Genomic DNA, 144,179 nt, shown 5'->3' on the forward strand with positions numbered 1-144,179 from the left:
AGAAAGATTTTCAAAATACTTTCTGAAAATCTTTAAGTCTATTTCAAGAAATGACAAAAACATCAGCTTTTATTAAATGACTGATACACATTTCAGTCTTTTACTTGCAGACTCTGTGCCAAAAATATTCATCTTGCATAAAAATGTAGAACATTCCTGATTTGTCAGGGACAGGAGACACCCACAGGTGGCAGCTCACTAGCTTGAGAAAGTGCCAATTTCTTGGTGTTGCTTAGAGGGTCGTCACTGTTAGGCGGGCACAGCTGCTCTCTTTATTCCAGCAGCATACCATGCTCAGTGCAGGTGATGTGTGCAATTCACCATATGTGCGGAAACATGCTACAGTTTTGGATTCTGGGTATGGATTTGTGTGTCACAACACAGATGGCCGTTGATGGTTGCTGATGTACGTCGAATTAGTTTCTGAGAGACGTAATGAAGACTGCCTCAGCAGATTGCTTTTCATAGTTGGTTCATGCAAGGAAGCTTGGGGTTTGTTAGCGGCGTGTCGATACACCTCCTGCGACAAACCTGAAAATATAAATATAGTTTTTGATGTGCTGGTAAAAGCACTGGCTTTACTCTACTTTTTTTTAAAAAAAAAAAAAAAAAGAAAAGTGTCATTAACAAAAACATTGTTTCTGCTGCCTGGAGTCTGTCTGCAGCACTTGGCATTTTGACATTATGCAATTTGAACTTTGAAATTGTTTATGACTCAGATATTTTTTAATTCTTTCTGTGAACAGACATTGATGACCTTTTTCTTTGTGTTTTTATGCCTACATCTAGGAATATATATTTACATACTTCATGACACAACTGCAAAAATCACTAAAAGATAAAAGGCTAAAAATAAAATTTGAAAAGTGTGGCAAGCATTTAAGTCTTTACCTTTGTGGACCACCTTTCATTACAATTGTGGTTGCAAGTTTTTTGGGATAATTCTCTACCAGATGATATTTTTTCCTTATTCTTTGCAAAATAGTTTGAGCTCTGTCAAATTGTGCATCTACAGATTCTACGCATGCCTTAAGTCTGGGCTTTAACTAGGCCGTTCTATCAAATGAAAATGATTTCAGTAGTTATGGCTGTATGATTCATCACAAGATTATCGTCCTGCTGAAAGGTGAACCGTTGGCTCAAAGCAATACTATGTTAACCCAGCTTAGGGTTAAAAATAAACTGCCAACATCTGAAAGAAAGTGGTAGAACAGAATGGAAACGATAAAATGCACAATTACTACTTTAAAAAATTGACACCATCTTTTTTCATTTAGATTTACATACAAACCCAAACATACACTCATAAAGAAGTCAATTGATAATATTACTCACTAGAGTTCATACAGTGCTCTGATTCAGCTTGTTCACAATTTGCAATTTAGCATGTATTTTATGGAGTTTTGTGTGATAAACCAATAGTATTGAAAGGAAAATGATTTATGGTTTTCGAGATTGTTTTACAGTTAAAAAACATGCTTCACTGAAATGCACAACTTCTTGTTAGCTTATCACATAAAATCCCAATAAATTAGGTCGTTTGTGTTTGCAATGTGGCAAAACGCTGAAACGGTACGAATACTCCTGCAAGGCATTGTGCTATTCATCCCATCAAATAGGTGATTATTAGCAGAGCTACAGGTCTGTGGCAAACGACTTAATTATCTGTTTTAGTGAGTCAGCCAGCGACAAAGTCACAGAGGATAAGAAGTCTTTAAGCCCAACATATTTTATTGTGATGTCAAGTGGGCATGAGAGGCAGCCAGAGTCTCGTCTTCCTCCTCTTTGCTTTCCTTCACAGCCTTGACAACATGTAGTACAGTGACAAGTATCCCATAGCTTCCTCTTGTGCAGACAGGCAGAGAATGTGTCTGACCGTCAGACTGAGCCGTGATACCACCAAGCGAAGCAAAAATGTAACTCAAGCCGTCCCTGCGGTCCTTGATATGCAAGTGGCTGGTAGAGGTAAACCAGGCTGCAGCATAGAACATTGACAAAGCGTCGTGGGCGTCATGCACATGCCGGCAGCATGAGTAATACATGGAAATTGGCCTAAAAGGATCATTTGTGTTTCAGGTTCTTCGCTGATCACATTAATAAAGAAGATCTGTCAAACACAAACAGAATAGCTACCAGACAAAAAAAACAACAACAAAACAAAAAAACTAAATACCAAGATTAACAGATCAATACACAAGAAGCACCATAAAAAGACTCATGTTTCAACAGCTATCTCACAGGCTTGTTAACTAGCATTTGGCACACAGATGTAGCAAAACCAGTCGCACATTGGAAAAGGTACTATGCTGACTAACACTCGCCTTGCTTGTTAGCTTGCAGTAACCTTTCCCTGCTGATAATGCCCACCAACCCACAAGCTTGCTAATTAATAGGCAGCTGGGGACTTCTTAGGGTGCTAATGCATTCACTTGTCCACTGCAGCATGTAATGATATAGCTCACATTCGCCCTCGTGGCATATCAGCATGAGTAAGTAGCTGGAGGTGGGAGTAAAGCCCTAATGTTAATCTGAAAAATACACCAGAGTAAGAGAATGTTTCTGGGATTATGTAACCTTGTGCGTACAATGTATATGCTGTATGTGCTGATGTTAGTGTGGGATGGACACAGCAAATGATTATACACACAACGTCGAGGTTGATGTCACTAATAGCAGAGCTACAACATTTTCAGAAAATGATTTTACGCAGTGATAGCACAGGTGTCCCATTGATTTTGATGTATTTTAGCCTAAAACCAGAAGCTTTGATCCATAAAATAGTACACTGAGAATATTCTCTGTCCTATACAGCAGCTGTGAAAAGTAAAATTACCTTTTAAAGAAGTCGTTCACTGAGATATGAAGGAACACAAAAGACTGTCTGGGCTGTTAATGCAAGGAGTTGAACACCATCTGCTGGTCAATTTCTGAGTTGCTACTGAAGATTTGATCTGAGTCGGACATACTGTATGATTGTTGTTGGTGTTGATTCATAATGCTTTGAACACCCGCAGCTTGCTTGTACAATCTTTGATTGTTTTCCTTTTTTTAGACTCTTTGGTTGCTCAGCACTCAGAAAGGAAATGGGTAGATGAAGAAGGGGAAAAGGCTCAATAATCAGGAATTAAATTCCAGCCTGCTAAAACTAAAATGGGGATCAAAACACCCATCGTAATTGGTGCACCCACTCTGGCATTATGCCACATAGCACCCCAACTCTCACTTATTTTTCATTAAACTTATTTCAACTCAGCTGAAATCATTTTTTTCCCTTTTTGTTTTGTTTTGTCCAAGGCCAAGGTTTCTTTTCTAACACCAGGTACACTGAGTCATATTTTTTTGCTGCAGAAGAGACTAGAAAAGATCTGATCAACCTTTTCAAAGGATAAAATAAGTAATTAAGACATGGTAAACCCTGCGTTAATAATAATAATAATAATTAATAATAATATTATTATTATTATAAAGTCCATAGGTTGTATTAATGATTTTAGTTCACTGGTTGACGCCCTTCTCAGTCCACAGACCCTTTTCCAATTGGATAAAATTCCTCTAGAGGCACAAATCCTAACTGACCTTGAGGATAAAAAGTTTTATGAGCAACTATTAAATACTAATAAATTCTTTAAAGGAACATTGAAGAAGCTCTGTTCTCTGTTTCGTCTGACTTCTAATAACAGTCTGCAGACATCAAGCCTTGTTAAATTTAAAATAAAAACACGTCTCAGCTCTGCATCATTTCAAAAATCATTAAGAGTCACAGTCAGTGACTGAAAGCAGCCCTGACATCAAACTGGGTTTTTACTTTACTGCTCAATATTCACTCTTGGACCAAAGAATCTGTCATAAGATAAATATAGAGGCAGTATTTAATATAGTGCTACATAGTTGGTCTAAAATCTGTTATCCACGTTAAATATTTAAACTTTTTGTCTTAGCATCAGATATGAGTCACATCAACCATTTTTTGCAGCGAAAACCTCACCCAACCGAGTCAAACTCCCAAACTCGGCAAGATAAGCTGAACTGGGTTGTTTTTAACCAATCGGTTTATAGTAATAATAATTTAAACAATATCCTTAAATTCAGTAGAATTGTATAATAAGCTTTCTAATGCTCTTAAAGAGCTCTCACCCTTATTGATACTAGTTTGTACCAGCTTCTCACTTCTCTACAGAACTACTCTTTTGGCACAGTAAATCTGACTTTTATGTGAACACAAGAACTGTGAGTTCAGTCTCTGAAGTTGCTCCTGGTCAAAGTTCATCATCAAAAACTTCTGAGCTAAGTTTGCAAAATCACACCAAAGTAATTTACTGTCTTTTGTGTATTTTTATTAGACATTAAAAGTCAAAAGCGGGTTAAAGAGGCAATGTGCAGCTCAGAAATGTAATTGTAATAACACAGCACTCACAGCCCACTCTCTGCCAGAATATCTATTACTTTCATTTGTTTTCTTTACGTTCACATAAGTTGTAATGTAGAGTTTCTAATGAAGCTATGTCATGGGCTTTTCTAGTTTTCATATCAAAACAAACAAAAATATACGTTCAAAACGAGTTAATATTTAGTTCTTGATTTAGTGCTTTAAGTTTTTCTGGGTTGATCATGAATAAATTCTAACCTTGCAATCTTCTGGTCATAATTAACTTTATAAATCTAACATGATGTTTTGGTGGGAAGAATGAAAAAATCACCCTTGTTTCTTTCTTTTTACACAGAGACTGACAAGTTGTCATCACTCTACAGCTCATTCTGTGGAATACAAAAAGGGTAAAGATTAAGTAAGATAATCTTGATTGTCCACTGAGGTGGACATTTATCTTCAGCTCTCCAAACGTAGAGTAAAATACATTTATTCAATCACAGCGTTAACAGTTCCCCATTGTTCTCTCTCAATTTTACTTACGCAACTTGCACACACACCTTCATTGTGGAAAATAGTTTCAGGTTGGCTGCTAGGCTCCTGCTCAAAGAACAATGTGGAGTTTCTCTACCTCAGGGCTTACAGATAGATGCAAAGGGTGGTGGAGAAGTAAAGTACACACAACTACAGTGGCCTATGCAGAGTGAGGGATAAAGTTTTGCATCTTCAATAGACTTCCCAGACTGGGAAGAGTACATCTGATGCGTGTTTGTGGAGTGTAAGGCAAATCATTTGAACTCGTTCTCAGGTGTTGCCTTTTGTTGCAGAAATCTGGCTGCTGATAGATTCTGTAGGTTTACTCAAGTTTATGCTTCTTTTAAGAAAGAGCAGCAGTCTTAAATAATGACAATGACATGATAATGTGTCATTGTACACTTCTTCTACTATTTATCCATTGATGTCCCACACATTGCAAGGTCTCCATCAAGTCTTTTATGTGGATATTTCTCACATTTGCAATGGCTGCATTGAAGTTAAATAAAGAATGAAACTCTGGATATCATTGGTTTTGATGACTTTACTGAGCCAGACTTTCAAAACATCACTTAAATACACTTGCAGATAAGTACAAGAGAGTCTGCTAGCTAAGTATTTTCACACAAAGCTTTACACAAACCACTGTGTTAGTGCAGTTTGTTGTCAGTTTGGAAATGCAGTACCTAACCATCTGTTTACACCAAATGCGTAAACTATTTGTAAAAGCTGTTGTATGTTTTATTCTGTCAGGATTATGTTTGGCTCCTTAATTTTCTCCAAATTTATGTTTCTTTGGTTACCCTCCCTAGAACAGATTTATTTTAGCTTGTTTGCTTCTGTCTAAAGAAGCCTTGTATACCTTCATAATTTCTTAGTTCTTGTTCATTGCTCATTAGTGTATAAGCCAGAATGGATAACACTACTTAAAGTACAATGTTGTGCTTCCAAAGCAAACAAAGGGCATGCATCAGAGACTTAAGGACAAAACAAAGAAATTACAAACCAGTGAACGAACCCGAGCAAAGACTCTGCAACAGGAGGATCTGACAATTGCTGGAGTGTTTATGTCCAGCGAGGAGTGATTACTGGGTTTGAAAAAGGTGAGGGCGTTGGCATAAAGTCATGGACATAGGAGGGAATATAGACAACTGACAAAAAATAAACACTGTAGAGAATGTGAAATGCCCTAGAGACAAGGAGATTAGGACACATTTTGGCAACTGCTTATTGAGAAATCAACAAATTGCTCGACTGAGAAGCCTATTTCATTAACTGTCTCATTTCAGACTAGTAATCTCGTTGAATATGTCATTTATATCTTGATGGGAGTTCTAACAGCGGCGTAAATAGATTCTCTCGTACATTGACAGAAGAGAGTTTAAGAAGTTTCCTCACAAACAAGTGGAGTTTGCTTGGCTGTTTTTTTACTTCTTGTTTCACTCACATTTGATGTGTTTCTGTGGCAAAGGGGTTTAGCTGGGGCTACACTACATATATCACAATAAACAAAAATCCACTTTCAGTAATGCAATCATAAAGGACTGCTTGGGTGCAATATTTGACAAAATAGATCTCAATATATTTCAAATGCACATTTTGAGTGCCAAACTGTAGTAGGCCTCTATAGAAACAATGAAAGTGGTGTTTGTGGGATTTAGGGCTTTTGTTGAAAATTATTCAAATAACACTTTGTAATATACAAGTCTTTTTCCAAGCTCAGATCTTATTATTACATACTTTTACAGACTTTTCAAGGCCACATAGGAACCCTGTAATATAGGCACATGTTTGGTTACTGATGGTGCCACCAACATGCTTGCCTGTGACAAAGAACTGAGGCTTTATTACAGTATCTGTGCAGCATACAAACTCTATCTGATTGTAAAGACGAGTCTTGGTTTGTGTCTGGATTCTTCAGAAAGGACGCTCATACTAAGGTTTGTTTTGCTTTGATTAGGCCAGCCCTTTATTTTGGAGATCCTCTACAGTTGCAGAGGATCAAAAGGATACTTTTGCAGCAGTCAAAACTGAGGGTAATCCAAGTACTGGAACAACACGCATCCAGTGCTTTAGTGTCTGGTGGAGCTCAGACTGACAGGGACTCTAGAAAACCTTTACCTCCTCTCTCACACCAGGTGTAGTCGTCGTTGTTGGTGAGCGTCCGTCTTGGCTGCTTCCGTTTATTGAAGCCACTGTGGATCTGTTGGAAGCGGATAATGTTTCTGGCTCTAGGCTGTCCCATTTATAAATTATGTTTTTAAAGGATGCTGAGGTCTCCTTCCTAAACCACAGACATTTTCCAGAGGTAAACACAAATAAAAATAACTAATAAAAACCTCAATATCCCAATGACAAGTACTTGATTTACAAAGATATCGCATATCTATAAAACAGTCACAGTTTATTATGCTAGTATTTGATACAGCATCATCGTAATTTACTCATTACTAAACACGTTGTTTGATTATGTAGGCATTCTCAACAGCCATTAGTCATGCACAACACTGTGCATCAAACGTGACATGATTGAGATTCCAGCTGCCTGTTTTATTCACTTTAGCAATTCTTTCCATCTAAGGCCTGAAATAAGGACAAAAAACTACAATAAAACAAAGTCAAACGAACAGAGCTGAGAAAAATGTCAGATTTGAAAGTTACAACCAATCTGTGTTACTTCAAATGATTATACATAAATTACCTAGAAATAGTCTGATTAGCATCCCCTTGCTGATTGTTGGCAAATTTTTATTTTTAAAGGTCATTACTGATGATTTTCCTTCCCTGGGATTGCGTTGACATACACCTAAGTCTTTCAGACCAGTAAGCTACTTGAAAATCTGCCTTTCTAGTTAATCAGGTGAGGATGTGGTAAATACCACATGTGTTAGGTCCAGATTAGCCTGGTAAACATCAGCCCATTCTTACAGACGTGCTGGACCCTTAGCTATTGAGAAATTATAATTAGCTGTTTAAAACTGTTTGAGTTTTAAATGTTGCCCCTACTGTGAAGACAGAATGAAGAGCCGAACAATGAGAGTTGTGAGACAAATTTAAGAATCAGTGAAGTATTAGGAAACAGCAAATGAATGTCCTACAACAACCATAGGCAGCCGACTAGAAATTTGACATTCTCATTCACAACTCCCCCTTCTGTTTGCTGATTGGCCAGGCAATGCATCCCGAGAAATCCAGCTCAATGAGACAGACCCCCAACGGAGCACTGAAGGAAGACAAGAAGATGACATACTTACGTCACCCTAAGATGAACATGTGAATAATAAATCAGAACTCAGTTATCAGGTATCTTTTTTTTATTAAATACTCTTACATTACATTCTAACATTTAATGGCCTTACAGCAATCAAACGCTTTTTATAACAGCTGGTCAAATGTTTCGTGTTTACTGGGGTTTTGACGATCTTTTGTGAAACGTTAGAAACATTAAAATGACTTCCATCCAGAAAAAAAACTTGTTTGGGAAAATTAAAGCATGTTGACACGTTTTCCACTTGCTGATAGGAGTTGTATATTTTCCTTTTTCTTATATGAAACGGTTGTAGTCAGACTTTGTGGCTGCATGGCCCACATAAATAAAGACAGCGCACTCTGCCTCTCACAGCCCGAGCAGTTGACAGCAGAACAAATGAAACCGTGTCACAGTCTAGTCTTTGAATTACTCTGACATACCTTCTTGTGCCCACTACCGGCTGCCATGGCTCTGACAACGAGTCAGCTACCTGGATGGTTAAAGGCTTGGCCCGGCTTCTGACAGAGCAGTCACTGAGTGGGGCGCGCTCATGCCTCCTCAGGAAAATAAAAATATGCCCAGATCGTTGTTTTCACCGTGCACAAGCACATCCGTCTGGGGAATGTTCTCAGAAACAGATCGGAAAGCTTTCTATGGAAGCTTTTTTAGGCCAAATCATCTGTGTACATTTACTTCTAGCGTTCACACTTTAATGGGAACAGTGAGTCTAATCAAAACGGATGTCCCATCAACAAACATATACTTGTGTGTGTGTGTGTGTGCGCGTGCGTGCGTGCGTGTGTGTGTGTATAGCTCTAAAACAACCGCAAAACAAAAATAACTTCTTTCAGTGCCCCAAACATAAAAATCATCTCAGCTGAGCAAAAATAAAAAGCAATGTACTTTTTTTTTGCTTTCAGGCAAATTTACAGTAAAATATGCTGCATGAATTCTAATCAGGGCAGAGGAGAGCCTGCAAACATCACAGAGGGGCTGAAAGTCAGAAGCATCCGTGCCACTCCCGATGCGCTCCTTTCATGTGCTTGTGGCAAACAGAGGTGAGATGACGCGTGAAGCACAAAGCAGACAGATGAGGAAGGATCTGTGGAGACTTGCATTGCACTGTTCTTATATCTCAGCTACAAGGCAGACTCTGACAACAGGCCCCTGGGAGCTGAAAGACTAGAGGAAGAGCTTATTAATCATTTATAGCACTTGGGCTGTGTTCTCAGAAAGACAGTTTTGTGATAACTCATTTATGTTACCTCCACTGTCTGGCTAAAGGAGACCGAGGCACTTCTTTTAACCGAACTCTCTTTACCACCATTGTCCGTGTGCAACATCAACACAGGTTCTGTCCCAAACATATTCCTAAAATCCAGCAGGAGAGCTAAAATAATCCACTTTCACACAAACAGAAAAGTGTCACAGCTTTAAATACCTAACTGTAGTAGGTTTTAGTCCTCCAATGCAGATTTTTAAGAGTTAAAGCAAAACAAATATTAAACGGATTGTAAACACTCTTTGTCTTATTTGTTTACTTTAGTATTTCTTCTCAACTTAAAATATTGTGTGACTTGTTGAACTGCTAGTACTTTTGCAAAGAGAAAAAGCTCCATTATTTGTAACCCAAATCACAGCAGCTGTGCACTTTCTACAATATCTTACAGCACTCTGCAGGAGACAGAGATGATTGTCACTAGAAAAAACAAAAAAAAACAAAAGCAAGAAAAGAAAAGAATAGAAATCTGGCATTGTTGTGGTTTTGTGTCACATCTGGAACGTTTGTGATCAATTTTGTGAGTTTCAATAAAAGATGTTACAGTGATATCATCAGTGACATTCTTCACCGACCCAAATGAGTCTATTTTAGGCTCAATTATTGGCAAATCAAAAACAAGGACCAAATAACTTAAAAAACGAGGAGAAACTAAGCAAACAAAGACAAAAATTTTGCCCATGAGCCTCTCTGAATAGCTCTCTTTATTGCAAACTTATTGTGCAACGTGAAACATTGTGCACTTTTAGGTATTTTAGATTTTGATTACCGAGAATTTTTGTGAAAGTATTTCCATCCTTTGTATGTTTTTGCATGTTTTTAAAATGATCACAAGTTTTAATTCATTTTTGTTGTTTATTTTAAATTTTGAAATATTTTACGAATTAAAATTTGAAAAATGGGGATCTGTGTTCAGAGCCTCTAAGGACACATTTTTAAAGAAATGGATTAAAAAGAATTAGCATAAATAGTGACACTGAATGCTTTTAAGGTTTTGCTTTGTTAGAAAATATTCGGCCTAGCTTGGTTTCTCAGGAATATCTGCCTCTTTGGGTTGAACTTTTGTTAGGTAAATTGTATTATTATCAACTATTTGGTATATCTTTATTATGTTCTTAGTTTATGTATTCTTACTTATTTAGTTTAGTCATAGGTTTTAAGGAATGTTTCTGTATTGTTAATCACTCTGCTTCCTTCCTCAGAGGAGGCCTCTCTGAAGAAGAGCAGTGACAGCAGCTCTTCTCAGAACGGCCTGCTTTGACCTCTTAGATAGTTATAAAACCATCGCTGTGAAGATGTACAACTTGTCCTGCTTGATCCTGGGTCAGGAACTGGATAAGCTAGTGCGAGATAGATTGTGTTGTTAGTTAGCTATAATCTTGGCGCTGTGACTGTGTGATGAAGTGTCTTTTCTCCTCCCCTTAGAGTTACAGCGCTCTCTGTGATTAGGGATCCTAAAGACAATAAAAAGAGAGGGGCAGGCAAATGTGCTTCAGAGCAGTAGGAGATTGTAACTGAAAGCACATCTCTGTCTGTTCTCCTCGCGAGTATTAAGAATCTAACTTTCTCTTGTCTTTCCTGTGTTATGTGCTGTGTTTAATAGGTGTCAACTCTGACAACTTTCTACCAGCTGCCACAAATAAAAGCAGCATTTGCATTCAAGCCCCCTGAATCAATATTTTGTGGTATCTTTTTGCTGGAGTTACAGTCTTTTGGGGATGTCTCCACCAGCTTTACTTATCTGGAGAATACTTTTTTGGAAGTTATTCCACATTGTATGAAGAGAATGAAATGTTTGAAATGTTTTTACATGTTTCTAAATGCATTTATCTCTGGATTTAACGTAGCACTGGTTGTACACAAAGGATCATTTGGCAGCTGGGATGCAAACCTCAAGCCGAGTACATGCAGTAATATTTTGCAAGTTTCATTTTAAGATTGCCTCCATATTCCCATCAAATCTGACAGCTCCTTTGCCTGCTCAACAACAGAAACCCCACAGGCATAATGCTGTCAGTAGCAGCTGTGCTTTATTGTGGAGCTGTTGTGTTCGGACTGATGCGGACAATTATTCTAGAAGGAAAAAAATAAATAAACCCGTGAACAATTTTCAAAATCTGAAAGACGTTAGTTCAACTAGATATCTTTAGAGGTGTCACAGAAAGGAAGACTGAATATAATTGCAAACCGCATATTTTAGATTTGAGTGTTTTTAATTTTGAAAACCATGTCATAGTTTCCTTCCATTTTGCAATTACGCACTACTTTGTGTTGGCCGGTCGCATAAAATCTCAATGCAACACACCAGATGGCTGCAGTGTAACAAGATGTGAAAAAGTTCAAGGCTGTGAATACTTCCACAAGTCTCTACACATACAAAAAAAATATAGATTTAAAAAATGCACACAATTAAAACTTGCTAGTGCTTCATAAAGCAAAATGTGTACTCGAATCAAGAAATTATGCTTTGATAAAAAAAATAAAAAAAAATTGTGTGAAATTGAAAAAGAGACATTCATAAATGCTGCATGCTTGTCCTTGTGAGTCATCTTGAATCACCATTTGCTGGTGAAGCTGCCAGTATTGAGGTGTGTCTGGCTTATTCATTTGCGGATTGATTTGTCTGGATTTCCGAGTACCCTTGAGCAAAACAGTAAAGGCGAATTTAATCTGACGTGCTCTTGAGATGACGCAGGAACATTCATGGAGTGCGCTGTGATGGAGAAGAGGTTGGGAGAAAATGCTAAAACCTGATATGAACTTGTTAAGCCACAAGAAGAACATGAGGGCCCGAAATTTATTGCACGTTTATTGCTTCACATATTTGGCATCGTTATTATAAACCATCCTTTGTGTTTGTCTTGCTCTTTTTCCACTCCCATGTGGCAGCTCTGAATTGTGAGCCAATAAAACGTATAGCTCCACCATATGGCTTCACTTTCCTTCGTAGATAAAGCTGATCTTTGCTCCGAGAAGCCCCTCTTTCTACGGACACTCCATGTTTCTCATAGAAATGGGCTCATCATGAAGTGAAGCATGCTAAGACGTCATTTATGTCAACTGGACCTTCAAAAATACATTGCTACGACCAAGAAATACAATAAGGCCCGACGTGTGATTAGACGCCACAAACAAAATAAAACTGGGTCCAGATTTGTTTGAAAAGAGGGAGAAATGGAGGACCCGAAAACATTCTTCATGATAAAAGAAATCCCTGAAATGAACGATGCTCCTTTCACCCTTCTGTATCTGTAGAAGGGTGAGAGAAATAATATTTTAATTGCAAATCCTCAGATCGGCTTGCACATTATCAGTCACCTTATTGCTCATTATGCCCTGTCTAGAGGCCTTCTGCAAAATGAATAACCTGTGGGCCATTCATTTTGAGCAACGCGATAAAAAAAAACAACATGAAGCACAAGGACGAGGCCTTTGTGAGCACTTTCACTGCACATATTTTATCTAATTTACAGAAGCAGTGGGAGTATGGATGCCCTCCATGTCGAATAGTGAGAGTTTTCAGTTCCAAATCGTCCATAAATCCAAATGGTCAGACATAAAGAACAAGGAGTCAATTTAACATTGAAACCTGTGCGTAACTTTATGTTCTTGTGTATCAAGACACCATGAGCCTCATTTGGGAGAGAAGAAATCAATTCAAGGCTTCTATTTGAATAGGGAAGAGCTTTGAATAGGCAAAAGGAAAGAAGAAGGAGGCAGAAAAAAATCATGCCTGTGAAAACTGGGTCTCAATGCTGCCCTCTGTTGGTCACATAGGGTGTAAAAACGTGGAGAACACATGATATTGCCGAGGGAAGATCATATTAACTAGACAGAGAGTAATCCTAAAATACATGCAAAAAGTTGTTTTTCAACAATTAGTGTAACAGTGCCAAGTGGGAAAAGGCGAAACTGAAGTGGAAAATATTTTATCTTCTATTTTATTTATCAGTGATTTGCTTACTCTTTAAATGTACAGCTGCTACTTATTTAAGACACACAAAAAAATGATTAAAAGGATTGACCGCAGATTGATTTTCTTTTGTTTATAGTTTTGATAAGAGTCGTATACTGCCAACTTACTTTTTATTTTTAATATTTTTACTAGTTGCTTCATCCCAAAAGGACAAAGTCCTGTCCAGTCTTTCAGAAAATAAATAAATAAATAAAAATCTGTTGCTTTAATGTCACCCCAACATGCAGCAGTTCCCATAACATTCAGCCTTCTTAAAGTGAAAAATAAAGCTTTTGTTGACACTGAACTTGCAAGGGTTAAAACATGCAAAAAGATCCTTTTGATTTGCATTGGGATGATAGAAGTTTATACTGTGAGGACACTGGTGTTTTCTGTATCTCTGCTCTTTCATGAGAGGAACAGGCACATAGGAAAGTATATATATTTCTTATTACTTTGTGGATTTTTACATGTTTCATTTCAAGAGTGAGAAGTGACCACTGTTCTGGCTGTTTGTCAGGTAAGATAACATTACAAAATAACATTTGAATACATTTTAACTAAAATATTAATGAAATAAACAAGACAAGTCTGATAAAATATTACAATTCATGTCATTTAACATTTTTATCTGCTTTAGTCTACAGTCTTCTCTTTTCTTTTTCTTTCTTGCTTTGTTTGACAAATACTATAAAAAATATTTGTTTTTTCTGCTGTAAAAGCTGAAAATGGGGCCTGTGACTAATTTTTAGCTTTTGCTGAATTTCCTTATATTTACGTTTGTTAATTTAAGCAGTTTATTTAATCCGGTTTGTTTTATATTTTACTGACTGTTATTGTTATGAAGGACTTTGCTAGCCATTGTGGTTTTAAATCTGCAATACAAATGAAATTAGATTTTATTCGACAGCTTCTAAAATACAACAAAAAAAATTCAAGCCATTCTAAACCCTTACTTCAATAACACAAAAGTGAAAGTTAACCACACACAGCTCTGAAAAGTCAAGAAACTACTTTACAGTTATATTTTTCAGATTTTACATGTATATATTTGGGTATAATTAATTTGTGTTACTCTTGACATTTCTACCTAAACCCAAAAAATATTTGTTATTTTAATATTAAGATTTCAGATATTTATTTACACTGCTTTCCTTACTTATAACTCCAGTTGTGATGCAAAGTGTTCTCAGACTCTCAAGTAAGTCATGTTTTTATGTACCATAAAAAAAATATTTTGGCCCTTAACAATTGCTATCCACAAAAGCTTTCTGACACAGTTATGAGACAAAATAAAACAGAACTTCAACTCGTGTATCAAAAAGAAGCAGAGGGTGAATCCTACACCCCAGATGTGTCATTTTTATACAAAACTTCAATATTTTTTTAAATAAAAGTCTGCACTTTCTTCAACAGCATAATGAATTGAGAAAATATGATGCAAGAAACATTTTAGACATTTTCAAAAACACTGACAAAGGTTTTGATTTTTTTAGCCAAAAATGTTAAAAGTAAGCAACCGTGTGAAAGTGTGCCAAGTGTCTTTCATAACGCATACAAAGTGTGTCCTTTTGCTTATAACTAAGGTGGAACAAAATGTGAAAACTAACCAATATTTCAACAAAAATAGTCTTGTTTCATTAAACAAATCAACAGTAAATTTTTAGAGAATATATGTGCAGCAATCTGTAGCTCCCACTCAATAAGCACATCTTACACAGACTCTACGAAATTACAAAATATGTGGTGAATAAACAAAGTTTTAAATGCATACGTTATGATAAACAGCATAAGCAGAAAAGCCTCATGTCTCAGTGACAATATAAAACATCTTGGGAATACCAAGCAATTTTCCAGAAAATGGCCCCTTGTTTTTTTTTGTTTGTTTGTTTTAACACCAGAATTTTCTCACAAATATTTCTTGTATAACGATTCCAGTTGTTTAATTATTTTCAGACCTTTGTATTCATTTAGTCATTCATTAAAAAGTTCACCCAACTTGAACTTTTTAATGATGTAAAACAAATTAGCAACGTAAACAGGCATACTGTGTTACGATAGTATTTCATTAAGTGGTTCTAACATGTTTCAATTACTTCGACAAATGTCGCTCCTTATCCCCCCGCCCCCAAAAACAAAAAAAAAAAAACACGTTCACACTCTTGGCTCGTTAAAAAAATAAAATAAAATTTTTAAAAAAGCATGCAAAGCAAGTAAGGCAGACACAAACTTTCCATTGCCTGGTGAATCCTTCCCTGCACAGGCTGCGGTTGATCCGGTCTGGCATGCGGATGTTCTCCTCTCAGCATGTCCCAGTTCTGATCCCAGAAATGAATCCCGGCGCTTAATTGACGTTAAAAGGCATTCTGTGTAGGCCCAGGTGATTTATTTGGGGATTTTAAACTATCGCATTAAGGCCGGGCGACGGTGTTCCTGGTTAATGTAGGTCAAAGCAGTGACGGAGGGAGGTGTCCTCCGTTGAACCCGCGGTATTATTGTCTTCCAAGCAGACCTGCAGATGGCGCGCACAGTCAAGACAGGGCCCCGGGTGCTCACTACAGCGTGTGCAATCACGTAAGAATATCCCGTACGGTAGTGAGAGATGGCGGTGGTCTTAAGAGACACCCCTGTCTCCTCATGTTCAGCTGGAGGGCTGTGCAAAGCAAAGTTCAAGAGGGCAGCTTTTCTTGGAGGGAGTTCAGGTCCCGAATGCTGAAACTCGGTGAAGCGTTAACCTTAATTGACCTCTTTGTCAATTAAAACAAAACAAAAACATGAGGCAGATCCACCAGTGGTTACTACAAAAATAGTATGGTTTTACTCAAAGTAATTTCCCCCTTCTACGTGGTTCATTATTCGGAGCTGGGCAACACACACACCTGTCACTGTCTAGACGGGGAGGGGGGCATTAAGGCGGAGGGTATCCCACATGAGCCAACACTGCTTTTCTTTTTTTTTTTTTCTTTTTTCTTACACCACCAAGAATATATCTCCAAGCTTCCTGAAAATGACAGCACAAAACAAAAAGAGAGGGGAAAAAACACACGACTCTACCAAATCTGATTGGCCACTTGTGAACCGACACCATTTTTTCTCCCCCCTGCTCGTAAACCCGAGGTCAGCTCGGGACGTTAAAAAATAAATAAATGAGAAAATAGAAATGCGTAGAAAGTAGAAGACACGGGCAGTCAATCTAGCTTGTTGTGCGCCGGGGAAGGATTGACGGGCGCCGTCGTCCAATCAGCGGCCGCGGAGCGGGTAACTTGCTAGACAGACACCGGACGTGTCCAATCAGAAGTTCAGACCAATGACGGACGTGGAGCTGACAATACCCCTCTTGTTCCCTTTTGATCCAGATTTTGGAGTTCATTCATATTTGTCAAGCAGGCACTGAAACCGCCTCAATAAATATAAAAACTGCGTAAGAATGGGATATGTTTGTAGGTTATTAAACATCCTTTACATATTGTTTTCAATTTATACAAACATTAAAATAAATACAGTCGCTGCGTGTAGGTGAAAGGAACTTGAATCAGTGAAGTACTATCACTACAACTCCCCACAACCTCCCACAGAGAGCCATAATGATCCCACCGTGATTCCCCTTCGCCCTGCGATTGGGGCGCTATAATGTTGACGGATTTCTGCTCCAACCCAAGACAGTGCGCTGCGCTTCCAATGGCAGCTTCAAGTGAAAAGGCGTGCCTGGTCATAGACATAGGACTCTAGACGCCGCATCAGCGTCCGTGTCGTACGTCTGCATCTCCGCCATCTTGTGAGTGGAAAAGAACCGAGCAAGACAGCTCTGCTTCAAAGGTCTTACTGTAGGTCAAACATTGCTGCTTGATGTCTTGATTATTAAACTTAAAAAGAATCGATTAATTAACATTGAAATTCAAAACAATTTAGTTTTCTATAAACATTTTCTGGACATTTAGTCACTTTCAACTTAAAATATATAGCACAATCCTCATCTTTTTATAATAACAGCATATAATTACTAAGCATAATTAATACCCACCTCATAGCAATTTCTTACCAGTAGTAACATAGTATCTCTACTGTTGCTTAAAACTTCAGATTTACTCTCACCATTAATGATAGAACCATGCTAAAAAAACACAACTGAAACTGAAAAATGTGTATTATTTTTGTTTTGTTCATATAATCATTCATAACCTATGCTATATCTGTCACATGAAGTACACAAATTTGTTATTTTTTATTTGTAATTTACAAAATTATAATTACCACCCCAAAATGGCCAACAGAGACAAACAGACAAATGGTTATGATATGAAAGAAGCCTTTCACATGGAAATAGTTTGTTTGGGGTATTAAATTGGTGTAGAAAGGGTCAAAATGGCAGTGAATGGGTATAAAATGTGGTACAAAATATTAAATAAGATGGCTCAGGTACACTAACTTTAAGGATACTGTATTATACCTCATACTGAATAAAATTAAGAGCTTGTATGTATTTTCAGGGGCCAATAAAAGGTAAGCTAATTTTATTCACAATGTCATTTGGAAATATTCATTTCAGTGTATCAAATTAGTAGCAATGCAACTGAAAAGTTTGTCTTTAATATTTAATCTATAAAACCAAGATGAAAGGAAGCTTTAGTGTTTCATACAGTTGGAAAACACAGTTTGTCTTCTTGCCACTCGCAATATGGTGGACGCGCTGACGTATGTTGTCCACTGGACAACGAAGCCAACGGGGCGTCTACTCCTCTACGTCTATGTGCCTCCCCAAACACCGTCCCCCACCACCACCACCACCCCTCAAAGTACTCGATGTATAGTTAAAAAATGGGAGGGCACACTTGAACCGAGCTCTTCTATGAAGGTAGGCTGCAGCGTGTGTTTATTGATGAGATGAAAAGAAGATGGAAGTGAGAAATGAAACAAAGTAAAGGAACATACTGAGAAAGAAGAAAAGCAAAGTAAACACGCTTCGTCGGGGGGAAAAACAGGGAAACACTGTCGCCACTTTTTTTGAACGAGCTTCGAAGTGCAGGTAAGAAATTTGAGAAAAAAGTAGGAAAGGGGGGTTGGTCTTTCGGCTCCAGTGGCTTGTAGGTTGTTATATTTAGTGGAAAGGCATGTTACAGAATAAAATCCTGATCGGTGAGTTTAAGGGAGTACACGCATGAAATGCAAGACACTTCCATGTAGTTAGAGCTGGCTTTACTAACCCAGTAAATTAGGCTGTACACAATATAAACTTAATTTATTTTTTTTATTGTGGACCTTTAATAAAAACCACTGTAAATAAAACGCCATTAATAGGAGTCGCCTGTAAATCGAGTTTTCTGTCCGTACTACCAAAACGCGTTCTCTTGGCGTGACGCAAGTTTCCCATCTGTCATTTTCGCTCGAGCCCCCTTCCTTTTACTTTTAAACTGTCATGTGGGGACACTTGCAAAGAGTCCTGGTCCGGTCAAAGTGTGTCCACAGGTCGGCTTTTCTCTCCATCAGCGATGCTGGCTCACATTTTACACACTGAGCCCCGGAACAACTGGAGGCAGGCAGCCCGACGTGCGCATTTTGGCTTTTAGGTCAGTTATTTGAGGCAGCTTGCTTTTTATTACTCCACTTTGCTCCAAATATATATTGCAACATTTGGTTGAGCTCGTTTGTACGGTTCGGCTTTATTTAGCGTGAAGTCTGTCACTTAGATGTGTGCGGGGTGCATTTTTTATTAATTATTACCCTCAAAGTGATGCATTCAGGCGACTGGATAGAATTTGGATAGGAGAAGGAGGGCTATTATTGGGTCTCATGGTGCAGCAATAGTGAATTTGGGTGCCATGTTTATATAAAAAAAAGAATGAACACTTATGCCTGCCAGTGCTGCCCTTTTTCTTAGAAAAATAAATTTTTTAACTCGTCGCTTTCAGTTCAGATGTGCAGCGATGCTCCTGTGTAATTAAAGTTGCAGGAGTACCTTTTGATACATTTTATGAGCGAAATATTCATGCGTCCAACTCGTGATTCCTTTGCCCTACATCTGCAGCTCATCATGGCGCTCCTAAATAAAGTTAAAAAAATATATATATTTCAACGTTTGCACGCAAAGAAAAATAAATGAATAAATATAAAAAAAAAAAATAAATAAATAAAAAAAAAACTGGGCTACGCGTTAAAAATGCACCGAGAGGGTCACGGGGAGTTTATCCCGAGCAACATGTCAGTCTTGCTCATCTTTATCGTTGCTCGAGTGTGCGTGCACGTGTGAGGCGAGCAGATGTTGTCCCAAAGCGCTCGGCTTTGTCAGATAAAGAGGGAATACAGCATGTTCTCACTACAATAGGCTGCATGCACATCATTTCAATGTGTTCTGAAGTGCAGCTGAGGAGAAGTTGAACGCAAGTTTAAAAATCGTAATTTTTTTAAAAAAGCCATTCCTTGCATGCATCGGTCAGGTATCCGTGTTATTTTATTTTTTTTATTTTTCTTTTGCTTTAAATGCGCGCAGATGTGCACCTGTGTATAGATGTGTGTAGGTTTCCACAACGCGATTGTGCGTTTTCTTTTTTTTTTTTTTTTTTTTTTTACTCGCAATTTTGTTGTGATCACTCCCTCTCTCCGCCTTCATTCACAATGTGGCTTCACAACGTAAACGGGTTGCAGTCCTATAGGATTTGCTCGTTGCAATCGCAGACTTCTCTCTGGATCATTTATTTTCTGAATGGACGCGCTGAGCGTGCTGCACACAGAGCTGAAATGAAGACAGTAGTAAATCTGTCCCGTTACTTAAACCCTATAGATTTGACTGTATGAGTGAACGCATGAAATGTGGGTTAGTTGAGAGAGATACCTCCTATCTACAATGAAATTCCACCTGTGCCATTGTTTAGTGTATCATTTGATGACTTGGAGGGTGATTGTCTGCTCTGTAAGTAAGCTCTCGCCATCATGACTTGATGTCAGACTCTCAACAAAGAGGTGTACAGTAGCTGCTGGAATAGAGTCAGCCATTACGTGCTTTGGGAGTGTTTGTATTGTGAGTATCAGGTGCCCCGTTTTATCCTAATTTGTTTCATGTGTACTTACATTAGAAATGCACCAATCAGGCTATTTCTTGCCAGTTGAATTTTTTTTAGGTCTAACTCAATTGATTTAATTTTTTTTAAAGACTGTAATATATTGAAGACAAAAGCAACGTCTATCTTTCATAGATGTTGTTTGTGCCCAGCAAAAAATAATTACACGATTTTATAAATTCTCGTCAAAAGCAAATAGTTTTTAGTAGAATCAAAAACTAGCATAAAATTATGTACTGTTGGTTTATAGCTGCTCTGCCAAAAATAGAGGTTCTTATGTTTGTAGGTTAGCCCCATTTCTGCATCAAAGCATACAGTGGTGTATCTTGCACTAATTGCATGCATCTCTCTTTATTTGGTTTATTTAACTAGTTTTTTAGGAACTATATTTTATAAAGATCTAAAATTTGCATGAAATGGCAAAAGATACCTATTTTTGGACCTTTGATAGTCACAGATAAAATCTGTATGTTAATCAAGTTGGAATAAGTGAAACCAGTGTGGACCAGGATCAGGTATATGTATATTTATATGTTTGTTATTTTGCTTGACTTCCTATTTTTCTTTTCCTTTTACAAAAAGAATGCAGGTTTTGATCAACTTCAATGTTCTGAAGATTGTCTATTCACTGTAGAATAACTCAGAACTGAGTTATTCTATAGTGAATAGACAAGCTATTTTAGTTTTAACTAGAAATGACCAAAAATTTTATTTTTAGGTCTTTAAGTAGTCCTTTAGTTTTTGATCAACTTTATCAACCACCTGTGATGCACATCTAGAAATTCTGAGTGTTTTCCCCATGTGCACCATAAGGCTCACCAGTCCTATTTAATTAGACATCTAATTGGAAGTTTCCCATTAAAAAAAAATATATATATATATATATATATATTTACTTGGGTTGCCCCAATCTGGGATTACACCCTGTGTGGGGAGCCGTATCACCTCGTCTTTAGCTAATTTATTTTATTTTAGTCAAAACCCGCATCAGTTTTAGGTTTGGAGCCTAAAATGGTCAGAAAATGTCGTCATATTGCGATCTCTGGCTGATTGCCTGGCGCTCCATTAGTTTGTATCCTTATATTCCAGCTTGCTATTTAAATTCACCTTGTTTGAGCTGTTGCCTTTTGGCCTCTTTCAAGTGTCACAGTGTAAAAGGCCCACCTCTGACTAATGAATATTTAAGTGTGTGTCTTCAGATGAAGGAAAGCCATTATTATATGAAGCAGACCCATGCAGAGGAAACCGTACACCTAAAATCGGGAGGAGGGAGGGGATGTGGTGATCAGTTAATCCACACCCAGCAATCAATCCCACTTTTCTGTTTTGGCTTCAGACATTTTTTTTTTTTCACTCGTCGCCCTCGTTTCTCATTTTACAATTCATTGTTGACCAAGAAACTGTCACAAAGTGTTAACAGGCCTTTTTAGTTTGGAAATGCTTTTTGACTGATATTTGTCACGCTTTCACACGTTTCTCCCACCTGATCATTTGGATTTTACTCAATTGACAAAAAAAAGAGGAAAAAAAACGTGTGAGTATACATATAATAAAGTGCTTTTTGAAAGAGAGGACAGAAAACAATCATCTTGTACTGTACTTGCTCGCAGATGGCAGATCGGCGTTCCAAACAATTTTTTAAGTGCTGTTGAAGAGGCTCTGTTGCCCAAACAGACGAGATAGAGACGTCACTCGGAAGCCTCGGCAATTCTGTGTCTCTGGCTCTGCGTTTACTCACAATATTCAGCCACTCTGCTCAGACTTTTACCTGGTGATACTGGTGGCCTAGATCTTGCATAACTAAATTTATATGAGTTTATATTTTCTTTCCAAAGCCCACTTTGGTCTTCGGTTATTACAGCACATGGTGAAAATACTTGGAGATGACATTCACACACACACACACAAAAAGAAGAAATAAAAGAAACTTTTGGAAGTCTACATTTTGATTCAAATTGAACTGTGCTCCGATAATACTCTAATAAAAATGTTAAGTACCTGTCCTGTTTAACCTTTTCAGATGAATCCAAGCTAATTCTGGGATTCCAAAATTTTCTACCAAGGTAATTTTAACCACTATGTGAAAAAAAAAAAGACTTGCACTTGAATCCATTGTTGCACTTTGTCTCACACAGTTGAACATATTTGGCAGCCATTTTGGGAATGCAGTCGAGATCCATCGATATAACGAGCCACTTTGTGGATGGCATCCAGAATGTCACAGTGCTTGTAATCAACTGGTCCTTTTGTTTTCTGGCAGACTTTATCCTTCTCTATTTTTTTTTTTTTAATGGCTGGACTGAACAATGTTCTTCTCCGGAGCTATGTCTTTTGTTGAGATTGCCCACTCAGGCTGTTTTCAGGTGCAATACCATAAAGTTAAGAAGTCTTAAATTCACATACTTAAATTAACCGCAGAGTAGCCTTAAGCCTTTAATAGACTTTACAGATTTGTTTTTGTGGAAGAAAATCACAGGAAGTTTCTCATCTGTTTTTTCTTGTAAAGACTCAGGAGACAGAAGTTACAAGTAGCGTTCTAAAAGGACACATCGATTAAATGCTTTCAGTCTCAGCTTTGAAAAATGCACAAACGTGAAATAATCTAATGCCTTCTAATTAGACATTCACTGTTCTAGCTTTTACTTGGTAACACTGATTTCTGGTTTTCTTTAAGGATCTGATTCATTGATTTCAGTTTGATCAAATTCTCTCTTTTTTTTCCCATGATAACAATATAACTCATCAGAGTTAGGCTGATGTGCATTTATATTAGAGATGCACCAATCAGGCTTTTCCCGTGGCATTACCAATTTCAGGGTTTCTTTTACTGACTTTTTTTTCCTGTATAGGACTATTACACATAAAAGAAGAAAAATGAGCTGCTGGTTCTTTGATAGAGCAAGTATTTTTGGATATGACAGAAAATGAAGGAATTACAACATTATCCCCATTCATTTATCAAAGCATATGTCCTGAACTGTCGTCTGATTTTTATTTATTTATTTTTTTTAGCTAAAAAAAGTGCATGAAAGGGCGATTTACTGTTTGTTGGTTTATTTGTTAATGAATGAAAAAGGATGGGATTAAAAGAAAAAAATGATTAATTTATTCTGTTGGAAAAAAAAGCTTTTTTTTTCTTCTGAATTTGCCCAATCAAAGCTGATTTGGGGGGAAAAGCGTCTGATTCCGATTGCATGTTGATTGACCGGTGCATTTCTAATTATAAACTGTAGATGATTAATCTTACAAAAAATGTGTGCTGATTCTCACGGCTCACTGCAAGGACAAAGGGTTAAAGCACGGACATGTAACCGAATATTAGCTCATAGTTTCATAGCACTGTTCTCTGTCGAAATGTATTATATTTGACATATTTATTTACTTTGTACTATTGGATCATAGTAAAGTTTACTTAAGTATCTCTGAATCAATTCTCTTGTGCATTTTCTATAAATGTATTGACATTTGGTCTGGCGGGTACATGTAATTTCCTTTTTTTTTTTTTTAATTCTACAGCTTTACAATTATTTGAGCTTACAAATGACAAAGTTAGGATACCTACAGTGAGCTCCTATGGACTGCCTTTATAAATTTTGTTATATTATGCAACACAACAATGTTAATTCAATGAGTCATGGTGAGTGAGTCCCCCTCTAGCCATAAGCCAAATATAGAAGGAAATGTGCTTTCCTTGAAGCGTGGAAAATCTACTTTGTTTACCGGTTTTGGCCAAACCAGGATATATGTATATATTTGTTTTTAAGTGAAAGGTGATTATTATTTGTTTTCCATCCAACTATTACGCTCCAGTTATAAAGCTGAATAAAACCTTGTATTATAGATGCTTTCAGGAAGAAATTTGGTATATTCATTCCACTGAAAAGGGAAATAATAATATAAAAAAATCCACCTTTTTTTTAATTAATTTCCACTGAGGATCCAAAAGATCATTTATGAAAAGAAATATTTTTAATCTAAAATTAATATGGGCGAGTCTTTAACTTTAAGATCATGGAGAAAGTGGAAAACTGACTAACTTCATGGCATGCTTTTCGATTTTAAGGGGACTTTTGTTTGGAATCTTCTCTCCCTGCAAGTATCGCAGGAATGCGTAATGAAAGCACACACTGAGACTGAATAAGTATTTGCGAATGTGCCAGCCAGTTGTCAGGAAGCTTTTGTTCACTTCTAAAATTTTATGGAGTCTTATGAAACACAGTTACAATTCCCAAAAAGCTGGAAGGTGGATACGGTCCTCCTTTTTTTTTTTTTTTTTTTTTGTTAGCAAGACTGTTTGGGATCTCGGGGGTGGGGGGAGAAAGAACAAAACGTAACACATAAATACACCCATTTAGGTCGGTTTTTGTTCCTATGAAGTATGTCGTTCTTATTTAGTATTTCACAAAAAGGACTTTAGGTTTTAACGTCATTTGCAGTTAAATCTGAAGCTTTGTTTAGATGGTCGTTCGGTACAGCGCATACACTTTAATTACACATCAAGTACAGAGGAAGTGACCATGTATTTCCATTACCTATGATAAAATTACTAACAGACTGTTGATCTGTACTTCTGTATATCTGCAGGGTTGGATTCATTAAAATTCAGGTCGTGTTGCAACTTGACCTGGAGATTTTTTTACAACAAGCGCATTTTGTTTCAGTTTTCCAGAAGTTGAAAAACAAAAACATTGTCTCTGTTTTTCCTGTTTCTGTGTGGCAGAAATGAGCTTTTAAATCTGCATTTTCGCTGTTTAAAGATAAACTCAACGCCTTAGCATTCAAATGATGTGAAAAATGTATCTTGGATTCTAATAGCAAAGTTGTATGTGTGCCAAGGTGCATGTGTGTCCTCAGTTCACCCTGCTGCCCATATGTTTTTTTGCAAGTGAGGGCGTGCTTGCTGCCTGGTTGAAGAGGGAACTGTTGAAAGCATTTATTATAAGATTAAGCTACTTTTTTATGTTTTAAAGATAAGTTAAGCTGTTTATTCTCTTCTTTTATGTTGCTTGACATGTATTTTTTGTTTCCTTTGAACTTATAGTAGGATAAAATTTCTGACTGTGCACAGCGTCTCTCAGTTCATAGATCAGCATGAGAAATTTGTAAAAAAAAATAAAAAAAAAAAGTAAATAACATGCTATTGATATTTTACTTTAAAATTTTAACTGGTAACATAACCGACATATCTGTAGATGTTAATTCTCCAACAAGCTTGTATTTACATTTTTCCCCTTGTAAAATCTACTTCAATTTCCATAAGCTGAATGAAACTTGTTGTGCGTGTGTTTTAAATTGACGACAGTTTTCAAACGTGTAAATACAAACTCATAAAATGAGGTGACCAAAATTTTACAAACATTACATGATTAAAAAAGGATTTCAAAAGACTTTTACACATATCACTAGGGATACAAATCAATGAGTATCTGAATATCAGATAGACAAATACATAAAAACACAAAATAGCTTATATAGGTCAAAATGTTAATTTTAACCAACCTCTCTATTAATATAATTATTTTAGAGTAGTTTTCTGCAACTGTTTGTTCTTTACGTTAGTAATAACCAGTTTCGTTTTTTTATTTGAGCTAAATGTAAAAGGAGACGCAACATTTTGATTGTAAAAATACACTTAAAGGTGTGTTTACAAAGTTTGTGAATAATCATGAGTAACTTCTTTTTGTGTGGTAAATACAGTGGATATAATAAATGTAAATGTATCCCTGTATCTCCACACACAACTCACACATGTAACACCAACGAATAAGATAGAAGAAAAATGCATTTTTGATTTAATATGTGCATGACCAAAGCATTTTGGACATTTTATTGTTTTATACGATTAATATGGAGATTTTGTGACTAATTTTCACATCAGTTGATTTTCTTGAACTCTTTCTAGTTGATGCCCTTCATTTTTATCTGTATTTAAGTTTTCGTCATATTAAAATAAACTTTTATCAAAGTGTAGCAGCAATTTTCTTATTTTTCAGAAATTTTATTTTGTCACGTCAATGTCAGATGAGATCAGATTCAAAAGTTGTAAAATACTTTAATCATCAGGAAATATGTAAAGGAAAAAAAGGGGGATTTTGGATATGTAACTGATACATTAATGGGACACCACAAAAGCACCGACACACAGAGAATTAAACACACCGTTCTTCAAGAATTGGTGCTTCTTATTTACACAGCGTCTTATCCAGAACCAATTAGCAATTCACGATTGATGGTGTGAAATACATTCTAAAGATGAAAAAGCAGCAAAAAACACAACTGTAAAATGATTTGTTTCCATCCAAGTTTTGAATTACAACGGTTGGTGCAGGTGACAAAGGAGCTGCACGTCTAACCTGCTAAACAGCAAACAAATGCCAACACAACTATTCTGTTTTATCAAAGCATCTAGGCATGTTGAACAATGGCTTTGACATTTTGGAGCAATTAGAGAGAGAAAAAATGAAACGGTGTGATTGTTGAAGTGGCGCTGGTATCACCTGCGTTGCATTTTCAAAGTAGACGCAGTCCACATGTCGAGCTTCATTTAATGTTTAAGGTGCTTTTAGCACAAAAATATTTGGTATAGCTTCGGTGGCACGTCGGAGCTTCGAACAAAACTGAAGCGTCTGCTATATAAACTAACATTAAGCTCAGGTTTTTCTTGTGGTTTTTTTATGAATAAGTTAATGAATGCTTCAAGACAAAATGTCCTTTGCAGCCTTTAACTGTCCTGGGCTTCGCTCCTGGCTACAGTCTCATCATTCATTCTTTAATTCATTCATTCATTCACATAGTATTTTTTTTTTCCCGTTCTCACTCCTGTTCAGGCTCAGTCAAGCGTATTCCAACATGCTTTAACAGGAACGCAGGTCACCAGGCTTACACACACACAAAAAAGAAGAAGACGGTTGCAGGGATATTAGGATGTGTCCATTAAACGCTATTACTGTAGGTTTACTCTAAACAAATCCCCACTGGTAAAAAAAAAGATTACTTAAAAATCTATGTAAAAATAAAGCCTTTCAGAGCCTCTATCTAACCATGACAGTACAAATGAAGTATCCTATATTTAATATGACCTGCTGAAAATAGTCCCAGCCATGCTGTGGGATTTTTATAGTAACATTAGCAGCAAAAGCTGGTTGGCTTAGGTTTCACTTCCATGCTCACAAACTACAGATTGTTCCTTTTAAAGAAAATGTTTCTGCTCCATTCAACACGCCATACTGACCAGCAGGTCATGGGCATTAGGAAGACTAAAGGCCGAGATGATTATCTTATAAACAGAGCGTTGAGCAGTTGTATTATCTCTTAACTACATGAGGTCACTCTGTACCTCTGCAGTAACTGTTTCTGCTCATGGAGCAAATCAGAGGACAAACCAAACCAGAACAGATCATAATAGGAAGCAAAGTGACGGTGAGAAATGTTGCTGGCGATGCACTGATAAGAAGTAAAGTGGCAAGTGGCGAGATCTAAGTACGGTTATGGGAAATGATAACCACTTCGATATTCGTCAGTGATAGGTCATTGTACTGGTAAGCACATTTTTCTAAAATTAAAACAATAAAACATGTGTAACAAGTACTAAACTGAAATTACAGGTTAAGAAACGAGAATTACTACTAAAAACACTGGAACATATCGTGTGGACAGATGCTTTGGCTTCTGTTAATATATTTTAATATTAAGGGAGTATTACCAACCTTTCTTTTTGTTCATTTAGTTGGTTATTGAAGGTATTTATAACTTGTTTTACATGTTATAATGTTACAATGCTGAACTTCATAGATTTTATTTGAATAGTGTGTGACACACCAACAGAAAAATTTGTGTAGTTGCGAAATTGATCCATATTTATCCTCTGAGACCAAAACTGAACTTTCTGGCTTATGTGACAAACTCTATGCTCGGTGGAAAAACGTATACTGGATGCAAAGATTGTTAATCTGGTCAGAGTTGATGTTAGGATGGACAGAATATTGTAGAACACCAGAATAAAACAAGTTAGAGGTTTCAAAAGTCTTAATCCTAGAGAAGAGCTCCCACTTCCAGCTCGATAATAACCATAAACTTACAACCGAAGCTACAATGAAATGGTTTTGATCCATATCTAGACTGAGAAGTTCTTATATGGATATAAGACTTGAAAATTGTGCAAAGAGACACTTTCTATCCGATCTTGCAGCTTTTGAGAGAATTTAAAATGAAGAATTGGCACAAATTTAGGTTTCCAAGTCTGAAAAGCTGCAATAGGCCCCTAAAGCTGTTCAGCTGGAATCCATCAACTTGTCACCCACTAAATACAGCATAAAACCATGCCGCACCTTTCAGATTTTATCAGCAAAAAATAAAAATATCAAATAAAATTGAAAAGCTTGCATCATCTTCTCTCCACTTCTGACGTCTGTGCCACTTTATGTTGATCTATCACATAAAATCACAATAAAAACACTTAAGGTCCTGGCTGTAACGTGATAAAATGTGAAAAAGCTCATAAGGTATGAATACTTTTGCGAGGCATAAGAAGAGTGCTGTGGCGTCATCCGAGCCCAACGTGGAATGATAATTGGCAGGGTACACAACTTTTATAATATGCCATATAACTAGTAGTGCAACCCTGACTAGTCAGTCCAACGTAGGTTTCCTGCTGTTTTTCTGGCAGCTAGTAATAACAGGTTCAACCCTGAGAGCAAATCTCCCTGGGAAACGAAGCTAGGCCGAGCGTTTTACAATAGAGCAACAACAAAAGCTTTAAAGGCAGTCGGCGTCGTTATTTAGCATTAGTTATTTTCAATCTATTGTTAAAGAAATGCTTCCTTCAGTTGTAGGATTGTGAGTAAATGAAAACGTTTACTGATTCGGTCTTGGTACGTGTGACTCTAGTGTAAAAAGTAATGTTTTATCAGGTATTTCCAGGCCTTGTGTGTTCATTATTTTTCTGCCGAGGTGTATGTATTGACTGTACTCCTTTCATTATTCCTTCAGCCTGGTTGTGCTACATGTCACAGGTGCCCTCTGAGAGCCGACGCTCTCTTTAGCTGAATGACCTTATTGTCCTTATTAAAGCCTGATTTCTATGGCACATCCACCGAGTGTGTGCTCTGCACGGACATTTCACTTTCAAACAATGTCTTCCTTCCACTGTGCTTTGACTTCGGCGTTACCCGTTCCACTAGCAGCCTCGCTGAAATTGGTGTGGTGGGGGGTGGGAATTGTTTTTGGCCTTTATTTCTCATTTCTTGCGAAATTCCGTAGTTGACTTGCCTAAGTTTGTTTTGCAACACGGTGCTGGCTGGATCAACTTTCTCAGTGTGCTTAGATTGCCACGCCTTGCCGGATTAACCGGAAACCTTCATTTTGTGCCAACTTGTACACAGTTCGACAGACCTAACCTACACAGTGCTTCTCAGCCAGGCTGCAGACCACTGGCCCAGACGTAGCAGCACGGCGTGTATAGGGTTCAGTGTTGCTCGGTTGTGTTTCAGTGTGTCAGCATTACACTTTTAGATGTCATTTGTCAAGTGAGCTGTTGAGACATATATAATCTGTATTTACCGCACAACAGCTTGCCGGACTATAAATACACTAAACAGTGCTAACCTCCATATGGCTCAAAATAAGCACAGAGTGTTTCTATTAAATCCTTCAGATTTAATATCTTACCCACGTATTAGGGGAAATGCACATGTACAAAATGTACAAACTATTGTAGGTTAATGACACTCAAGGGTGCAACAAAAAGATTTTCTTTAGGCTGTAAATATTGTCTGCATTTAAAAAAATATATTAAAGGAAGCAAAGGCATCTCTCCTTAAAGTAATAGTAACTGTTGTTTCTCAACTTTGTCCTCATTCTTATGAAATTTGCATAGACTCTAAGGTAATAGAGTCTATGCAAATGATGTTGTTTTTATGCAACATCATAAAAATCTTTTTTTTTTCACCATTTTTGTTCCATTTTCCACTAAAATGCAACAATTGGCATGACATTTTAAGTCTGCCAGAATCCTTTCAGCTGCCAAATATTGACTGTTTCAGGTTCAGGAAGCTGAACCTTGAACCCAAGACATGCGGCCAGAACGTCAGGGTTGAGCTTGTGCTGCTTGATGCCTCCCCACGCCTGTGCGTTTGTGAATGCTCAGCTCCTCGCGGCAGCTGCACGAGGGAGCACGAGCCGGTGGACCCTCGTGCAGCTGCTGGTGAAACACATGGCACTAAACTCCTGAATCTGCTTACAATCACGTTCACAAAGTGGCAGAGTAATGCAGATTTGCTATTGGTGGCGAAGCTGCCTGTCAGATTACAGCCAGCGTGGTCCGACGTGTATTCGGAGTGTCTTTGTCAAGTAGTGATAGAAAACCATTGTTCACTTATGTATGTGTGTCTTATCAATGGTGTGCGGTTATAAAACTTGTTGCAACATCAATACTTTTTATTTCCAGTGACCATTTAAGAACTGAGCATGTTCAGAGGCTGTGCTGTTCTCCATGGTGCAAGACGAACTCGCCCATTACCAAAAGCTACACATTGTCTTTTATTCAATCAGCACAAAGCGTCTTTTCTGCTCATTTATCTCCTAAGGACACAGAGTCAGAAGACACTTTGTTTTCTTCATAAGATATGAAGGCCTTACGTCCCCTCTCTACTGCACAATTTACTTCATGAGGTCCTGCTTACTGTAATAATTTTTTTGTTTTTTTTATCAAACTTGAAATGTTACATGGTGGCAGCTGGCATGAGCCAGTACTGGATTCTCACAATATAACAACTCTGAGAGAAAAATACAGCCGTTTACAGTGACATTTACATTAAGTTTGAAACACAAATATTTAACGTGATCCTGTCACTTTTTGTTTGTAAACAGGAGTGCTAAAGAACTTAACAAATTAATTGTAATGGTTGTAATAATGCTACCAGTAACATTGACTTTTACAATCTTGATATAAATAATAGCCTTTGTGCCATTTTGCTCCTTATTCAATAATAATACTTTAACAAACAGATTTTATCTGGTTAATTTGTCAAGCTGCCTGCAGTCTGTTGCTTTACAGACATGCTTAGCATGGGCTATTATCATATAATTTATCATCATCAAGTTAAAAATATGTAATATCATATTACATTATTTATCTCGAAAACATTAAGCCTAGATTTATTTTAGAGGGACCAAAATATTAACATGGTCTGGGAGCTCTTTTTTTTTTTTTTAAGTTTTGCTTTCATGAGGGCAACAATTAATTGATATATTACATTTTATTTTAGACCAGGATTTGTATTTGTGCTGGCAGTAGAACTATGACAGTTTTTTCAAAACTGCTTTTGACTGTAATTTTTTATGTTTTTTTGCAATAAGTACCGATAAAATTTGCTATCAAATTTTAAGCCTTTTTTTCCCCGTCTGCATCAGATGGAAATGGGGCAGCACTGCATTTACTGTCTATCACACTGGAACTTATTCTGGCACCATTTGTAGGACTTTTAACTGTAGTAATGACGAACCATAAAATTATATCAGCTTTTAATCTGTAACGTTTTAAAACCTTGATATGTCTTGGTAGTGGTAAACTGGCAATGCTTTTTTATTAGTCGGTGTGTGACAAGCTCTTAAGGCACGAGATGTAGAGAAATCCAAAACATCACCGTTTTTCTCGTCAAAGTGAAGTCTGCCTTTGTTTGTCTGGCCTAAGCTTTTGTTGTGAGATTTCAAAATGAATATGTGTAACTTTAAACTTGACAATTTGTTGGATTCATATTTGAGGCTCTTATTTTGAAATAAGAAAATAAAAATCCGTGTTGAGTTGGCCTTTTGTGTAGACAGTTGGCTAATAACGATTGCTCATCTGGTTTTCCCGACAATGCCTGGTTACGTAAGCACTGAAGAAGCCGCCACAATAACGATCTGTTAGCACCGTGAAAACACGGCTAACCATTAGCTGCTAACAATGCCAAAACTAGCATCTGGATTAAAGGGAAAGGCTATTTCCCATGTTTCAATGTGTATTATTAGTTATTTTTTAGTAATAAAAGCACACTAGACTGACGTGAGCGTTAAAAATCTCAAACATAATATAAATATTCTGGTCCAGAACCTGATTACAGGACAAAACTTGCAAAACCTTTAGTTTCCAAATAAAATATTTCCACAAAACTATCAATAAAATCTCACTTGATCTCGTTGTCCCAAACACAACATTCTGCAGCATCTCATGATTTGTGAGCTGGGTGTACGGACACACCCATACTCATTACTGTAATAACCAGTAATGGATAGAAATCTCCTCCATAAGCACCTGTGTAGGTCCATGAAGATCTCTTATTGGCCTGTGAGGTCTCGTTTTAGAGAGCCAAAATGCCCTTGACTTGTGTAGTAGCTGTAGAGAGCCAGTTGCTGCGGACTCTTGTGCCTAAGCGATAACTCTTGAATTTAACATTATTCACTTTGGGGGGTGTATATCGGGGGGGCTCAGAGGTGTATTTGGAGTTTGTCATATGAGTAGTCAGATGTTTCATTTTTGGTCAAATGCTCATTATTAAAAGCGGAGCCATTTGCCAACTCTAAGATTTTTTTGGTCAAATGCCTCTCTGTTCCATCACCAAAGCAACGCACAATATTTAATTTAAATGGCCCTGTGCCAGAGCGGGCTGCTTGTTTTCTGGTACTAGATGAGTCTTCATTAAAAGCAGAGAAAGAATTTCACTGATGGCACCGATTCTTCAGTGTTTATATGGACTTTGACTTGAAAAGTGTATTAGAAGTGCATTATCCCCCCTATCTGTCCAAGCACAATGAAGCTGCTGCAGACAACAGGTCATGGTGAAGCTGTTCTGCTAAAAAAAAAAAAATTACTTTAACCGTCTTCAAATTGCGTAATGTTTTGAAGTGTTTATTATTATTATATGCTTGAGGAATTCATTTGAAAGCCTCACATCCTGTCACAATGAACGCTTTTCTGTTGGACCGAATGCCTTAACAAATTAATCTGCTTTTCTGTTTGAGACGTTTTATTGGCAGTGGAACTAATCGGACACAGTCAGATTAAATTTAGGGTGCTTTACGGCGTTAGCACACGTCCCTCTGATGCAGAGAAACGCACAATCATAATACTGGTCACTCAAGCACTTTGAGCTTAACAGTGGTCATAACATTTCTCTGGTGTAATTACTGCATGACACCCTGACCGAAGAGGAGGAGGGTGTTTATTCATGTGAATTTGCCAAATGAATTTTTTGTTTTTTTGTTTGTGTGTTTAAACTAAAGTCTTGAAGGTTGACCCTTCTCTTCTGTCCTCTTATTTCTAAAGCTCATAAAAATTCCAGTTTGTAGGAGTGTTTGTGAAATGTCTTTCAAACCAGAAGAGATCACTGTTTAATTTATTGAAAACTATAGCTTTAGTGACACCCCCTAAGGTTTCACCCAAAGGAGAAGTAGAAATGAAAAAAGAAAAATGTAAATGTTGTGTGAACATGTTGGCTTCTCTTGTCAGCAGCCTACGTGTTCTTGTTGATGATTTCCAAGCGTCTGCTGTAAAGGCAAATCAATTAAATCTTGACACTGCGATTTGTTTTCTGCTGCCTTTTTTTTTTTCTTGTAGCGTATACGAGTTAGATGCATTACTTAAGTGTTAAGTGCTTCGCAGCATTATAGAGAAACACTCAAAGGTAATAAGACACACGGTGCTCTGAATTACTTGGATTTAATCAGTAATCACAACTTTGTTGGCTGGAGATGAATAATTTTTAATAAATTATTATGGTGTAGATAGAGGAGTGCTGCGATCCTTCAGTGTTCTTTGACATTTAATTAGATTTTTTTTTTCAACTTTTCTTTTGGAAACGTTAGTGATAGCAACGATTCGTGCCTGAATATTGTTTGTCAGGTGAACATAGCGTACCTTTAACAAACACGCCCTCTTCTATCCCCTATCAAACCTGCACCCTTATTGCCGAGCATTTCAAAGTGTCCGTGCTTTATATATTTACACAGTTCGCTGAGTTGCACTGGATCCCAAAGTGAGAAAGCTTGATTTTGCCTGGATAGAAGGCTGAAATGAATTATTACTCTTCAAACAGATGACTAGAGATCGTAGAGGCTGCAAGCAAAAACTTCAACACAACACTCTTCGTGTGTGCGAGTCTCCATCGGATCCACCGAGATGCACCGAGGCGAAGACACGAGTTTCTCCACGGTGCCCTGTGGCCCCTTTGTCCCTAGATTTAAATGTACAAGGGCCCTTGAATATATGCCCGTAGTGTTTGTGCGCTGTAAGCATTATTTGCATATTCAACATGTACATTATTCACGTGGCTGATACCGCTCCTTTCATAATCGGGCCTCATGTGTCTCTTTTCAGACCCATCCCCCATCCTCACCATTTTAGCCCCCAATCCCCCCCTCTTCTTGATTAACTAATGTCCAATTTGATGCAGCGTATTTCAGGAGCTTGTCACCTAATGCAGGCAGCTGATTAACCTGGAGTCTGGCTGGTGAAGTTGCAATCCCCGTCCTGTCTTAATTTCTTTTTTTTTGTGTGTGTGTGTCTCTCGCCCCTCTTCTCCCCCTTCTCCTCCCCGTCCTCCGCCCCTCCTCAGCCTTTTGTTGTGGTGGCAGCAGCGGAGCATGCATTGCATTGGGGCGGTCTGAAGCATTGTGTCTGATTTCCAGCAGACAAAACTGACCTCTGGGGATTTATTGACAGTAAACTCCACAGAGGCAGACACAGAGCTGGGAGAGCGTAGACGCAGCTATAGAGGCGTGGGGTGAGTGGGGGTCGTTGGGGAAGGTTTGTAAGGAAAGAGGCGAGAAAAAAAAAAAAAAAAAAAAGGAGAGGGTGTTTGGGTCGGGGAGGGGGGGCACGGACGGACATGTAGACGTATGGAGCAAAAGAGTTTAGACACCAAGAAACAGGAAGCAGGTAGACGCAAAAACGGAGGGAAAAATCAATACGGCGGGCCGACGGGTGAAAACATGTGGAATTAAGTTCGATTTCCAAATTTTTTTTCTTTCTATACTGTTTTCTATTGGCAAGTGAAAGAAAATGGCCGCCTCCTACGAGGATCTAATTAATTTTGAAGGATCATCAGCCCCTTTAGTCCGAGGCAGGGTACAGGAGGCAAGGGAGGGGAGGCAGACCCCTGGGCTGATTAGAATTCACTGCAGGTAGGCGCTGGCTGCTGCTCACCCACTGTGTCACGGCTAAAATGGAACCACTGTTGTGAGTGGCAGTCTGGGCAACAGTAGCCTGCCTTCCCCTGGCCTGCTCCTTTGTTGCCAGCATTCACCTCACTTTACCCCTCAGGCAGGTGAATCTACATGTCTGGATGGGAAAGGAAAAGCCAAACTGGGAATATATACACACACACAGACCTACACACATGTTTGCATTGTCAGAAAACAAAGAATAAAGGGTCAGTGGCAGCAGGATACAGTTGCATCTTAAGTTAACCCCCGCAGGGAAAGCAAAAAGGTCAAATATTTACTGTTGGGGATAGATTTAGGTATTTAACTAAATATGTGTAGGATGACTACACAAAGGGCTACAAAATATAATATTTTTATTTGTTTGATTTTCACTAGAAAATAAATGAAAAACATTTCCGCAATGGGGGAGAAGTTCGTAGGTCGTTTAAAACAGTGATGTTATTAAAATTTTGACTTTTTTTCCTCCCTGTTCGGTTCAGACTGGAATTCTTTTTTGTTATTCATTAGAGGTGTAGCAATACACGCAGCGTATGAGATAAGACAAAATGCGATGTTGGGGTCATGATAATAACACAGGATCAGATTTTAGAAAACGTTTTTGAAAAACAAACAAAAAAAAAATCTGTTTTTACTTTACCAGTAGAGTAAAGGCTCCAGTTTTATATAATATTCAGTGTACAGTTAAGTCCTAAATCATTGAAGATCTAAGTTTAATAGCAAACTTTTAATTTGGAAAAAATATTTCTTTCTGACTGTAAAAAATACAAATGTTTTAGAGTGGCCCAACAATAGTACTTACATATTTCTGACAACAGGTTACCAAACCACTTCAATGTGGAGGGAAAGATTTTTATCTTCTGGATGTTCAGATCTGAAGTACAAGTTACAGGAAGAGTGTTTTACCTATATTCACCTTTTTACAAAATACTTTTAAAATATTGACACACAGTAAAATTCTGCACATCAATTCAACTTTTCATTAATTCATACCTCAACATTAACAGCATTGACATTTCATCCCTTCTTACTTGTTTCTTGTTGAAAACAAACCATTTTATACCCATGTACGTAAAGTATGGTGAATAACTTTTTTTTTTTTTTTTTCTGTACAAACTTTGTTTAAAGGTGGCCTCCCACCCGCAAACATCTGGAACTGCTCAACAAAGATAAATTGTCAGAGAGCAAGTGAGCACAAGCAAAAAGCTGGCAACAGTTTGACTGACTCTTCCACTGGATATTGAGAAGGGTATAAATAGTGCGTTGTGTTTAATAAAATTGTAAATGAACAATTTTTTAATTCATAATTAGTACTCTTTGTACATTGTTTCTAACAGGAAATGAGACAGGCATCGCTCCAAATATATTAACACTCCTTAGTTGTACGGAAATCATTTTAAATCTAAATTTGCCATGTTTATTAATGGAAGTAGGCAATATGAGTTTAAAATTTTATTTCAGTATTTTGTGGTGCTGTTGTGACATCGACAAAAGTGACGATAAGAACCATTTATTACTTCTTTTTTCTGGGCACAGCAATCGTAGCACCACAAACTGAAAAACATTCCCATTTGTAACGTGCCTCTTTTGAAAACCAGTAACTGCATTTAATCATATTGTTAAATTTATTGATATTTATTGATACCCTCATTGAACACAATGGAGAAAATAATAATAATAAAGAAATAGCAATTCCGACAATACAGACTGTTTTGGAGGTTTTAAACATCATAAGTTGGAAATTATTGTGAAAATATTAATTCAAAATTCTTAATATAATAAATGACAAATAAATGCCTAACCCAGTTATTAATATAATATATTAATTATTAAACTCTGCAAATAAAGCTTATTCTCATTTCAGTTCATCATAATAAAAACTTAAAACGCTCTAAAACACTTTAGCTAAGTATATGGTTTTTAACTTCTAATGGTGGGAATCAAACGGCAATATGAATTGGCAAAATAATCGCAGTAAAGGATGAAATCTGCAGCATAAATTGCGGATAATCTTGTGATCCCTTGAGTTTGTGATGGATTCAAAACTGAGACTTTATCAGAGAATCTGTCACGTTTTATTTTTGTTTAAACAAATGACTTTTTACGCTGTGCAACCAGATTTTTTTAGCATATTTTTTTCATACCCAAATCTTCACATGTAAATTAGTTCTGATTAGTGGTAGAAAAATTGTATTCAACAGTACAGTAGCACCAGATTTTACAATCTTTGAGCTAAACATATATGCTACATGATTAAACACTTAGTTTATTTTCAACATGTTTACTAGAATTTATCTTCATAAATAGTGAAAATACTTTACTGTACGGTAAGGGTGGAAGGTAGGCCAAAAAGGTATATAAATAAAGTTTCCCTCTAAGATAAGATTCCCCTGCATTAAAAAACCCAAACATTTTCTAAACAAATTTGAAACGTTTGTATTCAGTTGACAAACTGCGTCAAGCATAAATGACATTTCTTATGTTGGCATGTTTCAAAAGGTTATACCTTACTCAGAATTCATTTTGTTTTTTTGAGTAACACCAAAGCTTAGTCCACATTTTCTACTTAACAGGGATAATATATCAATATTATGACATTTTTCAAACTCATCAAAATGATCTGTTTATCTTTAGCAAAGACTTAATTAGCAGCAGTCAAAGTAATTGTAAATTTTTTTCACCATACTTTCATCAACATCTTCTACATTATATGCCTGTAATAGAAAAACAAAATGCAGTCTTCACTGTGAACACAGAATGCGCCCACCGCTAAGAGCGGTTCACCTTAACGTGTTTTATTTGGATTTAAAGAATGCTATTTGAAGGTCACAGTGGTTTAAACGTGGTTTAGACCCTTACTGAGGTTTTGCTGTGTTCATGTTTGAAAATAGAGACATAAACCGACATGTACTCGTTCTGGTTTTCCTGCCAAAAATAAACTGATACAAGGTCTGTAGTTCAACTGTAACTCTTGACAAACTGCAGCAGGTTGAGCAGACAAACCAAATTGAGAAATGTTTACTTACTGTGATTTAGCATTAACAGCTATGTAGTTAGCATCTACTAGAGGAGGCGATTATTCCTGTAGTTCACTTTTGCTTGTATGGTTGTCTTCAAAATGCCTTATTTGCACATTTGTAAGGTGAAAAGTGGAGCTGTATTAAAAAGTTGGTGCTCTATGGTGATTAAAATATTCACGCTGAGCCTTCACCGTCTACTGCTCGCATCTGCAGGTACGCGTTCGACACGATGTGGTTGACCAACAACCAAAAAAACCCCATCGTTTTTAATAGGAAGGTAGCTGAAGATGCCTTCAGTGATAATTTTATTTTCAAACATTGAGGCTAACCACTTCACTACCATTCTATTTATTGACATCACTATTTCTTTTTATACTTTAGTTAATTTGTGAAGCTGCAGAAAAAAGAGGAAAGTGAAACTGGTGTATCAGACCAGCAGTGTAGAGCTAAGCTGTGTAGAATGTGCTTCACACATGGCCTCTCTCTCTCACTCTATCTGCTTTGGCAACTCGTCTGCACTTTCTAATTCTTTGCAATCTACTGCCACCATATCGCCCAACACCACCACATGGAAAAATCAAGAGATTCGTCGTGGTTTCACGTACAAGGGTATGGAGTGATTTATTTACAGTTGGCACAAAATGGTGGGAATAAATTGGCTTAGGGATAAACTGATACAGAGCCGTTAAAGTCCTTTAAACGAAAATCAGATTCAGAAGATCCCAAAGAAAAATGGAAATCAGTAATGTTTAAGATAGACATTCTCAAGGCTGGTCTGTTTGGTGCACATGGTTAATTTAAACTTAATTACAGAGCCGTAATAGCGAGAAGTGTATGAAAATGTCATGGTTAAGGATTTTACTTTGAGGCGTCCTTTTGTCTTGACCAACCGTGCATTTGTGGTTGTTTGCTGTGACACAGAATGATCCATCTCAGTTTAGAGTGATTACCCTCTGCTGTTAAACACGCCATTACTTGTCCGCATCAATTAAGCCACATGAGAAGCACATTTCAGGAAACACACATAGGTGCGGTGAATTCAGAACTTCTCAGAGCGGAGCGTGTGGACTCGGGGTGACCAAGTGAACCGAATCCTTTATGTTTGAACATCTTCACCTTTGCTGTTCTCCAAGACATTATCCTTCACGGCATGGAAAGAGCTTCTCCTCCTTGAGGCACATCCATTGCCTAAAATATATCTGCTACCTTACCGCAGGAAAATCTAATATAGATACATTAATTTACCAGACGTGGTTGGGTTCTTCTTTAGAACTTCTCGAGAGCAGTGAAAGAATAATTTGTGTCAACACTAATGTGCAGGTCTGGTCAAATCCCAGCCCCATTCTGGATACTCAGCGGCCCGGTGTGGTTGCTGGCATTTCAGAAAGAGAGCACTTCAATTTAGTGTTGTGGCAAATGGAAGTGGAACCAAATGTGTTTTTTTTTTTTTCACATTCAATTTACCCCACACACAAAAAAATATATTTAAGAGTGTCAGGTCAAACTGAACCCACATTAATGATAAGTGTGTAATTTCCAGATACTTTTAAGGCTTCGCTGGTTGTAGTACTTTAATGTATTCTGAACAATGTGACATTAATAAAAAGGAACGAGTCTGAAAATGATTTTCCTCCTGCTCTTATGTATTTTCCCAACTTGCCTGACTCTAAGTGATGTGTTAGTACGCTGTGGTTTATCTTACACCGTCTTTGTTGCCAGTTTTTGGGGTCAAACATTTGCGTGCTAATGCGTTTGCCGAGTAGAAGAGCGATTGTGTCAGGCTTTCTTGGCGTCACCAAACCAGCACGTCACATGCCTCATGCTGTTGAATGCCTTTCTTGTGATTTCCAGTGAAAGCCTTGCATGTTTAATATTTGACTCATCTCCATTATATTTCAACCTAAATTTGCTCCACATCTGTATGCAGTGTTACACAGGCTTCAGTTTGGACTAAGGAAAAACCTATCATGATTTTGATTTGTTCAAAATCATTCTTTAAACAAAAGGCCACCCTTGAAATTTTGGAGAATGTAAGATTTTTTTTTTTTGACAAGGGTGTGGCTTTGTTATCCTGCAGTTGAGAGAGAGAGATAGAGAGAGAGAGAAAAACTGGCACCAAAGGCAAAATCATTTTCAACCTTGATTTGTGATTTTGAAGTCATGTGATCACAGAAACGTCCACTCGCTTTGCCGTAAAAACTCTTCACACATCTGTTGCAGCACGTCTGTGGCAGATATTCCTGTTACTGTGGCTCTGGGTTCATTAAGGGAGTGGCAACATCGACAGGCAGAATGTGGCATTAAGATTTGTCTTTGTCTTTTCTCCCCCCCTCTCTTTTCCCCTTCCCCTGCTCTCCAAACACTGTAGCAGAGGAACACATGATTTGGACAGAGAAGACTGACAGCCTTGCCTAGCACCAGGCCACTGATCAGCCATCTCCACCAGCAAATTGACCCGCTCTTCATCACCAGCCTCACAAGCATTTTCATTTAAAAAAAAAAAAAAAAAAACATCATCTAACTGTGAGTAATGGGGCGACTTCATTTTTTATTTTTTTTACATCATTATTTTAATTTTGTTTAGAAAGTAAATGTGCTCGTAGTATGTCATTTAATAATAGCGCACTACTTTCTGGGTGAGATTTGTAATTATTTATTTGAGTGTTTTTGACACATAATGTGTAAAGATAGTTATGGTAAAATTCTGCCGAATTTTCACGTGCCTTTTTTCCATCTTTCAGTGTCACAAGTAGGACTTTTTTTTTTTTAATTACTGAGAAGTATTTTGGAAAAAACTCGGCCAAAGATGACAGCTTCAGTTAAAAACTGCACAATACTTGACAAGCATTACATGCCAACTAAATTAATTTTGTAGCAGCTTTAAATATCTCAGTTTTCCACTTCCTCCCTATTTCATTTGGATTTTCCTTTTTTTTTATCTGCTCACTGAGGGGAAAAAAAGCACATTAGGTTATCTCTGATCAGCTAGGGCACATTTAGTGTATTGAAGGGATAGTTAGAAAACGGCATCATCATGAACACATGGCTGACAAAAGAGGCCTGTTGTCCTTTTAGCCCAGTGCGCCACCTAAAGGCTGTTTTTGGCACTTCAGAATCACGCTGAACAGGAGCGCTTAATAAGAGAACCCTCCTAATTGTTCTTCGCTACGTTGAACTATAAGTTTTCTACATCACGCATAGTAATAAGCAGCAACATTGTGAATGTAAATAAAAACATTAATTTTTTTAGGCATACTGTTTATGTTATTAGATTTATTTGAATGATAATTATTTAGTTTGTTTTACTAGAACATATATCTATATATTTTTCTTTCTAATGTAGGTTTTTGTAAACCTGGCTGGCCAACATGTTACTGCCATGTGTAAAAGGTAAACATTTTCTTGGTGAACAGAACAAAAAGTTCCTTTATTTCAGTAATTCAATTCAAAGCATGAAATTCATCTGTTACATAAAATCATTACACAAAGACTGATGCACGTCAAGTGTTTATTTCTGTTTGTTTTTGATGGTTATAAAATGGAGGCGATCAGCCTGTGGCTTTGCTGAGGTGTTCAGGAAGCCCAGGTTGCTTTAATAAAAGCCTTCATTGTAGGTTTAGTGAATTTCATGTTCCTCTTGACATCACTCCGTTGATTCTCTGTAGGGATATTTTGCTGGCCAACGTAGCTCAGTTATACCATCGTCATTAAAGCAGGTATTAGTAGTGGACAATGTGGGCTCCAAGTCCTACCTGATAATAAAACCAGCATCTCCCTAAAGCGCGTCAGACAAGGGAAGCATAGCAATCTTGAATATCTTAATGGACAGCTGCATTGATAAAGCACATTAGACTAACAACAGCAGATGACTTGATTTCCCAAATCCCTTTTCTCTTCGCCTCAGGTAAGATGCTTCTGCTGTCGTCTCCGGTTCAGGGGTAGCTTAAGACGAGGAATGTAAAAGTAGTGGCACGTCATCCATGTTTTGTAAACTCACAACCATTCACCCTCCTTTCAAATTATACATGACAAAATGTCTAATCTGACTTGTGTGATGTAAACTAACCTTAATCTGCTCGTGGTTAGGTTTCACAGAGCGCAATCTTCTGCTGCCTCTGCGTCCCACAGTCCTTATTACCACTTAAATTACAGTGGTCACAGGATTGGGAGTAAAGTATATTTTTGGGGTTGTTTGTAGTATGCCTCTGTGGTGTGCGTCACTGTAGACTCTGTAGACAGACTTAAATATGTAAGTAGATTTATTAAGCAATCCAAATGCAGATTAAGCAAGTCCAAAATGTAGACATTAGTGTTAGTTCAAATTTAGAGACCGGTTGGAGGGACAAAACCAATAAAGCCCTGGACAGCGTCCCTAATTTTCCAACGTAACCATGTTATCGCATTCAGGTGTCTTTTTTGGGTCGTATTGTCTTCTTGTCCCTCAGGAATCTTCCTCGTGACTGAATGTTTTTTCGATCATTCCAAAAAGTTATTTTGTTTTGCCCAGACAAGTACATTACTCATAGCATGAAGGTCTCGTCTTAGGCCTGTTGCTGAGACATAAAGATATAAACTGTTTTCAGACATTACACAAGTACCTTTCTTCTTCTCCAACCTTTATTTAAACAGGATGAAAAAAACTCCCTGGGATTGCAAGAGTGTCCTGGCAAGTGACAGCAACACAATTACAGTAATTACTTACAGATAGACACAGTGTCTTTCAAGATGGATATAGATTTGTAATAGTGGTATGGTTCACCTCCCTGCCGTATGTCTGGACATAATTTATTAGCCGGTGTAGACCGTAGACTGAAATCATTACTTGGAAGTGGCCACTGATTCCTGCCACCATCTACGTTTTGTGAATCTTCCCCAAAGTCTCCAAAGTGCTTCACTTCACAATAATCTCAAGGCTGTGGTTTTTCCTGTTCATCTACCACATAATTTCCTTCCACTCAACTTTCCATCAATTTACTTGGATATGGCACTCTGAACAATCTGCTGCTTTACCTTTAACAGCTTATCTTCAGTGATTGACACCTTACCCATGATTCTGTAGGTTCCAAATTCATCTTTTAGAAAATATATTTCATCTTTTGAATTGAATTGCTGAAATACACAAAGTTTTTGAAGATATTCTAATTTTTAGACTTGCGCCAATTAATCAGGAGGTCCGAACAACGTTTCATGTTACGTATTAGTTTTTCAGGGAGTTTTATTGCTCTTTCTTTCCAGGTGACATCAGTTGCAAGGGGATGACCGAGCGCATTCATAACATCAATCTCCACAACTTCAGCAATTCTGTACTTGAGACCCTCAATGAGCAACGAAACCGCGGGCACTTCTGTGACGTGACCGTTCGGATCCATGGAAGCATGCTGCGAGCTCACCGGTGCGTGCTGGCCGCTGGAAGCCCATTCTTTCAGGACAAGCTGCTCTTGGGCTACAGCGACATCGAGATCCCCTCTGTGGTCTCAGTGCAATCCATCCAGAAGCTGATTGACTTTATGTACAGTGGAATCCTGCGGGTTTCTCAGTCAGAAGCGCTGCAGATCCTCACCGCTGCCAGCATTCTGCAGATCAAGACCGTCATCGATGAGTGCACCCGCATCGTGTCCCAGAATGTGGGCCTGGCTGGTCCGGGGGGGTTCCCTGTGATACCAGGAGATTCTGGCCAGGAGACGCCCCGTGGCACACCAGAGTCTGGCACCTCTGGGCCCAGCAGTGATGCAGAGTCAGGCTATATGCAAGTAACATCACAGCAAAGTGTAGATCGTACATACACATCCCTGTACTCCTACCCCGGCCTGTCTCTGCAGAATGGCACCCGAGAGCGGTCCCTTTACGTTAACCCCCTGTCAGCAAATTATGATCCAAGCAATCAGAAGGACCAGCAATCTCAAGATCCGCCCTGGATAAACCGCATCCAGGAACGGTCCCAGCAGGTGGAACGGTTCATGTCCAGTGCAGAGTCCACTCACTGCCGCAAGCAACCACGACCGGTACGCATCCAAACAGGAGGGATGCACATAAAGCAGGAGGCTGAAGACGAGTTCACCTGCTACGACATGGGGGACTGCCAAGATGACACTGACCACAACGAGGGCGTGGAGGGCGAATCCAAGGTTGAAAACTTTGACTCAGGGGTCAGCTCCTCCATCAGCACAGAGACGGACACCATGGAGCAGCAGCCGTACCTGACGAGCTTCAGTCGAGACACGGTTGGGGAAGGGCAGCAAGGCATCGAAGGAGCTCCAGTGCAGATAGAGGTCAGCGACTCGTCCCCAGAGCGGATGCAAAAGACGGAGGACGGGGACACTTCCCACAGCACTAGTGACAGTAGCATGATGCATCCCCTGCCAAACTCAGTCAAACTCAGTCCCATGTCCCAGTACATGCGCCAGATAGAATCACACACCAGCAACCTGAGGATGCCGATCACCGTGCCCAGCAATTCCCAAGTGATGGGCACCGCCGGAAGCTCCTTCCTGCCCACACTCTTCCCCACGCAGCCGTCTAGAGACCACAAGCCTTTCCTTTACCTTCCTGGCCAGCAGCAGCCCCAGTTCGTGGCAGTGCCGCCGCCCGCAATGCCATCATTCCCGAACCCCATGTCGGTACCGCAGGCTCCATCTCAGCAGCAGCAGGCTGCAGGAGGGATTGGTCCGGGGGAAAAGAAGCCCTATGAATGCACTCTCTGCAGTAAGACCTTTACTGCCAAACAGAATTACGTCAAACACATGTTTGTCCATACTGGTAAGTCGAAATGTTAAAATATACATGTTGCATTCTCAATCATATAAATATTTCATTCAGATTGTAGCTGCAGACTTGGAGTGTAGCAGAATATAAAAGGTTCATCATATGTTGAATAGAGCCATATTTAGTTTTTTTGTGAGCTGTTGTATCAGATTATGGCTTCACAGAGATCAGCAGATTGGGTTAGAATGAGGCATGGTTTGATTTTAAACCAGGTATGGTTAAAAGGTAAAAAGTTAGGTCAAAGGTCAGGTTAAAGAAGTTAGTAATTTTAAAGATTTTCTGTATACAAGTTTTCATTTCAAAACGGTTTTAAAGAGCTCGTGATTACGATAAAGTATGCCTGTATTTACACCTATATTTGTTATTTTACATATTAACAAAAAAGTAAAACTACACCATCAGAGCCATTTGGATATGTTATATATACATTATCAAAAAATTCAAAACTATTCCTTTAAAACAAAATATGACTCAGACTCAGAAACAAACTGTATGAATATCTTACCATCTGCACCAGTCACACTACTTCGATTAAATAATAAAATTGTAAGTATTTGGCACATAAACTGAATGACAGACTGATTAAGCTGCCTTATAAAATAATATTTATACGGTCGCACCTGAAAAGTGTCTTTATCATTTCTACTTGACTTTACAATGTCAGTAGAGTTCCTTCTTTAAACAACGTCAACGTCATCAATTTGGTACCGGGGAAACCATCATCACAAAGGAAAAGAATCAAATATCATATAATTAGATGGGCCCATAAAAAAGCCTTCTCAAACAACCATTATTATTCATTACAGTCCATTTCCTGTCCAGAACCACTCGCTTTGGAGGCTACTGACAGAGCAGCATACGGAAGAGATGATAAATCATGGATCGATCACTCAACAAGATTAAATCTGAATAATCTATGGCAACCAAGGATTAATTATATTTACAAATTTTGTGAGAAAGAGGTTTTCTATTAGGTAAAACCGTGTTTTTAAATTGAAGCTTTCCCCATATTTTCTGCAGCAAGCAGCACGTAGTGGAATAAACAAATTTAAACAAAGCTAGCTCAGGTTTACTTAACTTCTAGCTTAAGGTGTTTCTGCACACAATCCTGCAACATAGTCCATATATAGAGACTGCTGGCAGCATTTCAGGAGAATTAAGGGTCAAAAAATGGACTTGACTCTCTTCCAAATCACTTATTTGCTCATTGTTTTGTCTTTAATAGCTTGATATAAGCTTTTAGAAAGCTTGATATACACCCTACACCATGAGGATGCTGAAATCCTTCATTAAAAATGACCGCACCACACAGATTTTGACATTTCAGTCAAAGCCCTCATCAAGTTGGCTGTTTACACGATGAACAGATGGAGCTAAATTAGCTCTAGAAACGAAGATGGGAATAGAATGGGGAGGTTAAGATTTGCACAGTTTTCCCAGGAGTGATGCAAATAGTACGCTTTTTTTTCTCTCTAAAACTAAAGCATAATTTTAGCATTGCATTTGGAGTACATTTAGACACATGGCAATAGAATAACACTGAAGCATGTTCAGATGTAATTGTTCAGACACTGCAAATGAGTACTCCTCTCTAATGTGCAAACCTTATTGTTTCTGGTGGTGGTTGGGGGGGGGCTTCAGTCTCTTAATGCGTTTGTGTTGTGTGCACATCCAGGTGAGAAGCCTCATCAGTGCAGCATCTGCTGGCGCTCGTTCTCCCTGAAGGATTACTTAATTAAACATATGGTGACACACACAGGGGTGCGCGCCTACCAGTGCAGCATCTGCAACAAGCGCTTCACCCAGAAGAGCTCGCTGAACGTCCACATGCGGCTGCACCGTGGAGAGAAGTCCTATGAGTGCTACATCTGCAAGAAGAAGTTCTCACACAAGACCCTGCTGGAGCGCCACATGGCCCTGCACAGCAACGCCAGCGCCATCACGGGGCTGTCTGTGAGTGTGGGCACCCCGGGCCCGGTCTCCATCCCAATGCCGATAGCCGTCCCCGAGCCCGGAGCCGGAGTTGTGGCCCTCGCCATGCCAGTGAGCGGCGGCGCCGGAGTAGGGGCCGGGGTTGGAACGGGAGTGGGTGTAGCTGCCGAAGCAAGCTGCCAAGAAGGGACCACCTACGTGTGCTCCGTCTGCCCTGCCAAGTTCGACCAAATGGAGCTCTTCAATGACCACATGCGAATGCATGTCTCCGATGGATAAGTACAAATTTAAAGAAAAAAAAAAAAAAGAAACTTATTTCTGAAAGAATGACAAATACAATGGCACTAGATTTTCCTTTTCTTATTTTGAGGTATGAAGAGTAATGAGTATAGACACTGGCACATTAAGTTTCCCCAAAAAAAAGTTTTCTTTTTTTTTTTTTCCTGTTATTCTAAAAGAAAAAAAGATGGTGGCCTTAAGGCTCAGTGGTTTGATATTGATCTACTGGATGGATCCAAACTGCGGGCCTCTAAATGTATGCTTTCCTAAAATACTGATTTATGTGTTGAACACTACCGAAAGGCCTACGAAAGAAACACATACACACAAACACACCTTTAGTCTAGATACGTCTGAATGACTTTAAATGAGCAAATATGTTTGAATGTTTGTGATTTTTGCATATAAGTCTGTCTCTTTTATTTGTCCAAGTGTGTGCGCGTCTGCGCGTGTGTGTGTGTGTGTATTGCTATGACACATGAATCATGGCAGTTGTGAATCCATATTGACCAGTTTGGAAACATAGATGTCCAAGCTTACTGTGGTATAATTTTAAACAACGATAACAATAAAAGACAAAAAACTGAAAAAAAAAAAAAACCTGGGGTTGGGCTACATATTCCCTCTAAAAATACTGATGGTCACAAGATTGCCTTCTTCTATCAAATAAAAAAAGGAGAGTACTTAATTTGACACTGGGTTTTATTTATTCCTGTGGTATTAAGGGATTATAATGCAGCTGTTGTCAAGGTACCAATTTTAATTATTTTACTTAATTGTAACCTCCCGTCCAAAGCGATGGGGAAAGTGATTATTTCTCACCTGTTTTATGATTATTGTCCATGAATTTTGACGGTCAAGATAACGTTTACTAAATTTTTGTGTGTTGAGACAGTATTTGAGCAAAAATATGTTTCCTCTTTTTTTTTTTTTTCCTGGAGTTTAGAGTTTATCTCATTTGCATACACTGCCTTTTTAATATCCTAAGACTGTTAAGGCTACTTAGATTTCTTCCACTGCAAAACATACGAAAAAATGGAAGAGTCTTCTGCTGATGGTTGTGTGTGTGTTTTTTTAGCCTTTTTCACAGTTAAGGCAGGCTGGAATATGGGACTAAACTCTCTCCTTCATAATTGCTGCTCCTCAACCTGCACCCGACTGTTATGGGATATAGATTTAGAGGAAAAAAAAAAAAAAACGGATTTGTCACTTCAACTATTGTTGTTATTGAGTAGCCTGTTTGGTTTTAATCTCATAATTGAATTACAGTTTCGCGGGGAGGGGGTCGGACGGTTGCCGATTGGATCGGTGTTGTGAAAGATGGCGCAAATTAATTTTGAGTCGGACTAAAAAGCAAAATAATTGCCGCCCTGAACCTAGAACACCTGTGTAACCTGTTCATTACGATTGCGGAGCTGTTTCAGCAGGTGGGAGCTGAGTGCATTACTCTTCGTGCATTCTCACTCTCTCTCCCTCTCTCTCTCTCTATCTTTCTCTCTTTCGCTCGTCGAAGGCTCAAATGGCATGCAACGTTTTGAAAGGAAATACAGTCTGAAAGCAAAACAAGTAGCTCCCATCAATCGATAGCACGCTGTTTCATGATATACCACAAGCTGCAGATGGACTGTGTGGAAAAACAGCATACATTCCCAATTTTCCCAAACACCAAGACACAGCATGTGTAGAGTAGATGTGGAAGCTTGTGTGTTCATGTCGTCTCATTCATGCATTGCGCTACTTAAAGTTAATTACAGATATTTTTTAATTCTTTTACATTGATTTTTTTTTTATATCCAAAATAGGTCTCTCACACACATGTGTTTATATATATACACACACACACACATACACACAGAAAAACACATGCACACGTGCAACTGCCTGCAACTGCAACCTGAAGGATTTGCTTCTTTAAAAGCGAGCAAACACTTTCAGTAGTTGTACGATAAAGCGAGTAACTAACTGCATTCAGGGAAGTCTTCAAAAGACCTCCTGTCATTTCAGAGAAAAAAAAGTGCTATTTTGCACATTTTCTTAAAATGCCTGTGCTTAATATTTAATCGTTTTCCTTAAATGAACTTTCTTTTATTCAATTTCAAAGGAAAAAAAAATCTTTTTTTTATCTTGATAAGTGGACTGCATTATTTTCTTGCATATATGTTGCACTGCTTAAACCAATAAGTGCACTACTGTTAACAGAGATATAGTTTTAGAAAAGAGATTTTTTTTTTCTTTTCGTTTTTTTAAGAGTTCACATGAATAGCGGTGTTTCAACTTTTTTTCATTTAGTAAATTTCTCAATTCTCGGCTTTTGTTATGGCTTGCTGTTACCTTCAGTATATTCTCGTGGCGTGTTAATGCAAGCATTTATTTTATTTAACCATTGTGTGTGCTCATCTATGTTTAAACCTTTGAAATATTCTATCGTGTCAGTTCCCTATAAGAGTTTATTTGATTTCTTTTTTTTCTTTTTTTAGAAACAGTGCAGAAATTTCCTATGAGAACATCCAAGCCAAACAGCATTAACAGTGAAACAACAGTAATAATAAAGAACCTCCCGTCAAAGTCTGTTGGCGGAAGTAATATTATATTATTAATAATAGATTTATAATATGTGTGTATGTGTGTAAATGACATGCGTGCGTGTGTGCGTGTGTGCGTGTGTGTGTGTGTGTGTGTGTGTGTGTGTGTGTCCTGGAAAAAAAAAATCAAAAAACTTTCTGTTGTGATGGAGTGCAGCTTCTTTGATATCAGTCCGTCACTAGTGCACAGTCATGTCTCTTTCCTTCGGTGTTCGTGTGTCAGTGAGCGTCTGTGTGCGGTAAATAGCCTAATCAAATTGTTGATAAGTGGAATATCTCAACTGTAGGGCTTCCTTTGCAATATGCAGCGCAGGTACTATAAGAAAACAGCTCTCCAAATCTTTTTGGGCTAATAAGGCACCTGTAACAATTCCTTGGCTTAGGCCAGCTGGCACGCATCCTGCTCCAGCTTCTTTAACTTGATGAGAGAAAATAAACACTTGTAAGAAAAGATCTTTGAAAGTGTGTGGTTGGTCCTCAGTAAAATTAGCATGTTATTGAACATTTGATTGGGCCTGTCTCTATGGTGTGCATAAAAAAAAAGCCTATGAAGTGTATGGTTCCTATTCGGTAGCTGTTGTTGCCTAGTTGGCAATATTGCTGCATGCTAGTGCTACATTTGTCTCTACACAGCACGTGGAGGGTTAAATCTCATGCCTTAACAGACAATGCACTAAATAGAAATATGTAAGCAACTGCCGAGATCTCTTTCCAACAGTATCGCCACTCGTATGGCACAACGCAGCTCGTGATGTTCGTCGTCCGTTCAAGTTCCAAACACTGCCAAACTAACATCATCACTTTTTCCAACGAAAATAAAAAAACAGAAAAAAAAAGAAAGAAAGGCAGAGACAGAGAGTCAAACTGTTTCGGTGTAGTGGGTGTGTTTCGGTGAGCTAACATTCCTTCATGGCACCTAAATTTCTACGTACGTGTTTTTATGTGAACACCTATATCAAATGCACTATTGACTGTAGCTAGATGAGTACAACCAGCCTTGTGGTATCATTGGTCTAAATAGTAGTAGCTTGGTGTTGGTTTTTGAGATGTTTGGTTTCACAATTACACTATGAGTTCTTTCTCGATCACTTATATTTAATTCTTTTTCTCATGTTGTTTTTGGAATAACAAAAGTAGCCAATCTTCGTGTGACCTGGGTGAGGGCTAGAACTTGTCCCATCGGTGGTTGATTTCTTGTATCATAAGGTGTTTGATAGGAGACGAGGTTTGGAAGAGAAGGAACCTTTTTGCTCCAGTGTGTCATAATGTGCTATAGCACATTTCCCCTTCCCCTTGTTGCATTAGCATCACGTGTCCTTCACTGTCCATAGTTATATATTCCTTAGATTACTTCGGCTAATTGTGGTGGTGCTTAATTCTTCTCTCGGTTGCAAAAAAAAAAAAAAAAAAGTTAAATTTTAGTGCCTTGCAAAAGTTGTCGTGCCCTTTGAACCTTTTCACATTTCCTCACATTTCTACCACAAACTGCAACAAAATTTTCTGGGATTTTACGACAGACCAACAGATGGTAGTGCGTGACTGGGTAGTGAAGAAATAAATTATACATGGTTTTCAAATGGTTTCATAAATAAAAATCTGTGAGTGTTGTGTGTGTGTGTTAGGGATTGGTATTTATTGCATCTTTAATCATTTTAGAGACATTTTTTTACCATTATTTTGTCTTCGTAATGGAAAACTAATTGCAAACTCCAAAAACAGTTGTTTTTTTTTAGCACTTTTGGTTCCTTGAGAGGGTCAATAAAAATCTGTTTATTTGAAAGTATGAATAAAAGTAATTATTGATACAGCTGCCTTAATTAATGCCGTAGCGTAAGAAAGTAGTCTGATAATGGGTAAGTTTTATTTTTAAGAGACATTTGTAGCAGTTTTCCTAGGAAATAGCAAACAGTAATGGTCGTAAAAGTAAAGGTAACATTGAAAATCAATATTTACATACTTTTTATTGTTATTTTTGTCATTGTCTCAAATTTAAGAGAATAGTTTCTGTCCATATTGCCTATCCTTACATTCGGCTCCATTAAGTTGATGTTTTTGTTGAACAACTAGAGAATGAAATTTAGTGCAAACTTTGTTGCAAAATAGCTGAAAGCACTCATAGGATTACTCTCCATGGTTTACCTGCATGTGGACAATCCACTGACTCTCAGTTGGATTTAGGTTATGACTTTGACTGGTCCATTTTAAAACGCAAGTATGCTTTAATATAAGCAATTCGGTCAAAGCTTAAATTATGTTTTTACTCTCGTTGCCCTGCTGGAAGTTAACCTCGTTCCCAGTATTTTACAAACTGTATTTAACTCCATCCAGCCTTTTATCAAGCAGTATCCCCAAAGCAAAATGCTGCCGCCGTCATATGTCATGTAACATTTCCACACTGCTTTAAAAAGCTCCACAAGTTAATCAGAGATGAATTGTGTGTTCCTTGTTTTTCGTTAGTGTTCTGTAGAAACCTCTGGATTTGGCTGGATTTTTAAGGTGTCGCTGTAATGAACATGAGGGCGTGTGACATTTATTTTCTTCTGCTTCACAGTGCTACACTACCTTGTGTTGGCCTATCAAATAAAATTCCACGAAAAAAAAAAGAAACATAAAAGTTTGTCAGTTTAATGTGTAAAAATCCATAAAGGTTAAAGGGTAATAAATACTTAGCAAGGCATTTTAAAGGTTGTTGCAACATTATCCTGAAATTTATTCCTCGTTTCCTCAATCGTGCTTCTTATAGTTGTAGGTCTAGACCTTTCTGTTCGCGACACGCTCGCATATTCTCCAGAACGAAAAAAAAAAGAAAAACATATTGATAAAATAGATGATAGCCTTGAGCCTGCAGCCGTTTGTGTTGTGTTTGAAATATATTCCTGTTTGTTTTGTTTATATTAGCGTAGAGACACGGGGTCTACAGTACATTGTTGTCCTTCTTGCAGTAAGTTTAAAATTTCACTGTTGAAGTTGATTATTTCAGAACTCTTCCTGCTTCTCTGGTGGTCATTATGGTGGTGTTCATAGCATTTTTGCGTGGCTGAATTAAAGGAGTAGTCTGCTTCTTTTTCCTACCGTGTACTTATATATCCATGTATGCTTCGCATTGAGGTGAGAAGATGGATCGTTTCAAGCGTAGAACAGGGTCATTTTAGTCTGAAAAGCATGGGTCCGTCTCTCAGTCTGTCTTCACACATTTTAAAGTCAGATTCTATTTTTATCCAGGCAAGTCACACAATTCAAAGTAGACTACAAGAAGCACCACTCACACAGTAATAAACTGCATTTTGTCCTTCCAGTGCATATAAGAGTAAAATGGTTACAAATATGCTATATATATTTTGAGTATCCATCTCCATGCAGAAAGAGAATACATTTTCAGATAGTTTGATTAAAAAAAAAAATCCTAACTGCAGCTAGAGTATTACTGTACTTTGTGGGATATAGGGAGTATGCCTAACAAGTGCCTACCAGAACATGCAGCAACTATACACAGAATATTCATAGTTTTTCTCTCCTGCGTTGCACAAATACAGTATATACGCTATTAAGAATATACTATTTATACTAGTACAGCTGAAAACCTAGTGCTTGTGAGTGCAGCAAATGAGAACCCTTTAAAAAAAAAAAGAATACCTGAAATGTTTTATTCATATACAGTAAAAGCTACATCTGCGAGTTTTCGTTTCGTTCGTGTGTTACGTTCGTACCATCTGGAGGATTTGAAGATTTAAAACGCAGTCATGCTCGTTTAATTAAATAGTAGTAGGGTTTGATTTTAGCTCAGAAGCTCAGCTTGGTTATTTCTCTCTTTTGTACGGAAGGCTGTTTCAGTTTTTTTCTTCTTCTTCTTCAGTTTACAGTATTTGCCATTTGCAAACAAGCCATATACTGGAATGTACTGTACGAGTGGGGAGAGCGGGCAGTGGTGCTGTGTGAGCAGCAGGGGGAGACACGGGAGCTGGACGGAGGAACGTTTACACACCTGCCCGTCACGGCGACATAAAATCCAGGTTTAATCCCCGGATATTTCATATCTCCCTGTTGGTAAATAATGCCATTTTGCAAGATTATAACGGCGTCTACGAGCACAGCAGTCGCTGGTTAAACTCGTACTTTCTTGTTAATGAATGTGACGGTTTGCAGTCTGTTGGAGGTGGGAAGCTGCTTGTAGTCCTTAAGTTGGTTTCAAAGTCCAGAGCTTTGATAACAAGGCACCTACACATGCAAACCAAAGCCCAATTTCCTCACAGGGATCCTTTAGGTTTTATTGTAACTTGCAGCCTTGTTTATGTGTAACTGGGAGCTATAAAGATCTAAGCAGTGAGCAGTGTAGATAATTTATTTATTTTTTTTTTAAAGAGAGAGATAATTTGTACTGTATGCTTGATTGGCACAATTTTAGAATTTGGAGACAGAATGGGAATTTTAAGGTTTTGGCTTCGGGTAAACACATTTTTGCGTGCACAGCAGCCTCTTAACTGGCTCCGACGGGCAACACGAAAACAAAACTGAAAGAAAAATAAACACAAGTCAAGTTACAAAACTGAGCTTCTGCAAGATGAAAAGGTTTTGGGATGGCTTATTATTCTGTCCCCTGTGGACTAATTACCCGGTTTTCTCTCCAACCTTCTCCAACTTGGTTGTCATGCCAATTTCCGGAAGGGGTGCACTTTTAAATTGTACCATTATTCTTAAATTAGAAGTGAGAAACGGGAACAGAAAGAAAAATATAAAACAGATTTAAAATGAAAACTTTGTGCGGACCAAACGAGAAGCTCATGATTGTTTCCATTTTAAATCTTTAAATCCTCCACAATGCATCTTTTTGAAGTAAATAGGAGAAAACAGCTATGATTAAAGACATGGTTCATAATTTTTGAAGTGAACTTCGGTTGCAAATTAAACACGATATCACACCTGCATGAGACACGCATCCTGTGTGTCTTTGTTTAATAGAAATCCGGATTAGTTTTTCCTGAAGCTGAAGCTAACGGCTGGTCAGAGCGGACAAAAATAAAACTCCAATCTTAACATCATAATGGTTTATAAGACCATTAATAACACTGGCAGTGCCCTAACAATCTCTTCCTATGTAAACAGAGGTACATGAAATGTATCTGGTTTGAGTAACTGCCTGCTGTTAAGGTCAATTTTAAAATAATTTAAAAATTTTATAGTGGCATAAGTGGATGCTATTTTATTCCTTTACTTTTTTGCCAGGCAGTTGCAGAAAACTAGATTTTGTATTTGTTTTTTGGTCTCAGTACAAAGAAAGAAACATTGCATCCTCCTCCCATTTTCCTTATAAATAACCGTTAATTTCTTTGAAAATAACCCCCCAGTCTGCAAACATGATGACTCAATTATGATATATTTGAGCTTTAAGATAATAAAAGTCCCCTTTGGTCTTGGCCCTTCTTGGTCTAGCCGTAAAACTCAGCTTCCAGCTCCAGCTAATCCGGATTTATTGTAAACGAAGGCGCCAATGGACTTACTGCAGGTTAGATATTAACTGTTTGTTACCAGAGCATCACTCCAGCACTCTGAACTTTCCATTTAACCAGAGACACGCGTAGTTTCATAGCATATAGGCATATAGGCAATGTCATCTATCTAACCGTTACTTCTCAGAAACAGTGTCTGTTCAGGTTCTACAGATATCCAGATTCTGTTTTGACTTTAAGCTTTACAAACACAGTGAAACAGCAGATTATAAAGTATAAGACAGCGATACTAAGCTATAACAAAATCTACTTTCTATTCACTATATGAACATGCAGTTATTAGGCTACCCCTGTTTTCATCAGACGTCGTCCTTCGATGACCGCGGTGGATCACCCCTCTCCTTTAGCAGAGCACAAACTCTTTTTTTCTTTTCTTTTTTCACAGTGATTAGGGGACTCAGCTGTGTTTTAGCCTCTGAAGACTCGACTCTTAAGGCTTTTTTTTTGTCTTTTCAGTCACTGTGGCCTTTTTATGGCTTAGTTCAGCCGGATGAGACAATTAAGTTTTGAAGTGTGCAGCAGCGTAACTAAACACATACATTCCTGTCTTCAGTCCAGCACATTCCAACTTCAAGTCTGGCATTTGTTTCCCACTCTTAAACCACCTGATATCAAATCAGTTCGTTTTAACGGCAAATCTGTTCCATACTCCCGAGAATATAGTTCCAATAATGCTTGAGTAAAATTAGCATTTCCCTTACTTTTTAAGAAAAAAAAAAAAAAAACCTGATCCGTTATTCAAATTCTTCGTAAGATCTCATAACCTCTTAAGCTCTGAGCACAGCTTATTCTTGTGCTGACTGGTTTTATAGGCAGCACGCACTGTTCTATTGCTCTGTTTCTCTTGGATGTGTGGATCACGATTTTATCGTGCAGACGCACGAGTTTTAAAACAAAAACAACCCAAAATACAAATGGAAAAGTCGAGATCCTTGACGCTGCTGCTGCCGTCTCAGCCAATTCGCCTGGCTTTGATTAGAGATTTCTAGCGCGATTCTGAAAGTTGTGGTAATTTGCAAATTATTAGGAGATACTTTTAAAAAAACTGTACAAGTTTTTTGTTTTCACAAACCAAAGAAGGGTTAGGATAACTTCAGTTTTTGAAGAAATTCCTTTTTTCTTTTTTTTTTTTTTTATGTGAGTAGGGTTCCTGCAATCAAACTCGATTGCTTAAGTTTTCTTTTTTTGTTTTCTTATAGATTTTCTTCTCTTGGCAGGATGCTTGTGAAACTGCGTGTACGCTTTGTCACTTGATTGGTTGTTTATAGTTTTGTGGATTGTGTTAATTGCCTATCGTAGACCAAAATAGACTATCCTTTTTTTTTTTGTTTGTTTGTTTTAAATGAGAAATGCAACAAAACATAAAAATGAATCCGACACAGTAGCTGTGATGTAAACTTATGGCATGTTGAAACATGTATCAGATTGTAAATGTTGCATCGTTGCTCGGGCAAAACGTGATATTCAATAACGTGTTGGTTTTCTTCACACACACACGCACACATTTTGCAAACTATTGTACACTTCTTTTCTTCTCCTTCATATGGGATTACTTCAGATTACTTTGTCCGATTGTTTTTTTTTTTTATGTATTTCTGTGTTTTTGTAATAGACTTTTTTTAATAAGGCTGTCCCTAAAATACTAATCTGACAATGTGGATTAGAATAGATTCAACCATTTATACTTGAGATGGACCAAGATGTTAATTTTGCACATATTTGTAGGTTGTTTTTTTTTTAAGCCAAAAAAAAAAAAAAGAAGTAATCATTCACATCTTTCAATCTGAGCAGTTCAAAAAACTCAAATTTAGTCAAGGTTAAAAAGAAATCATCACCTGACAATATGTGAACAAAAAAAAAAAACTACACTGAAACCAAATTAAGCGATGGATTTATCCATCACAATGCAATCCAAATATGTGATGAGATACCATTTTTTTTATAACCAATTTTTTATTAAAAAAAAAATAAAAATAACGCACGTCGTCTGTGAGATGAATGTAAAAACATTTGGGGAATTTCGGTATTTGACCACAGACAATAATTCATCACTGTAAAAGTCTGCTGTATGCTTCCTTATCCTGTGGTTTCAAAATAGGAAAATTCAATTATCGTACTTCATTTCGTGTTGTACATCTGGGCCGAAGATTTCAACAACGACAAAAAAAAAACAAAACACACTTATAAACCCTAAATTTCATGTTCCCAAATAACAACAACAACAACAAAAAAAAGCAGCTTAAATTGATTTTCTTTTCACTTTTTTATGAGGCTTTCTGCTGCCATATCATGTATGTAGATGCTTTTGTAAACATGCACTTAAGTTAAACTATGAGATGTGCATTGAAATAAATGTATATTTTGTTTAGGCTCTTTTTTTCTTCTTCTTTTTTAGCGTGATATATCATTATTTCCCTACAAATTATTTCTCGGATACAATTCTGAACTTGGCAGAAGTGGAGCTGTTGTAGTAAAGGTAGTTTTAACATCAAAACTAAGCAACCCTGAAATATATGCTGCAGTAATGTGTTTTCACTTTGTCTTTTTTTTTTTTTTTTGATAATTTATGCTCCAAGTTGGTCTGTATTTTATTATTATTATATTATTATTATTGATGTTATGAAAAAAAGCTTGTTTGAAATGTGTTGACTGCTGTTTTGAAATAGGAGATTTTTTTTTTTTTTTTTCTAAATGTATGTTCAAGGACGTTTTTTATATGATTTGTCAAACACTGGACTGGAGTGAGTTTTCCAACATTTCCAAGCTGAGAGATGTATTTGACAGACTTAACTGCACAGATAACACCCGCGAGCGTAGATGTGAGCCGCCAGACCAAGCTCTTCCTCCCAGCTTCATGAGTGGGAGCATGAATGACATGATCCTTAAAAAAAAAAACAAAAACAGGATCATAAAAGATGTTGAGTTGGTGCTGGTTAGCTGATGGGTATATAAAACAGGAAATATTCCCAAATTGTTGCATGGTAAAGACTGGTGACTAATTTTTGTTCTGTTTTTTTTCTGGAAAAAACAAAAAAACAAAAACGAAAAGAGTGCTCTTTTAGATTTTCAGAGGAAAAACATATAAAGGGACGCCACTTCTCACCTAAGCAGTTATCACATTCATCTGACCGGTTCCCTCTACGGTAAAGCAGATTGTGAATCATCAGACCAAACACCACTTTTCAAACCAGAAAAGAGATTTGCACTAGACTGATTTTTTTTGGTCTTCTTCTATCTAAAAGCAATATAACGAACTCCACACGTTTTCAACCGTAGAAACCGTACGGTTGTCACTGTCCCTACAGTGCGAGTGCTGATATTTGACCATTTTCTTTTTATACTTGTAGGTACAAAACGTGTCGCCCTTTGAAGTGCACATCCACATCTTGTTTGTAGCAGAGTTTTTGCCTTTCTTTTTTTCCCCCACTTGATTTTAATTTTTCTTTTTAGTTTTCTTGCCCTTCTCTCTCCTCCTCTCCCCTCGAGTATTATTGTCCAGAATCGAGTGGCATTAAAACTGTTGTTTCCTCCTGTGAACGATTTTGGACAAAATACGCAGCACTTACACATAAGAAGCAGGATTCAGGATGTCAAAAGGAAAAGAAATAATTCACGATGAGTCAGTGTCATTTGTCTGCATCACACAGCCTGCAACACGTTTGAAGAGAAACAAACAAACAAACAAACAAAAAAAAAGAAAGAAAATGCCAAAAGATAAAACCCAGCTGTACCCACCGTTGTGCACATTTAAAAACACTGGTCACGGAGCTCTCTGCATATTTGGTCACTTTGACTGCTATTTTTACAAAAATGTAAAAAATAAAAATGGCTTTAATTAAATAATTAAAAACCCAAAAAGTGCTTCTGTAAACACACCGTTATTGGCTTCTCGTCCAGAGAATCTTTTGTCTACCAAACTGTACCATACGTCATCCTTTTTCAGTGAGGTCACTGACAGCAGCCACAACTTTTCAGATATGGTTTCGTTGACGAGTACATGTAAATTTCCCCAAACAAAAAAAAAAAAAAAAAAAAAAAAATCACACAGTAAAACTTTGCCATTTTTTTTTTATTTATTTATCTGGATGTAGTGGCTTTCCTGTTTTTTCCTCTGCTTCGTGGTGTTGTTGAAAGATGTTTGCGGTTTTGTCTAAATTTGCGTGTTAGAGGAAGCATAAGTACGTGCCTTTCTTGTAATCTCCTTGGTGAGTTTGTTTATTATTGAAAAGCTGAAGCCAGCCAATTGTGTTTGCACTACAAACCAAATTGCTTTTTTTTTTTTTTTTTTCTTTTTTTGTGATGTAGACTATTTAAGCGAGCTTGTTGCGTCACTTTAACCGTACAGTATGCATGAGGGTGAAATTGGTAAAGTCTAGGGCTAGAGCTCTCGTCTGTTGACCTGTAAAACCAGTGCAGCTTAGAGGATCCTTGTGAATATATCTCGGCTTAGTTTCACGTTTAAGTTTTCACGTCCATCTCCTTATATAGCAGTTTATTTTTATTTTTTATTTTGTTTCACAGTTTCAGCAGTAAAATTAAACAACGAAAAAAAAAAAAGAAGAAAAAAAAATCAAATAACATATACCATGAATACAGCTTTTACTTTCACATGCCACAGTTAGAGTTGCAGAACTTCAGCAAGAAATATTCTTATTTTTCAAAATCCATGGGAATGCATGAGTATACGAGGTCGCCTCAAGACTATTGGTCAAATTAAGTTTTTTTTTGTTGTTTGTTTATATCCAGTAATCTTTTTTTCAGTGACATCAGAAAAGACTTATGTGCTTTGTGTCTTACAATTGCACCTTAATCATGTCAGTCCATTGGGGGAAAAACAGCAACAAAAGAAAGGAAAAAAAAAAGGCTGGCAGTGTAATATCTCTGATTTTAGCACCTTACTTACACAGCATGTTTTCACTTTATGCCAGTTTAGCTATTCTTCCATATGTATGATTTCGAATCTAAACCTAATTTTTCACAATTATAAAAACAATTTCTTCAAGGGATGTGCCAAAGTTTAGAGGCGATCTCTCGAGTTGTTATGCTTGTCATTTTCTTTTCATCCTTTTATCAGTTTAAGCAACGGTATGTCAAAAACGTTCCTATAACAGTGTGTGGAATCAATTTATCTCAGCAAACAGTATCATTACTTGCCATTTTACAATAAGCCCTGTATTTCACATATATTTACCAGTGATGTGTATTTGTTATTATAAAGAAAATAGCCGTAAAAGCTTCATTATGTTACATAATATTGTGACTTTTTTCGAAAAACTGTGAAGACTTATCTTGCATATACTTTATAAAGAAGTATTAAGCCTTAATACAAAAGACTAAAAAAAGTGTGGAAGAATAAACTGATTGTTGCTAAGTAAGGATGATTTTTGTAAATGTTACCAGCACTTTTTTTGTAATTTTCACTCTCTGAGGTATTGTACAAGTTCAAGCTGTTTGTGAAGTTTGATTATGAAGGAATAAAAACTAGTACTTTCCTGTACTTCACAGAAAGTCTTGTTGTTGTTTTTTATGCACTTCACTCCGTTGTGCTTCCCTCCCTACGACTAAATGCCCATAAATTAAATTAGACTTTTCACCTTTTCTCACATTGCACTTACAAATTTAGATGTGTTTTATTGAGATTTAATGTGACAGATCGAGAAACGGCAGCACATAATTGCAACATGAAAGATGTTTGGGGGTTTTTTCACAAGTGGAAACGTAAAAATTGTGCTACGCTTTTATTTTCGGCCACCAATATAAAATACGCCGTAACCACCTTCCCTCAGTAATTACTTAATTAGTAAATTAAAGTCAATTTGTGCAATGCGGAGAAGCTTACAGATGGGCTAGCTTGCAAAAACAATATCCAAAGTTGGAAACGGTACGGCACAACTGCAAACCCACCAGGACGCGCAAACCTGACAGGCTGGGCAAGCAGAAAACAGATCCATGGTAAGTCGGGAGGAGCTACAGAGATCCGTGGTTAAGGTAGAAAAATCTTTTAATTAGACAACTATTACTCACACACTCAACCAATCTGGCTCTCATGCAAGAGCGGCATGAAAGAAAGCATTTATTGGAACAAATATTAAAAGAGAAACTGGTTTGCAGATTGCCGCATGCCATGTGGAGGATCGGCAAAGATGTAGAAGAAAGTCTTTTGGTCATGAAATCTAACATACAAAACATATGTAGAGCAGATCCACACTTAATGTCACCGTGGAGATAATGTTCTCAACATGAAACACGGTGGTGACAGCATCATCCTGTGGGGACCCTTTTGTTCAACATGGAGAGGGATAGAAGGAGCTCACATATGATGTTGTGCATTAGAGTGGCCCAGTCAAAGTCCAAATTTGAATTCATGTATGGTTTAGATAATACTGAAAGCTCAATCTTAGCTCTACTTGAGAAACTGTGGTCAGACTGTGAACTCATATTTCACAACCTGAAAGACTGAATATCAATATAAACACACAGTAAACCTTTTTTTTAATCTTATACCTGTAAGAATTTGGTGAAAACTACATTATGTTTTCCACTTTAAAATTAAGCACTATTATATGTTGTGCTGTCACATAAAATCCTAACAATATTCAGTAAAGCTTATAGTTACAGCAGGACAAAATGATTTTAAAAAAAAAGTGCGAATACTTATGCAACACACTGTACGTGTTGAGAATCGAGAACTTTTTAAACCAAACCTAATATAGAATTTAAATAAACATGCATTTATTCCACAGATTATAGTGGCCTGGTGGAGGTAGGTGTAGATGCCAATTACAGTTAAACTACAAGCTGGAATGGATCCCAGAATGCAGGAAACACCCAGGACGAGCTGCCAGCTAGTTACAATCCTATGACTAATAAACGCTCATTCTTCACTTCACACCTACGTTGTACTTCAACCGTGCAGACTCGAGTGTTTGGACTGTGGGAGGAGACTGATACAGCCGATGGAGAAGCTTTACACAGAAACAAACCATGGAGTGGGAGTGAGGCTACGCAGCAAGACACGCAGCTGCTGACAGGCCATGAAGGATTCTCTCAAAGAGGACAAAAAAAAAAAGAAACATTTCCTGCTCTAAAGCAATCAAGTTAGTGACAGAGCGTGCTGCGTTTGTGACCTAAACGAGTAATATTATCCTTGATCCATTGTCAGACTAAAACCGTACAGATGGTCTTCATAAAAGAAGCAGGACAACCCAGTTAAGCGCTGCCATCTGTAGACGATATTCTGTTTCCTGGTACGTCGATGACAGTCAACAAGCTGAATGTGACCAACACACGATTAACAACTAAAATATGGAATTGTAAACAATAAATCACAATCTATAAAATCACATGGAGAAAAAAAAAAAAAAGAAACTGCATACACACTTTAATGCAGAGTTAATTGAGAGCGTCTGTGTTGTGATATTTAATGTGGACCAGCGGTGTTGGATCTCTGCGCCGCAGCATCAGATAGGACCCTCAGCAGCCTGGGATTCAGCTGTGTGCCAGCTGCAGGGCCTTTTCCCCTGATGAACACAGAAAACTGATCGGGTTATAAATAGCGAGCAAGTTAGAGATGCACCACAGGGCTGAACCACCAAGAACTTTATGAACTAATAAAAGATCATTTTGGGAGCAGCTGATGCAGCTTTTTAGATTTTGTGCGCAGACGAAGACACGATAAGGACGTTTTTATGCTCTCGGAGGTAGGATGAGTGCTCTTTTTGGCACATGTCAAGATTCCTTCTGTTCCTTTTTCTTTCTTTTAAGTTCTTGACCTTTTCACCTTATTCATGGTGCCACCGACAGGTGTGGTTGGAGTGTGGGGGCATAACAGTGATATTGTTTTATGCATAGCTTGAGAACGAAAGGACAAGTTTTGATATAAAACAACTTTTTACTTTCTCATATAGTCCTTTCTGGTAGCTATTTTTAAATAAAGAAAAACTTGTTCTAATTTGTCAAATAAGTGGATTTTCGGTGAAATTTCCTGAAAACTTGAGTTTTGCTGACTACTACGTTGTTTAAAAATTATATTAGGTGGTGCATTTTTTAATTTCTTTTATCAGATAGATCTTATACTTCTATTACAAGCTCACTTTTTAAATAAAATAAAAATAGTCTATGCACATCCTAATTATTAAAATAGTATTAAAAGTATTAGTTTTATTTCTCACATCTTCCACTTTTTTTCTTCCACTGAACTTTCCATTAATATGCTTGGTCAGCTTCCTTATCACGTTTTTAAACTTTGACTTTTTGTTGCCTAACTTCCTTGTAGAAAGTGTCAATGACTGCTGAACAACTAATTCAGCTCTTCCCCTTGATTGTGCTGGACAGAAAATGGCCCAAAAGTTTCTGCAATGAAACATTTCTGCCATTTTTTTGAACTTCTTAACGTTTTGATTGACTAAAATAGTTTACACTTAATTACGATGTCCCTGTAAACACATCTAGCATGAACCTCTTGTGAACAAAATACTTCTTTTGAATTGGACGTGACACAGAAAGGAGCTTTAAGATCAATTTATTTACAACATGAGCACGTAAATGATTCCTTTTCCATTCACTTTATCAGCAGCTCTGTCAACAATTCAACTTTCATCAACCGGTTAGCAAAGTGCGTGTTCATTGGATGTGCGTATCACGCCTAAAAGGAAAACTTAAGACGCCGTTTTCAAGCTTGTCTGAGCTTAAACCGCAGACGTTTTCCTCTTGCTTACCACTGGCACCACCTGCTGTCAATCAGGCTAAACAACATGCGCTCTCCAACTCCAACCACTGGAAAAATATTTCTGCCTATACTTTAAAATAAATCTTCAAATATGATTCCCGTTTAATGCCTGGCATTTAAATGTCATGAAACCCTTTGGCGTTTCCGCCCCTGTAAAATGATTAAGATTTTACTGGGGGGGAGGAATTACAGCAAGCCGCCACCGTTACTATCCATCACCGCGCAAACATGAAGATCCACCTCTTTAACATTTGGGACTTTTGGCTGATTTAGCCTGAAACATGCAGCTAAATAGTGTATTTTGAAAGGTTCTTTTGTTAAAATGACTTTTCAAATGAGCTAAAAGACAAAAGATTTAAGACTCTAAATTTGCCATGAGTTAAGCACTTTAGACTGAAGATGTGGTAGCAACAGAAAGCAATCACCCTAAATCTCCCTGTTCTGAAGAAGTCTTGTGCTCTGCAGGAGGTGTGCCCTGTTCAAAAGGAGAACAGGCTTCGGTGTTCTACTCTAGAGGCTCAAGGAGAGATAAGCGCGAGTAAATATAGCAGTTGAGTGTAATCCACTCGGTGCATTTCATTATCCCGTGAGTGTTCATCTCACGCTATGACAGTGGAGGAGACAGTTCACATCAATGGTTAAGGTTGTTCCCCAGGGGAGATTTATTCAAGTTGGGACCATACAAACCTAGTGAATGACACAAGGAGGTATTTATAATTTTCTTTTTATATCTGGAATGACATTGGTAAAGAGGGTGTGGAACGTTTTAAAATCAAAGATGCACAACATACAGCCACCTCTCACAGCTACTTCGTGAGATGCTAGTTGTTCCCATAAATAAGGCAGAATGCAAAGTCCATAGAAATGGAAAGTTAATACATTTAGCCAAATTGGACAGTGACGTGACAACAAGAATTAGATGACTTTCTTCAGCTCATCGTACAGCACCAGCACGAAGGCGCCGCCCATGCCTCTGAGCACATTGGACCAGGCCCCCTTGAAGAAAGCTTTGCCACCCTCGTCACGTGCGATCTTGCGCCAGCAGTCAATGGTTCCACTGTACATGATGTCAGCTGTGGGAAAGAAAACAAACTACATGAAGCAAAAACGACCATTTCTGCATCCGTAGAAATACGTCCACCAGGCTGGACACGCTCTTAAATGTACAATTTAAACAGACTCACCTCCTTTACGTCCAGACTGCATCATCATGCGTCTACGGACAGTATCGAAGGGGTATGAGGTCAGGCCAGCAACAGCTGTTACAGTCTGTGCGATCATCCAGCTCACCAATATGTGGGTGTTCTTGGGGTCTGGAAGCATACCTGTGAAGGTACAAGCATATGAAAAAAAAAAAAAAATTAGAAACCACCACACAAAGATCCTCACCATATATACCAGTTATTCAGCATGAAGTCAACATACCCTTAGCTGTGTCATAAATGCCAAAGTATGCAGCCCTGTAGATGATAATGCCCTGCACAGACACGTTGAAGCCCTGGTACAAGCCCCGTATGCCATCTGACTTTGAGATCTTTACCAGACAGTCACCCAGACCCTTGAATTCTCTCTCGGTTCCCGCTTTTCCCACGTCAGCCGCCAGACGGGTACGGGCGAAGTCGAGAGGGTACACAAAGCAGAGTGAGGTGGCTCCGGCGGCTCCTCCGGAGGCAAGGTTACCAGCAAAGTACCTCCAGAACTGGGTGCGCTTGTCGACACCATCCAGGAAGATCTTCTTGTACTTGTCTTTAAAGGCAAAGTTGAGGGCCTGGGTGGGGAAATATCTGATGACATTGGCGAGGTTGCCTCTCCAGAAGGACAGGAATCCCTGCTCCTTGGGGATACGGACAACGCAGTCCATGATGCCTTTATACTGCTTGTCGGCGGTGATCTGTTTGCTGGCATGCTGGACCTGGGATAGTAAAAGGAAAATCATTAGACATCTACTCAACAGCTAGACACATGAAAGTCACAAGGTTCTCCCATTGTGACCTTGTGGCAGGTTAAAGTTGTGAAAGTTGTTAGTGGCTTCCCCCACTGTACCCTCTAATCACTGTCCTCTGGTAATCGCTGATAATGACTGGATTGATTAATCTCGAACTGATTTAGTTGTATAATAAAACAAAAATAACTTGTGAATATTTAAAAGTGAAACCATTTTTAATCTTTAAACTTCCCATTTCTTTGCAGTGCGAATGGGAAAGGATGTAAAACTAGTTGACCCGGCTTTAATAACCGCCGCTGGGCCTCTGTACTTTCACCAACCGCTACCTTAGCAACTGCAACGGCTTTTAACTGTAAATAAAAGTGATATAAAACTCGCCTCATATTAATAGCACTGTTATAATTGAAATATTATAATTAAAATTAAAAATAAGTAGGTGTGTCAGGGTTGTACAGCGTGTACCAATGCCGCTACGAGCGTTTGTCCTTTGTTAGCTAAAGCTAACTACCGGCTAAGGTTAAGGCGCAGCGATGCAGTTAGCAACCGGACTCGTGTAGGTCATTCTCACTTATGTGATGACCTTAGATCTTTTACTACATAACTCTTATGAATTTATTGTATTAAACATTAACGGCACGTATGGGTGTCTCGGTAAGCTTGTAGACGAGCAACAAGAACATTTAGTAATACTTCAGGATGTTCTTCAGTAGGGTGAAACAAGCTACATGGCTAACACTCAATGAGCCTCCCGGAAGACGCATTTTTTCTTACCTGAAGGAGAAGCTTCACTCTTTCGATTGGGGCGACGGCTGTTTTGGAAATGGCAGCGGAGATACCGCCAGCCAAGAAATCCTTAGCAAATGAAACAGCTTGTTCACTCATGTTGCGATGTTCTTGATGTGCCTTTCAGGTAACCAGTATTAAACGATGTTTCCCAGCTGCCCTTAACGGCTGATGGCCTGCACCGACGAAATGGCCGATTTTGAAGCCGCGTAGAGGATTTATCGAACCAGATAGCTCGCGATACTGCACGGGAACTCGAACAGTAAACCATTGGCCAAGCCTTCAACGTCATGATGGTTTGTACCAATAGAATGTCTATATTTGAATGACGTAGGCTAGCGTGCTGTACTTTTTTCCCAGGAAAGTAAATTCACGTGAAGTGACTCACTTGATTTGGACACAGAGCAGGAAGAACCTCTGCGTGGATTCTCTTGTTCTTGTCTGGTTTCCGGTTCAGTGTCACCCTGAGAACAAGCTTACCTGACAGATCAAATCTGTATTGAGTAGAAACTATATAAACATTCAAACTGTCTATGATTAACTGCAGGTACTATTCAACAAATTAGAATAGCAATTATTGAACAATTAAGTTAATTTAGTAAATTATTCAAAAAGGAAAAGTCAAACATAAAGTAGATTAGTAACTTATAAAGTGACATATTTCAGTTATTGCCGATAATTTTGATTATCCCATATTAAGCTCCATAGGAAAGTAAAGTGCTGCCCCCACACCAAAAAAAAAAAAAGCCCTACATACATAATAGTGCTCAAAAGGTTTTTAGTAGATGGCTGTGTTGACTGTACTCAATAAAACATAAAGGCAGTAGTGGTAGGAGTTTGTCCTGTAATCAGTGAGTTGCTGGTTTAATCCCTGTTGTTGTGTCCTTGAGGAAAATACTTTCCCCCTGAATGTGGGAATGTTGTGTGAAGTGCTTTGGGGTTCTCTAGTCTTAATGAAGTGCTATACAAGTAAAGGCCATATACCGCAGTGGACCAACCTCGGCATATGACATGGCTCACTAATTATGTGTAAAAAGGTCACCTTCCTCCAGACTCTGGGACCCTGAAGTTTAAATGATATTGAAAAAGAAATAGTTTAACAGAAATGGAGAACTTTGGACTCACCTTTCTCCTTAACCCAGCTAAGAAGCTTCTGATAGCCTGCAAACATCTGTGTGTCTTTGTCTATACATATCTTGTGAAAATGCTCTTGAATTGACATTGTGAAGGACATTATGTCCTTCTACACAACTTTTCATAAATATACTTGGATAAACCACTCTGTAACTTCTGACTAGTCAAGATATAAGTTCATTAAGATGCACTAGTAGCACTACTCTTTTTAAAACACAGCGATAATGACATTATGAGCACAGTTGTTGTTTTTGTTCTTCTGAGAATTTAACATAGTTTTTAAACAATCATAAAAATAAACTGAGAAAGCCTAAATATATATATTTTTTTCTCTTATTAAATAATTGGGTGTTGCACATGTTTTATAAACATTACATTACAATAATATCTTGCAAAACCCAGAATTCTAAGAGCAAGTCACAAGTCTAGGCATATGCGAGCAATTAACAGTCACAAACAACATGAAAAAAAAAATCCCACCTTACAAAGCACACAGTTATAGGCATTACAAATATGTATAGTTTTCTAATTGTTTATCAGGGCAGGATGTTATATATTTTTCAAAAGTGTTCTAAAAAATGTTTATAAAAATGGCTGTTGTCCAAAATATTTGAAATTGTGGACATTAGACTCACCTAATGTAATTATGAATGCCTTTTGTTTGACTGTCTTTACATTAGTAAGCAACCTTAATATCCATCCATCCATCCAACCATCCATCCATCCATCCATCCATCCATCCATCCATCCATCCATCCATCCATCCATCCATCCATCCATCCATCCATCCATCCATCCATCCATCCATCCATCCATCCATCCATCCATCCATCCATCCATCCATCAATACCCAATTATCCATGCAGAATCAGTCATATAGCATTGCCTAGCTAACGTATGGGTTTGTTGCAATTTAATTCTCCACCAAAGTAGGCTATGTATGGCTTTCCTATGTCATTTCTATGAAGAAGAAAAAAAACATTATTTTCCCAAACAATTTACTAATTAGATTACACCAAGGAAACACTTCTTTCAATTTGATTTCATGTAAGTTTGGAGACTCCCTCTGCCTTCCGCCTCCTCTACGTACACTGCAAGTTACAGAGTAAACCTGCTAAATGCAGCATCTTGGGCTGCTGATGAGAAACCTAATGAAACACATGCCATTTATGCATTTGTCCACCAGGGGGAAGCAAAAGATAACTTGCTATCAGTGAACCAAGACGATAGGACTCTTGGTTCACTGAGTCTTATCATCATTCATGATCCATCCATCCAGGTGTAGATGCAGACTGGTGTGCATGTCTGGACAGATCACCAGTCCATCACATGGCAACTCTGAGACACACAACCTTGGCAGTGCACTCGCATCTAAGGGACATCTAGATTAGCCAATTTGTACTGTGCGAGAAAGCCAGAATCCCAGGAGATAACACCACATGCAAGCTAAACTAAACTAACTCTCTAAACTAACTAAACCTAGCACAGGATGATCACAACTAAAAAGAAATGACTGCAAAACACATCTATCAATTATAATCAGATTTTAGACAGCTGTGCACATTTTTTTTATTGTTAGGGTATTCAAATTATTTACTACCATTACCAAACTTTGGAACTACGGATTCAGTATTTGCCAGCTTGTACTTCCTTTTAATTGACAGCAGATGTCAACAAATAGTTGAAATCTTACATTTAGCAGAATTCAAATCTCACTCCGTATGGAAGAACTCATTTTTAAATGTCTGCGAATCCCTCCTTTTTGTTAGGATCATCAATGACCAAATTTAACATCTTAAATGTAAAAAAACAAAAATGCAAAGGAAAGCCATTTAAAGAAAACCCAAGATGACACCTGTCTCATATTCTGATATGAATCATGCAAATATATGTTTGGAAGAACACTACTGCTTCAGATTTGCACATTTTGGACTGCAGGCATTAGTCTAACAAAACACCTGCTGCTGAACATGAAACTGTAGTCAGCATGAGAAAGGACCATGTCACACAGCATTTCTTGCTGAGATGTGCAGAACATAATTTACAAATCAGAATGTGTTTGGACAACAAGACACTGAGTGAGCATGAACCTAAATATTCGGTGGACTAAAGTTCCCCCCACTAGTTCCACCCGGGTCAGTCGAGTCCAGCTTGTGATCCTGGATCCAGAGCTGGACATTCTGTCCTGCTGCCCAGTACCTGTGGGACACATTTCCTCAATGCCTTTTTTTGTGCGTGAAATTGCACTTGTGCTTCATCTATTCCCCCTTTCCAGGATACCTTTTTAATTGCATTCCAACTGTAGAGATGTTTGTCTTCTGTTCTATGACTTAAATTTATTATTTTACTTTTGTTTTTTCAATTTTCTTTTCCTTTATTTGTTTGTGTGTGTACAATGGCCTTGTATTATGATGATTGTGATCCTGTTTGGTGTTTTATTTTATTTTTTTATTCTGACATTGTACTATGTGTTAAATTCCCTACTGGATTTTGTATAACTATTAAGGTTAAGTTGTTAGTGAAGTTTAAAACAAATGTACACAACATTTGGAACTTCAGGCACCAGCTGGAAATTGGTTTTGTTCTGTCTTGGCGAGAAGCAGCCACAGGTATTCAATGTTTTCATGCTGTAAGATGAGTCATTTTATGAACTTTGACAAGTTAATTTCAGCATAAGCCGTACTTTTATTGACTTTATTATTTTTGAAGCTAAGCTTTTCAAATGAGTCATTTCTTCATCAATGTACACATAAAAAATATGAGGAGAGCTGAATTGCTTCTCATGACAAAGAAGGAAATTATGTTGAGCTTTTTACCTGTACAGCAGGCCAGACACAAAGAGGCAAAATACCTCTTCAGGGTCAAAGGTGAGTAATCACATTTAAAGTGATTCTTCTCTCAGGGTAAATACCTTTCAATTACATGGTTAGGCGCAGTGTATCTTTAATAGTCTCTCAGTACAATTACAGAAGGATAAAAGTGGGAAACACTCTAAGTATGACTCTTCATTGAAGAGATTGGAACCTACTTCATTTAATTTTATATTTTCAAGATTGTTTGTCATACAATCTAAAACCAGAAATTAGGATATATGCACAAACAATACTGTTCCTTCGGGCTCCCAAACCAGCAGAGGGCCCCCAAGAGCTCTCACGTTTGCAAACGGAATGAAACTTTCTCAACTTCAAATGAGTAGTTTATGAAAAATGAAAAATATTGTTGAAAATGCTTCTGTCCATAAACAGTTAAGAAGAAATAGAAATCATCTAGGATTTAATAGAACTAACGGATATGCTAGTTTTAATAATAAATGGTGAAATACAACTTGACAGTTATTTTAACAGTCACAGTTTAGTGTCACTAATCATTTCTGCTGATTGCCTCTGTGTCGCAGTTCCACAATTATACCCATAAAACACTGACTCTAAGTGCAACCATTTAAACTGTCCCTGCCTTATGGACTCTTCTGCTGTGGGGGTTGAACTTTTTCAAAAAGTGGCCAGATGGAGTCGAGTAATAATATTGAGAGGGGGAATCAAAACCAACAGAAATTCAAGAGATTTACTTAGCTGACAGAACTAGAAATTTTGATCCGACATCACTTCTGATTTACTTTGACCAAAAACTGAATCTGTAATAATTTAACAGCAGCAACGAGGATGAGTGGGATTCAGTGCTGTTCAAAAAAAATGTCTTAACAAGAACAACAGTGTCTGTTTTTAAGTGGTTTTATTGTTGCGTAATAGTTCTTTCTTGGCATTGGCTATACCTCTTTATCCTGATTAATTCAAAAGAACAGTCTTAAACGAGCCCAGTACTGTTCATTGTTGGAAGTTATGTAAATCATTTTCAGAAATTTGTTATTGTGATTAGAGAACTTTTTTGTTTTCTACGTTTTCAATTGAAGCTTAACCGTGGCATTAAAAGATTAAAAATCGCCTCCTTTCAGTTACTTCCTACTGTCCACCTCCTGCTTTCCACGAAGTTACAACTTGACCGCAAAGACCCAGCTGTTCCTTCAACAGGAAACGTTTTGTCTTCCCAATTGGTACGTCCAGCCTGTTCGGGGGCCAATCAGGTTGGGGCTTCGCCGCACTCAACGTCCGCGCGGACAACAGTGGAGCTGAGCTGCGCGTGGAATCCCACGCAGAAGCGTAAAAGGCAACGCGCTTTGGAGACAGGTGCGTTTGCCTTTGCTGGGGAGTCTTTACACGGCAGAGAATCTTTTCCACTTTTCAAGCAATTCACAGGAAACCCGCTGAATGTTTACCTTGTTCCGTACGAATCATAAAAATGAGGGGAGCGACAAAAATCGCGAGAGCTTGAGTCACTTCTGTTCAGTTTTGCCAACTTTGTGCAGCAGACCGTCCGGAACACTTCAGTCCGAGCGGACACAGCAGCGGGAGCAGCAGAGGAGTGCAGAAGGAGGCTGGATGAAGCAGGAGACGGGCAACTGAGCTTCAGCGAGCCGGGTACCCGCTTCCCCATTCCGCAGCTGTCCCCCAATGTCACCGGACAGGATGATGATCATTGGACTTTTGCTCAATGTCTTTTCTCAGGGTAAGGAGCATTTATCATTTAATTGCATGAGTCCATTACACACATTTTCCTCTTCCATTATTTTCAGGTGTCGCATTTTCATGCACATGCGTTTTATATTCAGACCCCTTCACTCTGCTGTCCCTAAATACACTGCAACCACGTCTCCTCTATTTGTCACAAAAAATCTCAATGAAATACTTTGGAGTTTATGGTTTGGCACGCAGGGACTTTCAAGGGTATGAATACTTTTTCAGTCTATTTAGTAATTAGAAATGCAGCCTCAGGATAATATTTTTTATTTTAAATTTTGTGCAATATTGTGAGCAACTTATTTTAGAGAACATCAGTAAGCTTAGCAGATCTATATTTCCAAAATTTCATACATAAAATAGCACAAAAAAAATAAAAATAAAAATTGATCTTTGACTAAGATGTACATTATTACTCTGAAATTTTGTTCTTTTTGCTAAAGGGATTTGTATTTGAGGTACAAAAATTTGCTTGTGTACATAAATGTTGGATAGTTATTAAAATACAAGAACAAAGGGAAAAGTGTGTGTGTGTGTGTGTGTGTGTGTGTGAGAGAGAGAGAGAGAGAAAGAGAGAGAGAGAGAGAGAGAGAGAGAGAGAGAGAGACAGAGATGTTTTTTTCAAACCAAAAGAATGCAGCAAAATAATTCACTCTCGGTTCAAGGTAAGCTACCGAGACATAAAGTCAAAGAGGTTTATTAAATCATAGAGCAGGAAAAGTGTTTTCTATGTGGATGACATCATTGGGTCAGGTCCGTTATCTCTGCCTTGGACCAGATCCAGACAAAGGCTCTTCAAAGTATTGACTGGACTGTCCTGGGCTGCTGCAAATATCACACATGAATTTTTAAACACTTTAGTTCTCAGTACTAAATCAGAGCTTAAGTAAAATTGAAGTAATGATTTAAATCTTTAGGTGAGCATGACAGGTTTGGAGAATCCATTTGTCTTAGCTGATGATCAGATGGAAACAAAGCTGTCCAGAATAGTTCACACTTCACGGATTTGGATTCTTCGTCCTGCGAACACATTCAACTTTCTATAAATAAGTTGTTTACGACCGAAGCCAAAAATCTGAGCTCGGCTGGTAAAGAAAAGTAAAAAAAAAACTTGTTGGTCTTTTATACAAAAAAATATCAATTTAATCAGTGCTGTTGTTTGAATTTCATGTTTTCTCCTGTTTGCATGCACCGCATTGAATGACTTTTATTTAGAGCACCTCTCTCGTCTCTCAGTGGGTTCAATGTCGCTGAGACGCATGCAGACATTATAATTGTTTAGATCATGACAAGATAAGAGGAGACGGGGGCTTCCACACGTCCGGCTGCATCCCGATAATGTTGGCTGCGGGTGCCCATTAGAGATTAGGATCGCTGAAAAAGATTAAATGCTTTTCTTGTTAATGTCAAGCCGCTCATGCATTCTGTGTGCCACACAGAGTACTTAGCTTAGGTGGAATCACACCAAGGAAAAACATTCATTTTCAAGTGCCAATTAATTGAGATCTGACTCATTACACATGCAAATTAGATACTCTGTCATGATGTCAGTTCTTCCTATTATACCTGATTGGAAATCAAAAATTATTTGACTCAGAGTTTGTCATTAACGTTGCAGAGAACTGCGGATTGTGCAGAACGGAGTCTTAAATCTGCGTCGGTTTATATTTAATTGTCATTGGTCGTTTCTGCTACCTCAACAATGCTGGCAGGAACTTCAGAATAAGAGAGCAGCCTCCCCAGCTTGTCTGTCATCAAGACCAAAATGAAGAACATGAACTAACACAATATCTGCTTGATTTTGATTTTATGTGTCTTTAAGTTAAAAGACATACTTTCATATTTAAAGTAACCTTTTCATGTTTCTGCCGCCTGTGGGGTTTTATGTGACAGGCCAACACAAAGTGGTGGCGGTGAATTGTTTTCAAATTATTTTGAAGTAAGAATCTGAAATGTATGGGATGCATTTTTATTCAGATACACCCATGCTTTGTATAATCACCTTTTGCTGCAGTTCTGGTTCTGTCTGTTGGGATATGTCGCTACAAGCCATGCAGACCGCAGATTTGAATGACAAAAATGTCGCATGCATTTCCAGATTTGATGGTGGGGATGTGTAAATATCAATTTTCAAGCCTTACCACAGATTCTCAAGTAGGTTTAGGTCTGAATTCTGATTGACTGTTATCTAAACCATTTCATTTCTAGCTCCAGCTGTATGTTCACACCAAAAGAGCATTTTCTTACTCTTTCAACGACTGCTTTCTTCTTACCTATCTTCTATTAAATGCTTAATTGCTTTCCTGTCAACTCATTGGTACAGAGTTTCCCCATCTGTGTGAATTTCTGCAGCTCCTCCAAAGTTACCATAGGCCTTTTTGGCTTCATCCGTGATTAATATCAGTTTTGATGGAAAGCCATGTCTTCGTACACTGATTCCCAACCCTCCTCTCCTCAGGCAACACTGTCCTGCATGTTTTATATAAGTCTCTATTTCAGCACACTTGATTCTAATGATTCATGGTGTCAAGTGCTGCAGAAGTTGGTTAAATATCCAGTTATTTAAGTCAGGTGTGAGGCAGCTAGGAGACGCCTTCAGGACAGTGGTCCCTAAAGACCAGGATTGGGAGCCACTGTCTTAATCAATCTTCATTTGCAGATGATAGATTGAACAGTGGTGCATGAGGTGCTCAAATCAGATTTTTTTTTCTAACCCAGCCCTGCTTCAATCTCATCCACAACCGCTGTTTTCCTCTCTCTTCCTGATGCTTTTTGTTATCTAATGTTCTCTAATAAACCTCTGAGGCCTTCAGCGGACAGCTGGATTAATTCTGAGATTAATTTACACACAAATTAACCTTCCTTTTTTTTTACTAATTAGGTGCCTTCTGAGGACAAAAAGGTTGTTCTTAGTTTTATTTGGAGGTGTTGGAGTAAATCTGGCTAAATTCCAAAAGCGTACCACACTTTAAAGACTTTTGAGAAAGATTTTTAAAACCATGCGTCCTCTTTCTTCCTCTTCACAGCTTTGCAGTAACACTGTGCTGGTCTCTCACATAAAATTCAAAGAAATGCCTTATTGTTTGTGGAACAATATTCAATAGCTATGAATAATTTTGCGGCTTGCCGTCTTTAGTGTGTCAGAATACAGAAATCCCTTCCTGGTTATCATTTTCCAGCTAATGCAGATGACGTCATTCACACCTTTCCCTGAATTTACCTTGCAGAAATCTCAGAGACAAATGGCCTGACACTAAAAGGCCTGACGGTGTTTGTGCCACGTTTGAAAACTATTGTTAAATGACATTTAACCCGACTTTGACCTGTTACTGCCAGGCCCCTTTGGATTATTACAAAAATCCCAGGCAGTGCAGGCTGCAACTGTTGACTGACTGCTGCTATTTCTGTGCCTTACTTACTGGACCCGATTGAGCCTGACCAGTGTTTGTCACAGGTTCGTTTTTAGTTCACATAAGGTGAAAGCTATTCATGAGCATTCTCAGTTTGACTTTTTGAGTTTTTCTACTTGTAGAGTTTTCTCTCTTTGTTGTCGTGCCGTCTTTTTGTCTCTCCTCATGCTGAGGCATTGTCTGTCTGCACTCTGATTTTGTATTTCTGTTTTGTTCACAACAGCAAGATGCAAAAAAAAAAAATAATAATAATTGGTGCCTGTTGAACATCGCACAGGTAAAATAAAACATAAAATAAACTTTTTATCATAAGTAGTAATTTACATATTAGGCTTTAATGTAATTAAACTATTGAAGGATAACTGTCATCATAATTTCACCTTTTATAAATGTGATTTCTCACCACCAGCCTCTTAAAAAATGTGTTATGGTGATTGTTTTTTTTTCCTATCACCTAACTGCCATTGCCAGTTACTCAGTTTTTTGTGTTAATCTGAATCTTGACTGTCACTCACAGACAACTGCATAGATAAAACTGCTCTGATCAATGGGCATTACATGTGTGTGTGCGTGTGTGTGTGTGCGCGTGCGTGTGTGTGCATGTGGCCAAGAAATTATGTGGCACATTGAAATTTAGGAACACAGTAAACAGCAGAAGGCAGAAGCCTGGAAGATTCACTCCGACTGGCTGATGATGCACCTGATGCATTTAACCTGAACTACTGTGGAGGCTTGTGGGGTGTTGTGGTTAATGCATGCATAATGTGGCTCCACAATCCGACTGCCGTGCCTCATTAGATGAGGCATTAGCCACGTAGTAGACGCACTATTTCAGAACATAAAATCAGCGTGCACTCAAGTGCACCTCTGGCTCAACTTTTTCTTTTTTCAGACAACCATTTTACCATCCGTCACTGCTCGACTGGGCTCGGTTCTGGCTTCAGCTTATTGGCGATACACAATACCTGCAATCTTCTTTGTTTAGTCTGCACAAAGAAACTTAGGAAAAAGAGGCTCAACTGGACCACATTCCTGGATTTCCTGCCTCACAGAATCCAGGTCTTGTTTGCATTTCATCAAGCCTAATTGAGGATTCTGCTTATCAAAGCATGGCAGCAAGGCATATTTAGTCAGTTCTAGGCTTGGAGTTTGTAAAGGTTTGCCAAATGTCCGTGCCGCCATCACTACAGTCTCTTGTGACCACAGAGTGTGAAGAGCTTGAGTCAGTTCAGCAGGGATTAAAAAAAGGGACAGAAGTAGAAGTTGGAATAATAATAACTCTATTCTTATTCACATTTATTGTAGAGTTCAACACCTCATGCATTTTCTTCTGCATTTAGTAGAGGTTTCCCAATTTACCAGCCAACATTCGGCCAGTTTGGGAATAAACAATTTTAGTTTCATTTGAGCTGATTCCGAGGAAAACATAGCAAGTAGTGTCACTTATTGGCATGTTTCTGCATTTAGTTCACTGCAGTGTCTCGCTGCTATGTGTGTGACTTCCTGTCGACAAGTCCCTTCTGTCACAGTTCCCGACCAAATTTCACATCAGACTCACACTTTCCCACTAGGCATTCTCTCTTGCCTAATCAAATTACTGCCCAACAATCTGGATTCTCTTCAGCCTAACCCACCATGTTTGAAGAGACAGAAGAGGAACTTGCCAAACCGTCTCTCCCTGTGAGAGTGGGCGCAGAGTGTTGAGGGCGGCGCAAAAATCACGGCGTTAACCTTCATCAGCTTTGCCTCACAAATTCTATTAATCACTCCAGTGAGAAATCAATAGGGTGCTCGCATATCAAAGTAATTCATCTCTTACGTTTTTTTTTCCTATTTTATATAATTTAAAAAAAAAAAATCAGCCTCTGTCTTTTCTAACATTTTTCTCAATCAGGCTTTTTTTTTAAAATGTTGCATTGCAGAATTTACTTTGCCTTGCCACTGTAAAGCCTTTTTTCCTGTTAAAATGTACTACAAACAAAAGTACATTTTATATGGATTTTGTAAAGGAAAGACAAAATAGTTCATAATTATGAAGCTGAATGAAAACAATGGCTTTTATTTTAAAACTGTTAAATGCATTCTCTGTAGCCATATACTTAACATAGACGTCGCCCAATCTGAATGAACTCGAGTTATTAAAGACAAATTAGCAGCATTTCAGTTTTCAGTTTGCAAAGCTGGTTGAGGCAAACCCCGAATTTAAAATCCGTGCCTCACTTTTCAGATTGCTATTTGTAAAAACGTTGAAGGCCATTCATCATATGGCTTCCACTTCACAATTATGGACTACTTCATGTTGGTCTGTTACTTAAAATCCCAGTTGCATACAACAAAAATTGCCTCCATACAATTGCAATTCTTTGCAATTTAGACTGTTGGCTCTCTGTTTTCCGCTGTGGTAAGAATAGAAGAAAACAAAGTGCTCTCTGTGCATACAGAAGATTACAGGAAGCTTCTTTAAACCGCAGCTCAACACAGTGGGATTTGACACTTTGGTACAATTAGCAATACATAATACATAGGCAGACTTTGCAGATAGACAGGTAATGATCTCCTTTACACTTCACCCGGAGCTGTGACTGTGACAATGACTCACTGCCCTGTGTGATACTATTTTTTCGTCCCGCCTCCTCCTATGGATTCTGTGCGGCGGCTTTGGAGTTTTTCCTGCGGCGGGGATGAAACACAACTTCTGTTCATGATATGTCTCCTACCAAAGCGAGACATGGACCTCATGCGGTGCTCGAGATTACAAAACATGCAGCAGCAGAATTGAATTGCAGTCGCGCTTTGTGCCACGTGTCAGCAGGAGCTTAATCGAAGTGTGTAACCAGACAAACTCAAAAGCCGTGTTTGTGCATGAACTGAGGCGATGGATTATATGTTTATGTTTACGAGCTGAGCCAGTGAGCACACGTGATAAAAAGACAGGTACGGATCTGCTAGCCGTCATTCATTACGTTTAATTTCTAACACACTTTATGCGTTTGCTCGCCTCTTCTTCTGTGTGGGGTGCACTTATAAAAGGGTACGACAAATTCACAAAATCAAGACGAAAAGTGTGTGTGTTTCCTACACACACGTTATATTTTTTGCTAGACTGAGATTGTATGGGTAGAAATTGGTGAGGGTAATTAGGTGTCACATTAAAAAAGAACTAATTTCCAGAAGAGCTTTAATAAAATACATTTTTCACTCACAAAGAGCATTTCCCCCCATTGTTTCCCTCAGGCAGCTTCTGTCTTTTCTGCTTTGTGACTCTAATGGGGCAACAATCATCATTATGGAGAGATTTGTGGCTTTTCTCTCACAGACCTTCCTGGTTGGAACATTTTGAGTCAAAACAACCCTAACTCCTTATTTCTACAGACAGACGGGCTGTTGTGGTTCTGAAGAGAAACGAGTACTGAGGATTAATAGCTCTGTATTGTAGAGTGTAAATATTTTGGCTTATAACCACGTCTGAATCTTGACTGCGCAGGCCTTTGTTTTAGGACGTTGTTCTTAGTTTTAATCAACTTCAATGAAATTGAATGAATTTCATTAAAATTCATTCAATTTTAATGAATTGCAACATTCCTCAGCATCTCAACAAAAGATGGCATCTTTTGGAGCTAACATTGATGGCAATGACTGGAAGTGCAGCTCTGGTTTTTGACATGTAATTGGTTGCATCTTCATGGCGGCGAAATGAAATTCCATTACAGATGGTGACTTGATCGAGAGAAAGAAGGAGATAGATGATGATGAAGAGAATAGGTGAAGGACCAAACCATGGGATAGCCCTAACGTGACAGTGAGTGTCAAAGAGAAATGATCCTCACAAGATTTGTGAGATAAGACTGGAAGTAGCTGCAGGCAAAGTCTGTGAGTCCAGTGGAGTGGTAGGATCGGATGATTTGTGAAAACTGTCTCTGTACTATGAAAAGAGCGAAAAGTTGACTGGAATTTCTTGAATATGGATTGGAGGTGTGCCTGTGGTTGTTGTAGTAGTTGGCTTTCTGAGAAGTGATTTCATATTGGCACTTCTTTACTGAAGTGTGATTTGGAGTTTAGTTTCAGCTACCGTGCTTCTCGAATGGCTGAAAGCCAACATTTCAAGCAAATATTTGCTTTGTGTGCAGTAAACGCCGTTTCTTTCCTGGACTTAAATGAACATATCATATTGAAGAATCGTACCAAAAATAATTGTGATTACGATTTATTTTTCTAATCATGCTGTTCTCCTTTCGCCTACCTTTTGAAACACATTACTGCATGAAAACTGTAGCTTTACTCTTTGTGTAAATTTAGTATGCTCAAATAACTGTAGGCCTGTTTCCAAAGCTGAATTGTGTTAAATAAACTGTTTTTAGCTTCACAGAGGTGTTGCATCTGGAGGCGGTGTTTGATGTTGGCTAAAATGCTTTTTCCAAATAAATGCATTTCTGTTAAAGAAGGTTCTCACACTCACTGTTACGGTGTCTGACAATGATATATGTTTTCCAAATAAATTACATGTATGTCCCTACAGTATATGAAGTACAATAAGCATAACAAATGTTTTCAACATATTTTATCCTTCAGAGTCTAACGACTCTCATTACAATGCAAGTTTTATTATGATGATGAATGGAGTAGTTCAAACGATGTTTTAGAAAAAAAACTCCCTGTGAGGGTTTGTGCATTCTAGACACATCTCATATTTGAGAGTTGGCTGCTGAACAGCATCGCTTTTGAGGCAGAAAATTATCATGTTCATATTTTTTTTCTTTTTTTTAATGTTTGTGTGTGTGTGAGGCTGTCTATTCGCCAGAATTTATGCCAAGTTTATGAAGGCAATGCTGCTGGGGTTGCTATATCCAAGAAGCTCTCCAGTGATGAATCCAGTGATGAAAATAGGGTTTGTCAAAATAATCAACGCTTGAAAACGTTGTTCCGGCGAAGTGAACATCTGTGAAATCAGAAAGAAAGGAAATCAATCTTGAAAATGTGCTTTGGACGGATGTCAGCAACTGTAATCCTGCACTGGGGAACGTGGATAAATTATCGCCTGTAAAAGAAAAAAAACTTCATTACTAGTATGAGTCATGAAAGACATCAATATGGTCCAACACTGAGCATTGCCAAGAATCTGACATTACTGTGTTGTGACTTAACAGTGTACAATCTTTATTGTACATGTGTTTGTATTAGCTGATGAAATATAGGCAAAAGAGGCTGAAATAAGTGTGCAGTCATTACCAAGACCTTGGCCAATTACTTCCACAAAATAAACAACAGTAAAACAAAACGGTTGTAAAAGAGAAAGGGGACTTTAGGGCATCAAAACCTTTTGCTTGGGCGACCAAGGACTTACCAAACCTCTGCAATAAGTCAGACAGGAGAATACAGTGAGACCATTTAGGCAGAAAAGAGTTTTAACGATACCTTCTGCTCAAGAGACAAGCTGGCAAACTGTGTACGGTTCAAGACAAGGTGGCAATATTTTAGCAATATTTTCAAGAAAACTAGGAATACAGATATTTTGTTCTCACAAATAATTTGAAGGTTTAACAGACTAGAAAATATAGGAACTGTTGCTAGTCTACACAGTCTACCATTGATTTGTGAGAAAGAATATAGTTGAGAAAACCATTAAGATCCTGAAGAAATTATTAAAACCGTTACATAAAAATACAAACAAAAACCTGAGCTGATGGTGAAAAAAATTACTAATTTGAACTGTTGGAAAAACAGATCTTCTTATACAAGTAACATTGGGAAGCATTAGGACAATGTCATTAATTTTTTTCTTGTCAGATAATAAAACTTTGATCTAGAGATCTTGATTTGGGTCAACAATCTGCCTTTGTCTTCATGGATAATTTGGCTCTGTGCAGGTGAAATCTTGAGGTGGTTCAATACTTGACTCTCAAATCCATTAAGAAAAATGTCAACTAAATGTTTTTCTGCATCCAAATAAGCTAATAAGGTGTTTTATTGCAAAAGAGCTGCAGCTCCAAAATTTCATCTTTTTTAACCTTTGCCATCAGAGGGATCATAAAGTTGACGAGTCAGGTTTCTGCACTGATTTAGATTTTTTAACGCCATGCCTGAAACCTGAGATCATCTGATTAACTAACTGCCTATTTTAGTTTAAATGTGATGATTGATCATTTCGTTGTAGTGTTGCATGTAACCACATCTAATCTAAAATCGTGTATTTTGGTGTATGTTACTTTATAGAATGCTGTCTGCAATCTATTACTACAAGCCTGCTTCCTGGCTGAGATGGAGACCTGAGTTTCACACTCAAGTTGCACATTAATTGCAAAGACTTCAGGCTTGACTTGACTTTTTGACCAGAACATAAACTGCAAACCTTCTGCTCTGACAGGTGAAGTGCAGCCGGACATGGTTTTTGATGAAAGGATGAACTTGATTTATTAGCCACTGACCATCACCGATCATGGGATATTAATAACACATAACAACCTATTCATAATTGAGCACACTGTTACCTTACTTTTTAGCTTGCAATCCGTAGCGTCTGCAATGAACCTGTTTGCAGCTCATAATGTCAGAGTCTCCTCTTCTGCAGGCGGTGTTTCAGTATCTGCGTCCTTAGACTGTCTGGTGGCGGAGCAGGGCTGTGTCCAGGAGCCGTCCTGCAAAGGCATCTATCGCCTGCTGGAGTACTGTGCGGCGGAGGAAGCCGTGTCGCCTCTCAGTTCAGATGCCCGACTGGAGTGCCTGGAGGCCCAAAACTCACTGCAGCATTATCGGCCCCTTCAAGTCTGCAAGTGTCAGCGGGGCTCTCGCAGAGAGGAGCACTGCCTGAAGGTTTACTGGACCGTGAGATTCGCAGGTGGGTGGAAAACACACACTTTGTACGTGGGTGTTCTTTGAATTCGGTTGCTTCATTCGTGTGGTCCAATGTTGTTTCAGCGTACGATGAGTATGAAGTGTCCCCATATGAAGAGCTGAAGTTGAATCTGGTGAGAAACATAGAGGTGTCGCGAATGGCCTCCATCATGGCAGGTAGAGTATGTCCTGTTGGTTTAGAAAGCTGTTTGTTTTACTTCACACTAACGAGTCGGTACTCTGCTTCCTGCAGCTTCCTCTGTTGTCGTGGACGGCCAGAACCAGTGTCTGAAGGCCGCCCAGGACTGCGGCCTCTATGAGAAATGTGGCTCCCTGCGCTCAGAGTATGTGGTAGCTTGCACCAAGCGAGCAACAGCCACCGACAACAGCTGCAACCGCCAGAAATGCCACAAAGCCCTGCGGCGCTTCCTGGAGCGTGTGCCGGAGGAGTACAGCTTCGCTCTGCTTTTCTGTCCCTGCTCTGACACTCTGTGTGGGGAGCGCCGGAGGAAAACCATTGTGCCATCATGTTCCTTTGAGGAGAACGCAAGAGGGGAGGAAAGAGTCGGCAAGCCCAACTGCCTCAGCCTCCAGAACTACTGCTCCAGAGACGAGCTGTGTAGGTAAGAGCCTGTGTGCAGAGAAACAGGAGCAGTAAAGTCTGCAAAGCGATGAGCAGCAACCCATCTACCCACTTTCCAAAGTAGTTGCATTAGTTCACTCAAATATTCATAACAGTTCAACTTCTCATGCTTTTTCACGACAGCCAAAAACTTAAAATATGCATAAAATGAGTTTATTGGGGTTGAATATGATAGACCTTTGCAAAGTAGTTCATAATTCTGAATTTTAAGCAAAAGTTAAAGTGCATGTTTTCAAAATTATGCACATATAAGTTCTTGAGAAGATTTAGCTCCACAGGATTGATGATTTTAGAAACATGTTTGCTGTATTTGTAGCTACAGATCTCTGGGGATAAGTTGCTACAAGCTCTGCAGATCTATAACCTGAGATATGTTTTATTTTTTAACAAACAGGTCAATGTTTCTGTGATCTTTGGGTTCGGGGTCATCAACAAATCTCATTTTAAATGACATTTCAATCGGACCACCTCACCTTATGTGGACTTATAGGTTTTATATATGTGCATACTTTAATCTGTACCAGCAGTGTCAAACTCATTTTCATCTTGGGCCATATCAGGATATTTAATGTTCTCAAATGGCCAGTTGTGCCAAAATATATTGATAAAACCCATTTCTAAACTTGAAATATTACTAAATGAATGTCTCTGCATATGATAAATATGTTTTAAAATTAAATAACATTGAACATCGTTTCACATTGATGTAATTTGACAGTATAAAAATAAAGCTGCTTTGATTTGATTGATAAAATGATAAAATAATATTTAAGCACACAGTTGCTATCCTGAAGGTTCTATTTAGACTTTCTATGTAGAAATATAGACTAATTTAGGGTCAAACTATGGGAGCAGTGGTTAAGCTTAGGCTGTTTTGCTCCTACCATCTTACTCCAGTTCCTCCTAAGAGATCTCCACTGGCTCCCAGGCCAACTGGTTTGTAAAATCCGAACTGTGCGTACCGGGTCAGCCCCAGGGCATCATCCCCACCGAGAGTCCCAAAACGCTCAAGAAAGTTCTGCGTCTGCAGAACTTCTTGCCCGTTCGTGGATAGTACAGAGCTTAGTTAATAGTCACGCTCTCTAGGTCGCAGGGACTCAGGCTGACTGATCATAAAAAGCTTTTCTTCCTGCCTTGGCTCTCCCCTCACCACTTAGACATGGTACAGCAGCCACAGCAGAAGCTACACCCAAACCCACGGTCAATTTCATGGTCTCTTTTCCCAGCTGTCATGAATAATGCCGGGAGACAACTGAACTACTCCACCTGAGAGAGACTTCCACATCCCCCCTGAAGCAGCACGGTGCATTTTCCAGGGAGAAAAAAAAAAGACTTAAATTTATGACTCTTAACTGATTCATCCGTAGCGATTACTTTATTCATAAACACATGCAGCACAAAGCAGAGGGGAGCACCCTACACACTTTCCTGGAACGGAAAATGTCGGATTTGGTTAGTAATTTAGTAATTTATTTTAATTACTGTAAGGGAAATTATAGCAAAACAGGTGTAGCATTTACTACTGTTATGACATATAGTTTATATTTTCTAAATGAAAACGGTTGGCAATAATAAAAGGACATTTTCCAGAGACTCATTCTGCAGCCACATAGCAAAGCTGGTGTGTTATTAGCAGCACAGTTCGTTCTGTTTAAGAAAATACTTTTATTATTTTGTTTCTCAAGGCAGCCACAAGTTTCAGCCAATCAATGGGAAAATCCCTGAAACGCTCCTTCAGTAAAGAGATAAAAAATATGTTTGGTTCACTCCCTAAGCCCTCAGCATTAAACAAATTGAAATTGGAAAGCTCTTCTTAATTCACTTAATCCAACTTGTTATGCACTGTAAAAATATTTAACCTTTTCACCTTTTTTTCGCCCCACAGTACAACCAGAAACTTCCATGTATTCAGTTTGAATTCGAGTTCATGCAGTGAAGATTCATGTGTTGTTTTTGTCTGTCTGTATTGAAAATGAGATCCAAACAGATAAGATTTAATTTCTGAAGTTTTCTTACAAAGAAGTGTTTGTTGCGCTGAAAAAAACAACAACAAATTTCCAAACATATTTCTAATGTAGGTACTTCTCTTTCTCATCCTTCAATTTATTTCATTGTGTTGATTTATGACAGCCCCGAGTGCCAAAATAAAACTTCCAAAACACTTTAAAATGCATTCAGTTTTTATGTGTTGACGCTCCAAAAACCCATTTTCTCCACTGAGTGTGTGTGCATGTGTGTGTGTGTGTACCTGTGTGTGCGTGTGTGTGTTTCAGATCCCGATTTGCAGATTTCCAACACAACTGTCAGCAGTCCTCTCTTTCTGCCTCTGGCTGTATGCGAGAGAGCAGAGCCATGTGCCTCAAGGCTTATACCGGACTCATAGGTGAGACGCTGAAAAAAAATTAAAACATGGAACAAGGTGAAACAGAGAAGCTGAGAGGGGAAAAATGACAAAAGCCAGTAGCAGAACTCATTATCAGTTTTGTGTTTCTAAAATTTAATTCACATATTCTTTGTTTTAATGCACAAAATAAAGATGTAGATCAATTAAAATGCTGTGATTCAAAAGCACCGTTTCTTGATGGTTTGCATGAGCATAAAAATAATTTTATTTCCTTCCGTTTTAAAATACAACAAAAGCTTCAGTGTACTTGCAGTCATAACAAAAACCAGACAACTGCTGACTTCATAATCTAAAATTGTTTTTGCACGGTGCAAATTCTGTACTTTTGCTGATGGAAAGTGTTGTTTAAAGAGTTTTAAACCTTTGCTTTCCAGGAACCATCATGACTCCCAACTATGTGAGCAACAGCAGCACGGAGGTGTCCCAGTGGTGCTCATGTGAAGGCAGCGGGAACGAACTGCAGGGCTGTCAACGCATCCAGAATCTGTTCAGCAACAACATGTGTCTACGTAAGGGAAGTGCATGAGAAAGTTTGTGGGACAGTTCAGTTTTAGGGCTGAACTGTCCCAGTGGGCCATAAATTGCGCCCACTCAGGACTTGATGGACTCTTTGGATTACCTGGACTTTTTTACTAAAAAAATCTGGTGGCTATGGTTGAGAAAAACTGAGTCCTTATTTATGTTCATTATATATCAAATGAACATTCTTTCATGAATATTTTAGCTGCCATACTCAAATCCTTTAGAAAACCTGTGAGGAAACCAAGGACTATATATGATCTACAGCAGACCGAGGCACTATAGAGAAATCTAAATATGGCTTTTCTGTAATTTGTCTTTTTCGGTAGATACATCTGGACCTGCTTTTGGATCATGCTAAAAAGAGAAGAGCAGTAATGGGAGGTCTCTTCCCTCATGCCTCCCAGATGGCTCTTTATTCAGAGCCCAACTTAACAATTATGCATAATTTGTATATTGGTGACTGAGAGATATTTTTTTCATGTGTTCCTAAAAGCCTAATTACTATGCTTTTTGTTCCAAGTAAAATAAAATGTTACTTCGTTTAATTTATGAATCAAATCCTTAAAAGAACAACGCAGAGGCGCAGTAAACAAATCTAATCATTTTGGATAACTGGTGTTACAGGTTAGCAGATATTAACATCTGAAACATATGCTGAAAGTCACAGAGTCGTAATAATATCACAATCCAGTTTTCTATAATATTGATCAACTAATATGTAATTACTAGAGTGAAACTGGTTGAAAGGTTTCTGTTTGTGAAGAACAGATTGCTGCATTTAGGGATTACATCTGTAATCGACATGATCAGACAACAAAATAAATAAAATCCAAGGTTTGAAAATGATCAGGTATAAGAGACCTAATGATCTCCTGCTCCTTTCTTACCGTCAGAACACAGTGAGATACTTTAAGTCTCTACTGTAAGGATTAAACTAAACACAAACATTAGCTCCGGCAGTTTGTGGAAGTTTTCGATTTCCCTCTTCTCTCTGTGAATATTGTGAATAATGGCCTCATGTGCCACAGATCATTAAAACCGAGAGCATAACCACAGTTACTTGAAAATTCTGGATTGAAATGTGGCAAGAAACATGAATTAAAATAAATTATAGTTCTTCTGAAATGTTAATGAGTCAATGCTGCAGCTTAGGTTGCCAATTTCCTTCATGTCTTTATACTTTGTAGAATAAACTCGCAGCCGACAATCCTTGTATCACTGTAATAACAGAGGAGACGTCGTATTTCAGCTGTCAAATGTAAGTATTATCTAAATGAATGGCGAGATGCTAATCTAACTGAGCGCTTTCTAATGTGCATTAATACAGAATTCAAATGAGGTGGGCCATAATTGATGATTGAGAGGGCAAGGCACTGAACCATAATGTTTTCTTATAAATAAATGAACAGCGAGAGATGTTCTCCCGGGTGCTTGGCCGCCTGCCAAATGCGAATGCGATTCTGAGACTCGGCAGAGTCGATGAGTCCTTTCACCAAATCGTGATCAACTGGAAGCGGCTCGAGGTTGAGTCGTAGCCAAACCAGAATGAGCATCTAGAGGTCTTGCTCAGTACGTCCTGCTGATGTATAAGGATGCCTTGTTTAGCATGTGCCGTACAAAAAAAAACAAACAAATTAAAGCAATAGGGGACAGACAGACAGACAGGCGGTTTTAATTAGAAATAAGATTTCACAATGAGGGGCCTCATTAACAATCAAGCTGTATGTGACTTTCATTTAGCGTACAGCACTCACATTTTGTTCTCAACATTGTCTTCCAGAAATAACATTGAGGCTCAGATTAGTTGTGATTGTAAACCAATGCAAAGTGAAGATAGTGGGAGACAATGGGAACTCTGCATGCCTGTTTTCGCCTGCCAGTCGGCTACCATAGATATCCTGGAGATACCAGCTGCTGGTTTATTCCAGAAAACTGGCATTTCTTCCCATTCTTATATTAAATAGATGCTTGTGAATAACCTCAAATTAATTAGTCTTTTTTTTTTTTTTGAAACTGAAAAAAGTTAACTGCTTTCTTTATCCATTTGCAAAAAGGTTAACTTTGTGGAGCTCGTTTTTGTAATGTTTTTTTCACTGCAGAGTGACCATGTGTGAGCAGCACACGGGCCTGTGGCAGGGCTCATTATGTTGCCGATTAAACAGCCCATCCAGATGTGACCAGCTACATTTTCCACATTCAGTTTAACACTTAAATATTTCTTCTCCCTTCTCGGCTCGAGACAAAAAGCTGAAAATAAGTTGTGCCTTACAAAAGAGGAAAAACTCCAAGTGAGGAAGGACTGACACTGGAATAATTTAGCATGAAAGTATATATGCATCTGATATTTGAGCCACAGAATTGAGTGTAAATTGAGTTTTTTATTTTTTTTAATTGGTTAGAATATAATTTTCTGGGCAGGTTTTTGACTCCATAGCGATTGTTTGACTTTTGTCCTCTGTGGCCGCAGCCGTGTCCAGAATCAGCTTTGCAAGTTGAAATTAGATGGAAAACACAACATGTGAGCAAGAATATATGCTACCATGTTACTTTTTCTGTTGTTCTTATTTTGTATATTTTTTTACAATAAGTGATATCTCTTACAGAATGCCAGACAAAATATATTAGAAAAAATGTGTAAAAAAAAAACATAAAAATAAACTTAAATCCTTTTACTCATTGTGGAAAATATCACACGTTTGGAAAACAATGGTTGTTTTCACAAAATTTCTGTTGATTCTTGCATTGTTTCCCATAGAAATCCTTTAAAAATGAACGAATGTGTGGAAATAAACCTCGTGGATTTATTACATACAGTGGAGGAACTATGATGTTTCTTTTCTGAAGTTTTGGGATTCTTGTCAGATATTAAATGATAATCGATTGGCATCCTTTAGAAAACTTAAAAATAGATTGTAACCATTTTAAATCCAGAATGATACAAATCAATGCAGAATTGGTTTATTGGACAGATTAAATAAAGTTTTATTTTCTCTGCCACCTCAGTACTCAGAACAAAATTCTATATCAACATTGAATAAAAGTATAAAAATGAAAGTTCTTCATTTTTATTCTTTGGTTCTTCAAATGTTTTGTTCTGTTGAGTAATTTCACTATAAACTTGTATTATAAGGTTTTAATTAGTTGAGCAAATCTCTCTTAAACAAAAAAAAATATATATATATTTCTAAACTAAGCTCATCAAAAGGTAACTTTTATTATTAATAGTGAAGAACTTGGAGTATTTGGCTCCATCTTAGCTGAGAACACACACTGATAATGTTTTAGTGATGATTCAAAGCGGAATTAAGATGTGAAACTAATGAAGACGTCCCCTGCTGATTTTGTTTTTAGGCAATGCCATCAGCTCCATGGGAATCTCAGCGCCTCCTCCGGTGGAACACACGCCGGTGCCAGTTTCTCAGCCCTCCCCTCGCGTCTTCCAGGAGAGGGTCCACGTTAGCGTCAACACGCTCCCTGAATTCAACAGCGTAAGCACAAACTCCTGCTACTCTCTCGCCGTGTGTCGGTGTTGGAGATACGGCTCCAGTCAGGGGACTGCATATCAAATCCTAACGCCGACGTTTCACTGAGGACTGTAGCAGTGAGTTGAGGCCCAGCAGCTTCCTGCATAATCCCAGATTATTCTTGTCTCACTTCCTCTTCTATCTCCACCTCTCAGTGTGGTTCAGGATTAGCTGTAGGTGTTTGCTGCAATCTTGACTGTTATTATTCATGGGAGTGCGCTCGTCTGGTTCATATGTACAGTTGTAATCTTACTATATCCTGTATTGCAATAGAACCTCAGGAGACCCAGACCCCACTGTTCAGGTGTTTGACTTTTGCATTTCTTCCGCACACTTCCATTTAAATACCTCTTTACAATGATGTGGAGGGAATCCAGTGAAATAAATCAAATGACACGGACTGGTGTTTGAAATTTGTGAGGTTAGATCATTGCTGGACACTAGTCCGGCCAACATGGAGATGTGGTTGAGAAATTACAATTTCTTAAAATTGTCTTGAGTAAACATTCACGTAACGTCTCAGGGGAGTTTGCGGGTCAATTTGCTGATTTGCCCATTTGAACCTGAATGTCTCCATGCTTCCCATTGTGGAAGGTGATAGCTACCTTAATTGTTTTGCTAAATTAACACACTACGTTTAGCTGGAGGACATAAATAGTGCTGTAGTGAAATGCAGTGGCAGCAAAAACATCCAGAAGTAGAACGTCCCTTCATCAGGCTGTCACTTTTAGCTGCAAAAAGAAATTCAGCATCTCGGTGAATCACAAAAACTACTCACTGATTTTGCACCAACAGCGTCACAATCATTAAAAATAACAATAGAACTGATCTAGTTTCATTTAAATTCATGGAACAGTTCTGTGCAAAATCCTCCACTTTTCGACTTAAACTTTCACAAATAATATTGTTGTAGGGCAGGAGATAAATGAAAATGTAATAAAATCAGGTGTGTATTGTCAGTCTAGTGTAGTATTACAGTTCAGCATTGATTCTTACTGTTCGGGTCGCATGGAAGCTGTTGTTTTTGTGCAAGCTGTTGCTTGCAAGGTTGTTATCCATGGAAGAGGCTGCCTGCAGAAAAGTGTGGCGCTCGCTCCGTGACCTTTTTGCAAAAGCGAAACAGAGGATGCAGGAAGGGGGAGGGAACCCTGGAAGATAGTGGCATCAGGTATGCTGAAGCAGAAGGCTGTCCCCCAGGTGAATCTGCGTTGTGCATGTAAATATAATATGCAACATATTTATACATAGATGGAAAAAGTCCAATCTAAGCTGAGAACTGAAGTGTTGTCACTCAGAAGTGATATTAAATAAATGTAGCTGCACATCTTCAAACCACTGAGTATTGTATTTTCATGCATCCCATAACAATCCTATTGTCAACAGTCCCATAGTGTTGCTTGATGCAAACAAGGCGGTTTTATTTTCCATGCATTTGGAGTTGTTCTTTCGCAGTTCTTGTCATAAGCAAATAAAAGAGCAGACAGCAGTTTGGCTCTGCTTGCCTTTGAGCTTCGATGCATGATAACTTGGAGATTTTAAAGAAGAAATTATGCTAGCCCATATAGGCATGAAGCCCCGTGGAGGAACCTTGCAGTTGCTGCAGAGATATCCAACGATGGCCGTCTTATGGCAGCAGCTTCAATGGAATATTTTATCAGGAAGAACATGACCTCATTCTCTTTGGATTTTTTTTTTTTTCATGTTCAACAGCCTGTTTCTTCTCAGTCCTATTCCTGAATGTTCATGTTGTGGAGCAGATGCAGAACTTTACAGACATTCCCAAAATACGCTGGTTTCTTTGCTAAATCAAGGTGATCATAAGGAACCCAGACAAACAAATAAGGTCATTAAAAGTTGCTAATGGGGATGTGGGCAGATTTGGGCAGTAACTAATAACATTTACTCAATTACATTTACTTACTTGAGTAACTTTATTGGAAAAAATGGACTTTGGGTCCTGCTATGCGGATGTTACTTTGACATGTTGTTGAAGATTCTTTCATTGACAATATCTTTCCTAATTGCCGTGGCCTCTTTCAGTGGGATTATGTTGAAAGTACAAAGGAATCAGAAATGGTTTGTGTCACAACAACAAGTTTGAAGTACTGTTTTGGCCTCCAAATTTCGGAGAAATTTCACGCATCTGTGGTTTATGTTGGACAAACAAGTCTTATCCATGAGGCCCAGTTCAAAACTTGTCGGACTTCAAGAATCTGATGCTACCAGATGCTAGCAGCATCTAGTCCCAAGTGCTAGTAGATAAAAAACCAAAACAAATCAAGGCCATTTTGAAGGTTTAAATTCTCATCTTGAATATTTTCTTTGTATATTTGAGGTGTTTTCATGCGTAGCAAACTCCGACTCTTCTTGAGTCTACACCGTCCCTCCATGTTTCATTGCGCTTGTTAGTTGGAGCAGTCACTCTTTCTCTCCTCCACAGATGGAGGACAGTGACCAAGAGGAGGAACAGGAAGAGGGAGCAAATGAGGAGTTCAACGTCATCCCACCATACTCTGAGAAGGACTCCGACACCGAATCAGGTGCCAGAGGGAGTCAGAGAGGAGAAGCCAGCCAAGCGGAGCTCGCTCTGCCGTTGCTGCTGCTGCCAGGTCTCTTCTTGAACTGGGAATGCTGGAACAACTGAAGACTCGACTTTTCTTTCAGCGTAGAGTTTGCAGTTGCTTTCGGTGTCGAATTCATTGCAGCCCTCACTGTGGACCACAGTCGACGGTTACGGAAAAGACGTGTAAATGCCTCCAAAAAAAAGTTTGTGTCCTATTCCTCTGAACACTGTAAAATATTCAAACTTGTTTTTTTATTTCCTTTTGGGCATTTATAAGACATTACTCATCCTTCAGTTTATTTGCTTAAGTGACCTTTCCTCAATGTGAGTACATGGGTGAATTGCAAAGTGCTGTTTGGGCAGAAGCTATATCTAGAGCCTCCCTGTCTTTTAAAATAAAAAAGTAATACACAGTACTTCACAAAAAAGCATATCACCCAGGGCTAACATGCGCCACACACTCTCTGGAAAACCATACCCAGTCTACTCGACTGCAACGAGACGGGAGCGCAGCTTTTGATTTCTGTTTCATAACTCGTGTCGCATCCATTTCTCTGCTGCTCCTTTGGCTCTTTCTCTATCTTCATCATGCTAAAAAAAAAAAAAAACAACAACAATCCGCTTTAAAACAAGCTAATAAAAGAGGAAGCAGCATTTAAACCATTTTGTGAAAAATAAAAAAAGGATCTCTTAAAAATTGCTTCATTTGACAAGACAGGGATGAGCTTCAGAATGATGCGCCGTCACGTTTTGTATGCTTGTTCTAACTCCACTCGCCGAAAAGCATGACAAAAGTCACTTCGCTCTTTCTTTCTTTTTCTTTTTTTTTTGTTAACACACCACTTAGCATTATTCCTCCTGCACCAAGCGGCTGAGAACTCAACCGCGGGCAAAAGTAATGAGATCAGACTCCATTGTAGAAACGGTGTTGGGAGAAAAGCAACATAAGCAATTACTGCACGATTCAAATTGCTCCCATGCAGGGGGGAAAGTCTGGAGTAAGGCTCACGGGAGAGAAAAGCCAATTTGCTGCTGTCGTAGCCTCTCACTTTTTTATCCTTAGGAGATCTAGTTTTAGTGCTCCTTCCCCGACATGTACGTTAGATGTTTTGGAAGCAAAATGAAGCAATAGGGACGGACATAGGAGGCTGAAGAGCCTGCTGGCTGCTCTCGTCACCGGCCAGCACATCCAGCCATTCTCTCTGCTTGAAATATCTTTTGCTGATGTTAATGGTTTTTCCTCTTACGGCTCATTTTCCTGTAAAATTAAGGAGCTGTGGATACAGAGGTGGAAGGAAGTTTTCGTAGAGAGATATAAACCAGTGTAATTTCAAAACGGGTTTGAAAGAAATAACTAAGCCGAGTTCTGTAAAGATTTTTGGGGTTTTTTTTGTGTTTGAACTCAGTATTTGTAATGGTTGAACTGAAATTCATAGGTGACATCTCAGATCGAGAGGAAAAGGCTGAATGACCCACAGCTTTTATGAAGTGTAGTGTCTGGTCTTGTTTACTTGACAGGTTGTTAAAATGAAGACTTAACTTTGGATGCAAACTGAGAAGGACAGAAATGTAATGAAAGCCAACAAGCAGCGCTTCCCTGAATCCAGCTCCATCTTTCTTCACATTTTCTAGAAGTCAACGTTAAGCTTTAATTGGATTTTGTGAGTTTAGTAAATACGACTTGACTGTTACATGCTTTAGGGCAAAGTGACATCATGCTGTTTTTTTTTTTTTTGACCATTCCTTGCAGAAAACAGCAAGAAAACAGCAAAGTGGATGGACGACTCTTCAGTTTGCTAAAGCTCCAAAGTCCAAACCAGAAAAACAGAAATACAATATCAGACTGGGCATCAAAAGGTTGCGTTTGGTTTTAATAATGTGATCTTGAGCGTTCTGTGCTAAATATGGTGGTGTAATAGTGAACTACACACCAGTGTCAGAAGCTCATGTAGGGTTCGGGTTCTCTGTTCCTCTCAGTGATCCCAAGCATGGTCAACTGAGTCAAAAGGAACTAGTCTTGGTTTTAGATCCTTAAGGATGTTTTACATCAGTTTCATTTTAATTCTCATTTAAGGCGTTTTCTCAGTTTAAGCACACTTTCTTGGTCAACTACAAACTTTGTGGGCCTGAAGCCCATCCAGGCAAATTAGGAGTAGAAAATGCTGGATTATTATATTATATACTTCCACGTTATAATTGTAGTCCACTTAACTCAATCAGATGCTAAAGATTGTTTTCTTGACCGCGACCACATTTTTGGCCCAACTGAAGTTCCAGTTAATTGTTCCTTGACATCTGAATCAACACATCTACAGTCATCAATAATCTCAGACCTGCTAATATTTGGCTTTCACCATATTTCCCCCAGAAATATTTTGACAGAGCTCACAGAAAATGTTTTGCTGCTTCATGAACACTGAACATCTTAAAATCTAAAGACTAGTTTGTCAGCTAAAGTTGACCCTGGTGTGGGCATCCACCTCCACCAAAGCTTTTCACTTGAAATATAATATCCTACCAAATATTCCACCCTGAAGTTCTTTGTGATTGCACCACTGCATGCACTGAAATTGACAGCTGCAATTCGATATGTTGTCCAGCTCAACATTCTGTATCCAGAAAAGACAGTAAGAAATGCCAATAAGTGCAGCGACGACTAGTTAAAGCATAATTTCAACTAAAGAGTTTGTCACGGTGTGTGGTTGGTGGTGGTGTGGAGAGATGCAGGGACACCCAGGACGTAGATGAAAATGATGATTTTAATGAAAATGCTCAAACAGTCCAAATCTCAGGCAGCACGGCAGAGCGGAAACACAGAGGCTCAGCACCGGTAGCAACTGAATTAAACAGAGACTGACAAGACGAGCTTATGCCGACACAGGACTTCACAGTTCTACTGTGCCGGCAGACGAACTATCATAGACAACATTAGACAAGGACCCGAGGAGGAACAAGTGGGACTAAATACACTGGGAGGGTAATCGAGGGAACGAGACACGCCTGGGAACAATTAACGGGGAAGGTGCAGAGACAACAGAGACTCACAGGACAGAAACTGAACACAGAAAAACCCTAAAATGACACAAAAACACAGATTATGACAGAGTTGTCATTTTGTGCTGAGAAAAACGTAGACGAAACGTGACTACCTATCAGACAGAGAGGTGCAGCAGTCAAAACAGTTCCTTTTATTATAAATAGCAACATCAAAACATCAAATATGGCTGACCTACACAGTTTTGCAAGCCATGCGCAAGCCAGTAGGCAGTTATGTAAATAAACAGACATACACCAACAACAGAGGAGTCAAGTTAAGTCAGGAACTCTGATCAGATCCACTGAGGGATCAGAATCTGAAACCGAGTCCGATAGTCTCAGTTCGATCGGGGACCAAGATTGCAACAATTGTTACATCAACATGTGGTGGTTTCTCATTTCTCTGTGCCAAACAAACCAAACTCTTTCAAAAAGTTTGGTTTTTGAAGTCCAAGTGGTTCTTGGAGTCGCTTCTGTTGGCTCGACTCCAAGAACCACTGAGGGAAACAACACGAAAACGTCTGAAGAAGACATGAGCGCAACTTCCTTCTTGACGAAAAGTAAAAAATGGAGTGGAGTCAAATTTCAGCAGCTCTAGAGTTTCTTTTATTTTTTGGCAAAGGACTACGAGTCATTTTTCCTACTAGCGCTAGACTTTTGAATCTTGAACGTCAGGAACTGGTGCCCACTCTGTTTTAGCCTTTTCGTCTTGTTTATGAGCTTTCATATATTTTGTCAGTACATACCGTTTGTTTATATTTGTAAACATTAATGTCACACATTGGTTCTGTTTGTTGAGGGGTTTCAAAGAAGAAAAGCTCTACGTTTATAGAATCTAAATCTTAAAAGAACTGTGTAAATACCTACCAAATTAGACAGTTTGTAGTTTATATCATAAGAGTAGTAAGACCATGTACAGCACTGTTTCACATGCTAAATTTATTGTAAAAACATATAAAACATAGCAGATGTTTCTGTGTATTTCCTGTAATGTTGTGCCATAAAAAAAGTATGTCAATTTGTTTACAGAATAAAAAGTCTCATTAAAACGTGTTCTTGTCTAACACACCCGATGCTTCTGATTCAAACTAATCGCACTGTTTAAGAGTACGGAGAGTTTTATTTTATACACTGACATAACCATCTAAATACATTTCCATGTTCACATATTTCTGAAATTCAACATTGTGGACTACTTCTACAAACAATTTCTCATTTCTCAGTGTGATACCTTGAAATATCCTTGCTGTAGTTTAAGCAGTTTGGGAGGACAGTAGCTCTACTACGAAGTGCACAGAGGAGAGTCAGTGGAAGCTTATTCACTTGGTGCCTTCAGATTAGCTTAAAAACTGGACAGAGAGCTTAATTGAATGGGTTTCCTTGACCAGGCAGGTGGATTCAAGCATTATATCACAAAATATGATGCAAAAGGTTGTAAAATGTGCTTTTTTTCTGGTGATACAGACCTGTCCTCTGAAACGATGAGTCCTACCTCTATATCTGTTGGAAGAGTCTGGATTTGGCATAACTGACTATACTGTAAAGTTTGGTACAAAAAGGATAATGATTTGTGGCTGTTTTCCAGAAGTTGGGCTTGGCCTCTTTCTTCCAGTGAAACAAACTTGTAATCCTTCAGCACACCAACATATTTTGGACAGCGTTATGCTTCCAACTTTGATTTTCAATTCACAAATCCATCAAGAGATGGATGGGTGAATGGGGTGTGGGATAAGTTGATAAGTTGGCCTGCACAGATTCCCGACATCAAAACGATGGAATAAAATAGAGTACATGCTGCTATTCAGGCTTTCTCAACCAACATCACTGTCTGACCTCACAAATGCTCTACAGATTCCCTTCAGCACATTCCTTAATCTCATGAATTGCCTTTCTTGAAGATTTGCAGGGGGTGGACTGGCTTCATATTTGACCCCTGTAGGTTTAATATAAATGAGGTTAATATGTTTGCAGAATAGGCTATATCAATACTTGTTTCAACATAGACTGCAAGGTTGATAGGTCAAAACTTTAAGCACATCCTATTGAAGCAGGGTGCTCAAGTCCATTCCCAATGAGGTGCCATCCTGCAACTATTGGATGGGTTCCTTCTGCAACACACCTGCATCAAATGAATGGCTCATTAGCAGGCGTTTGGAGAGCTGAGTTACTGCCAGAGAGCGAAGTCAGCCTTTTTATTCAGACGTGTTGGACTGGACTTGGGCTGTAATGATGTAAAGCAGCGACTAAAACAAATAAATTCATAGTTTTTCTACCATTGATATACCATGCCAGAAATTTTGTCACCATCTATGTTCTTACATGCCAGCGGGGAAAACTGTGGGTCAGTGGGTCGACTACTGAAATATTGTGGATTTGATTCCGACTTTCTCCTGCGATCTGTTGAAGTGTCCCCGAGCAAGGCACGTAACAAACTGTATAAGCTGTACCTGCTGGTGTGTGAGTGTGTATGTTTTGAGTACTAAAGTCTTCCTAAAGCTTCTTCGGTATGAGTAAAAACGTGCTGCATAGTTTCAGTCCACTTTACATTTTCTGACTGAGTTGATTAAAGGGCCTTAAAGATGCAACATCCAGATGTAGTTTTCACTGGAATGGTTCATGATCAAAAATGAGCAAATACAGGGAGCAACAGATTCTGGCATCAGCCTTTGCTTTAATTACTGAAAGTACAGCTTCAGGGCTTCAGGGCTTTGTTTACAAGTCCAAACTCAGCCGCCTGGCTGCAAGGTTAAGTTGTTCCTTAATATTCCCCAATGAGGAGAAGTACCCTCTCTATTTTACCCATTGGATTTATGGGTAGAGCAACTGGGCTCTCAGGAGGTTTTTGCATGATTTTACCCATACGTTGTAGAATTCTTAAAATTATTATCACTGCTTGACATTTTATTAACAATAAAACCTTTAATGGTTGCAGTCATTTAAATCATCTAACACGAGGGGCTATTACACTTCAGACCAACACGGATAATAAAGAGTTTTAAAAATTTATGGGGAAAAAACAGCAATAACGAAAGTTTGCTTATTCATAGTATAAATGAATAATGTTGGTCATATTTACTTGGAAGTGTGTAGATTTAAATGTTGGCCCTGAAAATCCAATCTTCAGATATTTTCTCCTGAAGGAATTTATTTCCGGAAAGATCTTCACTGTAAGGACGGTGTTAATGTTGAAATCACTTTTAAACTATTTAGAAGCTGGATTAAAATCTGGAACTTTGAACTGTTTTCGATATCCTCATGATACAGGGAAGAGGGTTTTATGTGGATTCGATTTAGTGGATTTGGATTCTGTAAAGAAGCATTGGGAGAATGCCAGGTGTCATAATGGGACAGGATTGTTTAGCTGTAAAACCATAACCTTCAAAATATCTTTCAGACATTATGTAATCAGCCAAATAAAATTATACCTCTTTCGTAAACATTATCTGAAAAGATTGAGACCTCAGTCAGATGAGAAATGTAATTCTCAAGTATTACATTTAAAAACAGACTTTTACTGCTATTTTTGTTATTAATTGCAACTTTCACAATTAACAATTAATAATTAATTCACAGTTAAAAGTCCACTTATCCTTTTCAATTAGGGGTTCAGCGTAAATTCAGCAGCAGAATGCTCTGCACATGCTTTATTTGAGTTCAAATTTAAGATCTTTTTACTGCGAGGCGACAGTAATCACAAGTGAGCCGCTGTGCCGCCACAGGAGACGCTTGAACCGCCTAATATCCCAGCAGTGTGCTCATAATACGCAAGAGATTAGCAGTTACTTTAATGCTTATTAATTAAGTAAATCGGTGCGCCCGTTTTCACATAGTCCTATGTCAACATACTGAACTTGTCTTCATATAGTGCAAAAGAATGTATTTTTCTGAACTTGGCTTCAAACCAAGAATATTGAAGCACTAAAGGAAATTAGGTTTCCTTATTAATATGATAATTTGTGCAGCAAGAAATTCTGCAGTCTAATCAGATCACCCACTTAGTTTTTTCCTCTAGTTTTCGTTCATGAGTGCAGTTCCTGAACCGATGAGTTGTCCCGACTCTTGCTCTGCATAAATTCTCAGGCCCCTGCTAACATTAAATGATGTTTCACTTTTAGTGATTGTAATTAACTTGTAATATTATACATGCAAAGCTGACATAAAAAAAAAAGTTAATTTGATGTTTCTGTGAGCTTTGAAGCGTATAAGACTAATTAGTCCTGCGTAACTCACTCTGACAAACATGATTTACAATTGAAATGTTGCAATACATGATGATAGTGGCCTTTCAGTAATGTCGAGAAACACTGTCTGCTTTAAGTAAATAACGTCTGATCTTTATTAATCTAAGATGTGGTAACGTCTGTTGGACATTTTGAGACTGAAATTAAAAATGTAAAACTCAAACAACATACTCAGGTTGTTTAGTAATATAATACCAGTTCGAATGAATACAGTTAAGAAAGTATTGAATTAAATCAGATCAGACTTTCATAATATTATCTCATTAAACTTCCCGTTTCCCCAGACCCTGCGTGCCTCCGGCTTGTGTTTGGATCCTCCACCAGCACACATCAGGACGCTGCCGTGCGCAGAAAGTTTAACAACGAAGTGCCAGAGGTCAGAACTGCCATTCGAGGCAAAATAAACTGTTGATGAACAGGAAAACAGAAACATGAACTGTTGAGCGAAATGTCCGCAGGCATTCATCAAGACAAACTGCAGCAGGGGTTGAGTAAACAGATAAGCTCATCTTGAATGAAAAAGGGTAAAATAATCAGCTGAAGCAAGAGCAGAGTGGGATTTACTGATAGTAATAACCTCATTTCACCTTTACTTACCATGAACCTGTGCTCATCCTTTGAAATCTGTCTTAGCTCCAAAACACCTGTTTTTAAAGTTTTGAACGTGGTTTATGAGACTAGAGAAGCTGATTTATTTATTTTTTTTTTTTTTTGAATGCTGCAGATCCACTACAGGATATTGAGTTTTTAGATAAATCTGTTGTGATTTATCAGACGTCTGTAGTTAGCTAGTGAAAAACTCTTTCCTTCTTTTTTTTTTCAGAGCAAGGTGATTCCTGGACTGTAACCATTTTCACTTATTCTGTTTCTGACAGCAGAGGAAATGTTAGAAATGAGCAGAGGACATAAATATATATTTGAGAGCATACAAAGCATTAACAGCTCTACCTTCTCTCATAAAATATGAGCTATATGATTCTAAACAAAAAATAACATATAAGATTGCAGCTGCTAGACTTAAGTCTTACTGTGTTCATGTGATTTTACTTAATTAATAACAATGTCAGTTTTTCCAACACACTTGAAACAAAAAAGGTCTTTGGTTCGAAACTTATCACAGTGTGTTGTAAGACACTGTGACCTGAGTTCAAGTCTCAGTGGGACCTGTCCGTAACATTTCCCATACACTACCTGTTCTCAGGCTTAATTTGAAATCAGGCAGAAAGTGAGTCTTGACAGCTTGTCATAACATAATGAACAAAATGTGACAATAAATAACACAAAGGAACCAACAGATGTGGAAGGGAAATGGCCAGAAGACCAAATTCCAAACATCATAATATGTAGAAAATTGCTGGAGAGCTCACAAGTAACTTTTATCAAGTCAAGTCCTTAAATTGTTTAGTTATCGGTTCTAAAATCTCACCAGAAACATTAAAAAGCCAGTTCACCCAGTGACACCAAAAGTGTAACGTATCGGATGGTTTCCGTGCAGATAACTGGTGTTTGTGTGTGAATAAGGGAACGATCAAAAGATGTTTATCCTGCCAAATGTCTATTAATCAGAGAAATGCAGCCAAATTCCTTTTTTGACCTTTGAATGTCTTAGCAGATATAACTACACACACCTGTAAGTGTTATTAGGCAACCAAAAAAAAAAAAAAAAGACAAATTTGCAACATTAATTGCTTTCATGTTTTGCAGCCTTGATTGTAATGTCTTCTGACATTTTGCAAGAAAAAAAATGGCTCATGTGCTTTTTGGTTATTGCAGAAGAGAAAGGTGGAAGGTGCCTTGAAATAAGGCGAGGTGGGAAGACGAGACAGGTCCATCGACTGAATGTTTGCTGGTACAGTAGTAATTTACCAGCAAAATGATTCTTTGTTTGACCAACCTAAAACCATTTACCGAAATAATTGAGACGTTTAATTTACTTGACTTTTGCTGCTTTTTTGGATGGTAACTGTGGTGACAAATCGTATATTTACCATTATTTTTTCCAGCAGTTCTAACCTTTTTGCAGCCATTTTGCCATTATTTATGTGTACAAGCAGAGAATCACCTTTTCCACAATCACCAACTTAACCTTCTGGAATAAATGGTTAAGGATTGTTAAACTTCTCACTTCCTCAGGTGGAATAAAGAAATTGTTTCCACCTGCAGCATATTAATCAATGTTCTCACAGGGACAGTCTTAAATGTTCCCTTAGTTAAACCCAGGTGTTAGCTTATGTTGGGTTAGTCACTCTGTATGGTCGTTTTGAAGCACAACGAAGTTAGAAAACTGAACAATTTTCACTGAAAATCTAAATATTAATTGATGAACTAAAGTCACAAAATAAGCAGTTACTGGCTTTACTTCTGTGTAAAATATTCAATGAAAACAATTCCCAAAAAGTTTCACTTCTACCTGGATGTGGTTGGTCTTACTCTTCTTCTTTAAACTATTAATACTTTAATAATTTCAAACATTTTGTTTCTTTGATTAACCATGGTTCAAAACATGACTTCTTTCAGACACTTCCTTAATGCAGAGGAGTTTATTCTGAGACGGTTGGCATCTGCTTCGATTTAGGCTAAATTAGCAAATGGCTTTACTTTTACGTTTTATGTTTCAGCTCAGCACGGTCCTTCATTCCCAGAAGTGCTGCAAGTAAAACGCTTTCACTTCATCTGTCCTTTTACTAGCAGTGCAGTCCCATATGCTGGGTGAACTTTGACTGAGGTCTTCATCTTATTACAACAGCAAGTACACCGACTGCAAAAACACTGCTGGGTCAAACCATGTGAGGTCCAGTTTATTGTTGCTACTTTAAGAATATTTGTCACTTCGTTTGAACATGTTAGACCAACATGTTGATTTTATTTTCAACCAATTTTGAAAGTTTACTGTGTTAGTTGTCTAGGTCCTACTTGTATGTCACAAAAAGCTGCAAAGCAACAGACGTTCAGTAACAACCTGCAGAATACGGATTTTAAACACTGCGGCGCCTGTCTCTACATCTCGGGTGACTTTTTTTTCCAACGTTAAAGGAACATTTAAATCATTTTCGGAGCTTACAGTTGGAATTCAGCTTTCATGGTTGTTCAAATGCAGGTTTGGGGTTTTAGGATGCTTCAGCAGTATAGTAAAAAGCAGTTGGGCGTGGGAAATTTCATGCAAAACTGCATTTAGAAAGCAGCAAATATATAATAATATTGTATTAGCTCTAGAGCTGCGAGTTTTGCTGCCAAAGATTGAAAATACCAAAATCTATTTCTCTGGAAAAACAAATAAAGTCTTCTTTCCGAGGATATGTGAATACAGCCAGGCTTGTGCGCCTCAGACTGTGGAGTGATTTTAAAAATGCACATTCTCCTCTGCAGTAGCTGTCATTGGAGTGATTGTGCCTGGAAGCTTTGTGTTAAAGCGATACACTGTTTTTTTTTTCTTTCTGAAATGTTCCATACGGTATTGCCACGGATTTAGGTCTGGCTGACTTTAATGCTCCATTAATGAACAGAAGCAGAAATATTGTACGGAATGCATTTTCCTAAGAGCAGATTTTACTCTTAAGTCTCACATTTATGTGAGCATCGTGTCCACAAACCCTTAAGAGATTATGTGATGATGCTATAATATTCGAAAGGGCTACAAGTATGAGCCCAAGGCCAGTTGGAGTTTAGTGACCATGAAGGCTAAAGCTGTAGCGACACAGGTTATTGAGTCAGAGGTGTGCTAGGCTGCTTTTAAATGTCAACAGGAAGTTTTTTGCATTATACAGAAAATGCTGAATGTTTTCTGATATTGTATATCTGGGGATGAATCTAAAACACCAACTTAGCAATCTTGAGTACTGTGCAGATTAAAAAGCCTCTCAGTCACTCTGTGACACCAACATGCAGTAGAGGTTGTTTTTTATTCTCAAAAATTTTATATTTCAATCTTGTTTTGCTTAGAAGTGTTCAGACAAACCTCGCTGCTTATTCCTCTATTTCTTCCGTAGCTGTATCTTTTCTCTGTTGCCCGTCTTGTACCTGCCCCGTCTCATCTGAGCTCCGACGGTGCCTGCTGGCTGCATCTCCGCTCTGTAATTTGCGTCCTGTTGAATCTGGTCTGCAGCTCAGATATGGGTTCTGAAACTGGCAGATTTATTTCACATTTCACCACCAGAAACAGAACATGTCTTCTTTTCGAGTCAAGAATTTTGTCAGTTTAAAACTGGCTCCACGTACAAATTCCATCTGTAAATAAATCAAAGTGGAAATAAAACATACGAGGGAATCTACCAAGGACTGGCTGACAATTTATAAATGGAAAATACTTCAAGAAAACCTTGAAACCTGCTGTTACAATACCAGTAAAACACAGTAAATGTTTCTTTAAGTGAAATAAAATAACCTCTTTTTTCAGAGATCATTTATTTAATTTTCACATGGCTGTGTATTTGTCTTGATTTTCTTCGTGGTGTTGCTTCAATCTAGTTGTTTATAAATCCCTCCATATAGGCTTTATTTTTTAACCTTTATTTATTTACATCTTCAATTGTTTTCTGTCAAGACCGTTTTGTTTGTGTCTTGCGTCTTTCCTTTTTATTTTATTCTCTATTTTCTAGTCAGGGTTGTTCTTTCTGCCTCTGTTTTCCTGACTACACTCTCGTATCTTTTTACATCGCTTCAGTTTTGGTACAAAAAGTCTCTTTTGTTGTTGTTTTTTGTTCTTTCTGCTGCATCTTGCATCCAGCGTTTGGCTCCACTTTTGATTCAATTTTAACTGTTCTTGTAGGTAATTTAAGCCTGCTGCATAAACAGAATGGAAATGCTTTATGGGAAAACATCAGACACGGGTATAGAAAATCCCTGGATACAATAAAGGCAGAGAGGGGCAGAGAGAGAGGGGGGCGACGAGGCTGTGCCAAAACAGAAATGCAGTCTGAATAAGCAAAACCACCTTTGTAGAACATACTGATGACAGAAAGAGAGAAGAGCTATCCCCTCAGACTCGACCATAAAGTAAGAAAAAAAAAGTTTTGAGAGCCACGGCTCAATCACAGACAGATATTAAGAGAAAAAGCACTCAGACCTTTTAAAGAGAAACAGAGAAAAAGGAGTGTTTTAGTTTAATTTCTGACTATTTTACTCCTGCAGCATTGGAGCCATGCATGTGTAAAAAGCAAAACAAAGAATGAATGAGAGGGACACAGACAGCAGGCTGGTTGTTAAAAAAAAAAAAAAAAAAAAAACCACGTTGAAAGACAAAAAGCAACAGATGGAGGCAACGATCCCAGCAGTGACACTGTGAGAACAACATCTAGAGCTTTATCCAGAAAAAAGGCCAAATATGAAATATCTCAGATCCTCTTCATGATTTAGCATTTTTGGCTGCCTCAAAACTTTTAAATTTGATGTCATAATTTAAGTTTTTGACTGCGCTGCTGAATGAGTTTGATCTCTGAAACCCTAGAAAGACATGGCACGTCTCTGAAAGGCGGAGGGGGAGGGGGAGCGAGGTCCGGGAAGCGAGAGAGCAGAAAGAAAATTGAGATGAAGCATTTGATGCATGTCTTAAGAACAAGGGTGGGCTTAATGATAAAACATCGCCAGTGAATAAGTCTGCTGCCAGTGGACAGGCCAGGCCTGTCAGTGTAAGCATAAAAGGTGATGAGTGAGAGCTTTGCACTGTAAAACCGTCATGCTCTGCGATGCACGGTGCTGAAAGTACAAGGGGAGGCCTTGAATATAAAACATAACCATAATTAAGTGCTGATATAAAAGTGGCACCGTCCAATCTGCTTTGACGTGCATGAGGGTGGTGCATGTGGGAGGAACATGATTTGCTACTGAATCAGATAGTTTCAGTGGTTTCATTACATCGTGCAGAATATGACCACATGCAATTAAAACCTTGTTTTAGACGTCGTTCCTCCTTTGATCGAACTTTTTAATTTACAACAAACTGAAACTATGGCACGTCTCTCTCTAACCACTTAACCACTGGCATTTTAAATCTGAATGCTGAAGATAAAAGTCTGAATTCCCCCCTCACATGCCTCACAACAGTTTATGATGGTTGTTTTAAAAAGTTTGATTCAGTTCATAAATTTTTTTGCACACATCAGTATATTACATACTGTATTTCTACTGGTGTTGATGATTTTGTCATACAGCTAATGAAGGCCCAACACTTAGCTTCCCAGAAAATGGTAAAATGACATAAGACCAATAAAAATAATTTCACCATAACACAGAAGCGTTATTTTACGACCCATAAAACCATGTGAACGACTGCTGACTTCCAACTGAGTCAATGACATCCTCTACAGTAAGCAAAACAAGGTCGTTGTTAAATAAGTTGTCTCTTCACAGAGTGCTTAGTCAAAATGCATTAATGGAAAGTTGACTGGAAGGAAAAAATGTCGAAGAAGTACCAGGTGTATCTGAAATGACAAATTTGAGGAAGATTCATAAATGTTATAGTGAAGCTGGAGTCCCTGTTTTAGGAGTCACCTCATTCAGACGGACAGGAACTACAAGAGCCACAATGCTTGAGTTAAGCCACTGTTTAACCAGAGACAATATCAGATAACATCACTGTGTTTGATCGGTCAAAACACTGATCTGACCTGAACCCCGGATACAATCAGGATCAAGAGGAAGTTAAAAGACACCAGACCCATTTGTCAGCCTTCTTTACAACCTGGCTCAACTTCTGAACCATTTCTGCTTTGAACCATTTCTGTGTAGTTTTTACTGTGTGATTTGGGCTGTTGACCTGCTGGAAAAGAAATCTTCCATAAAGATGCCATTTTTAATCAGGATTTAGCTTTTATTTTAAACTTTTTTTAACTCATGGTGCATGCTCAGAGCTGAGGGTGCGATGGGTAGTCGCAGTGGCAGAGCGCTTGCTCGCTGTGATATCCTCTGGGCAATTATCTGCTGCGGTCCAAGTGGCAACCTCTGGAGTATAATCATAAATTTACCACAGACATTTGCGACTCTCTAAAATGTCTACTCAAGAGACCCTCTAAAGTGAGTCAGTAGCACAAAAAGAAAACGTCTCACCAGAAATGAATCGCGCTTCATCCAATTAGCGCACTGATGAAACTGCACCTCTCGCTCTAATATGGAAACAACATTCACTATACAAACCTTTAACTTCAGCAAAGATCAAATTCTACATCATTTATACCCTAAATAAGAGATTTAAAGAATGAAGCACTAAAAGACCATAAACTTAACGGATATTCAGTCACACTGACACTGACTCCTCACAAATGTTCTCTGGCAATAACCAGGAAGAGTTTGAGACTGCAGTGCATGGCCAGTATTTTGTAAATCATGTCGAAAGGCAGAGATAGTGATGCAATAGTAAAATCAATAATAGCTGAAGTTTTTGACGATGGCAGTTTAATAGCAGCACAGCTACTTTCCACACTTGAAAAATAATGAAAGTGTGTGGGTTCAGTAATCTACAATAAACGACACATGCTTGCATGCTGGTGCAACTCAAAACAAGTCAGAGATGATCATGTGGGCCACTGTGGTATTTCAGACTTACATTGGCTTTATTTTCCTAAACTACTATTTCTGTAGTTTACCAAAATGATTGTTCAAATCAACCAACACTGACATTTAGCAAAAAAAAAAACAAAAAAAAAAGAGAGAGAGAAGTAAATGCATTCTACGGGACTCATTATACATACTTTTAAACTGAAAGATTGTCTTTTGCTTGCAGTTTGTCTTTTTCTTTCTGCTGAAAATCAGAATAAAATGTGGCTTCGGTTTTCAGCGTGACCCTGACCAAGGCTACACAACTTTCTGTTTTGGAATCAGTGGATGTTATTTTACACATTTTAGAGCCATTTGTTTTCATCCAGGGTCATTTTCCCCCACCCTCCCGCACCTTCTTTAGACTGATTCATTAGTGCCAGGAATTTGAAGCCTTTCACTGCAAAACTATGTTAAAACTAAAGCCATGTTTTTCACAGAGAAGCAAAACTTTGTTGGTTTCTTGATAAAGTCAAAATGAGAAGGATATCTGAGAAATTATCACAGCAAGACATAACAAATGGCAGTGGATGATAAATTAACAAATAATAAAATAGTAAAGAACAACAGAGTAGCACCAGCTAGATTCAATCATGTGAGAGGTGGTCTTACCTATTAAAGTCCAATACATATTTTAAGGTTTTACTCCCTGATCATGAGTTTTGTACATGTGAGCTGCTCTTAAGCATCACAGCAATTATGAAACAACTGTAAACACACCTCTTTTGTTTAAAGCTATTTATTTTCTTTAGATTTCAGTTTTATTCAAACACCTCTAAACTAATATAGTCGAGATTTTTGCAGACAACTGACAAAGCAAATACCGTCCAGTATTATACCTGCAAACAGACGTGATTAATATTACATCATAAATGACAAGCTGCGTGAGTGTGGAATGATATCACTGCACTTATTTATATTGACTTATGACAGCACTGTGGCATGGCACGCACACGTGCATAAGGGTCAAACAGAGCTCTTAACAACATACCCATCAAAACACTGACGACAGTACAAAAAGGGAGCATAAAAATAGGAAGGCCTTTTGCAGTGAGCAATTTTAAATTGTACCATCCAGAGAGGGTCTTTCCGGGACAGGAGTCAGCTGCTTCTTCATTTGCTTTGTAGCCATTTCTGTACTCCAGGCCCAGTGGTCAGACATTAAAAGCCTACAGTCTGGCAGGTTGAGGTTTACACAAAAAGCACTTCCTCTCTATTGAAATACACATAAAGACAGAGGCCCTTTTTGAGACATTTGCTTCGCGGGCGAATTATGCAACTTTAATGGACTCTACCGAGATGCACAAAGTGGAGAGAAGACAGAGATTCCTGTGAATGTGGAGGCTTATGAGAGCAAGAAGAGGGACGGAGAAGAAAGGTAGACGTGGTATCTCGCAGGTGGAAATATATAGCCACAGGCTTAAAGGCCCAGAATCCCTTATTTCCAGAGAAGAGGACGATTTCCATTTCTATTTTCCCTCTCATCTCGTCTACACAGACACACACGCACACACACACACACACCCAACAGTCAGTGAAAAATGAATGCAGATAAACACTCCAACAGACTTTTTGCTCCACTATCTGCAAGATCGTCTCATTTATGTGGAATAGCCTTAAGTATGAGAGAAGTGAAGAAAATGTGCTTCCACAGTGATGACAAGGGAGGCGTGAGCTGGGAACTTTGTGATATTAAGAGATGTTCATCTAAGAACTATTGCCTTTGAGCTTCAACTTTCTTTGGTTTCTATTTTACTCTTTTGTGACTCAAGGCAAGCTGAGAACTGACACAAGGATTATTGATGAAAATGTTTGGTCTTCTTTATTGCTTTGCACAAACATGTTCATAATCTCCACCCTCTAATAGGATTTTGTTTTTTTTATATAATTCACCTGTTATTTATTAACCCTTTCATGCGTGAATTATGATCCTTTGTGTCAGGATTTTTTTCCCCAAATTTTCTTTGATTTTCTTAAGGCATTAAAAAAAGGTAGGAATAAAGACACTTCAGCCTCCACATGATGTTCTTTTTTTATTTTAACTACCTAATAATTTGCATCTGATGTGATAAAACTGTGTGTAACTGTAGCTGGGTCTAAATTTATTCCTCACCATTATTTTAACCCTTAATACACATAAATGTCTGATGTGGGACATTAGGTTTGTTTGAGGGCCATTAATAAATCATAAAGATGTGCCTGCAGCACAAGAAAACAGATGCAAATAGTTTGAGAGACTTTGCAGGTCATGTTTACGACTGATAGGAGTGTGTGTGAATGTCTTTGCCAATTTGATAGGAGAGAAGTGAAGGTTATTGTTGATTTAATAACTTAATTGGCATTGAGGTAGGACAGGAGACAGTGGGTGGGAGCAGATACACATGGAGAGGGGAGTGTTTTCAGATTAAGAGTAGTATTAATTCTGAGCCATAATCTCGCTGGCTCTGTAATTGAGGTCGCACACCAGGGGAGGCCGAGTTTGGAGAGAGACTGGATTTCTGCTTTGCTAAGCTCTGCAGAGAGAGCAAACAGACGCAGGAATGAACTTAGGCGGAGCAATCCTCCCCAGACGTCATGGCTGCGGAGTTTGTTTTCAGCGACAGAGGGGAGTCAGGCAGCAACGGGCTCACCAACAGCAAAGCCAAAGACTTTGCGTGGAGACTTGGGAAGGACGTACAGGGCTAGTGTTTTTGTCTGACTTAGCCATTACTGAAATGGATAGTTGCATTTTTTTTATAGGCTCAATCCATAAGTTTAATCTCTGAACCCTCCATCAGATAAACATAGAAGCTACAGGGAACAGCCCAGAAGACATTTTCTGTTAATATATCTATCTAAAATAATGTAATCTCAAAACCTTGCAAAGTTGCTCTGTGTTTTATTTTTTGCAACATATTTCATATGTAAAATTGTTGATGTGGCACCGGAATAGCTTCACCTCCTCGGTAGCATAGACAGCTTAATTTTATAGCTGTCATTTACGTTTGTTTGTCTAAGACATTGGCATCTATTGTCGTTTTGTTTCTGACAATCTAAAGTATCTGAATTATACAATTAATACCTTAGTTTGAAAAGATGGTAGCAACTTACATAGTTTTACCACATCAAATTGTTTTTACAAGGAGAACTCTAGAGAGAGACATGCATTTCTAATGCCACCATCACTCCTTATAAAGAAAACATTGTGCGTCAGTAGAGCAATATTACACCTTTTTCTGTTCCTATCTTATGAAATTCATTGGTTACTGATTCCCTTTTCCCAGTATGCCTCCATCTCAGAAATCAAGACTAAGCACCTTTAAGTATGTTGTCACAAGCATGTTTCTGTGTCTTTACCTATTCCTGCAGATTAATGTTGTGAAGTGTTGTAGCTTTAATTACAGTCCATTTTTCATTCTAATCAAATGGACACAAATTCAACAGGAGATGGAAAAAACAAACAGATGTCTCAGACTCGGTTTTTAATGATTCAAAATCTTGTCCTAAATTAAATAATAATGAAAAAGTCAGAACGATAGACAAACATATAAGATTGAATATCAAAATATTGGCTCAAACAGCATTGTTGTTCTCATGTCATAACATGCACAGTTAAATAAATGGGCATAGTTTACTTATTATGTCCTTAACAACTGTTTTTTGTGTGTATTTCCTACAGTGTGATCTCCAAACACAATAAACCAAACCAAACCAAACAAAACACTTAAGCTGTCCTGATCCCTGCGCTGCGTACCTTGTAGCTCTGTGCTCGTATGTGGTCCCCATGCAGACGTCAATTCTTCTTATTACCTTTGCTCTCACACTCTAAACCTCTGAAACTTTACTTTTAAGCCATTTCAGTTCTCCAGCATCTGTCTGAGATCAATATTGTAATAACTGAAGAGGAGCAAGCCTCATCGTAATCAATAAGGGCAATGTATAGCTATGCAGAGGTAGACAGAAAGAAATCATTCTGCTGAATAGCAGAGATGAATGTTTCTGGCACCTCATTCATTACACTATTGAATAATCCATTGGCTTGTCAACATAACAGAGGTCTGCTGTGAGCACATCTATGGGCACCCACAGATGCACAAAGACACTTACATTTGTCTGAATCACTCTGAAGAATTGCATGAGCACAGGAAAACATTTTCTGCCTTGCTAACGTATTTACACCCTCTAAGTTTCCCCATTTGGAAATTTTGTCACGTTAGAATCATAAACTTCAATGTTTATAGCTGTGATCATGTATGAGAGACTAACACAACGTAAGATATGATTGTTAATTAAACGGAACATGAATCGGTGTCCATGTAAATATACATTTTCGGCCTGTTGCTCTTTGCAAAATAATTTTAATTATGTCATATTGGAGCTTTTAGACATTAATGTGCTTTCTGTGGTCACGGTCTAGCAGATTTAACTCCAGACTTGGACAAGAATACTCCAAAGACCTTAAACCAAGTTTTATTAAGGTTATGAAAATCATGCCTGTACGTTCTCCTTCATGATTTTTTTGATTCCATCTGTCACAACAGGTCACCGAGGTCCTAAAGGAACAAGGACCATCACACTTAAACCTGGTTTTATAACAGTTGTAACAAGATGTAACAGGATGCACACCCAGCAACAAACCCCATGCACTGCACTGTTTTCAATGTCTTGTGCAAATAATATCCAAAACGTTTGAATAGCATTCAGGTTTTCCCTTATTGAGAATTTAGGCTCTTTACACCAAGTAGGAGACTTTCAAATGCAGTTTGATAACCTGGATTTTATTCAAAGCAGAATAAAATTTAAAAACATAATAAAAAGGTCTGAATACCTTTTCAAGGTTTTATTTTATAGACTAAAAATTATGAATCCTTCTGACTCATAATTGTTTTCACTGCTATGCATTAGCTTGTGTTTGTCAAACACATAAAATCCCATTTGAAGACTAACTTTGTGGACATCAAACATGAAATGTGAAAAAAACTCAAGGTTTGTGAATAGTTTGACACTTTAGTTGAAAGACGTATTAAATGAGTTTGTTTTTTTTTGTATTTCGAAAGCTGAAAATATTGTTTATATGACAGCTAGTTATTATTTTTGAACTCAATTCATATTGTATTACATGGAAGTACAGAATAATTTCTTAATCATTGAATGAACCAATCAGAATAACAAGCTTAAAATATATTACTATTAGGTATTAAGTCCAGCTAATTGGGTCATTATGACCCAATTAATAAAAGCTTAAATTATTACAATTACAACATATTTAGAAGAACAGAACTATTTAGTTTATTCCACAGTGAGAACTCTTCAAGTGTTCAGAATATAGATTTTGTCTTGTAAGCTGATCCACACAGGTAGAGATGTTAAAAACGTATGTTTACAGAACGAGGGGGGGGGGGAAAGATATGCGTAAAGCATATGCATAAATTCTTCACCATTCAATTTAAACTTGTCAGCGTTCGCATTTGTCTCAACCTTCTCACCAAATCAACTTTTTGGCCGTGCTTTAGCTGAAATTACTCCAGCTGCCATTCACAACGTTACACCCTGAGCGCAGACGACGCTGTGGGAGGAGAAACCCTCGGAAGTAAGATGCAAATTCATCAAGTCGTACTCGCACATCTGACAGTCGGAATGAAACACTTTGCAAGAGCAGCTCTGCAGGGTCTGAAGAGGCTGTCAGTTGACTTTGGTGCGCTTTAAACTTGGGGCTAATAAGGATGTGCTGTTGGGAATTTGCGTGCATGACAGCTAAGCAGAAGGAGCGACGATGATTAGCCATGGGGCCGGTGCAAAGGGAGTGATTGCAAAGACACCAGTCAGACACCAGAACGGAAAGAGGAGAACAATTTAAATGTGACACAAGTTTAACACTGTTTTAGGAAACAGAAGTAAGCTTTAGTCTCCGTTTAACACAGAGTTTGAAACATTTTCAGGTTATACCATCTCATGCCTTGAAATAGGCATGACCATTTCGTGTAAAAAAAAAAGCATGATTTCCATGTAGTTACACAAATTTAAACCAAATGTAAAACATAATGCTGCGTTGTTTAAAACAGAATAGCCACAGTTTTAATAGCTTACAACAGCCTACTGCTAAAGTTTGTGATTATATTGCTTAGTTTGTTATTTCTGTCTTGTACACAGACTTGGGAAAAACTATAGATTTCATAAACTTTAGAGTAACTTTCCAGTGATGTTTATACAGAATGCAATACTTTTTGTCGTTCTTCTTTCCAGAGAGTGTTTTTGTGTCAAGTTCAGCCTCCAGCAACAACTAATCTGGATTTACAATAAATAATGACTTTAAGTGAATTGCTTTCTGCAAGTAAAATACTGACTGCTTCTCAAATTTTACCATAACATCTCTGTTCTTTTAAGATACAAAACAGCAGCGATGATAAAAATGCTTAAACCCTCCCCAGTGCCACAAGATATGTTTTTAATTCATATCTGGTGTTTACCTCATTAAACTTTCTGAACCTGTTGTTCAATGAACATATTAAAGTATTTGGTACACTTTAATGTTGTTGTTGCCACTGGCACAAGATGATGCCTTCTGAAGGCGTGCTACTTCTGGAAAAGTTAAATCGACCAGCGAAAATAAATGAAACATCACAATGCCCTCTGCAATTATTGTTTCACGCTTGTAGAAAACATTATGAGAACACTTAAATATAAATAGGCTGTTTGTGAAGCACATAGTGCGACTTTTATTCTTTTCATAATGGTTTTTAGATACTTTCAAGTAAATCTTGTTTTTTAAATTTGTGGTCTTCCACAGCCGCTGTTTACTTGCACTTACCTCTGTTTACTATCACTATTAGAGACGTTATTGGTCTTAGTTTTATTGAGTATTTTATTTATATAAGCCTTGGAGTCTAGTATGTGTCTTTCATCTATTTCTATTGTATCATGCGGACGTATATAGTGAAGAACATTGAATCTTTTTTTTTTTTAGAATGAGATTGATATAAAGGGTATTTACTATAAAACACATGGACACTAACAGTACATTAATATGAATTCAAGACCGACTGGAGTAAATATTGAGCTTCGGTGAAGTTACTTGTTTTAACATATAGGTGATATAAGAGAAATCATCATCTTTGTGAGCTTACACATATTTTTGTTTTGTGGACAATTGTGTTTGTGAGAAAAACTGACCCGTAGATTAAGATCAGATGGTTTCTCTGTGATCCAACCGAGCCTCTTCAACATAAGCGATCTCGAGGGAGAGCGGGCTGCAGCCCCGTCCAATCAGAGCACAGAGCAGGAGGATGGTTCGTGTCACTCACACTCACTCCCTGGGAGCGCGCAGAGAGCCAGGGGGTGGGTGTGTTGATGTTGTGTGTCCAGCTGTTAGAAGACCTCTGGGTCACTAAGTGGCTCTGTGCATTCAACACTTTTAGTTTTATCAATATCAGATAGTTGCTCTAAAAGAAACAAAATGCTTTTTGAAAACATTATTCCTTATCGGTCTTAGTAAACAGAGCAAATAAAACATATCCACAAAGAATTGGAGAGTGTCATATCATTACAGGGACGAATTATGATTGAGCCGCAAACAAATTGATTACTGTTTGTTTGGTGGACATAAAGCAGTAACACAGTAATAGTTATAACGTTATGATGCCTATGTCTTCTTATAAAACTTTAACTATGATCTGCAAAGTAACAGAAGTACAAAACAGTGAAATGTTTGCCTCTAAAGCAGCATCAAATCCCTGGCTGAGATTTCACATCTTGTTTCAGTGGATTAGGCTTTTCAGACACAGTAAACAGAATTTGATGAATGGCTATGAAACACCCAATATTAGTAATTTGTCTTAGAGTGCTTATTAGTAATTCATCCAACTTCAGGTTGCCGCTGATTTGTTTCTCATTAAGGAGCGACATTTCTTTAATATGAAAACCAAGCAGGGTTAGCATACCCATTATCTTTCCCTTTCTCTGCCGACTTCACTGAATCCACCAAGGAGAAAACACAATGCAGTAAAATCAGGACGGAGGAATTATGCTTCAGATGAGATGAGTGAAAAAGAGAGCCAGAAGATTCATGAAAAACGGAGGGCAGGGGCCGTAATAAAGGTTAAGTTTTGCATTTTAATCAATACTCAGTGCCTGATTGAGAACCTCCCCAAATCTACATTTCTGGTCTGAAGTTTACATATTTTAATCATGGTCACGAAGGTCACATATAAGATGCATTTGAACTGGAGGGTAATGTTTATATATCAGACATACACATTGTGTGCAAAAGTTTGAATTTATTGTAGATGTTCTTTAATCCACAGAAGTTCAAAATTATCAATATAAGCTGTTTTGGAACTGGCTTTAATCTCATTGTACACATGTACAGTGACCACACAACTTTTTGCACCCTTCAACAAGCTTCTGTCATCATGTTAGCTGAATATTTGATCACTTTTCCTGGCAGGATGGATAAAACTCATTTAAAGTTATTAGTTTCCTCACCCATACACTTTAAATATGCTTGAAAATGGCACCATTATGGGATGGTAACTATTAATAACTGACTTTTTCCATTTGGAGAAATATACTGTCTTCTTAGACAGTATGCCCACATGGACAGACCAAATGGCTTTTGGAAAATAATGAAATGTTTAATGAGAACAGGAATAAGTCTTTTGGTTACAATGACATGGAGGAGTGAAGCTTTCAACCCAAGAACAATGAACCACTTGTCAAGCACGGTGGTGGTAGTGTCATCCTAAACATCCCTCTCAGTTTCCACAGAATGCAGAGTAATAAAAGATTACCTTCAGAGTCCTATTTGTGCTCCTGTGTAACTGTATGGCTGTATAACACAATTTAATGTTCCAACAGGACAATGACCCCAAACACAGCTCTAAACTTGTTTTAGAGTCAATAAACCAAGCTAAAATTAAGTTTCTGAAATAGCCCTGACCGTGACCATGTTCAAAATATATGAGCAACTTCAATCTAACAGAGAATCTGTGGAGGGAGCTGAACATGCCATGTGTTATTTACAGGTAAATAAAAACAGGATTGCTCACTGTTTTCAAAACTGGTCATTCTTTGGCATTTTAGTCTATCTTTTGAGAGATTCCTTATCAGAAACAAACTGCTAGGTTGACTAAAAATGTTTTGAAATCTAAATCTGCCAGGTGTATGAACACATTTGTTCTTAATGTGCATTATTGATCGTTTTGATGACTGATATGTTCAAATCCATTCCCATTACGAATGCTTGTAATACTGACCAGGCCTGTACATAAACTGGTACTAAAACATGACTAACCTGCAGAACAAGCTGAATATCTAAGTCATAAGCAAGAGAACAGGGAGAGATGTTTATGGGAAGCTTCTTAATGCATGTTCTCTCTTTAATGCATAATGAATCCGGAGCTGTTTACCTCCCCAAAGTTTAATTGGCACAGCTCATGTAGATGTGGAATGATTTACAAGGGGGATCAAAAATGCAAATAAAATAAAAGCCCGGCATGTTTTAAAAGCCACTCGGTTCCCCTGATTCCCTGTCACAGCTACAAGCTTCAAACGCTGAAATATCATTACTGCTAAAAGCGTAGCATGCAGTTTTCGGCTTTATAAGGCTACTTTTTCTCCAGCACCATTGCAAGAAAAATACCTCTTAAAATGGAAATCTAATATTTTCAAGCTGCACTCAGTCATGAATTCTTTTGGGAATCAAGAGGCTCCCCATTGGCCTGACCTCAGTCTCCTTGAAATTTACTGGGGGAAAGTGAAAAATCAACTGTCAACGAAAATGAAAAAAGGTCAGAGGAGAAGGAAAATTACAGCTTTGATATAGCCCCAAAATATTGTGAAGAAAACATACAAATAATACAAGAGGAACCAGGGCAGCACAAGCAGACAGATGGCAGCATCCTAAGGCATAGCAAAATGAGAAGAAGAAATATGACTCTGAGTGCACCAAAGAAAGATGATGCAATACAGCTTTGACTCCACAGAGAAAGATGGAAGAAGGAACACAAGACGAATAGACAGAAAGAGTGAAATAAACAAGAAATCAGTGGGAAAGAAATGCTTTTAAGAAATGTGTGGAGGCAAGCGGCCATTCATAACCTCACATTTATTTAGGATACAAACATGGAATGATGGAGGGAGGAGGGTGGAGGTATAGAAATGGGTGGGTGGGTGCCCCATCAGTGCACAAGCCCGAAGCAATGAAACATTACGCCGAGATAATGAAGATGGTTCTGCTCGGTCACACTCCACATTAGCCTGGAGTCGGACCGACCCCAAAGTGTCAACAAGTTAATAGACTGGATATCGGTGACTCTTTCACACTGTTGCTCTCCAGCACAAACACCAATTATTTACAGGATTTCTGCGGATAAATGAACAGAGATACCTCTACATGGAAATTAATAATAGGATGAGCCTGAGCTTCAGCCAGAGAGAACTAGAATAATGGGAGTTTTTGCTGTGTGTCTCTCTGCTGTTTCTCTAACGGACCTGTACAGTGCTGATATGTCGATGGATGGATGGATGGATGATAGATGGACAGAAGGAGAAGAAGCTACAGCTATTACTATGTTATATTACATCACGAGATATAATGAAAACTTTTCTTTGCCTTTGTTTTTACACCCTCGAATCCAACAACATCCAACCATCACAGTTCTTTTAAGTGCCATCAGTCAAGTGAAAAGCTGCTCCTGTGCTGTCAAGATGGCAACAGAGCACCCGGATGTGGGAGGCGTGATGTCATATGGGAACTATATATCGACGCATGTGCACAGACAGTTTTTTTCACTGCAAATGCAACATTTATAACATTGTGTAGCCCAGTGTTCAATCCTAACACAGACTGAGTGGCTTCATTCACTTCCTCTGCTGGCATTGCAAGTAAACTATAATCCTAAAACAGCACAGAAAATCAACATCATCATTCACGACTTTTCCTTCTGTTTGCTAATTGATGTGGTTAAAAAATGACCGGCGACAATTCGAGTCTATTTTGGATAATTGCACAGGAAGGCAAGGGCCAGGCTGAAAAAAAACGCAGCCATAACCTATTCAATCTCTCTGACTTTGGGACAAATTAAAAAGCGAACATGATCTTTAAAACAATTTGCAACTGTATGTCTAAATCAATTAGAAAAAGATAGACCAGACAGCAACAGCATGTAGAGACGTTGCTGAATACCATGCACCACATAATAATCTCATATTCTAACTCCCTGACTTTTAGATAACTTTACGGATTGTCTATGATTACAATATCATTATGATCAGTCAGCTCTGGCTAGCTGCTCTTAAATCAATAACCCAAGCAAATTATGAGGGCTTCGAGTTGCAGCCATGCGATTAGCTGAATCCCTATTTGTTTCTACAAGCCATTGAACAAATTTATCTAATAAAAGTTAAAATGGCCAGTAAGATTATTTTACACATTCTGAGTCTCCATCCTGCAGCCATGTAAAATAACAAATATTTGGGATACCCTCTCATGACTGACATGAAACATGGTGTTGTTTTGTAGTATCTTGCTGAGAGACGTACATTACTTTTGAAAAGACAACTTTATCACAAATCTGGGACAAACTTCCAGAAAACTGCAAAACAGCTGAAACACCGAGTTCCTTTAAATAAAGGCTAAAACCCCATGTGTTGCTTTTGAGCCATAATAAATGGAACATTGACCAATATATTCGACATGTACTGATGATTTTGATGATGGCACTAGTCAAAAAGCAATGTTTGTCACTGGTTTCTCAATTGTCCACTGTATGACTTTTTATTTTTGTGTTCTTATGATGTAAAGCACTTTGAATTGCTTTGTTGCTGAAATGTGCTATTAAACTTGACTACGGTACGCCGCAAATGATGTTTCCCTAAGAGGAAAAAAGTGGATTTGATACTAGTTCTTCAGTAACGGATGGTTTCTGCACATATACTCCAGCATTGCACCACTTTAATGTTGTGTTTATGTTCTGTTTAACCCTTTTTTGTTAAATTAACCCATTCCACATTTGACCCAAGAACTGGTTCTGTGAATAATCCAAATAGTTTTTAAAGAGTGGGTTGTATTGAGAGAAAAATTAAATCCTATATACTTGGCTGCTAACAGTTAACAGCTCAATTCTGTTCAACTAAATTAGTGCAGACCATGAACTCTATTTAGTGACGCATGATGTAGAAGCATTGTTAAATTATATTTGCCACATCCTTTTTAACAATTGTCAAAAATGTTGAATAATTACTTCTGAATGTAAAGAAAGTGTCAGACAACAGAATATTAAAATACAAATAGTCCCGTCTCTGATGGTGATGCATTGGTATCTTTGTGGATAAAACTCCATATGTACGTATGAGCTAACGCTTCAGTCACTTTAGGCCTGCTAAATAAGTAAGAGATGTCACTCAAAATTAAAATGTAGCTTGATGTGCAGCTGCAGATCAAAAGCTGCCGAGCTATCTTAATTATTCCTTTGTCCTCTTTCTCATCAGTTTTTAATTATTCCTCCAAGTTTTTTAATTAATTTGTTTCAAGCCACTTTGTTTCGGCAGAAGCATGAAACAAAGTGTTCGGCTGAGCCACAGGGAGGCAAAAAAAGATGGAAGTTCTTTTTAGTTTCTTAGTGAATGTATCTTTTTTTTTTTTTTTTTTTACTTTCAAGAGATCAAACTATGAATCTGTATTTACAAATCCCAAGGCTTGTCTGAGAAGGATGGATAATATGTGGAGATTCTTTTCTGTTCAGCGCCTATTGGAGAATTCAAGCCTCCGAAGCACGGGGCAGTGAAAGCAAGCCAATGTGGACAAGAGAAACACTCCCAGAGCGGGAGCTGCACGATTCGACTGGGAGCATCAGCTGGTCCCAGCAGAGTCGGCATCGCTGTCCGACATGAGACACTGCTCGAGTGTTTAGTCCGCAGAGACTCGTCACCTGCTGCTTGTCAGTAGGGAGCTCATGAGGCAGATTGGTGTGGGTTAATGTTTCCAAACATGGCAGCACTGCTAGGCGTGGGAACAGACATGAGGTGAGCCACTTCATAGGAGAAGGCTGGACCATCAGGTCCGAGTAAACATGGTGGCAAACAATGGATGTAAACTCCTCACAGTGGAACAATACGGCTCAGTTTGAGCTTCCAGTGAGGGAAACAAACAAACTGTAAAAATGCAGCGTGGAGGTATGGAAGCAGCAGTGCATAACAACAAGAGCAAATGACCTCACCTTTAGAATGAATGGGTGTTGTAGTTCATCTGTCAACATGAGAAATAGAGTGGAGTGTAGGGGTGAGTTTGATCTCAGGCACAGGTGTTTCCAGTTTGAATAACTTCAGCTCATTCTTAAAAGCTGAGAAGCTGCTTATTCAAATGTACCCAATGTGTAGTTTGTCAGCTTTTGTTCTTTGAAAGCTTAAAAAAAAATAAAAAATCTGAGTTTCATTGCATGAGGAAAAGAGAACCAAAATCATTTCTGGACTTACACAACTAGAATCATAAACTTTAAATTGAATGTTGGTTATCTGAGCAAATGCAAACAGTGAATGGAAGATGAATAATGTTTGGCTGCAGATCCCAAGGGTTGGACACCAGCATGTTAGTGAATAATAAAGAGGAAAAGAAGCAATCCTTGCTGCAGGGGCTAGATAAAAAAAAATCTCTTCTAAGAGAAGCGGTAAGAGTTGTTAACTGATTTCACATTCATGCTGCTACATTTAGAGTTACAGATTAGGTAACACTTTACAATGTTTTTACAAACAGTACACCACACTGCCAAAAGATATAATAAATAAATAAAATAACACAGTTTGTTTTATTACACTGACAGATGGCAGTTAGAATCCTTTGAAACAGATTACCTGCAGAAGGAAGTCAAAATATCTTGTTTGCAGTTTGCCATAAGAGATGTAAGTGATGCCACAAAAGTCTGAAAAGTTTTGGTCACATAACCAAACCCCGATGAAACCGTCACCCTAAATCTCAATAGTGACACAAACCTTTTTTTTAGGAATGGGACAGGAAAACTGGTTAGAACTGTTAGAAAGATCCTTGGAGCTACATATATGTTGGTCCTGAAGGAAAACCTGTTTTAGGCTGGGACAGAGGTTTACCTTTCAGTAAGACAACTGCAAATAGGTGGACAGAATGTTCTAGTTAGACTTTGTGTAAAAAAATTGATTTCCACACACACTCTCAATCCAGACTTACAAAGTTGAAGCAGTTGAAGATATTGGATACAAATTAATTCTCTAGATTGGTAAAGCTGGTAGAGATACACCCCAATAGTCTTTCAGCCGTAATTACAGCTAGTACTGCTGTCAGAGGGCTGAAAACACAGGATGTGAAATACTTCTTGAAAAAACTGAAAATACTTCACACTTTTTTTCATCAGGAAAAATTTCCTGCATAACAGAACAAAACGTAAAAAACTACAATGCAGTCACTGGTATAAAGTACACTTCCAATTTTATGCCCTCTAGGCAATGTCACACACACATATATATATATATATATATATATATATATATATATATATATATATATATATATATATATCCTTTCTGCTAATTATAAGCAAGCAGTACACTATAGTTGGAGGGAACAGAGAACACGTCGTTCTGTTATGAATTATTTCTTCAAGGTTTTATGAAGGAAGCAGAATTTATATCAGAATTCATGGGTAAAACCATGAATCATTCAATATTAAATAATGTATTTATGTAGCCCTGGATGCAGCAACCCATCATCCTCTTCCATACTCTTTGCTGACATTTCTGACCTGAGTTACATCTGCTGATAATTACATACGACTGTATTTTTTTCCTTGTCCATATTATTCTGTGCAACATAACTCCTCCAGCAGACTACCGGCACTTTGATGTGAAATCATTACAACTTGAATTTATAAGACCTGTGCTCAGTGAAATCTGACAGGTGGTTCCTTTTTGTGTGTCAGTTAAATTATGACGGAGCGTCTGGTTTTGATCAGGGGTGATTCAGAGTGACTCTGTATAATTTGCTTTGACCAGCTGGCTGCATCAGTCGAGCCAGCCAAAATCTGCAAAGACCAAGAGCTAGAACGGTGTTGCATTACAGGATGTAAAAAGAGTGGTGTAAAAGCATACTGCTGACAGAGATTTTCCAAATGAATTAAGATGCCACAGAGTGGTGAAAAAAGTATTTGGCCAGCTTGCAGACTTTTTTTTGCTGGGGTTTTATTTTATCTATTTTTTTGTGACACCTAAAAGTTTCAAATAAAGCACATTTCTATATTGGGCAAGGGCAATATGAGTAAATACAAACCACAGTTTACAAATGATAATTTCATACATTAAGAAAAATACTGTACTATCCTAACCAACCTGGTCCAATATGAAAAAAAGAATTTCCCCCTAAATCTAACAGGTTGTAGCACCAACAGCTGCCATCAAGAGTTTACTGTAACTCACTATGTGTCTTTTGCATCACTGTGAGTTGAAATGTAATCCAGCATTTTCTCAGAGGGGCCAGATTTCCATCAAATACAGCAACTCAACCAGATCCTAAAAGACTGAAGCAGATTTTCACTCTGGAACGATGCCTGACCAGACCATCTTTGTCCTGTCTTTTTCTTATTGTTGGCTCACAAACGCTGACCTTTAGTAAACAAGGTCTGAACTGTGTTAGGAGTTTTTGGGCTCATTTGTGGATTCCTGGACGACTTGTTGGCACACTCTTGTATTTTCCATAGACAGGCTACTCTTCTGTACTCTTCTGTTTCTTTCATTTGTGGAAAACAGCTATTTCTGAGTCACAGCTTATGACTCAGACATAGATATGCAACCTTTTCTTGTGTGAAAGATGCCATTAATATCCATCTTGTTCTTGAATTTCTTTAGGTCAGGGAATAATCTGTTGCTCCCTGAGATATTTTATGCTACTTCATGTTCTTTGACAGGTTTGGGTCATGTTAGTTAGATCATTTATTTCCCTTAATAAATGAAATCATCATTTGAAAACTTCTTTTGAATTCACTCATTTCATGTTTGGCTCATGATAACCTTCATTTAATAATATAAATCAATTAAATTTTACAGAAAAAGCATAAACAGAAGAAATCCAGAAGACTGCAAATACTTTTTCTCAGGACTGTGCTTGTCCCCAATGTCCCGTGGAGCGCTATGGTTGGGGATAGAAGTTGATAGCAGGCTCCATGTAACCTTAGACTTATTGTGTCGTTTCCCGCTCCCCACAGCACCTGTCCCAAAAGGCAAATTAATCCCATAAGCAACACATATCCCCCCCTCTCCACTTCTGTGCTCAGACATGACACATCTGTCTCAACAATTATCCATGGCCTGACATGCTTCTGGAGCAAATCACACAGTCCTTTGACTTGGAGGCTGTGGTTTTTGTAGCATTTAGTGATGGACAGTATAGAGTTTATGATGCTTCTCCTTTTCCTCTCACCCGCGCTTCCTTCCCTATCGCCTCTTACAACCTCAATCAAAACACTTTCGTCACGGCCGGGAACAGGAAAAAAAGGAGAACGAATGTCAGATTACTCTGCAGTTGACAACCTATCTGTGCACTCTGAGGTGGAAAGAGGACTTAAAACCTTGAAATTGCCTCGGTGTCATTACCTGAATAGCATGTTTTTCTATCTCTGAGACGTATACTTCTCTGTTGCGTGATTGCACAGAACATTGAAGAGCAATGCGACGCTGAGTCCCCTTGCAGGCAATGTGATGCGTTGCCCAGTGCTCAGGTGGTGGCTGCCCTAATGGCACATGGCTTTCGGCTGTTCTCAAGCCGAATAAACAACATCATCAGTGGCCAATCACAGGCTCCTGCGCAAGGCCCTAAAGATCAAAACCACAGGGACAAGACATGCCTGTAAAGGCTCTTTTCATGCTTATTTACACAAACAGAGCAGATGTACTGCAAAAAATATTGTTTGTTTTTTGGATATATTTCTCAGGTTGACACAGACATTTACTCTGATAATATTTTTCCACCATCTAACGTCGTTTTATGTACAACTGCAGTGGAAAACATCAAGGAGAGACTAGGAAGAAAAGGATTTTTTTTATTTTTCTTTTTGCTAAAGGTAAGAGTGTATATTATGAATCTGAACACATAAAGATCCTTTCACATCCAGCTTTGAAGCTTTGATCTCACTCTTTGAAAAGAAATGGCCTTGATTGTCTTTTATCTTCATACAGATGGAGAATTAACGTATGGCTCCTCTCATGGCAGACACTGCCGACTATGGAAAGACAAAACCAGCACATCATTTGTGTAAAAGCAGTAGTGGATAAAAGTAGTGTATAAAGCATGAATAAATAATGACGAAAAAAAAAAAAAGACTGGGAACATTTATTTTAGATTAAAGAGACTGTTCGGGGGACAAAACGAGAAATGAACTGAAATTAAAAATCAGATTTTTCCAGTTTTTCTGTAAAATTACACTATTGGAAAAAAAAAAGACAATTTGATTATTAGAGTTTTTACACATCTTTAACAGATGTGTCACCAGTTCATCCTTAACAACAACTTGTTCAATTGAGTTAGATTAAAATGAATATTTTTATGTTCATCGTTCAACACGTGCTGAACTAAGTTCACAGATACAACATAAACTAATTCTCTTTCATTACAGTATTCTGAAATACAGTAAAGTTTAAAAATATACAGACCGAGACATCAACATTTGTGTATTAATTCTATAGGCATAAATTATAATACATTCAGGGGGCCTTTATGTAGTTGTAGTCATAAAGACAATTGAAAAGCCAGATTGTTCCTTTTTAATAATATCTTTATTCTGTTTAACACATTATATTATTGACAAAATCTTCAAGACAACATCTTATTATTTTGGCTAGTACATGCACTATGGTATCATGCCATACTGCACTATGTCTTTATCCCCTGCTCATACACTAAAAACCATGAAGGTTGAGATATTAGTTTAAAGGATTATAACATTAGCTTTCAGTAAAATATGTACATATAAAACAAAGCCTACTTTACCACAAAGACCATAGAAACTGCCCACATGTCCACATACACACCAAGCAGTCAACCAGCTTCCCTTGAGACAGGGAAATAGTGTGGGTCTTTCTGCAAGAAACACCTAAAGTTAGCCTCTAAAGCCACCATATCAATCTGTTATAGTATTATTCAGCTCTCAGTTATCAAAAATGTGAGTTCCACAAACAAAACTGTGTGTGCCACCAAATTTGGATGGCACTGCGTGTGTGTTAGTGTGTACATTAGCTTTTTATGTGGATGTGAGGAAGGACTACAGTAAAGATGGACTACATGTTCCTTTATTCATCTTTTGCAACTTGCTCAGTGGGTCGTATGCTTGGTATTGTAACACACAGCAGTACTTAATTACTGCTCTTTGAAGAAAATAAGCAGCACCTCTGACAGATGATGTCCACCAGTGGGTCGGAAACGCTTGCAGGGGGTTGGGAGTAATGGTAGACAATGACACTGCATCGCATCAAAATGAAAGGAAATTATATTTTGCTCTCTTCTGAGTGAATATTCAATTACAGTATCATCAAACATGTCAAGTTTCTTTTTCATCTACAGGACATGTATCAGACCTCCCAAACAGAGCTCCAGTGTCATGCAGAATTTCTTGTTACATGCATATTCTCTCTCCCTTTACTGTTTTCATATTTCAAACTGTGTCATCCACTCATCCTCTTAAGGAGTCCTCCGGGACTAAAGGCAATTTAGCTCTTATTATGAAACCCAGCACTGATATTCAATTCATTTCAAACGAGCTACAAATCGTTTTTTGTCAGGAAAAGTAGCCAACGGAGTGAAGCGGATAGTCAGCATGAACTTGATGATCAGACATCATAGAGTGCCAATATTTCTGGAACATAGCACAAAGTCTAACATTATTCACCTCATATAGAGAGTTGGATCATGACATTAGATTAAACGAAAACATGTTTTTAAAGTGTAAAAAAGTGGATTTATTGACCAAGCTATACAGTGCCATCTCTTGGCAGAAGTGGGTACTCACTTTTTCATAGAAGTTTGTTTTAATTTTATAGCTTCATCCTGACATTAATACATTTAAAAAAATAAACATAATTGTTTTCTTCTCAAATTATATATTTATACGCAGTGCCATTCAGAAGTATCCATTTTAATATTTATACCAGTTTCACAATTTGTCACATTACAACTACAAACTTTGGTGTATTTTGAGGATTTTATATGATAGACCAAGACAAAATAGTGTGCATTTATGAATGGAACATGGTTTTCAGTCATTGCCTTCAAATAAAAATCTAGATAGTGATGTGCTTTTGTATTCAACCCCAAATAAATCCAGAGAATACGCTCAATCAGAAGAAAGCCATAATGGCGTACTGCCCGTGACTAGAATATACTTACAGTAAAGATGGTGGTGCTGGGATAATGCTGTAGAGAAACTGGTCAGAGATGACTTAAGGTTGGAAATAATATGCCACATTTGTAAGAGTTTTGAAATATACTTATTCTTTTGAGGGAGGGAGTTTATTTTACGTCATATAAAATGTCCACGACTTTTATTCTGAAAGGGAATGGGAAGAGGAAGTTGAGTCTCGTAGCTTCTTTCTTCAACCAATCACCTGTTCGCTTGGTGAAATATGAAAATGGCGGCTCTGTGCAGTGAGTTCGGAGATCTGGCACAAATTAAGAAACAGCTAATATCTGTCATATCGTTGTGTAAAGAAAGAGGACTTTTGCATAGCGCGAAGTGGTAAGACTTGCGAGATAAAAAAAAGTGCTATTTAATGTGTATCTTTTTGCAATTTGACACAGAAAAATAACCTAAATAAACGTCATGTCTCTGATGTTAGCTAAATTAGCGCTGTTGATGAACATGTTTTAAGCTAAAACATAGCAGGTTTAATGACACTATTTGACTAAATATGTTTGATGTTTGTCAGTCAGTGACGGTATTGAATTTTCGTTTCGCTTCGTTTTTACTGTTGATAAGTAAACAAGCGGGGTAAATGCTAACACCGGCGATGTTTGCATTTCAGGGCTTCTGAGTTGGCGTTTGCTTTGGATCCTCTTCCCAAGGATAATTTACCCCCAGAACCAGCATTCACTGAGGTTAGTTCACTTTTCTGAAAGTCTGAGATTCACTGGGGTTTTATGCACGAATAACAAAGAAAAACCAAAATCAGTAATGATGCAGTTTATCAGAAATGTCATTATTGGCTCACTTATGTTCATTATTCAGTCGTTTTATAATTTTTATTGTTTAGTATTTAAAATTACAATGAAGGTACATTTTATTAATAAATTTGTATAGCTTTGGGGCTATGTGCTTCTATTTTGCACATGTATGCAAACCATTTCCTATCTCTACACATAAGCATCATTTATTGATGATTCCATTGTTTCAGCTTTACTCGTTTCCTCTGAAGTTCCCTACTAAGATTTATATAAAGTGTGGGTATTAAAGTGGAAGTGAATATGCATCCAACTGACTAATGAAGCTGAATTTTAATGCATGGAACCAGAAATATTGTAGTCTACTAAATACTTGATCCAGGCAGTCTTTGGCAGAAGTGAATTTTCTTTTATTTATTTTTTTAGATATTTAGATTCTCTGGAGGCAATTTTGATCATATTTTTAATTTAAAAGCATTTTTTAAATTCAAGATTATCAAATTTTTAATTTTGACTTTCTGGGATTTGTTTGCACCAAAAAAGTAATTAAACAGGGTGATATTTTTTTTGTATAATAGTTACTGATTCAATCTCCTTTAATAAGGCAGTGTGCTTGATTCTTTTTAAAAGCATACTGCCCCCTGCTGACCAATTTTTCAGATCACATTTATTACTTAAAACACCTTAAGAGTTATACATTTTTATTAAGTCATGTAATCATGAGGAGTGAATGTTGTTTTCTTGCCATTGTCTACCTCCCATACAGGAAGACGCTCAAGACCTGGATGCCCTCACTTTGGCCAAATCCTACTTTGACCTGAAAGAGTATGACCGTGCTGCTTACTTTCTAAAGGGCTGCTGCAGCCAGAAGGCTTATTTCCTCTACATGTATTCCCGCTATCTGGTAAGAGTCAATAAACACTTATCTGTCTCTGATTCATGTGACGATTTGATCGCTCTGTTTTGGAGACATTTTCATGAATAGATGCTTGTTTATTTTTAGTCGGGCGAGAAAAAGAAGGATGATGAGACTGTGGACAGTTTGGGTAAGATCCTTTTGATTTCCACCAATTAGAGAACAGAGGAGTTCCTTCCCTTGTTTCCGGAAAGGGTTTTGTCTGATTCTGTGTGGTTTTAGGTCCTTTGGAGAAGGGTCAGGTGCGCAACGAAGCTTTGCGAGAACTGAGAGTTGAGCTCAGTAAGAAGCACACTGCAAGAGAGCTGGATGGCTTCACGCTGTATTTGTAAGTTCTTCTTCTCCGTAAATATGCTCATTAATGGGATATTTGATTAAGGAAAGAGTGGGCTACAAATAAACATAGTGTGTGTGTGTGTGTGTGTGTGTGTGTGTGTGTGTGTGTGTGTGTGTGTGTGTGTGTGTGTGTGTGTGTGTGTGAAAACAGGTATGGGGTAGTTTTACGAAAGCTGGATCTGTTGAAGGAGGCAGTGGAAGTGTTTGTGGAGGCAATTCAAGCCCTTCCTCTTCACTGGGGTGCCTGGCTGGAGCTTAGTAACCTCATCACAAACATCGAAATGGTAACCATCCCTTTGAAGTTTCTCATGTTTTGTCATGTTACAGCAGCAAACCTTGGAAGTTTTTTTTATATAGATTTTATATTCTCTGCTCTCTTTGTACAGCTAAAGTCCCTGTCTCTGCCTGACTGCTGGATTAAAGACTTCTTCATGGCCCACATGTATACTGAGCTGCAGATGATCAAAGAGGCTTTGCAGAAGTACCAAAACCTCATTGAGGCCGGCTTCTCCAAGAGCACCTACATCATCTCGCAGATTGCTGTTGCCTACCACAACATCAGAGGTTCTCAAACGTCTTTCAAGGCCAGTTCTAAATGTTAGGAAAATGCTGCGTGAGCAGGATGAATCTAACGGCAATGTGTCTCTGTTTATTACAGATATCGACCAAGCTTTGGCGCTGTTTAATGAACTGAGGGAGCACGATCCGTATCGTATCGACAACATGGACACCTTCTCTAATTTGCTATATGTCAAAGTAAGTTTGCAGCTTGTAAATGTGTCGTCTCAGATTTGAGCACACGATCAATAGGGATGAAGTGGATTTCATGAAAATCCAGAGGTCCCTTTATTTCTTTATTGAGTCAGTGCTTTGTGTCTTTACAGAGTATGAAGCCTGAATTAAGTTATCTAGCACACAACCTGGTGGAGATTGATAAATACCGAGTGGAGACATGCTGCGTTATTGGTAAGCAATAAGTTAATCCCAGTGAGAATAGAAAAATCACGAAGGAACGTCAACGCATTATTAAACTTTCAGGATAATCTTTAGACTTATTTACAGTCCTGAGTTTGTTCCTCGAGGAAAAGAGGAGCCCTGCAAAAGTCAATATATCTTCACATTTGCCCCAATCCAACATGGAGTTATGCAATTGTAAAGCGGAATGAAGTATAATTTTTTTTTGTTTCTGATAAAATTGAAAAAAAAATGTAGCATGCTTTTGTTTCTGATGAAAACTTTGTTTCATTTAAAGGGAACTACTACAGTTTACGCTCTCAGCATGAGAAAGCAGCTCTGTACTTCCAGCGCGCCCTGAAACTGAACCCTCGTTGCCTTGGAGCCTGGACTCTCATGGGCCATGAATACATGGAAATGAAGAACACCTCAGCCGCCATCCAGGCCTACAGGTCGGATAACATGTTTCACCGATTAGCTCAGTGTTGAACCGGTTGAGTCGCTTTAAAACCTCAAGATCTCATGTTTTAAAGAAATGTTACCTCTGCTTGTTTTTTCCCCCCCCCCAGGCATGCAATTGAAGTGAACAAGCGGGATTATCGTGCCTGGTATGGATTAGGTCAGACATATGAAATCCTTAAGATGCCTTTTTACTGTTTGTATTACTACCGAAAGGCTCACCAGCTCAGGTTTGGATTCATTTTATGTTTTTAATGTTTATATTCAGTCTAAACACTTTGAACTGTGCATCGCTGATTTGATCATTTTGCCTCCAGACCCAATGACTCTCGCATGTTGGTTGCATTGGGGGAAAGCTATGAAAAACTCTCACAGCAAGTTGAAGCCAAGAAGGTAAACATCTTGCAGCTATCGGCACCTTGGGTTTATTTTGTAAGTATTCAACTGTTTTTAAGAAAGATTTTTGTTTGAGATATATATTCTTCTTTTGCAGTGCTACTGGAGGGCTTATTCTGTTGGCGATGTAGAAAAAATGGCTCTTCTTAAACTAGCAAAGTAAGCTGATCTCAATTTAATTGTTAAAAAGTGGTATTTAGCTATTTAGTGTAGTAGTTCCTGCCTAGTTTGGAAATTTAAATAGTTTTCATATTGGTGCCTCCATTGATATCTCCCCTTAAATAAATTCCTTTTTTATTTATGTTGGGTAGGAAATGGTGCAATAACCTCAGCTTTAGATCATCTGTAGCTAATTTTTCAGCTTCTTTCTCCACTAAAGTGTGATCTCGTCCCACCACAGGCTCCACGAACAGCTGAATGAGTCCGACGATGCTGCTCAGTGTTACATGCTTTACATTCAAGACATTTTCTCTTGCGGGGTAAGCATTTGGTGGAACGTGTGTTGTAACTTTGAATAGGAAACTTCTTTGCTCTCAAAAGGATTTCACTTAGTTGTAGCAGCAGGTTAATTTGTATGTTTTGAATTTGACAATTGAGGTGGAATAGTGTTTCTAACGTAGGTGAGATGAACTGAATGAGTCTTTTTAATGGTTCTTTCAGGAACAACTGGAGCATGCAGAGGTGAGCACAGCTCTGCGCTACCTGGGTCAGTACTATTTCAAGAACAAACTCTACGACGAGGCTTCGCTCTGTGCGCAGCGCTGCTGTGACTACAACGATGTAAGTCTTAAACATGGAGTCCATGATTATTCTGTCAAAGTCAGCAGCTGGTTACATTGACTGATCGCTGTGTAGGCACGAGAAGAGGGGAAGGCTCTGCTGAGGCAGATCTCGCAGGTCAGAGATCAGGTGGAAACGCCGTCAGCTGATCTGTTCACTCCGCTCTCAAACAACAACACACCGGTCAGGAGGGTGTCTCCTCTGAACCTCATCTCCTTCACACCATGATACTCCTTCAACTCAATATGGACAATATGGTGACAGAAATTTGCTCAAAATAAAGTTTTAATTGTAAATATTTGCCTATGTACTTATAGAAATGTTACTTTGTTTTTCTAAAGTTGGAATTGGATTTTTTTTTTTTTAAAGAAAACCTCCCAGTTAATTTCCAATAAACTACATTGTCATGCATAAGACTGACAATGATATTATGTAGCAAAATATGTTGAGCACAAAAACATTTTATTCACACATAACTTTAGTAATGCATATTTAAAAATAGAGAAATGAGCATTCTCCCTTTTTGACTTTTGCATTTACATACAGTGAAAACTTCAAGCCACTTTAAACAAGATCAGCTTGATTCTTGTGCCTTTTAAAAGACAATATAAAAAACCCCCAGCATATTTCAAATGTTACAGAATATACCGTTTTATTTTTAAAACGAGAATCCCTAAAAGCTAAAGTCACAACCTGAAACCGAACATAAAAAGTAAAACAGAACATTTGACATGCAGCCCAGACAAGACAAGAAGAAAACTTACAATTATTTTAGAACAGAAACTGGAAAACATAGAAGCAGCAGGTGAACATTTAGTTTAGTTTGCTGTGCATGAGCTTTGTCCATTATAATCACACACAGTTCAGACATTTATTGTGGTAGGGAAATATTTGTCGCTAAGGCACATGAAGCCGATTTGCAGACATGCACAACTCTGACCTTATAGTCCGTCAACCCCAGAGAAAAAATCTTAAAGCACTGATCATTTTACTGGCATTAACTGATAATCATATTTTGGATGACTGCAAAAAAGTAAATATATATTTAAAAAAGTATAAAAATATAAAGGTAACCAGCTGATACATTTAGCATTGAATCAGAAAGCTTAATCGAACCTTTTAAAAAAAATAGCTCAGTATTTTCCTCTGAGGCTTCGTGGGGTGAGGAGGGGGCTTGGGGGTGGAGACGGCTGACGGGAGCGCAAGATTCGCGAAGATGGAGTCAAGCTGGATTCTGCGGCCGCGAGGGCGTTGTATTTACGCGAAGGTGTGCGAGTCGGAAACACAGACTGGAAAAAGGACCGTTTCTGGGGCGGCCGGTTTTCGCATTCGCTCGGCGTGGTCGCCATGCAGCCCCTCTTTTTGCAGGAGCCTGGAGTAGTGGGTGCGGCAAAAGTTGTAGTGGGCGGGTTTGCGCGGCCCGCCAGGGTATCCGCCTTCCGCCGCAAGTCCGCTTTGACCAGAGTGAGGTCATTCTGAAGCTCCATCAGGATCTGGTTCTGAGAAGAAGTCAGTGGAGAGGGTTAGACAGGAACACAGAGGGAGAAGGGAGAGATGGGAAGAGCTAAAATGCAACGTGCTCCAGCCCAGTTATCACCTGGTGAAGGTGTTAGAAACCCAAATTCAGTTTTAAAGCTGGCTGTGCAACAGGAATGTTAGGAAGCAAAGGGAGAGAAGAAAGGCATTTCAAAATGAGAAATGGAAAAAAACAAAACTCAGCATTTATTACTTATTCTACAGGTGGACATCAATAAATCACACCAAAAATTCATTTTAGAAATTAAATTTGAAGATTAAACTATTCACATTTAAAGTGACTGGATAATTCTGGCTTCCCTTTGAGTACTACATCTGGCCATTGAAAAAATATTTTTCAAATGTAGGCCGCTTGTTAAGGACTCAGATTATGGGAAAGACAACTAGACTTACAGTTGACAGTCCTCAACCTTCACAAGGAGGGAAAAACTGTAATTGATACAAACCAAAATATCTAGGAATTGCTGCAAGTCAGCATTTAATGGAAAGTTGAGTGGATTTAAGCTTTTGGTATAAAATGGAGAGAAAAAAAAGTACCAATACAGATATTGGTACTGCCAAAAAGTACCAATACCCTTTTTATCACGGCATTGCTATGTGCAATTGACTGGCCAGGAAACTGAACCATAGAGGATCTATGGAGTATAACTAAGAGGAAAAGAAGAGAAAACATCAGGTCGCATCACGCAGATGAGCTGAAGGTTTCTTTTAACGCAATCTGGGCTTTGTTGACACCTGATCACTTCTGTCCCATGTCTCCTTACTGGAGAAGTTCATGCAAATGGAGCTTTGATCAACATACTGCACATGGTAATACTTTAATAGGCCGACACATCTGTGATAAAAATGTGTTTAAGATTCTACTTTCAGGAAACTATTTTGTCTTTTCATTAGCTGCAAGCCACAATTCACGAAGACAGAAATAAATTCTTAAAATGAATAACTGTGTGCAATACATCTAAATAGTAAATAATGTACAAATTTCACTTTTTGAATGGAATTATAGAAATAAATGCTATCTTTAATTAATTAACACTTAATTATTTAGTTATACCTTTAAAAACTTGGCAGGATCGACTTGTTTTACCTGTTTGGCTACAGTATCGTCTGCAGCTGCGAGTGTGTGCCGCAGCCTCTCTCCTCCTGTGTTGCGGCAACAAGCTCTTTCACCAGACTGCAGATCCACTCCCAGCTTCTGCAGGTCCAATCGGAGCTGGCGCAGGTTCTGTTGAGGAAGAAGAAAAAGAGAATATTTTTAGTCTCTGCTAGAGGGAAGAGTTTTACTAGCAGCTAAAAGAAAAAGTTCCTTTGAGGTGATGGAGCTGGAACTGACCCGCTGACCCTCCTGCAGCTTGCGATCCGCTGCGGTGGTGAGGGCGCCGGCCGAACCTGGCACATCCAGCTTCATCCTCAGCTTCACCAAGTCTGCACAGGCAAACAGAGCAACGCGCTCAATGGATGCTAATGACAACCTCCCGTGAACACCTGACTGAAGCGTCGCTGCAGTCGGTCTGTACCCTGGGTCTTGGTGAGAAGCTCGGCGCGACACTGATCCAGTTCGGCACGCAGCCGGTTCAGCTCGGTCTGAGACGAGAGGCGGTGAGAGCGCCGAGGCCCCTCTGGCTCTACGGGTGGTGCTGTCATGGAGACGCCGTCTTCCTTCTGCTTTTTGTCAAGGGCAGCAGCCAAAGCTTCAATCTCCTGATCACGCTCCTGTGAAACAAAGCAAGCATACACGCTTAACCTTCAGAAGTTACCTGGTTACAACATTGTTAGAAATAGCAATGATGTTTTCCTGAGACCTTCATTTTTACCCCAACACCCTCCACTGTGAGCTTTAATATTTAGGAAAGTAAAAAAGATCCAATCATATTCAATAAATTGGAATACGTGTTCCAAAAAGGCTTGTTTGTTTTTGGTGAAACGATGTGAAAATGTTCAAGGACAACATTTTACAGTCTCTGAACGCACAGCAAGACAAATCTTACCTTCAGCTCCTGGCTGTAGAATTTCTTCAGATGTTTCTGCAGGTTACATATTTTGTCCTCGTACCTCTCTTCGATCAGAGCCCTCTCAGCCTCCAACGTCTCACTGTTTGACAGGAAGACGCAACAACTCATCATCCACGTCCATCACACTCCAGTTCAGCATTTCTTTCTTTATCTTAATGTTACTGTGTCATGTAAGCCAAGTCGATTCTTGTGACAAAACACTTAACGGCTAAAAGTAATCAGTAAACCTCAGCTCACTGCATCTGACAAACTAGTAAGTTTAGCTACAACATTCCACATTTAACTTGTGAGATCTGGAGTCATTTATCCTACATTAAATAGTTGTCAGGTGCCTTCATTTTGTTACATTTTTACAATTTAACAAAAAAAGTCGTACCCAAGCCTGAGAGCCAATGGCCAGTTTAAAACCCTAATCTAAGAGGATCTAGAGGCCCAAAAGTTGTGTAGATTATTTTGAATATTCAAATTTTACTTGGGTTCTATCGATAACTCAAAAACCCAAAAGCCATCAATGATTCAAACAAAAAATGTAAGTTCTGATACGGAAAATTGAAAATAAAGCATGTCACTTGCACAAAAAACTGCTGGAAAAAGCCTGTTTTCATAATTTTCATCTATATGTGTGTATATATATATATATATAAATATATATATATATATAAAAGACAGAGGAGTCTTTTATATAACGTGTAGTAAAAATGATTGTAAAAATCCAACATTACAAGACAGTGTTGGTACTTGAATATAATTGCTTATTTTTCAAGGGTCTGTAGCGCACATGTGTCAAACTCAGGCCTGGTGGCCAAATTTGGCCAACAGTGTAATTATATTTGGCCCAAAAGATCAATGCCTATTAGAGCTGGCCTACTGACACACACGCACGCACGCACGCACGCACGCACGCACACACACACACACACACACACACACACACACACACACACACACACACGCACACACACACACACACACACACACACACACACACACACAATATTGCACAATATAATAAATTCCATGATAATCTGTTGTTGCATCGTCATGTCAGTCAGAACCCACCATCCCCCTCTCCTGTTGACATTCATTAGCGACCTCATGCTACCAGTCACATCTAGCCAAACAAAAAGCTGAAAAACAGGCAGCCTGTTCATAATGTTATAAAGGGCAGATCCGGACTTGTGTGCAGAACCAACACAGGTATAAAACAAACAATACAACATAAAAAAAAATGTTTTTTAAAATCAGTTTGCCGTGGAAGTTTGACCAAATCTTTAATTTTAGTCCACGGTGTAGACCGACACTCCTGCTGTAAAGTATTACAACTCAAACTAAACTCTATGGTAGATGAAGCCTACATACGTGAATCCCTCTTGCATTCCTGTGATGACTTCCATCATTTCAGAGACGACCTGCTCTCTCACATTAGCCTCCAGGACGTCTTTCTCTTCGCGCTGGCGCCGCACTTCTCTCTTCAGGATGTCGATGGCCTGCAGCAGTGACTGTGAAACACACACAGTTGGATGGTAGATTAGAGAAAATGGTCCAGATTTTAAATGTGTGAAGATTATTTGGAGATTTTACTTTCAAATTGCACTAAAATTAGAACAACTGGTTTATGGATTTCCAAAGTTGCTGCAATCAAACACTCTTAAATCTATCACCAACTTAAAAACAAAGCAGGTAATTAAAATAATAATAAAAATGTATTAAAAATATAATTAATCATAAAAAATAAAAATTTCTCATCGCCAAGCTTAAAAGTACTTGTCACCATTTGGAAAACAATTGTGACAAAATAAAAATTAAAATCTGAAATTGTATAACATATCTATAGATCTTTAAAAGTTTTTTTTTGTACAAGTCCATCTTCTGGGTTAAGGTTAGACTTTCCTTGAAGTGGGGGTTCCTGAGCAGCTTAACCAGTTATTCATTTACCAGAGTCTCCACACAATCAATTAATAATCAGGATAATGAATAATCATTTAATGAAGTTTATTACATTGTGCTCTAATCTTTAGCTGTTAATGAATAGAGCAACCAGTTCTCTATTTAAAGCTTTTTTGGCAATATATTAACCCTAATTCACTTGCAGATGGGTTAGCTTTGCTAAACATGGAATCGTTATCCCATCCAAAAGAATAAACGCGATAAAAAACAGTACCTCTGTATTCAACAAGGTGATATCTCCATCCTCTACATCACTTTCATCCTCTTCCTCCTCTATCACAGTGCTTTCACTGCCATGTGCTGCAGGGTCTCGGAGCAGAGAGAGGATGTAGGCCACTCTGGTCTTAGTGGACGGGCCGTGGACAAGCTGGAATTACACAGATTTTAGCCAATTCATTTCAGATAAACAGAACATCTTTGAAAGTTTTTTATTTTTTTCCCCAGCCTGGTGCAGCTTGAATAAAGCGCAGAGAGATCAACACTTTATAGAAATGTAGCTTTTAAAGAGCTTCTTGAATCTCTGCCTTCCCTCCGAGTTCATTTTCAAACTCACAAATTGCTAAGCAACGCAACTTTGAGTCTTCACTCGGTAGCTTCCACAACAAAGAGTTATCAGTGAGATCAGAGAGTTTAGCGTGGAGCATTCACTGATCAGAAAAAGATCCAATTTGGTAGTTTCCAGCTTGCATCACCAGAAAGTGCCAATGAAGCCAAAAATCTACTCATCTTCCTTTCACATTCTTCATGAATGTAGAGCCAAACATGCGTCTCAGAAATTATATAGTAAGAGATTTTTTTTTTTTAATCACCTGTGTAGCTATAGCAGAGAACTTGAGTGCCTGAAGGGTCTCGTCATAGATGGAGGCGCATGGATTGATGTTGACCACCATGCAGGAGGTTCCTCTGCCGCAGAAGAAGCCCTGCAGGACGCGGGTCAGTTTGCTGTCCCTGAAAGGAACCACCTGAGGGGGCCTGGACCTGGCAACGCATTTTTAGATTCACACTGAAGTCAAAAACACACGTTCACTCTGCCGCTCGTATTTTGCCTCCGTCACGAGCGTCGTACTTGTTGTTTTGGTTGTGCCTCAAAGCGGCGATGCAGCGTCCCAGCGTCAGGAGGGAGGTGTTGATGTTGTTGGCCTCCTTCATCCTCTCACCGTTACGCTGCTCTTTGCAGCGCTCCGACCCGGCCAGATCGCACACAGTCAGCCTGCGAATGAGGCAACGCTTAGTTTTACTACCTCAAAAACTAAAAAAAATAAATAAATAAATAAAATCAATTAAAACCTACTCGCTGATGTGCATCGCCTGGCCTGAACTGGCTTCTGGGTGAACATGAAGGACACGGATGGAGAAGATGCTGTGGCTAATGATACGGGGGAGGGGGGGCCATCGAATGCAATTCGAATAAATTCATTTTGGAAACATGTCAAGAGAAAGCTTCAAGAAAGAAAAGTGTAACAGGCTCCAACCTTCTACTGGAGTTTTGGTTTAGGTGAGTGCTGGCGAAGCTTTGGTTACGCCGCCCCGCCTTCAGGATCCTCCAGGCCTCTTCAGCGCTGCGAATCTGAATCCAAGTGAGATCTGATAGGACAAAAAGGAAAACAGACAGTTATTACTTTATAAAACAAACAAACAAAAAAAAAATACTTCAAAGATATTATTGTGAATAAGTGAGTATGACCTTTGACGTAAGGGTTGCCCTGCTTGTCATCACTGAGCCGCAGAGTAACTCTCTTTCGGGGCTGCTGGGAGGGCGATGCGTCCAGCAGGTCGTACAGGAACTCATTGTAGATCTCATAGAAGGAGACCCAGATGGAAAACTGCACCCCCTCCTCCAGGTCACAGCCTGCACTGAGTGACAGACTGTCCGGGTCCAGGCACACGCTGTCCGTGTCTGTAAACGGAGGGGGAGGAATTGATCAGTTATCCTTTTTCAGTCCATCAAAAACAGCTGATTCTGCAGGCACGTTAAGATAATAGTTTACAGTTTTATTATTTCTTCCTTCTACTTTTTTGCATCACAACTGATGGAAAAAAAAATCTCCAGGAATCTCATGAAAGAAAACAGCTATAAGGTATCATTTTATGTCCAACCTTCAAGCTGAGTGGCAGTGTGTGTGGTGGAAGAAAGCCCTCCAATGCCACTGTCCCAGGCCGTGGTGGTACCAGCTCGACGAGAAGTTTGGTTTTCATCCTGCAGCACATCAGTATGGTTTACGAGTTAAAACCTGCAAAACCTTCTTCATTAAACTCATACTATATAATTTAAACAGCTGCAGATCAGAGACTGGAAGTGATTTCAAACCACTAAAAGAATAACAGAGTTGTGAGTCTAAACTATGACACAGAATCAGTGCAAACTATTTATGTTGGTCTGTAAAAAAAAAAAAAAAAAAAAAGACAGATAATTCCCTTTGAATGGAGTGGAATAGTGAAACTTTAGCCTTTAATTTGAATACAATCGATCAGTGGGAGACACAATATCACCAATGCAAAAATATAATGTAAAATAAAACTACTAGCATCTTGTTATTTATAATTCATATTTTTACATTTTTAGAGTTCCAAGGAAGTGCTAAATAGTGACCATTTCTATTCAAAATGGAAAAGACCTACCGTGTCATTCAGGTAAGGCAAATGTGTTTATTTTTAAAAGTCAAGGTAGGCCCTCAAGAAGAAAGTAGCTACTCTCCTTAATCTGCTTATATCTACAGTAATTAAAAATATTTTTAAACAATTGGAACTGCGACAAAAGAGGCAGGACAAAGACCCATGTTTTTCTTATTTAAAAAAATTTAAAAAAGGAGATCAAAATAAATTGACACACAAAACACCACAGTTTCTACAACCATGCAGTAAAAGACACATTTCTTTAAGCTTCACTTTTTCCAGGAGTGCAAATCTTTCATTTTTGACAGAAACTTTATTACTGCGCTGGGAGGGCGGCTTTTACCTCTTTGAGGAGGGAGTTTCTTCGGATTTCTTCCGTCTTCATCTCACTGTTGTCCAGCTGCCTGACATCCTGATACATGATGGGCTTCAGGTCCATCGCACCATAGAGACGACCCTGCAGCTTCCTGAACAGAGACACCAACGCCCTCGGCAACAGGCCTGCCTCTCGACCATTGCCTAAAGGGGAAAGTTTCACATATGCAGTTTACATTTAAGCCTTTTAACCAAAAGCCCAACAGGACACAACTACAAGAGGTAACGTACCTTGAATGGTGTAAGTCTTTCCAGAGTTGGTGACGCCGTAGGTGTAGAGAAGCCTGTTTTCTCCTTTGAGAACATCGTTCACCATTTTCTTCAATGTGCCTTCATAGATCTGTTGCTGAGTCGTATCTGGACCAAATATCTAGGAAAGAAAATAAATGGAAAAACATTTAGATCTGCTACTTTCTAAATAACAGATATGTTATCATGAGGTCTTTCTTCTATATAATTTTTTTGTGTGTGTTTTACTTAGGTCAAAAAGAACACTGTTTAATCTCAGCTTCTTATTTTTCTAAGTTAACCTGATTTTACTCTTAAAGTTATGCTTAAGAAGAGCAAGCAAATCTACAACTCTCCTACCTTTGAGAAACTGAACTTGTGAATGCTCTGGGTGATGCCTCTTTCTGCCGTCCTCATGTTCTGAGACTCATATGGAGCTTTGAGCAGCAATGTCTCCTCATCCTGGATTGCCACACAGCCCTAGAAGAGAAGAGAGAAAAGAAAAGAAGTGACTATAGGTTATTCACAAGCAACAGAGATGCATTTCAAATGCTAATAGTTACAAACAAAAGACTTTCCAACCTGCTCCTGTCCTTTTTCTGAGTCAGTCAGCGGGCGAATGCGCAGAAAAACTTTCACCCTTTCTGAGGTTCCCTCATCAGAGCTGCCAGGTTTAGCAGCAACTTTCTACATGAAAAAATAAGACTGAGTAATTTGCTGCTTTGGATTTTCCATTAAGACATAGTAGATCAAGTTAAAATAGACAAAGGTAAAAAAAATAATAGGTTTGCTTTAACATTTGTTGATATATTGGTACAGCTTAACAACATATCAGTAACAGTGACAAAAAAAGGGAAGGAAAAAAATAACAGCATGTTTTTGTTGAGTCTCACCAGCTGTTTAATAGTCGGCCTGGTTTCGAGCCCGGGGGAAATGACAGAGATCTCAGGCAGACGTGGTCTGGTCATTCCTCCATGCTCTGCTGCCGTGGACTCAAACACAGCCAAATCCTCTTCATCATCAGAGTGACATCCATACGGGGAAGACAAAGACAGCGCCATGCTTTCCTGCAACAGCAAATCATCATGAGTTTCTTTGGAGTGAAAGTGGGATGTCCAAATACAAGGCCTTCTGAAATATTACTTTGTGCAATTATAGTCCTCAACACTTTAACCATTTTTGTTTCAGAAAATGTATTGTCCTGAGAGAAATCTGACTCTCTAATCAGGCTAGTAAAAATACTTTATTATATGGTTGCTCATGATGCAAAGTAACAGAAGACATAGACTAAAAGCTAATCTTTTCTTGAAAAGTGTTCTGAAATATTCTAAATATAAACTGGTAAACTTATGATAACATAAAACAGCTTATATCTCTAGTGTTCACTTACTGAAAACATTTCTCGAAATTAAATAACTGTGGCTTGGGGTTTGTAGCGGCATCTAGCGGCAAGGTGACACACTGCAGGTAATTACTTCGGACCAAAACTCATTGAATGTTTTTATAATGTTGTGTAACTACTGCCATTATTATATAACAAACAATTGAAATAGCGTGCTACTGTTTTTTTTTTTTTTTAACTTTAAAAACATTACACTGAGAATACTTGTTACCATGCTAGGTTATGTTGCACATTATTGTAAGCCTTGAGGCGTGTGAGCTCACCTCACATCGGGTTTCTAACGCATGAGTCGTGAAGAACCGTGCGTTTAAAATCATTTGATCGAACTTAATACAAATACATCACTCATTTTCCCTCAAAACGTGCGGTGAGTCGCCCCTCTACACCGATCAGTTAAGCGATTTATATATTGTGATTAATTAGCAAGTTTCTAAAATACATTCAATCAGAATTGTATACTGAACTAACTATCCGAGGTTTTAACGTGTATTGAATGACTTACCTTTAAAGCGACGGTCAGTTTGCTTTGTTGAAATAAAAAAAGGCCGACTAGATTCCAGAAAAAAACAATCCAATAAATGTCCTTTAAATACTGCATAAAATGCAAAATACTTTCTTTAAGTCTGGTGTATCAATCTGCATCAAACCACGTTCTCTGTTTTCGCCCTTCAGCACTCCAGCTGACTGGTTCTACCCGACAACGTTTGGTTTTTTGAACAATGCGCTTCCCCTTCTCTGATTGGCTGAGACCGATGACTTTACTTTCTTCTCATTGGTTAGTACTGTTAAGAGCTGTGCGTCAAATAAACTCTGCCTACTTGAAATGGGGCGACTTTTTTTTAGTTCCTTCCTCCTCCATTTTATGTTATGTTTTGCTTATGAATGTGAAGGTGAGTTCATCATTCATCTCCATGGAGTTCATGTAAATAACAGAAAAACAAAGATTCTTAACTGTGTTGCGAATTAGCGAATGTCTGTAAATTTCACAAAAATGTAACAGTTCAAAGTCTATGAACATTTCTTCACAGCCCTTGGAAAGAAAGAAAGACATTTTTTGATTATTAGGAAATGTTTACTTAATTAACATTTCTAAGGACACTTTTAATTTTGGATGCAGATACAATGACTATGAACAAAATCCAGTTGTTTAAGTACAATAATTTTCAGCTACAAAATACAGCAGTCCTTTGCCTCACCATCAAGATACAAATTTATTTGCATCACGTTCTACTTCTTAGGACAAATCTTAAAAGTGACAGAATTGTGTCTGTGACCTTGTGGGAATATGATGTTTTTTAATTTTGGGCAAAACAAAAATATGGTTCAATATTATGTCGTGTTTGTGTAAAAGTTATTTTTCTAGAATCTAAATAGCACAGCTAATATAAAAGGCTTAACACCAGAGACAAATACTTTTAGAACATTAATGCATAAAAATTCCTTTAATATTTAGGTTCATCATTGTGGTGATAGTTTAAAAACTGACTCATTCCTGTGAGTTCTCCATCCTTTGTTTCTGTACGCTGTGCTGAACCCCATAACAAAAGTAGATGGTTAAACCTGTTGAAAAAAGTTACATCATCTGTGATCAAACTGACATTGTGAGAGGATTTTCACATTTAATGTGTCTTTTTCTGAAGCTGTTACGTCATCTTGTCATACCTATGATCATCCAGACTGCATAACGAATCCAGGTGTCTGATCCAAGCTGAACCATGAGACAGACATTGACAAAAGTGCTTAAAATGGGAACCCAAGGCACAAAAGGGACCTGTGGACAAAAAGAAAAGAAGGTTTTCATACAAAGTTTGTAATACTAGATAACAACTGGAATACTACAATAGCAAGACTTGATTTTTCAGTAACTGAAAATACAAGTCAGATATTGCATAAACATGCGACAGTAGCATACCATGAAAGCAGCTTTGGCTGTATTCTGTGGCTGTCTCCAGATGAGTAATACAGTAATGACGAGTATCAGCACAAACACAGAAACACCAAGTAAACTCCACCATTGAAGTGTCCGTAGGGAGTCTACACCCATGGATATTAAGACGCTCAGGATTATGCAAATTAAAACTGCGAAGAAGCAGTAATGGAAAATTAAGCAATCCTTCACAATAAACAGCATCTGTGTAAAGTATGAAGTATACAGGGCATAAACGAGAATTACCAGTAGCAGTAGTTAAAATAGACACATTCTTTGATGTCCGTGGGGTTCCTTGGGAGGGAGGACCCAGTACACCTCCTAATGTGAATGGTTCTGACTTGCTGAAATGTGAATCTTCACTGTGTTCAGCTTGGTACCTGTACAAGTAAAGGGATGCAAGTAAGTTAGGGATGTCGCATTAATGTAGATTTTTCATGTAAGCTTTAAAGGTTATTGATAAAGAGTCCTTATTGATGGTACAAAATCATTAGCTTTAAAGTGTAGGAAAACAACCCAATATGTCATCAGTTTTTATAAATTGTTCTGCACCTGCTGATAATGCAGCGTTTGCTGTAGTGGT

The 144,179-nt window shown here is 38.3% G+C and overlaps 6 protein-coding genes across 7 annotated transcripts in view; 3 read left to right on the forward strand and 3 right to left on the reverse strand.

Moving 5' to 3' along the window:
- The first annotated feature begins 18,151 nt into the window (after nucleotides 1-18,151).
- Nucleotides 18,152-61,221, forward strand: zbtb20 (zinc finger and BTB domain containing 20). 2 transcript variants are annotated; one of them, XM_014996520.2, is made up of 5 exons: nucleotides 18,152-18,407; nucleotides 41,023-41,177; nucleotides 41,998-42,044; nucleotides 43,890-45,410; nucleotides 47,092-61,221. In XM_014996520.2, the coding sequence occupies exons 3-5, from the start codon at nucleotides 42,023-42,025 to the stop codon at nucleotides 47,625-47,627; spliced, it is 2,079 nt and encodes a 692-aa protein (XP_014852006.2). In that variant the 5' UTR covers nucleotides 18,152-18,407; nucleotides 41,023-41,177; nucleotides 41,998-42,022; the 3' UTR covers nucleotides 47,628-61,221. The 2 variants fall into 2 exon arrangements, with proteins under 2 accessions (XP_014852006.2, XP_014852009.2); XM_014996523.2 differs by lacking the exon at nucleotides 41,998-42,044.
- A 2,997-nt stretch (nucleotides 61,222-64,218) lies between these two features.
- Nucleotides 64,219-67,371, reverse strand: LOC106923477 (ADP/ATP translocase 3). Its single transcript, XM_014996516.2, has 4 exons — nucleotides 67,158-67,371; nucleotides 65,867-66,353; nucleotides 65,626-65,766; nucleotides 64,219-65,514 (listed from the first exon to the last, which is right to left on the reverse strand). Exons 1-4 carry the CDS (start codon nucleotides 67,266-67,268, stop codon nucleotides 65,357-65,359), a joined length of 897 nt encoding a protein of 298 aa, XP_014852002.2. The 5' UTR covers nucleotides 67,269-67,371; the 3' UTR covers nucleotides 64,219-65,356.
- A 4,672-nt stretch (nucleotides 67,372-72,043) lies between these two features.
- Nucleotides 72,044-96,870, forward strand: LOC106923475 (GDNF family receptor alpha-4). Its single transcript, XM_088012642.1, has 8 exons — nucleotides 72,044-72,863; nucleotides 82,850-83,116; nucleotides 83,197-83,289; nucleotides 83,366-83,735; nucleotides 86,029-86,138; nucleotides 86,534-86,668; nucleotides 90,033-90,169; nucleotides 92,646-96,870. Exons 1-8 carry the CDS (start codon nucleotides 72,809-72,811, stop codon nucleotides 92,847-92,849), a joined length of 1,371 nt encoding a protein of 456 aa, XP_087868768.1. The 5' UTR covers nucleotides 72,044-72,808; the 3' UTR covers nucleotides 92,850-96,870.
- Nucleotides 96,871-127,148: 30,278 nt separating this feature from the next.
- On the forward strand, nucleotides 127,149-131,970 carry cdc23 (CDC23 (cell division cycle 23, yeast, homolog)). Its single transcript, XM_014996512.2, has 16 exons — nucleotides 127,149-127,293; nucleotides 127,580-127,652; nucleotides 128,482-128,619; nucleotides 128,719-128,761; nucleotides 128,854-128,959; nucleotides 129,119-129,251; nucleotides 129,354-129,531; nucleotides 129,626-129,723; nucleotides 129,852-129,933; nucleotides 130,220-130,373; nucleotides 130,491-130,610; nucleotides 130,698-130,773; nucleotides 130,874-130,935; nucleotides 131,177-131,255; nucleotides 131,437-131,556; nucleotides 131,632-131,970. Exons 1-16 carry the CDS (start codon nucleotides 127,181-127,183, stop codon nucleotides 131,782-131,784), a joined length of 1,728 nt encoding a protein of 575 aa, XP_014851998.1. The 5' UTR covers nucleotides 127,149-127,180; the 3' UTR covers nucleotides 131,785-131,970.
- Nucleotides 131,971-131,999: 29 nt separating this feature from the next.
- On the reverse strand, nucleotides 132,000-142,384 carry kif20a (kinesin family member 20A). The gene is made up of 19 exons (XM_014996509.2): nucleotides 142,172-142,384; nucleotides 141,161-141,334; nucleotides 140,850-140,954; nucleotides 140,628-140,747; nucleotides 140,271-140,409; nucleotides 140,008-140,183; nucleotides 139,149-139,248; nucleotides 138,736-138,948; nucleotides 138,524-138,635; nucleotides 138,343-138,417; nucleotides 138,118-138,261; nucleotides 137,861-138,029; nucleotides 137,266-137,418; nucleotides 136,464-136,603; nucleotides 135,081-135,183; nucleotides 134,610-134,805; nucleotides 134,426-134,517; nucleotides 134,180-134,317; nucleotides 132,000-133,055 (listed from the first exon to the last, which is right to left on the reverse strand). Exons 1-19 carry the CDS (start codon nucleotides 142,265-142,267, stop codon nucleotides 132,690-132,692), a joined length of 2,811 nt encoding a protein of 936 aa, XP_014851995.2. The 5' UTR covers nucleotides 142,268-142,384; the 3' UTR covers nucleotides 132,000-132,689.
- A 771-nt stretch (nucleotides 142,385-143,155) lies between these two features.
- The window catches only part of LOC106923473 (cationic amino acid transporter 2), a 4,192-nt gene continuing 3,168 nt past the window's right edge, over nucleotides 143,156-144,179 (reverse strand). The window contains exons 8-11 of the mRNA XM_014996510.2: nucleotides 143,843-143,976; nucleotides 143,582-143,748; nucleotides 143,332-143,440; nucleotides 143,156-143,229 (exon numbers count right to left, since the gene is read on the reverse strand). Of these exons, the coding sequence (XP_014851996.2) occupies nucleotides 143,156-143,229; nucleotides 143,332-143,440; nucleotides 143,582-143,748; nucleotides 143,843-143,976 (484 nt within the window). The remainder of the gene's footprint in view (nucleotides 143,230-143,331; nucleotides 143,441-143,581; nucleotides 143,749-143,842; nucleotides 143,977-144,179) is intronic.

This window comes from Poecilia mexicana, unplaced genomic scaffold (genome assembly GCF_051168715.1).
Source record: "Poecilia mexicana isolate PSO_F unplaced genomic scaffold, ASM5116871v1 scaffold_14, whole genome shotgun sequence".
Taxonomy (NCBI): Eukaryota; Metazoa; Chordata; class Actinopteri; order Cyprinodontiformes; family Poeciliidae; genus Poecilia; species Poecilia mexicana.

Bases quoted from the DNA above. Each gene is read 5' to 3' on its own strand.
- kif20a (XM_014996509.2), bottom strand. From the start codon at position 142,267: ATGCAGTATTTAAAGGACATTTATTGGATTGTTTTTTTCTGGAATCTA. The intron at 140,955-141,160 runs GTGAGACTCAAC...TTTTTCATGTAG, and splicing joins GGCCGACTATTAAACAGCTG to AAAGTTGCTGCTAAACCTGG. The intron at 136,604-137,265 runs GTACTGTTTTTT...TGTGTTTCACAG, and splicing joins TCACCTTGTTGAATACAGAG to TCACTGCTGCAGGCCATCGA.
- zbtb20 (XM_014996520.2), top strand. From the start codon at position 42,023: ATGTTACTGCCATGTGTAAAAG. The intron at 42,045-43,889 runs GTAAACATTTTC...CTTTCTTTCCAG, and splicing joins GTTACTGCCATGTGTAAAAG to GTGACATCAGTTGCAAGGGG. The intron at 45,411-47,091 runs GTAAGTCGAAAT...GTGCACATCCAG, and splicing joins ACACATGTTTGTCCATACTG to GTGAGAAGCCTCATCAGTGC.
- LOC106923475 (XM_088012642.1), top strand. From the start codon at position 72,809: ATGTCACCGGACAGGATGATGATCATTGGACTTTTGCTCAATGTCTTT. The intron at 83,290-83,365 runs GTAGAGTATGTC...TGCTTCCTGCAG, and splicing joins AATGGCCTCCATCATGGCAG to CTTCCTCTGTTGTCGTGGAC. The intron at 90,170-92,645 runs GTAAGCACAAAC...TCTCCTCCACAG, and splicing joins CGCTCCCTGAATTCAACAGC to ATGGAGGACAGTGACCAAGA.
- LOC106923477 (XM_014996516.2), bottom strand. From the start codon at position 67,268: ATGAGTGAACAAGCTGTTTCATTTGCTAAGGATTTCTTGGCTGGCGGT. The intron at 66,354-67,157 runs GTAAGAAAAAAT...TTACTATCCCAG, and splicing joins GAGTGAAGCTTCTCCTTCAG to GTCCAGCATGCCAGCAAACA. The intron at 65,515-65,625 runs GTGAGTCTGTTT...TCTTTCCCACAG, and splicing joins GCAGTCTGGACGTAAAGGAG to CTGACATCATGTACAGTGGA.
- cdc23 (XM_014996512.2), top strand. From the start codon at position 127,181: ATGAAAATGGCGGCTCTGTGCAGTGAGTTCGGAGATCTGGCACAAATT. The intron at 128,960-129,118 runs GTAAGTTCTTCT...GTGTGAAAACAG, and splicing joins GATGGCTTCACGCTGTATTT to GTATGGGGTAGTTTTACGAA. The intron at 129,252-129,353 runs GTAACCATCCCT...CTCTTTGTACAG, and splicing joins TCATCACAAACATCGAAATG to CTAAAGTCCCTGTCTCTGCC.